Below are 144,179 nucleotides of genomic sequence, written 5' to 3'. Positions count from 1 at the left end.
AAATATTTTCAGCAATCAGGAGAAAAAATCAAAAAAATCGATACTTTCACGGTTTTAGATAAGATGCAGTAACAACCAAACCCGTGTTTTGATAGATTACTCTCATTAAATAAAAATGTGCAGTGAGTTACAAATGGTCAAATTGGAAATCATGCATGTAATCACTGTTCAATATCATGTGCATACATCTTTTCATTATTTTTCAAGGAATAAATCTCATAATCAAAAAGTCACAGACGAAAGAAATGAACAGAAAAAATCATAAGCATGGAAAAGTGGCATAACCTAATTTAAAACCAATAGATTTATTTTGATTTCTACATTAATTTTAAATTTACCTAATAAAGAAATATTGATTAGATGATATATTTACAAAACCTTTCTATTCCGGGAATAGATTATCTTAGCTGTATTTGGCAAAACCTTTCCGAGTTTTTGGTCTTCAATGCTCTTTAACTTTAACTTCGAACTATTTTTGGGCTTTTTAACTTGTTTGATTTGAGCGTCACTTGTGAGGTGAGTCTTTCGCAGACGAAAACATGCGGCTGGCGTACACAATTCTGGTATCTATGGTGAGTTTATATACTCTATTTTCTGGTCCATTAGTAAGTGTGTCATGTGCCAAGTTATCTGTTTTTCTATTGGTCATATTCATTCAGTTTACACCTTTTTAAAACCCTTGTCAGTGACCAGCTATATTACATATACATACACCAGTATTATTTTAAATACTTATATAGTAATACATTCTGGACACTTATTCTATATTAATCAGTTCATTTACTAAGATTTCTAAGTCTTCAATATTTGAACAGTTTTCCTTTAGTTCGAATCTGAGCAAATATGTCAGATTATTGTGCATAAATAATAGATATTTATTCTGAAAGTAGTATTTTCGTGAACTCGGAAGAAACAATAGTTTGTAGATATGTAAATTATACATGTATTGGTACATTTATAGATATGTAAATTATACATGTATTGGTACATTTATATCATCATTATAACAGGCTCATAATAATATCTTGTAACATTATTTATATTGTTTGTAAATTTTATGCAGATGTTATTAAGTTCGTTAGACTTATGTCGGTGAGATCTATATTTTGTACAGAACCAGAATATCTTGATTTATCTATAATGATCTGATGATGTTACCATTATATGAAATAGAACTTTGTGCAATATACATTGTAAGATCAGTGTTTTCAATGTATTTTTACATTAACTGTTTTATCTGTTCTTTTTTTTATTCATTTTCAGTTCAGCATAATATGTACTGTGTATGTCCTGTAAATAGTAGTTACCTGTATGTCGATAATTACATGTAAATTTTATAGTAACAGAAGTATTTGATTTATGAATATATGAGTAATTAGCGTGATATGATTGGACAAAATGTAGCATTTGATCATGATTTGGTATATTATTGAGTGTAATTAGTTACATACATTTGACATATACACATGAATTGTATTGGTTGTATTCAGATAGAACAGGGCCAGTTTATCGTAATTTAGACAGATACTTTCCGTTAAATGAATTAGAGTTATATCCCTTTGAACACCGTTTTGTCTATGTATTTATGTTTCGTTATTTGTGTACTTCAAGGGTTATTTATTTATCTCATGCTCACGAACACGGTTATACCAGTATAAAATAATTGACTTCTGGTTATCTCAGTTTTTTTATTAAAACGTAAAAACATGGTCACTTTATACCCCGAACACATCACTTTACACTTCAAAAAGGACTCTAGGATAAAAAAGAGAAAATTAATTTAGTTACAACATTTGTTTGGATTCCCAAATATTCAAGAAGTCACTCAACACCAGAATGAAAGAAAATTGCATCAGATGGTTTTTTTTATTGATTATTTTGTATTTTTTTAAACCAAGATGAAACATGAGAAGTGACATCATAAAGTATTAGACACAAATTAAAAAAAAAACAAACAAGTAACACTTGTTAGTATAATCAAGTTATAAGGATTGAAGGAGATGTATTATATGCTTCTAACAATTGTAACTTCTGATCTATTTTAACTTTCAGTGGAGGTTAGAATAAACATACAGAATATTGTTCTATACTTTAAAATTGAGAATGGAAATGGGGAATGTGTCAAAGAGACAACAACCCGACCATAGAGCAGATAACAGCGGAAGGCCACCAATGGGTCTTCAATGCAGCGAGAAACTCCCGCACCCGGAGGCGTCCTTCAGATGGCCCCTAAACAAATATGTTTACTAGTTCAGTGATAATGGACGTTATACTTAACTCCAAATTATACACAAGAAACTAAAATTAAAAATGATACAAGACTAACAAAGGCCAGAGGCTCCTGACTTGGGACAGGCGCAAAAATGCGGCGGGGTTAAACATGTTTTTTGAGATCTCAACCCTCCCCCTATACCTCTAGATGTCTAGATATCTAAGATATTCTATGCCACCATAGTGTGTGGGCAATATGTTCTGACATCTACATTTGTATATAGATAGCGTTCAAATAGCGACAAAATATTATTTACTGTTCTGCTGTATACAAAATAAAACTTAAGACACATCAAACATTACTTCTTTTGTTGGTAAATATATTGATATAGTACGATACAAAAGAGAATGAATACGGGGATTTTGTCACAGAAGCAACAACCGGACCAAAGAGCAGCAAGAAAATTCCGCACCCGGAGGCGGGCTTCAACTGGCGTTTAACAATAATGTATTTTAGTTCAGCAAAATGGACGGCAAACTAAACTCCGAAACATATAAATGATTCTAAATTAAAAAAAACCAACATAAGACTAATAAACGCTAGAGATATCTGACTTTAGACAGGCGCAAAAATGAAGTGGGATTAAACATATTTTGTGAGATCTCAACCCTCCACCTATACCACTAACCAGATGTCTAGTTCTAAACAAGATTGGATAAAAACTACCGCAGAAAATGATCCTAGATTATATAGTTCTAAGTTTTGATTGATCTAGACGCCAATTGATTCTTTTCACCTACAATTTTCCTTAATTGAAGTTGAAAAAAGACCTGAATAAAGATATACAAATAAATTATTTTTTCAGGAAAGATAGTATCTAACAGTTTTTTTGTCATTAAGGCATTTGAACTCAGAAGAGAGCTCATCTTACAATACCGTAAAACGTACAATAGGTATAAATATAGGTATTGATTGTTTCTATAAAACTTCCTTAACACTTTTTCTATGAGTACATGTATTATAAAGTGTCTATATATTTTAAGTTGTAGAAGGGAGATAATTTGCTACTTCTGGTTTAAAAAGTCTCTTTTGACTTCTGGTCTCATATGATAGCTTACATACAAAACATATATGGTTTTTATAAGTAATTTTGTTAAAAATTTGGAGGATAATGTTTCATTTTGACAGTATGTGATTGGTACATTTATGTATATGGTAACTTTGTACGTTTGCATGAAATGTGTGAAAAAAGGCACTTCAGGTTTTTTTTTCTGATTGACCTTAGCAAGGTCATGTGTCACCTAATGGAAAACATTGAATGGCATTAGCATGCACTATTAGGAAGCATTTACCAATACATCACAAATGTAAGTATCAAACGGACAATAACTCCGTTAAATGTCATCGGATTAGTTTAAACTAAATGTATTAACATGATTAAATCTTTGCAATAATGTCTGAAACATTTTCCATCATCACTTCCATTGTCTGTGTGTTACAATTTTAGCGGACTAGCATTTACAAGCAAAGACCAGAATCTAGAACGTGACATTGGTCTATAACTTTAACTCAATTTCAAGATTAAAGGTCTAGAATCTCAATTCGAAAAAGTCTCTTATATGTATTGTTGAGATGTTATACTACGCAACATTTGATTTTTGAATATTAAAGGGGAGAAAACTCATACAAAAGGTCACTCCAGAGCACTTCCAACCACCTGTATATGCATTGCATCAAGTCAGAATTTCAATTTGACAATATCCTTATTTCAAAAACAGTCAAAGTGAAAAAAAGTTTGACGATATTTTATCCGGACATTAATTTCCTGCCTATGGGACAAAGATTGATTGATAAATATATTTATTATTTTAGCACAACGTTCAGCATTCTTGTCTGTTTCGTGGGGTCCAGTTTTTATCGGAGGAAACTGGAGTGCCCGCTGAGAGCCACCGACCTTCGACAAAAAAATTGGTTATCCTGTTCAATTAAGATTGGAGTCTAATCCATCTGAAATATCAGTGTTGATAGGTTAGTGAGAAAGAGATATACTACTTAGACCACTTGGTCATCAAGACCCTTGGAACAAAGATCTCATATGATAATGAAAACCTGATTTCTAGCAAGAAAGGTCTATTTTTACCGCATTCACTGCTAAATTGAAACAGCAATAATATTTCAGAAACGATATATTAACATAATACTTGTGCTTAATATTTAAAATATCCGACGACTACTCTGGTATCTTAAGGATGTAGTCAGATCAGGTTTAGGAATTTTTGTCAGATGTTCGGACTCCTTAGGTTTTTTCCCTACAATACAGATTAAAATATTTTGCCCCATATCACCCACTTTTCTTTTCATTGAAGACTTCAATAGGTCATAAAAACATCATTACGAAATTTTAAGCAGATTATATATATTTTTTCTTACGATTGGAGACCCAAATAATACTAATGCTTAATATAAGGTAAAAATCAGCCTTTACCAGGCTTTTTTTTTAAAATCAAATAGTTGAAAGGAGTTCCATAACCTATTAATGTTATTAGCTGACTTATAATATAAATTTTAAATTCTACATTTTGATTTAATTTCATCTGAGTATATCATTAAGATCTTAGACATTGAAAACATTTCGCCAGTGAGCTTAAACACATCGTATCAGTCAAGTAAATCCAGGAGAAAAAATATTGCAGACATTGAATACTTGATAGAGCTATACAGACTTCCCTACGTCTATATGTTGAAGTCATTATAAATAAGAGATAACTGAAGAAATAATACACATATAATAGTTGACAATTATATCATGTAGATAATGAAGTGATTGCGACTTAGATGAAGAGGGTGTGGATGGTGAAGGCGGCGTCTATATTTCTGTATTTAGTAAAATGATACATGCCATGTTATCTCTTGTTTTCTCTTTTATTTATTTTCTGACTATTCTTCTCTATTTTTTTCTATTTTTTTAAATTAATTTTGTCCAATCAGGCGTTATCTAATTTGTAACCTAAGAATACATAATTGAATTCTTGCTGATGGGGAATAAAAATAAGAAACGAAATAGAGTAGAAACGTTGGCTATTTGAGGAAATTATAAATTTTTAATTACATGGAGTTGTTAAGCTTTGAATTGCATGACTAAGAGGACCAGAACTAATTTGTAATTATACATGTATGTGATGTGTATGCAGCAAAACACACTGTCTCACAAACGCAATCAAGACGGAGATTATTCAAATCTTCTTCTCGTTATCATCCAAAATTCCGTATTAACAGCTAATAACTGGAATAGAGTCGTTTCGAACTTCCAGGGATGAGTCCTGCAACATCACAGTTCTGCATGTGGTAATTTTGCTTTGAAAGTACTGTTCTTTTTTTCCAGATTTGTCTGCTGAAGAAAACATGACTTTTATCCTCAACATCATTCATCAACACAATTCAATACAAAAAAAAATGTTTGCAGACAATTGAAAAACCGAATAGGGTTAGAAGGGGCATTGAATGGATGACCACGGTGTTCTTCGTGCTCATAAAAAAAATCGTAGTTTAGATGAAAACAAGTTATAAGACAGTCATACAAAGTTAACAAGCTAATAAGTATTTATGTCAACAAGTGTTTAAACATCACATATCGTTTGTAAAAGTCTTGAGAACATTACAACTCAGTCCAAAAACAAAGAAAAATGGCGACCTCAAGCTCGTACGCAAATGCAACAGCTAATGGTGAACATTATAACAAGTCAGATAACGAGATAAATCACGAACAACATCTATCTACAGTTAAACCAGTTTTCTTGTTAGAATCAGACATTTTTGGTAATGTAAGAAATAGAGAGAATTTTCTCACCCACGAAGAAGTTTACAAAGGTATGGCCCTAGTTGTTCCTGGAAATACTTTGCAAGGTTTGCAGAGGATAAATGGAATGTGGAGAATTTATGTAGACTCTGAAGAGTATAGAATCACACTTCTAACCGGTAAAGTGGTAGTTCGAAAAAAGCTGATAAAGCTTTATCCAAAAAATCCAAGAGTCGTTGAGAGACAACATGATGACTACTGCAGAAAAAGAATAAAAAACATCCCACTCTCAGCTGATGACGGACAAATTTTTAGATTCCTTCAAAATCTGGATCTAAATATTCATAGCTATAACAGAGAAAGAGTAAGAGTGGATGGATTTTTATTAGATTGCAAAACAGGAGACAGAATTTTTAGTTGTGATCAACCAGAGGAGAATCTACCCCGGTATGTAAAAATAGGCAAATATAGAGCACTATTGATATATAGAGGACAAGAAGTAGTAAATCCAAATATTAAATGCAACAAATGCTTAGGGATGGGGCACAAACAAGTCCAATGTGAAAGTGACTGGCGCTGTAGGCAATGTGGCAAATTAGGGCACAAATCAATTGATTGTGAGGAAGAATTCAGTCAGAAGGATGATAACAGTCAAACAGACAAAAATGAACAAAATGACACACAGTTTGTATTTAGCAAAGTTCAGAAACCAACTAAAAACACAACTAAAGAAGTAGATGAGTCAGACGAGAACCAAACAGATGATGAAAACAACGCTCCAAAGTCTCAGTCTATCATGCAACAACCTCCGCGTAGAAGACATGTCAAAGCTGCTAATAAAACGTACATTCAAAAAAGTAGAAATTATCCAACTGGACAAAGTGACAAAAATAAAAGTAATTGAAATAGTGAAACCAAACCTACTAAAAAGGGTACATTAGATCAATTTCTAGATCTGCAAGCTGCCAAAACTCCAAAACAAAGTACGGATAAGCGGAAACCTTCTACGCCAACTGATACAGCACACCAAAGAGAAATACATGCAACAAGACCTAGAACTGGAACATAATTCAATACAAAATATAATAAACACTAAATAAACTTGTAAATAATGCTGATTTTTTATTGTATAATATATATCCTTAATTATATTAAGGTTATTTTAGTTAGAAAAAAAGAAACAAAAAATATGTCAGTTTGTGATGCTATATTTAAAGATGGTGTACATTCTGAAAGAATATGTAGAAATCTTTTAAAAACAATGTCTATAATAATGAAAAGATGTAAAATTCTATACTTAACTTACATACTGATAATTGTTTTTATATCAGGTATAACAATAATTAATATATGATAAGTGTATATGATAATTTTTATCAGAGTAAAGAAACATTATTAGTTGAGAAAAAAAACCATAAGGCTATGCGAACGTACGCGTTCTAAATATACCGTATACATCTTTAAATGTAAACAACAAGTAAAGCAATTTCAAGACCAAATAAAATTTCATAACAAAAGCTGTATGTGTTATCCGAAATGTCAACATGATTTCGTAAACAAAAAGCACGTGCAAATACTAGTGTCAAAATATAGGCGTATCGCAACGCAACCTACATATGCATTTGACCCACATTTATCAAAATCAAAATTTCCACTACAAATAAACGTGAAGTATATACATCTTCTATTATATCGTATAAAACAACATGAAAAAAGTGACAAAGCGATTCATTCAAATTCAGAATCACACAACAACAGAATAATACTCAGCAAAAGCAGAGTACGTACAATAAATAAAAGAAATAAATATGCGTGTAGTCGTTATAGCTGTCATAGAAAATGGGTATGTACACTTGTTCAATTAAACCACACTTACCTGTACGCGAAGCTAATTGTACGAGGAAAATATATTATAAATGTAAAATTATACTTACAACAGAAACATCATATCCACAACGACACAGTTTCCATATATTTTAATCCAAATATACATATTGATGATAGACTGCATTGGGCTATGTATCGGTATAAAATGTTTACTGTTTTTAAGGTCAAGGTCTTTATTACCAGTAGATGTCTATTTTTAGAACCAGGGAGAAACCTACAAAAAAGATGTATTCTAACCTGTGCAAAAAATGTTAACACAATAGATAAATCAGATAAACAGATAGAACTAAGCATAATTTATGAAATGTTCCATATAAATATAGAATGGAAATTAGTGAAATATGTCATTATTAATGTGTATATAATGAATAATATATTGTGTAAAATGACAACAATTTGTATATATGAAAATGGATAAAATGCTACATATATGTTCACTGAATTGTCAAGGTCTTGGGAAAAAAGAAAAAAGACAAAGGCTTTATGAGTGGTGTAAACAACAAAAGTGCAATATACTTTTCGCACAAGAAACTCACTTTGTACAAAGCAATGTCAACACCATAGAAAAAGAGTTTGAGGGGAAAACATACCACAGTCTAGGTAGTTCAAATTCTAAAGGGGTATCAATTTTTATTAATAAAAGACTAAATCATTCTATTATAAATACTTTTGAAGATAAAGAAGGCAGAATTATTTTACTTAATATTGAAATTGATAACAATATTTTTACTCTAGTAAATCTGTATGCTCCAAATATAGAAAGAGATAGAAATGCCTACTATAAAAAAAGTGCACAACATAATAGAAGCATACTGTCTTGGAATTTTAATAATTGGTGGTGATTTGAATGAAACATTATCAGATAAGGACAGAAAAGGTAAAACGATAGATAGTAAAAAAAGAAAACCCGTTAATAGCATAAAAAATATGATAAAAAGCCATAAACTAATAGATATTTGGAGAGTATTAAATCCTACAAAAAACCAATTTACGTGGAAAAGAAAAACATAATTGCAATATTGCAAGTAGAATAGATTTTTTTCTCATAAATTCTGACATAAGAAATAGAGTAACAAGTACAGATATCCGCCCAGCAGTGATTAACTGCACAGACCATCAAGCAATTTCACTAAAAATAAAACATACAATACAAGATCAAGGAAAAGGATACTTTAAATTAAACAACAGTATACTCAATGAAAGCAAATATAAAAACAGTATTTTAAAGCTTATAGATCAATATAAAGAAGAAGCACTAAATAAAAAACCTACTGTAATGTGGGACATGTTTAAAATTCAAGTAAGGGAGGCAACTATTAACTATTGTAAATCTAGACAAAAAGATAAGAGAAAAGAAGTTAAAAATTTAGAAAATAAAATAAAATATCTTAACGAAATATGTGATAATGAATTAAATTCACAAAAAGTAAAAGATATCAATAAACAAATTGAAGATACAGAAAAAAAGTCTTGAAAAAATATATGCAGAAAAAATTAAGGGAGCCCAAATAAGGTCAAGAATTAAATGGATTGAAGAAGGAGAAAAAAATTCAAAATACTTTCTCGGTCTGGAAAAATGTCGACAAACACGTAAAAATATTACATCTCTAAAAGACAACCAAGGCAAAATAACTGATGATCAGAGTAAAATATTAGAAATAGAAAGAGAATATTATCAAAATTTATATACATCCAAAAAACCAGACGTAAAAAATATAAAAAAGTAAGTTGAGGAAACAAAAAATGATTACACTCTATCTCATGAAGAAAGTAATGAATTAGAAGGAAAGCTATCAAAAGATGAATGTACAAAATCAGTTTTAAATATGAAATTAAATAAATCTCCAGGAATAGATGGATTAACAGTAGAGTTTTATAGAACCTTTTGGCCATATTTAAAAAACTTTGCAGTTTTTGTGTTTAATAAATGCTATGAAAAAAAAGAACTCTCTGACAACCAAAAGATTGAACTCATAAATATTATTTATAAACAAAATGATCCTCTCAATCTTGATAATTATAGACCAATAACTTTGTTAAATGTAGATACTAAAATAATAGCTTATTCATTAGCTCAAAGATTAAAACCAGTACTTCACAAAATTATTCAAAGTGACCAAAATGGCTATGTGAAGAATAGATATATAGGGTTTAATATTAGACAGATTCAAGATATAATTGACTATTCTGATAAATTCAATGTAGATGGAGCAATTTTATTTCTTGACTTTTCGAAAGCCTTCGATTCCTTAGAATGGGAGTTTATGTACAGTGCAATAAGAAAATTTGGTCTACAAAATTCTATTATAAATTGGATACAGACTTTATATACAAATATTAAAGGATGTGTAACAAACAATGGTTGGATCTCTGCACCCTTTGACATTCATATGGGAATTAGACAAGGCTGTCCGGTCAGCGCGATTATTTTCGTGATGGCAGTAGAAATCTTAGCATGTAGACTAAGACAAGATAACAATATAAAAGGTATACAAATCAAATTAGATAAAAAAACGCACAGTTTAAAATTAACTCAACTAGCAGATGACACAACAATTTTTGTTAAATCTAAAAAAGAAATTAAAGTAGCCCTAAACATAATAGAGATATTTGGTTCTTTATCTGGTCTTAAACTGAATAGAGATAAAACAGAAGGTATTTGGTTAGGAAATCTTAAAAGTAGTAGGGACAAATATGAAAATATAAACTGGTCAACAAAGCCAATAAAATGCTTAGGAGTATACTTTGGACATAATAAGATCGAATGCGAAAAACTAAACTTAGAAAAACAGTTAACTAAATCAGAGAAAATTATCAAAGATTGGTCTAAAAGACAACTTACTATCTTAGGCAGAATAACGGTTGTAAAGTCCTTAATAGTTCCAAACTTAACATCTTAGCATCAGTAATCAATATTAATAAGGAATGCATATCAAAATTTAAAAAAATAATATTTAACTTTATCTGGGACAATAAAAGAGAAAAAGTGAAAAGATCTGTTGTTTGTACAAATTATGCTAATGGAGGATTGAATATGATTGATATAGATAAATATATTGAATCTTTAAAATTAAATTGGATTAAAAGACTAGTTAACAATGATGATATGTTACCAAACTGGAAAGTTATTCCTCAATTCTACTTCGATAAACTAGGAAAAAATTACTTAATCTTCTACATGAACATAGATAAAACACAAGACATAGAGAATTTGAAAAATAACGTAACTCCTTTTTACTTAGAAATGATTAAAACTTGGGTGAAATCGAAAAACAGTAGAATAGAAAAATTTCCAAATAATTTTATTGAAATAAGAAAACAAATAATATGGGGAAACACATACATAAAATTAAACGGTAAATGTCTAGTCTATAATCAATGGATTAAAAATAATATAATATATATTAATGATATCCTAGATGATAACGGGGATATTTCTCAAAATTTGATATTAAAAAAACTATCATCTCATTGCAATTGGTTCTTAGAATATACAAAATTAAAAAAAGCAATACCAAAATAATGGTTAAATTTACTTAAGGATGAAAAATCAAAGCAAACAAAAGTTTAATTTAATAAAAAACTAGAAATAGTAAGTAAAAATCATAAAAAGTATGAGTTACAAAAAGTAACAACAAAAGATATATATAATATACTTATACAATCTAACATAGAAACACCAATAGGTTTTGCAAAGTGGAAAAATATGTTGCAAGTTGATGATATTTATTTGAAGATAAAACACAATTTACTGTTTGTATTTAAATACCTAAAAGATAATAAATTGAAAATATTGAGGTGGAAATTGTTACATTGGATATTACCCTGTAAACAAATATTAGAAACTTGGAAAATAGTTGATACTTCTTTATGTAATATATGCAATGTTAATGAGAATTACGAACATTTCTTTATCACCTGCAAATATTTAAAAAAATTTGGGAAGGTATTAGATTAATTCTTAATAAACTTAAAATTGGATATCATATCATAAGCTTAGAAAACCTAATACTTGGATATAAAATAACTGATGAAAAGTATTCTGAAATTAATTTTTTTATAACAATAGTATTATTTAGTATAAATAAAGCATACTATTTGTCAAATAGAAAAGAAAAAGAAGTAAATGTGTTCTCTATTTTTAAATATGAATTTCTGTCAAGAGTAAACCACTGCAAAGCAATGAAACAAGAAGTAAGCTTTATGCAACAGCAAATTGCAAGTATTTTAGATAAAACTTGTATAACTGATTAATACAACTACATGTTCGCGACACTAACGAGCAATAGTTATATACTCACAAATTGTATAATTAAATCCCAACAACATGGTTTTGTTATGTATTACTTATATAGGACGATTTATTAATAAATTAAAATATACGGAAAAGCACTGTTATATTTTCGGAAAATTGTAAATTGTAATTTATATTTATGTACTTAGTTCATAGTATTAGTATGAATAGGTAACCCTAGACCTAATATTTATAGTACTTAGGGCTTCTAAAGAGAAAGCTGTATCCTTGGAAGATTTATAAACAGCTTTAATGAAATAAAGTATAAAATGTTTTAAAAAAAAAAAAAAAAAGAAAAACCGAATACATACAAACTGCAATGAAGTTATTTTGGAACCAAATTCAGAAAACAATTGGCACAAAGTCCCTATAGAAAACCAGGACATGTGCGTTTACCCAACAATACTGAAATAAAAACATGCAGCATGAATGTTGATATGATTTGCATTCAGTAGCTTCAAACATGCAACTTATTCAAAGGCATGCAAAAAATTTCAGCTACAAATACGTACCTTTATCATTTTTTTTCATTGTTCTTTTTATCAATATCATCTTTATTACAAGGGTTCCCTAGATTGGTCATTCGGAACAGCAACCCAGTGACAACAAAACACGCCATTTTGATTGATGCATAAAGTGGCTTCACACTAAGGACCTCCAGTTTACAAAGCATTATTTATCAAATAAAGCAAAAACAAACGCAGGTGTCCAAAATGTATACATTGTTGGTACGACAAAAATAAAGAAAAAAAAAACCCCAAAAAAAAACCATAAACTTACGTAATACGTGTATGTCCTTCCTTTCCAGGTGCAAAACTGGGAAATTGCACTTTTTGCATATTCTTACTTGTTTTCAAGTTTGAAACCAAATCTGGTCGATCTTTGATATTCCGTTATCGTTTTGAAAATAATTTTTACTTTAATTGGTTGAACTTATGTTATAAGAAAGGGGCAGTAGTGTTTTGAAAGGTTAATTTACTTATTTAAGAACTAAGAAATCGAGGAAAACAATATTCTCCCGATTTTAAACTTAAACCTAGGCGTGGGGACCTGACTGGGACAAGGCAAGTTCAAGAAGTATAAAGTTAACTAAAAAAGAAGTGATGGTTACTGGATAGTATCAATAAATCAAATGTTTGATGTATATACACTATATTTTTTATTCGACATTGCTGAGTTATCTATATTTAAGCTTATGATACATACCTAAAATTTGACTTCCTAAAATGTTTTAATTTATCTGGTATCTGCGGAGAATCGTCCGATTAGAATGCGTTTAAAAATACCACAAAAAGTATCAATTCTTGAACAAAACATCGTGTGTTATGCGTATCAATAAACTCATCATAGATACCAGGATTAAATTTTGCATTTACGCCAGAAGCGCGTTTCATCTAAAAAAGAATCCAAAAAAGTTAAAAAGGCCAAATAAATTACGAAGTTGAAGAGCATTAAGGACCAAAATTCCTAAAAGTTTTGCCAAATACAGCTAAGGTAATCTATTTCTGAGGTAGAAAAGCCTTAGTATTTCAAAAATTCAAAAGTTTTGTAAACAGTTAATTTATAAATATGACCATATCAATGATAATTCATGTCAGCACAGAAGTGCTGACTACTGGGCTGGTGATACCCTCGGGGAATTAAAACTCCACCAGCAGTGGCATCGACCCAGTGGTTGTAAATAAACTCATCATAGATACCAGCATTAAATTTTGCATTTACGCCAGAAGCGCGTTTCATCTAAAAAAGAATCCAAAAAAGTTAAAAAGGCCAAATAAATTACGAAGTTGAAGAGCATTGAGGACCAAAATTCCTAAAAGTTTTGCCAAATACAGCTAAGGTTATCTATTCTTGAGGTAGAAAAGCCTTAGTATTTCAAAAATTAAAAAGTTTTGTAAACAGTTAATTTATAAATATGACCATATCAATGATAATTCATGTCAGCACAGAAGTGCTGACTACTGGGCTGGTGAAAACCTCGGGGAATTAAAACTCCACCAGCAGTGGCATCGACCCAGTGGTTGTAAATAAACTCATCATAGATACCAGGATTAAATTTTGCATTTACGCCAGACGCGCGTTTCGTCTACAAAAGACTCATCAGTGACGCTCGAATCCAAAAAAGTTAAAAAGGTCAAATGAATTACGAAGTTGAAGAGCATTGAAGACCAAAATTCCTAAAAGTTTTGCCAAATACAGGTAAGGTAATCTATTCCTGAGGTAGAAAAGTCTTAGTATTTCAAAAATTCAAAAGTTTTGTAAACAGTTAATTTATAAATATGACCTTATCAATGATAATTCATGTCAGCACAGAAGTGCTGACTACTGGGCTGGTGATACCCTCGGGGAATTAAAACTCCACCAGCAGTGGCATCGACCCAGTGGTTGTAAATAAACTAAACATAGATACCAGGATTAAATTTTGTATTTACGCCAGACGCGCTTTTCGTCTACAAAAGACTCATCAGTGACGCTCTAATCCAAAAAATTAAAAAGGCCAAATGAATAACGAAGTTGAAGAGCATTGAGGACCAAAATTCCTAAAAGTTTTGCCAAATACAGCTAAGGTAATCTATTTCTGAGGTAGAAAAGCCTTAGTATTTCAAAAATTCAAAAGTTTTGTAAACAGTTAATTTATAAATATGACCATATCAATGATAATTCATGTCAGCACAGAAGTGCTGACTACTGGGCTGGTGATACCCTCGGGGAATTAAAACTCCACCAGCAGTGGCATCGATCCAAATGGTACTTTATCCTGAAATTTATTCAATTAAAAAACTAACAGATTATGTATCCCTGCTCTGAATACCGATTAATCAGACCCCCTTCTTTATGTGCCTATCCAAACCCCGTAGCCAGTAATTCACTGGTTGTCGTTGTTTGCAGTCTGTCATATTTGTTTTTCGTTAATTGTTTGTCATACATGAGGCCATTGCTATTTTTTTCACATTTTTCTTACTTAGAAGCCAATACGGTATTGGTTTCACCAAACTCCGAAGGCCATACGGTGACTTAAAATTGCTTACATCTACTTCATTTGTCTCATAAGGAGTCATTACACATCTCCTTGTTTTGAATGCTGGTCTTTAGATTTGTTTCCCTAGGTTCACCCCCTTAGTCTATACAAATTATTGATGATAAGATGAAATCGATCAGCTAAATAACAAAATTAAGGAGAAGATATATAGCACTATGGTGGTCAAAATCTATGTGTTAAAAAACATACAACTGAAATGGTCAAATGAAAAACAACGACGAGACTTATAGTCCATAAAATCATACACAGAAAAAGGAAGTTTTAAGTAACAAGAACCCAAATTAAAAAAAAAGGTTGTCTAAGGTGCCATGACAGGGAAATCAGCTCCTACAAGCCATTTAAAAGTCAAGCTTCAAATTCATGAACGAGGCCAATAGGAAGCAATGATACAAATATAAGGACCAACAGTACAACAAACCCGTAATATAGCATACACACTGCTGCCTGATACTAATATCTTTGACAGTATAAACACCAAGGTAATCTATCACCAATTCATATCAGGAGTAATGCCAGCATTAATCCAAATGTTCGTGAAACAGTTTTCGTTCCCTATTGCTAATTTTCCTTTTTTGGACTGTGATGTTCTTTTGGCACCATCTTACGGTGATATATATCATAACTCGTTCGCTATGCCTGTGTCTGTTGTAACGTTTTGGATTTCAATGAACGTAATATTTGTATTACTGGTAAATTGGTAAATTATTAAGTCAGGGATCTCGTTACCATAAATTACTTAAAACTTTTACTAAATTCTTCCATAAATATAAAGATTTGGTTTGGACGTTTGGTTGGACCTGTAGAAAACTTATTTTTAATAACGGGAAAGCACATCCTAATTTTTACGGAGATGTTGTTTACCGAGCCTGGAAATTTAGATACGATCCGGGTAAACTTATCGATCCTTAAAATAAACTTATTCTAAAAGGTTACCAATTCAACACTATAATTAGATCTTTCAATATTGTTTTGATTGGTATTAATATTGATTTTGTTATCAGTAAATCAAAATCAAACTAAATATCAATTTAATATACATATGCACATTCTTGGCTCTGCAATCTGTCGATACCTGTATCATAGCATTGCACAAGGTCATGTTTTTCTCTGACTGTTAATGACGTCTTTATACTATATCCATTGGCAACCGCGGTGGTTTCGTGGTAGCGTGTTCGCCTCGAATGCTGGAGGTCGTGGGTTCGAACCCCGGCTGGCTCAAACTAAAGACTTTAAAATTGATATTTGCAGCTTCTCCGCTACGCACGCGGCATTAAGGAGTAAGAACAAAGACTGGTCGGTTCGGGGTCGGAATATTGTGTCCTGGTAAGGTGACATGTCTGCCTGCGGACTATTTACCTTGTGAACTAGCACGTTAAAAATCCGGCTTAGCGTGTCGGTGTAGTATAAAAAATTGTAAATATTCATATTACATTAACATGTTCTTAAAGCTTGTCCTGAATATGCATAATAATTTGCCGCTGGACGTTAAGCAGCCATCCATCATCATCATCATCATCATCCATTGGATGTTGGATGTTTACTGATTGATATTTTAGTCTAAGATGCAAGATGTTTTTTATTAGTTGTTATTGGCTTTGAACTAGCTGTCAGTAACTGCAAGTATCGGTACTCCCAAATCTGTACTTAGTGTCTTTTTGTTGTCGGGATGTATAAGTACCCTGCCACGTCCACTCTGTGTTTTTGTTAGATATTTTTCTGTTTTGGATCGATCTGATGAGTTGAGCCTTTTTCAACTGATTTTTATAGTTTGTTCTTATGTACTATTACACCATTGTCCTAGGTTAGAGGAGGGTTGGCGCGCCTTCAAACAAGTTTAACCCCGCAACATTCTGTATGTGCCTGTCCCAAGTCAAGAGCCTGGGATTCAGTGGTTGCCGTTTGTTGCTGTATATCATATTTGTTTTTCGTTCAATATTTTGTACATAAATCAGACCGTTAGTTTTCTCGTTTGAATTGTGTTATATTTGTCATTTCGAGGCCTTTTATAGCTGACTATGCGGTATGGGTTTTACTCATTGTTGAAGGCCATACGTTGACTTATAGTTGTTAATTTCTGTGTCTGTTGGTCTCTTGTGGAGAGTTGTCTCATCGGCAATCATACCACAACTTCTTATTTTTATAAAATACCAGTATATGTGTTTTCAATGCACACATACATACATATTTTCATTTTTCAACCATATATGCACTCAGGGAGCCAAAATGGTAAAGGGCGCTATTTGTGTGATATTAAACAACACGGCATCCTCTGAAACTCTTTCCCGTTTTCGTTTCTTTTCAGCATTTTGTGCTAAACATCATAATGGAGCATACTATTACCAGTAGTCTTGTAGGTCACAATAGGGGAAAAGAGGACGGAATCGTGGTTACGACAATTGGAACATATCCGTTCTGATCTGTGAAACAGATATTTCATAACGGTCAACCAAGCGTCCGTAGAATTTACGAAGGGATGATTTTAACTTCACCACTTGAAACCCTTAATTTAATAGCTTCCTAATGAGCAACAACCCTCTATCAAGAAAATCATGATAGGAAATGCAAGTCGTGTAATATCGTTTCAACTGGCAGATATATAGTCCACATATGTTGCTGGAAAGTTTACAATTGTTGAGCTGAACTCATCTCTTTTGTTGTAAAGTTTTGTTTTCAACCGACCTTCATTGTCAATGTTAGATGTAAGTCAAGATATGATGCAGACTTGACTGTATCTGTTGTATCCTTTATTTCAAGTTCGATTGGATAGATGCGTATAACATAATTATCAAACTTTGAATTATTAAGTGAGAGGACATCACCATTATAGTGGAAAGTGAAGTTAAAGGATTATATGCTTACTTCTTTTCTTTCTTTATAAGAAGCTCTTGTATGAAGTCAGCTTCATGTGAATAAAGGAACAAGTTGGCAAGAAGAGGAGCACAACTGGTTCCCATGTAAATGCCTATTGTTCGTTGAAAAAAACGCCCTCCAAACATAACAAATATGTTGTCAATCAAGAAATTTAGCATAGTGATAATGTCAGTTTCAGAGAATTATTTGATCGAATTAGAGTGATTTTTTACAAAGTACGATTTATCCCTCCCTTAGACAAGATACTTGTATCTACGTTGGCCATCCTTTTTTATGAAACAAAGCAGGACCAACTCAATTTGTCTTTTTAGCTTGGAATGGGGAATACCTGTGTAAAGTGTAGAAAAGTCAAATGTGTTGATACTATAGTAAGGTGAAAGAGTCTTAGATTGTATTTAATATAAAGATCTTTGGAATTTGTTAGTATCCACATCTGAATGACGCCGCCGCTAGAATAGAAAGTCCCACACTTGCTTTAAAGCCCGGCTTTGATTGCTGATAAAACTGATGTTAATGATTAACAAAGAGGTTTCGTGGAGGACTTGGAAGACCTAGCAATGAAACGTTGTTTCTAAGGAGACTTGTGTAATTTAGGTATCCAATACAGAGTGGAACGATCAAGTTCTTCATCTTTGGTTGAAATTCCAAAGGAATACAAAACAGACCTATGATTTTCTAGTATTTCCTTCTTGGTAAGTGTCGTGGGGGTATATATCAAGTGTCCAAGCGAATTGTCAGTACCTAATTCATTTATCAAACAGTTTATGCTAGTAGTCTGTTGTTATTTATGTATTATTGCCATTTTGTTTATTTTCTTTGGTTACATCTTCTTACATCAGACTCGGACTTCTCTTGAACTGAATTTTAATGTGCGTATTGTTATGCGTTTACTTTTCTACATTGGCTAGAGGTATAGGGGGAGGGTTGAGATCTCATTAACATGTTTAACCCCGCCGCATTTTTGCGCCTGTCCCAAGTCAGGAGCCTCTAGCCTTTGTTAGTCTTGTATTATTTTTAATTTTAGTTTCTTGTGTACAATTTGGAGTTTAGTATGGCGTTCATTATCACTGAACTAGTATATATATTTGTTTAGGGGCCAGCTGAAGGACGCCTCCGGGTGCGGGAATTTCTCGCTACATTGAAGACCTGTTGGTGACCTTCTGCTGTTGTCTGTTCTATGGTCGGGTTGTTGTCTCTTTGACACATTCCCCATTTCCATTCTCAATTTTATGTAATGTGATTTACGATAAAAAAAAACGATGTTTATTGGGGCTCTATCTGCGGGTATTACAACATATTTGTCATGAAGGTAGGACAGGTGTTTTGCAACATTTTGGTCTTTAAAGATTGATATAGCATGTGTATTCATAGACCTGTTCAGTTTTTAAAATTCTGACTTGACCTCGCAACCTTAGTCCATTTGGAATGAGTATCTACGTCTTCTTTCTCGCGTTTGACCTGTTGCCTGGCAAAATCCTCGACTGAATTGAAGTTGCACTTCCAATTGGTGTATTTAGGATCACCTCTACTGTAAAGATGAAAGACTAAAAAAAAAAAAAAAAAAACAGTTTTAGAAAATTTTTCCTACGTTTCTATTAAAGATAGACCAAAGAATTTTAACTCTGTGACATCACCAAATTCTGCAATGCTTGATATGCTGAGAATTACAGATTGAGTTCAAATTATGCTGAAAATTTTAGAAGAGATTATTTCTTACGTATCTATTAAAGATATACCATGGTTGATTTTTAACTATGTAACATCACCACATTCTGCAATGCTTGATTTGCTGAGAATATCAACTTGAGTTCGAATCATGCTGAATTTTTTCAGCATAGTAATACTAAGATAAGTTTAATAACTATTATTTTAGAAACGTGTTGGGATACAACAGTATATCTCTGACAAAAACTCTAAGAATGCAAAATCTCGAATTATAGTATTGGAGGGAGATTGGCCATTTTACCTGTACCTCAAATAAATATATATATTAAATATTTTACGACTAAAGCGTTGAAAACTTAGGAGTGTTCATTATTAGCTCACCTTTAGCGAAAGGCCAATCGAGTTTCTCTCATCAAATGGCGTCCGTCGTCCGTCCTCGTCCGTTAATTTTTACAAAAACCTTCTCCTCTGAAACTATGAACGACGTTTAACCCAACTTTGCCATAATCATAATTGGGGTATCGAGTTTAAAAAATGTGTCTGATGACCCCGCCTGTCAACCAAGATGGCCGACATATAAAATAGAACATAGGGGTAAAATGCAAGTGGTGTCTATTATCTTGAAAACCGTTATGAATAGAGAAAATCTAAAGGGAGAGAAATGTTGAGAATGTTGAGATCTACCTGCTATCTTTTTACGTCATAAGTGTCAGACGACTTCTTATAGGAGTTATAGCCCTTAATTGTCAAAGTTCATTATTATTTTAAAAAAAAAAGAAAGAAACTTTAAACAACAAAAAATATCATCAAGACAAGATTTACCAATAAGTCAAATGATCGAAATTGTTAGTCGACACCTTATTGAAGTCATTGCCCTTTAATGACGATTTTTCCCCAATTTTTGGCGTTTTTGCTTATTATCTTAAAAAACTATAATAGATAAATAAATTTGAATGCTAGTTGCAAAAATCATCAGAAAGACAAAATCTACAAATAAGCTACATGGTCGAAATCTTCGGTCGACTCTTTATTGGAGTAATTGCCGTTTAATGGTAATTTTTACTATTTTTTTCTTTCGTTTTTTTACTATTATTTTAAAAAACTATAATAGATAAATAGAAACTTTAAAAAAGAAAAATGATCAGCGGGATAAGATTTACAAAAACGTCAACATGACTGAAATTGTCAGTTAACTCTTAATACTACTGTTCTTCTCCTTTAATAATGATTTTTTGAAAAAAAAGTGGCAGTTGTTGAAGATGCAGGTGAGCGACACAGGCTCTTTAGAACCTCAAGTAGTTTTTTGCTAAACGTCCAGAGAAATGTTTCATAAATATTCAGAATGAGAACAAATTAACAATTCATCCAATAGGCTATTTCTCGAATCATGTCTTTCACCGGAAAAGATCGTCAATTTCGCACGCCCTTATTACGTCATTTACCAGATAGAAGGTACGCCTGTATCCCTGCACTATTAAAGTTTCAAGCATTTTCAGATTCGTCATTCTGCAGGGTAGTCTAGAAATATTTTATGATCCGTAAGTACGTAATCTTAATTCCCGTACGACTGAAGGGACGGTGACCAACTAATTAGATTTTAATTTCACTAATATTTTGTGCAGTATAGCATCAAACTTTTTCACCCGTATGCTCAACATGTGTTGTAAGTGACGATGCCTACATTTTGATCACGTGGTGATGGAAGTCACATGACTGATTCAACTAACTACCGTATCTCGGAACTGGTCAGCAGGATAAGATCTATAAATAAGCTACATGTTAGAAATCTTCAGTCGACTCTTTATTGGAGTTATTGCCTTTTAATGTTAATGTTATTTTTTACAATTTCTTTTTCGTCTTTTGACTATTATCTTGAAAACTGTAATAGATGAGTAGAACTTTAAAAAATGATCAGCAGAATAAGGTCAACAAATACATCAACAAGACTGAAAGTGTTAGTTAACTCTTAATACTACTGTTATTCCCCTTTAATGATGTTTTTTTACAAACCAGTGGCACTTATTGAAGATGCAGGTGAGCGACACAGGCTCTTTGGTTGTTGTTTTTTTTTCTCAACGTCCAGAGAAATGTTTCATGAATATTCAATAGAAATGTTTCATGAATATTCAATACAAATTTTTCATGAATATCCAATAGGTCGGTTCTGCCAAGCTGATCAGTTGTTATAGTAGCCTATATTGTTACTTAAATTTACACGCAAGCGTGAAAAATTACAAAATAAAATTAAGCGACTGTGAAATGAGTTTAGATAAAATTGCAGCATTAATAATCAAATATCACAAATTCTGAAAGTTTTATTTTACATTATGAACAAATATTTGAAAGACGAAATTATGAAAATTGAGGAAAAACTAGATGGTGTTACGGTACATATTCAGAGGTATTTATTTTTTATTTTCAAAAACAAATCTGTACTTAGCACTCTTCGATATGACAAAGTTAACGATTGAGGATTGAAACGTGTCTTAATGTGAACGTCAACCAGTTTAATTTCGAAGCGTGTGTTGATTTCAAGTTTTGTTTTATGCGCCGTGTTTTATAAAATGTGTAGTATTTTTTATCTTAAAGTTTAAGAACTATGTTACATTGTATATAAGAGATTGGGCATTGCATTTTGGGGTCCTAAATTAAAAGGTTATTAGAACTTGGGAAAGGGGTTTGGAGTATTTACTATAATCAAATATGTTTGAATATATATGTAAATTTTGCTATATTGTTTACTTATTTTGTACGTATAGGTTAAGGTCTATATAGTAACTTTCGGAAGTTTGCTACTCTTGTTCTTGACTTTTTGTCAGATATTCTGAATCCTCTAGTTTTATCCATGTAGTGCCAATAACAATTTTGCCCACTGACCCCTACTTTTCTTTTCAGAATTTAATTGCATATAGTTTTAAAAGTCATTTTTTTAAATTTTATAAAATCCTAGTTATTTTTTCATATTTATAACAGTCTTTTAAAAACCTTGTTATTTTGAAACAAAGGAGCGAACATCCTTAATTTATTGAAATATCGTATGGCTCTGTCGTTTCCAATCTTCCTTTTTCCGTTCTGTACTATTCTTTATTTAAATTCTTTCTCGTTTTTAGAATTTTTCCCAAATATGTTTTCAAACGTTTGAAAAAAGGTATCTTTAAAAATACATTTTTGAATCAAATGAAAGTGGAAAATTACATGTACATGTTCAAGATATTTAAAATTGAACAAAGTCTCTTAAAGAAGGGATATGCTTTGGTATTGTTGGTTTTGACATTTAATGTTAAAGTACACGATAATTTGTTGATAAGGTATTAAAAGTAGTATATACATAATTTTTTTTCATTTGTGAAAAGTATTATTTTAATTTTTACTTTTAGTAAATGTCTCTCACGAGTTTTATTGTGTTTTTATTAATCATATCAACTGTATTCTTTTTTTAACTGCAATCTTCATAAAATGAAATAAATAAACCAAAAAAGACTAAACTTACTATGATTATACATCTCCGCATTTTATAAAGAAATTGCGAATATTTGAAATCCATAGCAAATCTGCAATTTCTACTAATCATGCATATTTACGGAACAATGTTGCAAATGATCGTTATATTGGTTTTTTTTTAATATGATTGCTTTTTAAGTAAACCAGTAGTATTACTTGACCCTTATTTCTTTTAAGACAATGTTGAAGGCCGTACTTTGACCTATGATTGTTTACTTTTTACACATTGTGGCTTGGATGAAGAGTTGTCTCATTGGCACTTATACCACATCTTCTTATTTCTAATGACATTTTCATCAACGGGAAATCTCAGAAGCAAATCTCCATTTCTTCTTCGTCTTATTACTTCAATACTGAACATTGATTTCAATTATAAAACACAACGATCTATTTATCAACCATACAATTAAATAAACGGAAAAATCGAGTGTAAAAGTTTTGTTCATTGTGGGTTTATGATAAGAAATTCAAAAAATGGCTATAGCAATCGGTTAATGCACGATTTTTTTCAAATTGTCGATTCGTACGTTTATCTTGGTATGCTGGTATTTCTATGTAAAAACATCACAATCACAGAATCGTTCAGCCTGCAAGACCCTTCCTTGTCTAAAGTACAACAACATTTTCCATAACACAATACTGTAAATTCAGAAATTATTGCGTGCATTTATTATTGTGATTTTTGAAGAATGAACAAAACTGCGAGATTAGGAAAAGCAGCATACCGAAATATGTATCAGATATCAGAATGCGGGTTCTTATTATTGCGATGCTCAACCAGTCGCATAATTCGCATTAATAAAAACTTCGCAATAATTTGTGAATTTACAGTATATCCATCTTGATATCTTATGGCATATAATCAATAGAGAGGATAAGAAAACGTGCGTGTACCGTGAACGCGTACGTGAAGAATAGAAGTATGCGTATCCGTTCAAATTTGTCATAACGCTATGTGTAACATGTAAGCAACGTCATACATGAACGTGTTAAAGCAGGAATGTAACGTCATGTGCATTTGGATGACAAATAACTGTTGGCAATAGTTGTCTTTCTTTGATATTTCCAATTTTGTCGGAAAACTTAAATTTTCTCGCATCTTTAGAAAATCTGACCAGTTGCTCCTTATGTCAGTATGCATGTAGAAAAATGCATTTTACCTGGTGTTGGAATTGAAAAACCTACAAATGAACACAGCCGATTTTTTTTCTTATCGTTTTGACAGAGACTAAATTGAAAATCTGCATCATGCTCTCCATATTCCTTATATGGTTGTGTTTAGTGATCGCATAACGGCATGGTATGACGACGACTTGTTTACACTTTCTGAATTGAAGGTCTTGAACCCATCTTTGGCAGATTTAGATCAAAAGCAGAACTGTTTTATATCATATGGGAGGTTATTGATTACACAAATGATAATCATTGTCATCTGTTCTCCGATTTCAAGAGGAACTGTCTCTCACAAGACTTTTTAGAGCGCTTTATGTTTTTTTTCGAAATGAACATATATACAGTTGTGTGGATTGTATCAACACTATCATAAAACCCATATGCAGACCACAGGAAAATCAAATATTTGTCTTTTATGCAATAAAAGATCCCACTCCTTGAAATTTAAAACTATTGTTTCCCTAAATGCAATAATCTTGCGATTGTATTGGCGTATTAAATTATAAGCCTGGTACCTTTAATAACTATTAGCTTGTCGTAATGTTCTACCGTATTGCTTATTTGTGTCTTTCTCTGTCCTGTATGTTCTTCCATTTATTTGTATTGTAGTCCTGTCATGTAATGTTGCCATTTTAGTGTTATATTTAACATTGCCATTAAAGCGGGAGGTTTGGCTAGCCACAAAACCAGATTCAACCCGCCATTTTTTCTTAAAATGTCCTGTACCAAGTCAGGAAAAATGGCTATTGTTATCTTATAGTTCGTTTCTGTGTGTGTTGCATTTTAGTGTTTCTGTTGTGTCGTTGTTCTCCTCTTATAGTTGATGTGTTTTCCTCAGTTTTAGTTTGTAACCCGGATTTGTTTTTTCTCAATCGATTTATGAATTTCGAACAGCGGTATACTACTGTTGCATTTATCACAGAAGGTCGTCAGAAGATTTTTGCGAGAAAGTTACACGAGGGGCGAATAGTTTAAAATTGAGAATGGAAATGGGGAATTTGTCAAAGAGACAACAACCCGACCATAGAGCAGACAACAGCCGAAGGCCACCAATGGGTCTTCAATGCAGCGAGAAACTCCCGCACCCGGAGGCGTCCTTCAGCTGGCCCCTAAACAAATATGTATACTAGTTCAGTGATAATGGACGTCATACTAAACTCCAAATTATACACATGAAACTAAAATTAAAAATGATACAAGACTAACAAAGGCCAGAGGCTCCTGACTTGGGACAGGCGCAAAAATGCGGCGGGGTTAAACATGTTTTGTGAGATCTCAACCCTCCCCCTATAGCCAATGTAGAATAAACAAACACAGCAATACACACAGTAAAACTCAGTTTGCATATATAGTACTCCAGCATATATTCCGAAACTGTAGGTTACATACATGACATTATAGCACCATCCAGAGGGCTTTTTTCCCCGGACTATTGTGAAGAGTAGGCTTTTTTCGCTATTTGCATTTTTTGACTACAAAAAAAACCAAGATATTCCTTCAATCATAGGGCAAGTATTAAAAGGTTCCAGTTTCTTTTTTTTTTATATAAATAATCAGTTTGTTTCTTCGGCAGGAAACGGAGATTTTTCGATGTACTGTCACCAACAACGAAAAATACCTCATTGGTGCCAATTTTGAAGATATTTCTGATGGATCAGTCTGTTGACATTTGAATTGAACAATGCTTAGTTCATGTTTGTTAAAGTGCTTTTATTGTACTGGTTTTGTATGTTCTTTTACTTTTGTTTTGCTAGTCTACTGATAGAATTTTAAAAGGAGTAGGTGTTTAATCCTCTAACATTTTACATGGAGCCTCGTCAGTAGTTACAGTTTCATATGTTTCCTATTTTAAGGATCGCCAAGGGTGATTATCGCAGATATTTCAGTGTTACTAAAGACAATGTATGGCTTGATATAGCGTATGGGCCCTTTGAGCTATCATACAAGTGCGATGTTTAGCTAGCTCTAAAACCTGGTAGAATCGACCATTTTCTACGTTACGAAATTCCTGTACCAAGTCAGGAATATGGCAGTTGTTCTCCGTTCTTTTTATGTGTTTGAGCTTGTGATTTTTCCATTTGATAAGTGACTTTCCGTTTTGAATTTTCCTAGGAGTTCGATATTTTTGTTATTTTACTTTTTCTGTTGTTGATGATCAAATGTTGCCCTTTATAGATGTATTTCACATCCTTTTATTCATATTTTAATAAAGACAGGTTAGTTGGAGTTCAGTTTTTTTCTTCTTTTTTTTTTGCTTTAGCATTCATTTTTTTCTTATGACCAGTTACATCAACTAGGAAAACATGATTTTACAACCAATTGCCGCACCTTATGAAATGGAAAGAGATATGAAATAGATGTCCTGGGGAGAAACTCATAAAAGCCAATGTACACTGCACTTCAAATTTTTAACTTTAAGAATGTTCGCTCCTATTGTTTTTGACTTTTTGTCAGATATTGAGAATCCTCTGGTTTTATGCGTCAAGTGCCAGTAAAAATATTGCCCGCTAATCCCTATTTTTCTTTTCATAATTTTATAACAGATAGTTTAAAAAGCCATATTTGAAAAAAATTCTTGTTATTTATTCATACATTTTTTTTGGTAGTTTTTGAAAGAAAAAAGGTGCCAATGTTAAATGTATGAAAAGTCTAGAGAGAATCATTTCCCGCCACATTTTTAATGGCTATTATCTCGAAAACAAGGGCACGGACCCTTCGATACTTTCTGATCTTTTAGTTCCATTAATACAGTTAAGAATAAAGAAGGAAGACCACGCCATGTTGTTGTACAATACGAATGTACCTTCTTTATTACACATTTGCAATTTCATTTTCTCAAGATCATATATCCTTTATACATCTGTTTATATATTTTGTTTATTGATTTTGATTATTTGACCTATTTCAATCAATAATAATTTATCTTTATCCATATAATTAAAAACAACATGATACTTGGTATGTACTTACATGAGCAACACGACGGGTGTCAAATGTGGTCTATCTGCCTTTCCGAGTGACTTAAAATAAACCCGGCTTTTGAAGGGGTTCGTATTGCTTAATCTTTAGTTTTCTATGTCACAGTTGTGCTTCGTATACTACTGTTTGTCTTAAGTCGTTTTTCGGTTTACGTACCATATAGTATGCTATAAAAGGCTTCTAAATGACAAATTTATATGAGCATGCAATTTTAATTATACAATTATAGAATGAGTTAATTGCACTCAATACAGTCAAAAGTATTCGGAAATTATAATTTTATTGCTACATTGTATATTGTTTTATGTATTTAGCCACATGTTTATGTGAATTATATTTCCATAATTGAATCGAGAAACAAAATGCTTAGATCATATTATGTTTGGAATAATGCTATTAAACACTGTTTTTAAACGTTTTAAACTTTTTGTTGCCTTGATGGATTTTCATTATGTATCTCATTTAGTTTCCTTGGTTTAACAAACTACATGTATTTCACTTGAAATGATTATACCTCATCTGATATTATGGTCACATCAGGAGGTTAACTATACTTTTAAATGTTTTATTACATCGATGCTTTATGTTTTTTTTTTTTATATTTTCCCGTTTGAATAGTTTTACACTAGTAATTTTTGGGGCCCTTTATAGCTTGCTGTTCGGTGTGAGCCAAGGCTCCGTATTGAAGACCGTACTTTGACCTATAATGGTTTACTTTTATAAATTTTGACTTGGATGGAGAGTTATCTCATTGGCACTCATACCAAATCTTCTTAAATCTATTTAAGGAACTTAAGGCATCTTTGAAACAATTTGCATCATAATATATCCTATAATACTGTTAATTTAGTTGTACTGGATTTTATTTTATCATACATTCTATAGATTTATGGGGATATGATTGGTTAATCGACTACATGTGGTGACTATATATATTTCATATAGGGTGGTCTAAAAAATATATGGTTAGTTACCATATAGGGTTAGCAACCATATGGGGTTAGTAAGGAGTTACTTCCCTTTCAAAACAAAAATGACATCTGAAGGTTTAAACAGACGAAGAAACTGATAATAAACGATCGAAATACATTCATGAAGCGAATTTAAAGCTATAATAATTGTTATTGTTAGCATTTGTTTTTTGTATAGACAAATTAAAGTAGGTTCTTAAACATAATAAAACTAAGTATTGAAGTCTTTCAAATCATTTTGATAGGCCGCTAGTCTAAATACCACATGTGAAGATAGTCAGTAAGATAAATTCGTTACACTGTGTGCTAGTGACCAAATACGATATATATGGGGTCAGTAAATTCCAGCTTCGCTCTCACCCCATATGGAATTTACTGACCCCATATATATCGTTAGGTCACTAACACACCATGTAACTAATAGTATGTTCTTTAATGTACGTTTTACTAATTGACTGATCGAAATTTTATAGACGGAGATGTTTAACCTTGCAACATTTGCACGTGTTTGTTAAAAGTCGAGATTCTCGTCAGTTATTGTAGTATGTCATATATCATTATTTTGATAATTGCTGTAGATGTTAATGGCAGACCTTTGATTGTTCCAGGCTTCATATAATGGAACCGCCTTTACAAAGAGAAAACGAAAACGTTCGCTTCGAAAGAAAATTATAAATGCCATTTGCATTGCATTCCCATTTTGTATCCTTAAACTGGGTCAGTCAGGAATAAAAAAAAAAAGAGTACACCATGTTAGTGTATAGTGTAAATGTCTCTTCTTTGTCACGCATTTCGAGTTCTGCAAAGTAATTGTCTCAAGATCATATATATTTGTTACATCTATTTATATTTCTGTCTAGAGACTTAGTTTAAGTCACCTTTCACAAATGTGATATTTTGTTTATTCCAACACATCTTGCTATTGTATAGTGTAATTTTCTCTTCTTTGTTACACATTTCGAGTTCTGCAAGGTAATAGTCTCAAGATCATATATATTTGTTACATCTATTTATATTTCTGTCTAGAGACTTAGTTTAAGTCACCTTTCACAAATGTCATATTTTGTTTATTCCAACACATCTTGCTATTGTATAATGTAGTTTTCTCTTCTTTGTTACACATTTCGAGTTCTGCAAGGTAATAGTCTCAAGATCATTTATCTTTTTTGCATCTATTTATATTTCTGTCTAGAGACTTAGTATAAGTTTTATATGTTGTGTCATTTGTACTATTATTTGTCTGTTTGTCTTTTTATTTTTGGCCATGGCGTTGTCAGTTTGTTTTCGATCTATGAGTTTGACTGTCCCTCTTGTATCTTTCGTCCCTCTTTTAAGACAACCATTCACAAATGTGATATTTTGTATATTCCAATACATTTAGCTTCATGTTGAGGGTGTCATTTTTTTTATGAAATTGCAGTGCAGAATGATTTATATAGTATGCAAAATAAGATAAAATTTGAAAAAAAGTATATATATTGTATTTGTATATCAAATCAAAGTAATTGTTTTGTTTGAGCTGCAGTCGGAAAATGCAAAACGTTTATGGATACTGACATATTCTCTTTACTGTATGCCTTCCTATTTGTCTTGAAGATTAGACCAATAGCACACGATAACAATGAAAACCTCTTAAATTGACTATACAAATATCAACTACTAAATGTAATCTGATTGATTCGTTGAATTTACGCCATTATCATCACTCTTGCCTATATCAAGGTTAAACGTTTTTAATTTGCGGATGAAGCCGGAACGTCCAGAAGAAAACAACCAAGTGATTACTATTGATGAACTACTAATACCAATCGACCACCGTGGTTCATCTGATTGCTTAAAATAATAATAATAAAAATTAAAAAAAGTCCCCCCCCCCAAAAAAAAAAACAACATGTTTTTAAATCGAGCTCAAAATACTTAATCTGCTGATATATATATATATATATAAGTCTAAATTGAAAACAACGTTCAAACCTATGATTGCGTTGGATAAAAACCGCAATTTTTATACGTGTGCATGCAAAACAAATTTCTTGGTAGAGGGGTCTAAATACAGCACAAACAACATTTTCCAAAACTCCAAAAAAGTGAAAAAGTATATTTTAACAAAACGCATTTGACTAACAGGTCGAACAACAAATGTTCTTAAACCCTGCTGACTGCCATTGGCGATTGCCAAATAAACGGATCACCGATGTAATAAATGGATCTTAATTTTAAATTTAATACTAAACAGAAAACAATAAATTTGCGGAAAAGATGATATACCGCAAACAAAAGATGCAAAGGATTTTGTACACCATATATATATATATATATATATATGTATTACCAAGTCTAAATTGAAAACAACGTTCAAACCTATGATTGCGTTGGATAAAAACCGCAATTTTTATACGTGTGCATGCAAAACAAATTTCTTGTTAGAGGGGTCTGAATTGATGGTATACCACAAACAAAAGGTGCACTATATAAACAATACTTCATACAATCAAATTTTGGCTGTTTCAGCCTTTACATGAACAATACTGTATTTTCATTAAAAAGATATGAAATAAGGAATAGAATCACAATATGATATACCGATTGATTGCTTATTTGTCGCCTCGTACGTTTTCCTTTTTAATACATAGAAAGGTATGGTGGCCGGTTAAGCGTTTTCGCGATTTCGCATTTTAGATTTTCATATTATATGGGTGGAAAACGCGAAAACACGAAATCGAAAATGCGAAAGAAAACGCGAAAACGCGAAGTCCAAACACGAAAACGCAAAATGGTTTCACTTCTCGATTTCGCGTATCCGCTTTTAAGTTTTTGTGTTTTCGCGTTGTCGCGTTTGTCAATTATTGCTACGTCTGTCTATCATCTCGTATCTTTGATCTGATTGGATATTGATTAGCATTTTTATGATTACCTGGATAGTATTTGTCAAATATTATTATTGTTACACTGAGCATTTATATATGTAATAATAATAATAATAATTTCACCATACTGAACAGCAGTAATCCAAATGTGGAAGAATATAAACATTGTACTATATTCAATATGATACTTCCATGATCTGTTGAACTATTTAAGGAATCTGAAAATATAACTAAGTAAAAACTAAGTTTTTTTAAGTGGTCCAAAAGTGTGAAATTTACTATCAAAATTAAAAAATCAAAAACTGTATCTGCATTTAAATACTCTTACAAGTCATTATACTTTTAACAAAGTGTTGAATTGTAAGTTTAAGTACAATGTATACCATAGGTTTATTTTTCTTATATATGAATACATTTTTTGTTTATCTTTGCATATTGGTACATTAATTATGTTTTATTCATGTAACTAATATTGTATTTAGAGAGCTTTACTGAAAATTGGTTTATTATTATTACTATCTTTAAATAAAGATATTACTGTTTTATTATTATTACATACTCGTTTTAAAAATCAATAGTACTTGACAAGATTATAATCCAGTAACTCAGAGGTTATCTTCAAATTATTATTCATTATCCAATTAGATAAAAGATACGAAATGATTGTCAGAAGTGGGCAGTAATTGACAAACACGAAAACGCGAAATCGCGAAAAATGTGAATACGCGAAATTGCGAAAACGCGAAGTCGAAAACGCGTAATCGAGAAGTGAAACCATTTCGCGTTTTTCATGTTTTTGACTTCGCGTTTTCGCATTTTCGACTTCGCACTTTCGCGTTTTTACCCTATAGACGAATATGCGTAATCGTTAAAACGATAAATGACCTTTTTTTATATAGATTAGACCGTTGGTTTTTACTGTTTGAATGATAAACTCAGTTATAATTTTTGCAACTCGTCCTTGTGAACCCTTGTTTGAATATTTGATTGGTTTTACACTAGTCATTTTTGGGGCCCTTTATAGCTTGCTGTTCGGTGTGAGCCAAGGCTCCGTGTTGAAGGCCGTACTTTGACCTATAATGGTTTACTTTTACAAATTGTGGCTTGGATGGAGAATTGTTTCATTGGCACTCATACCACATCTTCTTATATCTATTAACCGGCCATCATTAGAAAGGTAATATTTCAAAAATAAAATCATTTGGAATGACAAACACTTTTCTTTTTAAATTGATATTTGATAGAATGTTAAAGTGCATTTTTTATATGTAAACACGGTAGACACGAAACACACAGCTTTGAAATATGAACGAAGTCAATGCACGCTTCTGTAATAAATATTATATAGCTTTTATATTGCTGAAATATTTTACTTATCAAAGTGAATGGGGAGATAAAAATAGTATTTTATAATTTTGATCCACTAATATTTAATTATTCGTATTTTTATAAAACCTGATAAATTCTTCCCTCTTATCATAAAACTAGTCAACCAATGAAAACATTTTAAAATAATAATGCTTCATTTATGAGATAAAACATGATTTAGATAGTTTTAATTGAAATATGAATAAGTTTAACACACCCGTTTTATTTGTCTTGCTGACATAAAGGACAATCTTTAAGAATAGAATCATTTCATTAGGTCAGCATGCACCAAGTGTTTCTTCGTTCTATATTTATCGAATTTAAAAACTTGTGTATTCCTTTTTTTCATCATTGCACAATGTAAAAATGTACACAATCTAGATAATTTATTAATTTCAACGAAGACGTTTGTTATTGTGTATTGATAATACAGTCCACTATTATCAAATAAGTTGATTTGTCGTAAAAGATTTTTAGACTTAAATTGAAATGAGGGCAATTGTCAACAAGCAAAAAGTTGTTATGTTCAATATTGTAGTATATAAATCTTTCTTCACGTAACTATATCCATATAGTCATGGTAACTGAGCTTAAGGTGTAGGTTTGATACTTATCTTTTGCGTCGATGAACTTTGTAATGATTTTTGTCAACTATCCTTCAGAATTGATATTTGATCAGTTTTCCAGATGAACGGCATTTGAAAAGATGAGATTTCAAATTAAATACATAATCTTTCAATTAGTTTAATTGAGGTCTAGAGCTGGCATGTCAGTAACTGCTAGTAGTCTGTTGTTATTTATGTATTATTGTCATTTTGTTTATTTTCTTTTGTTTCCTATTCTGACATCGGACTCGGACTTCTCTTAAACTGAGTTTTACTGTGCGTACTGTTGTACGTTTGTTTTTTCTACATTGGCTAGAGGTATAGGGGGAGGGTTGAGATCTCAAAAAACATGTTTAACCCCGCCGCATTTTTGCGCCTGTCCCAAGTCAGGAGCCTCTGGCCTTTGTTAGTCTTGTATCATTTTTAATTTTAGTTTCTTGTGTATAATTTGGAGTTTAGTATGACGTCCATTATCACTGAACTAGTATACATATTTGTTTAGGGGCCAGCTGAAGGACGCCTCCGGGTGCGGGAGTTTCTCGCTGCATTGAAGACACATTGGTGGCCTTCGGCTGTTGTCTGCTCTATGGTCGGGTTGTTGTCTCTTTGACACATTCCCCATTTCCATTCTCAATTTTATGAATCATGTTTATGTAACGTATCATTCTTATGAAATGCATGAGGAAATTATCGATCTATTCAATCTAATTATCTTTTTTAATTATATTACCAATGATTACTTAGCAAATAGTTTATTAAGCCTTTCGAACAATCGCCCTGCAGTGACTACGAAAAAGGGTAAAAAGATGTAAAGAGAACAATAAAGAAATTAAGTAAAAGAACGAAAAGATACTCATTAGTCCATAAAAAAACTACGTAAATAGATTTAACAAAAATTCATAATCAAAAACTGAAGATGACGGTATGTGATGCGGAAGGGTGAATAGTTGCCAAAAATTCACCCATTATGTTGATAATGGCAATAAACAGTCCGATGATAAGCAATTTTTAACAAAACAAGCTTAAAGGAGTTCACAAGGACGAGTTGCAAAAATTATAACAATTTCCATGTGTTCAGCAACTAGATTAAGAACTTTCAATGGTATACCTAAACTGTCTCTAACTTACCAAAGAAGAAAAAACATTCAAATTCTGACAAAAGTAAATCATTTCATTTGACATTAATCAAAAGTGTGAATTTTCATTTTTCAAAAATTATGCGACATGTTCTTACTTTTCAGACGAATTAAAAACAAGTGATATATGTTAATTTTAATGACGTAGATAAGTGAATGTTTTACATGTAAGGAATGACTGTCATATTTTTTTGTCTTTGAAAAAATAACATCAAAAATGTGGTGCACACTGAATAACCCGCGTAGCTGGTTATTTAAAAGTGTGCACCGCATTTTTTTGGGTTATTTCGAATAGACAGAACATATATTACAGTCGTTCCTTATAATGTAATTCTAAATTCCATTTAAAGGAGTAAATTTTGAAAAAAAACGTTGGTGACGTCACGGTCACATGACAAAACTATGTCTATGAGCTGATAGACATACATTTCAGCCAATCAGAAGACGTGTTACATCCAAAATTAAATTATTTCTTTATATTACAAGTGCATCACTGCTTGTGGTGCATTCAGCGGTTGGATGGTTTTATGACTTTATATTTTTAGTGATCAAATATCAAAATATCATAAATACAAAGTGTTTGTCGATCTTGAAAATTTCAATATGCAGTCCATAAATAACGATCGGAGGAAGGCTTTATTATCGTAACACACAAACTGTTTGAAGTCAATGTCTTTAGTACACTGACAAATTAAAAAAAGGCACGTGGTTTTAATCATTGCTCGTCCAAATTATACACGAGTATGCTCCAACACCTTGTTACCAAATACAATTGATATCGATTTCTACATACGGACAGTTCAGAGAGAAAACAATAGACGTTTAAAGAAAATGACTAATCAGCATTTTAGGAATCTAGATTTTGTATTATATTGTTTGTTTTACACCGTTTGTAAACAAAATGCACACTAGTATCCAGATAGTTAAAACAACCATTTGATTGAATGACTAGCATAAGATCGATACCGTTCCTGGTCCCTGAGAAATTGATCAGCTCAGTGGTCAGTGCTTCAACAACTGATTATTATAACATATCTTTTTTTTTTAATTTTCCGTCCATAAATTTACAAATTATGAAGAAACTAAGGTTGCAACTTCCTGAAGACCAAATATTCCCTTTTGGTCAGATAAAAATGTGCACATATAATGTAATGTATTCGAGTATTTATATATCTTCGGCTTTGTTTTTGTTTGTTTGTTTGAGCGGTCAAGGTGAAATAAATCTGGAAAAATGCTAAAGGCTTGGTAAATTTATAAAGTAGTATCTTCTCTTCTTCCAAATATTGTTGCAGGTCTAATTATGCAAATAACATAAGGTAATAAAATCCAAATTTTGAGTTTTCTTCCTTTCATCTTGGGGTTTTCGATTTCTTCACTCCATTTGGAACAGTTTACAAAAATGTGGTACAATTTCGAATGAGACCCCGATCAACCAGAGACAAAACGAAGAAAAAGTTAACATTGATAGGTCACCATACGACAACACCATCCAAAACTATAAAATTCTTCGTTGCATTTATTATCATTTTGTGAACTAAAGTTCTTATTTCCACTTATGTATTCAATTGTTTTCTGTATTTTGTGTTGAATATTTGTTTTCATTCTGTCTTATGCAAAATTATTTATTTTCAGCTCTTACAAGAATATTAATTATTGATATCCCCTTGCCATAAAATCAAATGGAACGCCAAAACTGTCTTGTTATGCCCATCTTCATTATATGATGTGCATTTACCTTTATATTATGTGCACTTGTCATTATATGATGTGCAAATATCCTTATATGATGTGCAAACATCCTTATATGACGTGCAAACATCATTATATGATGTGCAAACATCATTAATTGATGTGCAAACATACTTATATGATGTGCATATATACTTATATGATGTGCAAATATACTTATATGATGTGCAAACATTCTTATATTATATGCAAACATTCTTATATGATGTGCAAATATCCTTATCTGATGTGCAAATATACTTATATGATGTGCAAATGTACTTATATGATGTGCAAAGATCCTTATATGATGTGCAAATATACTTATATGATGTGCAAATATCCTTATATGATGTGCATTTTCCCTTATATTATGTGCAAACATCTTTATATGATGTGGTTGTGTCATTAAATTATGTGCTTGTAATCTTATAATCATGTGGTGTTCGGTTTACTTCATTTTATGATGTCGAAACGTCTTTATATGATGTGCTTTCATCGTCGTTATGGTCAATGAACATGATTACGATTAGAATGATTACTGTCTACGTCATAACTGATTCCATTCTGCTTCTGCGGAGTTACTATAATGCCGGCTCAAATCTGTAACTTTCGCTAGCGAAAGTGCATTTTAAAGAAAAAGTGAGTCAGTGCAATTTAACAAAAATCAACGTTTCAAACATTTCGGAGGAAGATTAAGATCAATTAATACAAGAGCTAGTTGAAGAATTTCCCGGCTGCGGCGAAAATATGATAAAACAAATTTTGGGGCCCTTTATAGCTTGCTGTTCGGTGTGAGCCAAGGCTCCGTGTTGAAGGCCGTTTTTTGACCTATAATTGTTTACTTTTTTCACACTGTGACTTGGATGTAGAGTTGTCTCATTGGCACTCATACCACATCTTCTTATTTCTATTCATTGCAAAAGACACCAATGACCTCAAATTCAGTTTTAAAAATATTTCATAACGATAGCTACAAAATCATCTACTTTTGCATAATTATACTGGTATGAATGATTGATTGATTGATTAATTTGTTGATTGATTGGTGTTTAACGCCACTTTCAACACTATCATGCTATTTCGTGGCGGTGATTTTTATTGGTGGAGGAAGCCGAAGTTCCCGGAGAAAACCACCGACCTACATGTACGGTAGGAAAACTGACAATTCTAGTCAATTAAGATTGGAGTGGAGCTTACCTGCCACGTGCGGGATTCGAACTCACAACCTAAGTGTTGACAGGCTAGTGATACAGTAATTCGACTACTTAGACCACTCGGCCACCGAACCCCCCCCCCCCCCCCCCCCCCCCGAAAGTGATTAAAGAAGATATGGGATGAAATTCAACTCGGTGCATTACATTTCCGTCCAGCTTTTCATTATGTTTTTCATGCATTTATTTCACAGCTTCAACTAGATGATTATGGATGGATGCTTGACGTCCAGCGTCAAATTGATATGCATATTCGTACGAGAACATGTTAATGTGATATGAATATTAAACCTGCTTTGTACTAGACCGACACCCTGAGCCGGATTTTAACATGCTAGTTCACAGGAAGACATGTCACTTTACCCAAACATATTATTCTGATTCCGAGCCGACCAGGCTTTGCTTTTACTCCTTAATTTCGCGTGCTTAGCAGGGAAGCAGCAAATATCTATTTTAAAGTCTTTGGTTTTGAACCGGAGTTCGAACCCACTACCTCCCGCACTCGAGGCGAACATGCTACCATGAAAGCACCGCCAATAGACAGTAACCCGTAATATAAAAGATTTCGTGGAAAGCCGCTCATATATACACCTCCAGACTCCAGTAAACAGGGCTAACGTACCGACCATTGACTTTTTTGGTGAGTGGGGGGCATGTTTTTTTGTAAATGTTTGATTCCAAATTTCTTGAAAGAGATTTTATCTATTTCAGAAGGGAAGCAAAATAATTTGTTTCCATTGAAAATGAGGGAAAACATAAAACAATGATGAAATTCAAAAAAAAAAAAAAAACAACATGTTATTGAAAAAAAAAGTTTATTTCTTATTTAAGTCGAAAAATATGTTTGTCCTGAGCACAAGGAAATACACGTGCTTCTGCACACACTTAATGAAGAGTCGGTGCCTAAGCAATCTGATTAAGATACAATGTACAGATCATCTGTCTAAGCCTTGGGTTACGAGGATCTGACAACACTTCATTTTACTTTCTGTTCTGGTAATATTACATCACCCAATGAAATTTCAGCCTTCACATTTTTTATCAATCCGACAAAACCAGAGAATCCAAATGGTCTTTAAACAGAAAATAGAATGGAGTGTTTTCAGATCCGCGTAAGCAAAGGTTGGACACACAATGTCTGTAATTTAATTAGATTTGTGTCTAAATGAACATAAAAAGCTGCATTTATTTATGGTTTACTGAGGCCTGTTTGTATCTAACAGATAGAGAGTTGTGTTTTAAATTTTTTTAATTGAAGATCTACGGCGGTGGCTTTTAATATTTTGCTTTTATCTTGAAAACAACAATAGATTTAAAAAAAAAACAAATAGTGCAATGTGTCTAACTATATTCTATAGTAAAGGTCCCATTTGGGCAATTTTGGCTTTTATGAACTTTGTTGTTTTATTGCCTATTATCTTGATAACTTATCTGTAGAGAAACCTGTTTTTTTCAAAATGGTATAGACAAGAACAGATTTGAAATTAAATAAATTATAATTACGGTCATTTTCTTTCATTGGTTGTGGGGATGGGGGAGGAAACATGGGAATTTCTCTTATTTTTTCAAGTCTACAACTTGAAATAGGACAAAACAATCAAGACCCCCTTTCCAAAGACAAAAACATTGTTGTGTCTATCTTGAGAAAAGTAATATATAAAGAGAAACTTGAACAGCTAAAATGATCAGCAAGGCAAAATTTACGAAAAATGAACATACTGGAAATTCATGTTTTAACAAGGTATAAAAATATTGATAAATATAATGCCTACCCTTGTTAAAATGAGCATAGAGCATGGCATAAAAGAATCATTTCTTTAATTTAATAACTTTAACCGTATTTTCATTATTGTAGACCCCGTATGTTCATTATTGTAAACCCATCGATTAAAACTTAACTTTGCATTTCATATTTTGACAATTTTCCAACAATATCTGATGTGATTTTTTTCATCTTAAACTGTGGTACTAACATGACAAGGTTTATCTCTTTTTAAATCTCAACCATTTTCCAAATGATAGCTACAGATTTGAACCGGGCTTATATTAATACCGCAGAAGAAGATCGGAATCAGTTATGACGTAGACAGTAATCGTTCTAATCGTAATCATGTTCATTGACCATAACGACGATGAAAGCACATCATATAATGACGTTTCGACATCATATAATGAAGTAAACCGAACCACATCACATAAGGTTACACGCACATAATATAATGACACAACCACATCATATTAGGATGTTTGTACCTAATATAAGGGAAAATGCACATAATATAAGTATATTTGCACATCATATAAGGATCTTTGCAAATCATATAAGTACATTTGCACATCATATAAGTACATTTGCACATCATATAAGGATATTTACACATCATATAAGAATGTTAGCACATCATATAAGAACGTTTGCACATCATATAAGTACATTTGCACATCATATAAGTATAGTTGCACATCATATACGTATATATGCACATCATATAAGTATATTTGCACATCATATAAGGATGTTTGGACATCATATAAGGATACTTGCTCATAATATAAGGATATTTGCACATCATATAAAGATGTTTGGACATCATATCAGGATACTTGCTCATAATCCAAGGATATTTGCACATCATATAATGGTGTTTGCACATCATATAATGACAAGTGCACATCATATAAAGGTAAATGCACATCATAGAATGAAAATAGTCTTAACAAGACAGTTTTGGCGTCCATAGTCGTCCCCTAAGTGTATGGTTATAAATATAAAAGAAAATAAATCAATTTCTTTTTCAGTGAAGATGACGAGTGGATTGAATGGATTAGAAAGGATTTTAACAAGTTTGCTGACAATGGAAAATTAAGCGCAGAAAACTTCGAAAAATCCCTGGCTATTAATAAGGTACGTCGAAAAAAGATCATATCACATTAGTTAGATGATCATATTTTTTTGCAAACAATTGTAAAAGATACCATGGGGACTAAACAAAAGAGTCCAAGAATGAAAGATATCACATTGACAAAATGAAAAGATGACAAACAGACAAAATCAGTGGACTAAAGATTGACATGTACCCAAAAAACCTATCGGCCAATTTGGGTGAACAAATGTTTGCAGGAAAGGAAATCAGTTCATTATCCTATCGTAGACAACCTCTTGTTGTGTGTGAAAGTAAATGTTGGTGACAAATCGCATTCTCTGATATCTTACACGATAGTAAAAATGACAGAAATATGGTTTAGACAAAGGACAATGTACAATAAGGCCCGTTTTTGGCCCTCCTATTTTCTCATTTTTCTCATTTTGTTTTGGAAAGCTACTTATCACGTTAAAATATTCCCTTAAGTTTGAAGTTTGTTTGAATGAACTTCAAAACCATTAATTTCAGAAAATGGGTGAGATGAGGGGGATAAAAGGGCATCAAAAACGCCAAAAGAAGGAAAAAGTACAATTTTTGGCCATTGTTTCTTAAGATTTAAGTGCACCTACGTGACCCGGAGAAAATTATGGCGATTTAGACAGCAAAAACAGTTCTCATGACATTGGAATGAAAAAATTCCTGGGTCACGTTGGCGCAGGCACTTAAAAACTAAAAATTAGTTGTAAGGAACACCTGCAAAGTGAATAATAAATACAATATTTGAATAGTAACAGAAAGTTTACCCCCCTCACCTCACCCAGTTGCTAAAAATAGTGGTTTTGAAGTTCATACAAACAAACTTCAAACCTCAGGGAATATTTCAACATAATAAGTAGCTTTCAAAAACAGAATTTGAAAAATGAGAAAATAGGGGGCCAAAAACAGGCCTTATCGTACCTTGTCCTTTAACATATTCATGGTAATCTGTGACACATATCGACCAACCAGTTCCTGATGGCGGCTGAAAAGCTTTCAATTTTTCCATTATAAATCATCAGTTTGGTAGCTTTCTTTTACGCTACAACTCCCCCAAAAAAAGTGAGGGAAACGACAGTCCTGGAATATACACCTGTTTGCTATTTAGTGCAATCAGGAAAAAAGCAGACCCTGTGTGGGTCAAGTGTCGCAAAAACATAGGTTACCAGTAATGAGCTGAGGGAAGAGAACGTGTAGAAAGTGAATATTTTGAAAGTTTTAAAACACATATTAAAGTATTCAAAATGCTTTGTTTGAACTGTTTACGATGGTTTAAACATGTTTCTTTGAGAATTTTTATATTTGCATTGTTTACCCAAGGCCCCAGATAGCTTCAACTGGATTGTGACGTCTTGAAAAAGTTGTGTAATTTCAGAACTTATCTGATTTGGCATAAATAGCGATAAGGTGTATAGGTTTGATGGTGATATATACACTTGATATGCATATGAAGGTGTTTTTTAAATTGGTTAAACAAATATATATTAGAGGTTTCATGAAAAGAGACCATCATTTGAGAGCTAAACATTGAACCATGTACAAAAAGGTTCCTAGGAGACTTTGATGTTATTAGGTCAGTGAAATAAGTACCCTCTGCACCCTAAAGGTTGCACTTTGTAAATACAGCTGTTTCACATACCACACCTCTTTAAGGGGGATAACATATTCATAGATAGTTTGTTTTGTTTACATACTGGTTCCCCGATATGATCTCTATGATAAATCTCTAAGAGACATAACTTTGGAATGTTACCAGTAAAAATACACATGGATAGCGGCTAAATTGAATTTTGAGGAAGACTCAAAATGAAGGGATGGGTAGTACAGAATTTAAGTATAAATTTAAACTCTTGGAAGTTCGGGGCATATTAATGTTGAAAATATGCCGCACAGCCCTATGTTTTGACCTGTGAAAAAATATAGTAGTGCATATGAACTTTCCATTCTAGAATATATTTTTTTACGAAACTTAACTTCATTGTTAAAGTGGCAAAGTTTTAGCCGTAAAAGAAGTTCCTATTAGTCCAGCGGCTAAGTCCAACTTTTTGGCACAATTGATCACTTTATGGTAAAAACATGAAACTTTGTACATCGTTAGTTATGATGCCTATTAACATTTTTGGATATGGAGCCATCTAAAGAAATTCCATAATGGCCGTCAAATTCAAAATGGCCGCCAATAGTCAACAGGCTAAGTCCTATATATTGGTATAATTGATCACTTTATGGTAAAAGCACGAAAATTTGCACAGTGCTAGTTATGACGGTAAAAAACATTTTTTGATATGGAGTCATGTTAAAAAGTTCCTGATGGCCGCCAATAGTCAAGAGGCTAAGTCTAATATATTGCTGTAATTGATCACTTTATAGTAAAAGAATTAAAATTTGCACAGTGTTAGTTATGATGTTTATAAACATTGTGTTATATGTATAGAGCCATCGAAACAAATTATAAAATGGCCGCCAATAGTCAAGAGGCTAAGTCCAATATATTGGTATAATTAATCACTTTATGGTCAAAGCATGAAACTTTCCACAGTGTTAGTTATGATGCGAATGAACATTTTTGAATATGAAGCCATCTAAAAAAAAATCCATAATGGCCGCCAAATTCAAAATGTCCGCCAATAGTCAAGATGCTATGTCCAATATATTGGTGTAATTGACCACTTTATGGTAAAAGCATGAAACTGCACAGTGTTAGCTATAATGCTAATGAACATTTTTTAATATTTCGAGGCCATCTATAAAAATCCATAAGAAGCTTCTGTACCCCAGTCATTGCTTTCCTTGGTCAGTATGATTTAGTCTGACCCAACATTCAGTCAAAATTAACAATAGCACAGCTTCTGAAGTATAGTTGTAAAAAATAAACAACCCAAACCGTCACATGAAAGACCATGAACCCCCAGTTTGTGCTTATTTGGGAATCATGATCCACTGTAAGAATAGAAAACGTTATCTAGTAGACACTTTCTTCCAACTTGGACAATATGTTTCCAACGACAGAGTGTTAGAAATTTCTACTTCGATGGCCAATGATGCTTGTCGTTATATCCAGGAATGTATTGTTTGTCCTACCCATCTACTAAAAAATGTTTTCACTTCGTCTGCTGAAGATAACATTGACCACAATCCAAGCAGTATACCACAAAAAAAATCATTTCATGGTACCGGTATATCTTTATTCCAACATATTTCATAGGATGTTCAAGGAGTTTTGCAAACATTTTACCTATCTGAAGCTATTTTAAAATACTTTTTTACCAGAAAGTTTTTCGAATCTTCCACCAGCTGTAAAGAGATTCAGCGAACCAGATATCCCATTAGTCGAAGGTGAACTATCAATAGATGTGTCTTCATTCCCAGTTAAATTAAAAGAGAAAGTCAAATGGCTCAAAGATATTGCGGAAAATTTAAGTGTTAAGGCTGAAGTTGGGACAAACTTTTCACGCTCCGCCTATCATGCTTCGTCGTTGCCAGATGAGAATAAACTACCGCCTATCATGCTTCGTCGTTACCAGATGAGAATAAACTACCGCCTATCATGCTTCGTCGTTGCCAGATGAGAATAAACTACCAGCAATGTCTGCCCTTCTACCTCTGTTTCACGAGCAAGCTTAATATGTTGCAATGATACGGCATTTATTGAACTTATTCGTAGCGCTGTAAGAAAGCTAAATCCAGGTCAAACTCCCCTTGTTGATTTGACCAACTTCTTTTTACAGTAGTAAAACTAATACAATGACGAGGTAAACTTTGCCATGATGTTCGGCGGCCTACAGCGTTCAAATCCCTTGGTAGTTAGCTAGGCGATAGTGGATAGACTAATGTTTTAGAAATGTCAAGCTTACATCACCCGGTACAGCAGATTCATTCCTGAAGGCGTCTAATGTTACAAAAACAGGTAAAGCTAACCAAATTACGGCATGTTCACTTGACTGTTTATTGGCAAATGCTTACCGACAGTTCACAGATACGTTGAATGATGATAAGGTAATCCTAGAATTCGAAAAGTGGTATTTGGAAAGATCAAAGAATCTCCTCATTTTAAATTTTGGTATGTAACCCTGCAATTTGAATTGACAGTATTGATATTGAAAAGGTCTATACGTGAGGCTAACGCCTTATCGATCGAACAACGTATGTCTTCGATAAAACCAAGAGGAACAATTTATCACTTTTCATACACCACCTCCTGCAAAGAAAACGTCTACGATAGATCACAAGCTACCGTATTTGAAAAGTAATTGCTCTTTATTTTCAAGACTGTATATTGCTTGTCAATCAACAGATGGACACATCGCTTTGTCAAAATGGTACGATCCGTCTAGGAACAAAAGCTGACCTTCTGTCAAAATGTCTAGATAATTTGTCGCCTCTAACAGATGTTCAAACTGTAGTGTTTTGTATTATTCTTGGGAGATCTGCATATTGTGAATATTGGAAAAGATGGACAAAAAATTGACATTGTGTTTGACACGTACGTTGACACTAGCTTAAAAGCGTCTACTCTTGAAAAACGTGATAAAGCTATTCGATGGAGAATTCAAGATGAATCGAATGTTCCAGGAAACTTGCAAGAATTCTTGCGTTTGTTTTTTTACTCGCTGACAAAATAATCAAAGCTGGAATAGAAAATTAGATTGAAGTAACTGACAAGGACAACGACAATGGAAATACTATAAACCACAGCTATAAATTATTGAGCTCATGTTCACATAATCGGGCAGATACCAGAATGTTCTTGCTTGCCTTGGATGCTGCCTAGAAAAAGGTCACAACAGAATATTTATCAGAACAGTTGATAAAATTTTGTTGTATTGTTTGTGTCTTGTTTCAACAGACTGCAGATTGAACAGTTGTGGGAGGTTTTGGCACTGGAAAGAACTTCCAATAAATTTCAGTTCATGTATTAAGCCTTTCTCTAGGACCATTGAAATCGAAAGTCTTACCACTGTTTCGTGCCTTCACCGTTTGTAAGGAATTATCAGAATTGACAGAAGCATTTGTGCACATTATTGAAAATCCAAATGAAGTGAATATATTAAAAGTAATAAAAGTTATATGTCGGTATGTGCCTCTGTATGATCGTTCTAGTTAATTTAATACATTGAATGAACTAAGAAAACATCTATTCACACAGAAGACAAGATGAATTTACAATATTCCTCATTTCGACAGGCACTACTACAACATACGAAACATGTAGCTGACCAATGAAGTGTTATTTGGGGAAATTGTTAAGTCGCAAATCTTGGTATGCCATCACCAGATTTATTTGGTTGGCAAATCTTGATGGTAAGTGGGTTTGGCCAGGGCTTGCAGAAGTACGAAAGGATGTCGGGGGCATGTAAATGATTGACAGTAGCATTGAAATACAAAGCATTTATTATGTAACTCCTCACCGGACTGTGAGAAACTGATTGAGATTGTGCTAAATTTTGATTATCTTGACTTTAGATCTTCTTTCAATTATCAATAACTTGAATATTTTCTATAAAGTTGTTATGCTGAATAGTAACTTTTGAGGCGCCATTTTTATTTTCGCTCACATTTTGTAAAACGAAATACTTGTCTTTGTAGGGTTTCATACATATTTTTAATTTTTAGTTAATTTAAAGATTTTCTGAAGTCATATAAACATTAACTATAACTGTGTAAATTAAGACCTTGTCAGAGACGCCATTTTGAATTGTATCGGCCATTTTTTTTCATAGTTTATGTCACCTCTTTCAAAACAAATAATATGTTGGTTTGCATTTGTATCCAAAAAAGTGTTTCATTATTTGTGTATCATTTTATACCACATCATTACAAAAAACGTCAAATTTTGACATTTTTTAGGGCGCCATTTTGAATTTAGCCGCCATTTCGAAAACATTATCTATGTGCCCTGGTATAATTAATACTCTGTAGGCCTGTGTCTACATCACATGATACGTTTTATCAATTTGTTAACTGTCTATACCACATTGATAGTTTATATATAATAATATGGTCAAACTCTGACATTCTTAACGGTGCCATTTTGAATTTGGTCGCTATTTTGATTAATTATGTATTCATAAAGTTGAAAAAATAATCATTGGCATATCTTAAATGTATTTCATCAAATTTGTGAAATCTTCTGAACTCTTGCATATTAGTAGACCTCGTCAAGTGTATGATGTTGTATTCCAAGTACTTTATGTCGGCCATTTTTAATTTGGCGGCCATATTGGATTTTTTTCATGGCTCTATATCTGAATTTTGTTTATACCCCTTAATCTTTCACTATGCCAAGTTTCATGCTTTTACCATAAAGTGGTCAATTATTCTTATATCCGCTGTACTATATGGGAAATTGCATTGTTTATATTTACAGAAGTGCGACCTAAAGTATAAGACAGAAAAGCAACATTATTTACATATATATATATATATTATATATATTCCAAATACACGTTACAAGATCATGATTATAAGATGAAACGAATGCCAATGTTTCCTGCTGAACTAGACATTGAAAACTAAACACTCCTACCGAAACAAAAGACATGATACAAGTGTCAGCATCATGTTTGTTAGTAAACATGCTAGAAATCTGTCTGTGATGCATGCATAGCGGGAGACCCTGTCTACCAATCCGGTCTCGGTCTTTTTATATTTACAGAAGTGAAACCTAAAGTATCAGACAGAAAAGCAACATTATTTACACACACATATATATATATATATACAACTCGTCTAAACATCAGCCCAACAATGTTAGATCTGTAAAATTTGCTTTCGCAAATATTTTGTTCTTCCCTCGCCGGGATTCGAACTCGTGCTACTGAGATATCGTGACACCAAATCGCCTATACTGTATCCGACGCGCTAGACCACACTACCACCTAGGGTTCACAAATATATATATATATATTCCAAATACACGTTACAAGATCATGATTATAAGATGAAACGAATGCCAATGTTTCCTGCTAAACTAGACATTGAAAACTAAACACTCCTACCGAAACAAAAGACATGATACAAGTGTCAGCATCATGTCTGTTAGTAAACATGCTAGAAATCTGTCTGTGATGCATGCATAGCGAGAGACACTTACCCTGTCTACCAATCAGGTCTCTGTCTTTTTATAAATTCATGCGATTCTTTCAGTTTCTTTGTTGTTGCTGAGACTCGGTAAACTACCCCTGCGTCTAATGAACAATTGCCGAAGATTAGACCAAATCTGAACACAATAACCAGGAATTGTAATTTTATTTTCAGTCATTTTTCGCTACAAGATTTTTTGCCCTGTTCGACGCTGACGAAAATGGGAATGTCGACATCGATGAACTGATAGAAGGGTTACATCTACTGAAGAATGGAACTCCAACACAGAAACTCATGTTTTTGTTTAATGTCTTTGACACAGACGGTAATCATTATAAAACTTACAAATAGATCTTTTTGTTATAAGAAATTAAAATAAGTATTTCCGTGCGAAAAATACAAACTTTTTGATGAAACGCTACTGCAATTGTTTTTCGCGAAAATGTTTCTTTTACCTCGAGGAAGCAACAAATAGGAACCTCCAAAAATGACGCCGAAAAACATTAACGTTATCTATCATTCAATGTAAAAAATTATCAAAGTTATAATTTGGTACGAAATCGTGGCATTTTCTGGTCAAACAAATAAGATTAAATGAATAAATTGATAGACTTAATATTTAATACATGGTGTCTTTTTTTCTTTTTATTACATAAATTATTTATTGAATTTAATTAATTTCATAAAATCTAAATTTCCAGCACCAGCTTAGTTATCAGTACCAAAGTACTGACATGAAACATAATGTGCTTTTCTATAATGGTTTACTTTTACACATTGTGACTTGGATGGAGAGTTGTCTCATTGGCACTCATACCACATCTCCTTATATCTATTTTCGAAAGTTCGTCGTTGGTAATTTAAATTATAAAGAAACTAAGTGTCCAACTCCATCAGAAAGAGTTAACATTAGGTGAATTTGGCTTTGGTGTTTACGTCTTTCTTAGTCATACAGCTCTTCACGTACTCCTGTACTTATACATCCTTGGCTTTAATTTTTCAGGTTTAGCGTGATGAAAGTGAATCACGAAAAAGGTCAATGACTTAGCGCATTTGCAAATTTTTTTTCTCATATTCATAAGAAGGAGGTTATTGTTTGTTCTTATTTTATCTCAAGGTTTAATAAAACTTGATATTGAAAATTAAAGTACATCAAGATTTTTATTGGTCTAGTCAAAAGATGACGAGACATAATTATTTTCTATCATGCACTTTATGAGTTTATGTTAAAAAATGTTATATATTTATTAGTTCATAGACACTTTTTAATACAATATTAATAATTAAGGAATGATTGTAATATGTTTCTGTCTGATAAAATAGTTAATTATATAAACTGTTTATGACTTTATAAATCGGTGAAGGTTTCAGAAATAAAAATATCTTGAACGAATATTTTTTTTTCATGGCGTGTCACCTGGTATTTAGTGGTAATTAATAATAGATTCATGTCTGCAATTTTAAACTTTTTTTAAGACAAATTAAATAACTGATTTAACTTTTTCACGGCATGTGTAATCTCTGAATAAGAGTGTAGTATTTTTAAAATTAAAAACATAGAAAATGAAAGGATATGGAGTAAATGTACATGGGACGAAATCGCACACAATACATAGAAAACATAGAAAATTATCAATGAACAGGGCTTTTATTCCTGTTCTTCATCTTGACAGTTGATGTAGGGTCTTCAACAATAAACGAATCGTTCATACCCTACAACAAGGTCAAGACGGCGCTTAGCGTCGACTTAAGCGGTACTATTGATAAAAATAAACCACGGTTCACCTTCTTGCTACCCACCCGCCTCGGAGTGCCAACTTGTAGGATGCTTGTGTACGATGGTTCTCCAATCGAAAGCACGAGGGATACAAGAAAAGTGCAGTAATTTTGAAAGACATTGATCGCCGCTAAAATATTCCTTGAAGTTACACATGTCGGGAGCGGTCAATAAATTACATAATTTATAATTACGGGCGAGGTTTAGCATTAATGTATCCACTTATATCCAGTCTACTTGATGAATGCCACTATCCCCACATATTCAAATCTTGTGTGATTGCCTTGATTGAGGCCCTTGTACTTTTATCCTTTAAGGATGTTTGCTCCTCTTGTTTTTGAATTTCTGCCAGATTTTCGGAATCCTCTGGTTTTATCCATGTATTGCCATTAACAAATTTTGCCCACTAACCCCTACTTTTCTTTTCATAATTTTATTACATATAGTTTAAAAAGCCATATTTGAAAATCTTATAAAATCTTGTTATTTTTTCATAGTTTTTGAAACAAATAAGCGGCCAATGTTAAAAGTATGAAAAATCTGGAGAGAATCATTTTCCGCAAAATTTTCAATGGCTTTTATCTCAAAAACAAGCACACGGACCCTTCATTATTTTCTGCTTTTTTAGTTCCTTTATTTTTTATATTATCATTTTAGAATAGTCTTTTAAAAATCTTGTTATTTTAAAACAGGGTAGCGAACATCCTTAAATGAATTAAATTCCACAAATGTTAAACTTTGCTGCATTTGATTCGATTTTTGTCATGCGCTTCCCTGGTCTAGATTTATTCTTATACATAGAGAATTGCAGACAGTAAAAATATAAATTGTGGTCGGACAGGATGATTGTAAGTGTAGGAAGGTCGAAATTGGCACTAAAAGTTAAGAAAATTAAGATTTAGTCATTATCATCATTATGTTAATGTTATTTCATCATAATTGCGTCATAATTGCACACATTGATGAGAAAAATCAAAGTTGTGATGAAAGCTACCTAAAAACATAAAATAACGACCTGCGTAAGATCATTATTTTTCATTAAATTCAAATTACTGTTTGTTAAAACCTTTCAATCATTTGATAGTAATAGTGTGTTGTTGCCTTTTGCGTGTCACTGTACAATTTTCCTTCTTTATTAGTCTTTAAAGTTTTTTAGGCAGAAACAATCCTTTTCATTAGACTGAAATACAAAAAATAAAACCAAGCCAATTTTTTTCACATTTATGAGTGGGATCAGTGAAAAAACAAAATCATACTATAACCATGGATGTCCATTTTCCGTGTAACATGTACATTTCAATTTAGGGGGAAAAAAAGGGTGGGGGTCTTTTTTATCCTGATTCTCAATGTTTTAAAAAATTAATACTATTGTCAGGCAAAAGGGAGAGAAACTATTATTCTCATTAATTCGTTAAAAACCGTTTAAAAGTAATCTGTTTTAAGTCGTAAAAATTTCATGAAAATATAAAAAGAACATAGCAAACTCTTTTGTCAAGTGAATAAAACGTTTAAACCCGCTGCATTTGTTTGCACCTGTCCTAAGTCAGGAATCTGATGTTCAGTAGTTGTCGTTTATTGATGTGGTTCATAAGTGTTTCTGGTTTCTCGTTTTTTATATAGATTAGACCGTTGGTTTTCCCGTTTGAATGGTTTTACACTAGTAATTTTTGGGGCCCTTTATAGCTTGCTGTTCGGTGTGAGCCAATGATCCGTGTTGATACCGTACTTTGACCTATAATGGTTTACTTTTATAAATTTTGACTTGGATGGAGAGTTGTCTCATTGGCACTCATACCACATCTTCTTATATCTATATACAATAAAATACCAAGTGACTTGTATTTATCATGCACGGTAACAATTCATTTATTTCTTACTTTTTGCATTTACCGTAACACTTTTGTTTAATGTAATAGGACAGTGATTACTAACGTTTATATCTAGATTAGTGAGTATTGTTTCACCTTATAATTGAAAGTGGGCGTGTTTATACCCAATCGCAATAGAAAAGAGTATCCCAATTTGATTTGATTGGTAAAATTGTTACACCTTCCAAGCAAATCTTGTAATAAAAATTAACATTATTTTATGGTATATAAGTCAGATAATCCATAGTTTAAGATTTTTCTTACCGTATAACACACCTTGAGCTGTATGCATTTGTACTCGCTACGACAAAAGGGAAAAGTGCGGCGAGCCTCACGTTTTGTCCCGTTTATGAAGCTCGTACAAATAAATATTACATTTTCCGACAATGTGCATATATTGTATATTTTTTATCGGTTTAAGAGTACAGATTATACGAACAAAGTAAAATGTGTTTGCCAGTTTATGAATACAATATTGGATAATTTATTTTTCTTCATACAGGAAGTGGTTCAATTTGTAAGGTCGACCTAAAAACAGTCCTGCAATCATGTACCGAGGAAAGTTCTTTACATTTGTGTGATGAGGATGTTGATGAATTAACCACAGTTTTGTTTGAGGAAGCAGACATTGAAAACAGTGGTCAAATATTATTTGATGATTTCCAAACGGCTCTAGAAAAACACCCTGGTCTCATAAATAATCTAACATTCAGGTACGGAATTATATGATGCATAAATTTATTAAGTTATCAATAATTAATCTTTCGAGCGTACTTAGTTTGTTCTTAACAAAATTATAAACGCAATGCTAGGCGCTTACCATGTTTACTTCATAATTTTCATAATTGTTATTTATTGTTATTTCATCCAGGAAATAATTGCCTGCTGAAAAATGCCAGTATACATATGTGACATGACTACGTATTCATAGATTTCAAAATGCTATACAATTCCAGGCAATAACTGTTGTCGCAATTTAAATATCTCACAGAAAAAATATCTCAGATTTTTATTCATGTCATATATCCAAAAATAAATAAATCTAAATAACAGAAAGTTTACATTTAATCATTTGTTTTTTTTCTAACAGGTATTGATTTACTGGTTTATAAAACAGGAAAAACGACAAAGTGTCCATATTGACGTACCATGACATACCTATAAATAACTAAGATGTTAAATAACTGAACATATGTGTACAAAAAGAGGCTTTACGCCTTCAAATTTAATACAGACTATTGATAAACTTAGTATTAAGGTATGACAAGTATCACAAAGATGTAGAAATAAAATATGTGGCATGATTGCCAATGAGACAACTTTCTACCCAAGACCAAATGACGTCAATGTTAAAAACTATAGGTCATGTGACAAAACAAAACGGCTTCATTTGTTTTACTTTCTATTCACAGTGTAACGCAGTGGTGTAACATTCCAAAGAAAAGACGGCTATTGCGATTTTCTCGCTACTGGTCTATGGTCTATGTTCGACGCAACACGTCCAAAATTGTTTTAGTAATAGTGTATATTGCAATAAGCATCGCACTTGGTGTATATGCTGCATTGAAAAACATAGATTCTAATGGATTCCTTATAACTGCCAAAATTTGCGGGAAAAATTTGAATTTCAATTGTACTCTTGTATTAGTGCTGATGCTACGACAAGCAATCAATCTCGTGAGGTCAACTACGATTGGCAGACGACTTCCGCTCGACAAACACGTGCTGTTCCATAAATATGTAGTAATTATGATTGTTATTTACACAACGGTTCACACGATTGGACAAGTTGGAAATGCTTGTAAGTGTATTACAACAGAATAAGCTTTTAACAAATTCTTGTCTACATTATTTTATACCAAGGTCATGTTGGTTTTTTTTTATTTCTCGTAAATGTTTGAGAATCATTCATTTTTATAAAGTCTTATATGGTCCATATTTGACATCATCTGGTATAATATTCGGCTTCTCCCATCTTTTCCTCTAATATACTACTTAATATTAAACAATATCTCTTACAGTACTGTAACATTTTATGTCTGTTAGAAACGAAAATTTACACATAAACACAATATTTTTTACCTTTAAACTTTGTTGCCTACCTACTGTTATATATAAAAAGTAAAATAACAAAAATACCGAGCTCCAAGGAAAATTCAAAACGGAAAGTCCAAAATGGCAACAGCAAAAGCTCAAACACATCAAACCAAATTCAAAACAAATGTCATATACCTGACTTGGTACAGGCATTTCCTTGTGTAGAAAATGGTAGATTAAACCTGGTTTTATAGCTAGCTAAACCTCGTACTTGTATGACAGTCGCATTAAATTCTATACATATATATTATAGGTAAGATACAATAATTTAAAAAGGGTACACTAATGACCTGTTGCAGATTACCACAATGAGAAAAAAAAATAGAAAAAAATCAAAAAATACAGTGGTAGGATAAAGATTTGAACAAATTCAAGTACCTTGATTAGTAAACACAAATGATTTGGAGAGGCCTATGTACTTCATATGTCTGTTATTTCTTTCCCTTCTGTTGAATTATTCAAAACACTTAAGTTTTTACTCCTTGGCATGTATTGTCTAAGCTGTCTTTGGCATAACTTTTTATGAATTTTTAGTGTTTTATGCTCTTCCTTACTAGTATTTGATGTGTTCTTCCAAATGTTTTGATTTCAGTACCATTTATCACTTATAAATACATTACATGTAGGTTTCATTATAATACGTTATGCTGATTGGCTTACAGCCATCTCGCGTCATTCTGAAATTTACCTTCATTTCAAAATGAATGTAACATTCATGATGACACGAGCTTCCACAATAAAGTGCACATGTAAATAAAAGAAATACTCGATATAATCGTGTTCTCATGATCCTATAAAAAAAAATGTAATTATAAGTATTGAATGCTTCTTTTAGTAATTTTTAAAATGAAGCGCTTTCGTGCTTCATACAAAATGTACTTCGGTCAACGCTTTTACACCCCAATAAATTTATTAAAAGAAGCATTCAATTCTTAAATGTAGACGAAACCAACGTCAGGCGTATCAAATTATAATCCTAGTATCTATGACGAGTTTTTACTATGAATAAATTAAAATCACGCATATAGCTTTTCTCGTCCTATATTCGTAAGGTAATAATAGTTACTAAATTTTACTGAGGCTAAAACTATATGGACACACGACCTGCAATTTGTGAACATTTTTGGTCAAGTTTTTCAGTGTATAGATCCCAATTTTATACATTTTGCTTTATTCATTTTATATCATACAAAATGTACATGTATCATATATGAAGAAATCTATTTTTGAGTGTATGTCTATGAGACAGTTTGAAATAAGATATCACAAATTTGTCAACAGTATTTGTTCTAGACAAGAATTTCGAGTGATTAACCTACTGTCAGAGTTGTGCAGAATTCATGGAACTGTAGAGTATTCAAAAGTTAAATTGTTTATCAAATACATTTAGAGCTGAGATGAAATGAATACTAATAGAAAAACAAAGGATATGGGGTATCTATCCTTGACACAAAATCAGTAAATGCACAACAAAAAACATACAAAAAGCAAAGGTACAGCGCTTTTATTGCTGTTCTTCATCTCAAGGTCACAGCGAGACCTCAACACGGAGCAAAACAAACTCTCATCTCACTGCAAGTTTAAGACGGCCCCTAGCACCGGCTTAAGCGGAATTCTTTGCAAAAATAATTTGGATAGACTTTGTAAGATGTAAAACCACCCAATCGGGCCCGGTCGAAAAAGAACATACTGGAAAGAAGTACATATTTAAAACAAAACTGTTCCTACGCACAGGTGTAAATCTTAAACTATGTAGCATATATTTTAGTAATTAACTAGTCAACATTTTCAACGACTTACAGTTGTCTTCATTTATAAATTTAATGTTATACTTAATTAGATTAATTGCATATTATGTCACAAATGGGGGAGAGGGTACGAAAAAGGCAATCAACACCATTATACGAAGATACATAAGTTCATGTATATGTCACAGCTGAAGATTGATCAATCAGATAATTAAATTATGTTTATTTATTTAAATAACAGAGTAAAACCGGGGACAAATTCTCGGGTTTTATCATATATAATAATACAATTTAGAAATCAGTTTTGTTGAATCACTAAAACTTTATTTGAGATCGATTTTGCAAATCTCCTGTTCATATTAGACATGGGTATAAAATATCTTTGTGATATTTTATTTTTAGTTTGAAGTTAAAAATTGTGATTTCCCATACAGTTTTCGGTAAAACCATGAGAATTTCACATCTTAAAAATTCAAAGTGCCAGGATGTTCGTTTATATGTATAAACAGATACAATGTAACAGATAAGCAAAAGACGACGAGAAGCCAAAAAACAACTCAAAAAAACAGAACTTGAATATTTAAATGAAATGTTTAGTGAACATTTAGATATCTGTGTCATATGCACTAAGATCTATATTTTATTTTTGTATCATGAACATGATTGTGCATTTATGCGTGTTTGTGCATTAACATATTTTGTAAACATCCCCGGGTTTAACGTTTTTAAGTTTTTATAATGCTTCAACGTTAACGTTGCAAATATACATGTAGCATTTCCCTTAATTATACATTTATCTAGATAATAACAATTAATTAAATATGCAAATCATAAAAGTTACGATGAGTTTATGACGTCACTTGCATATTTTCAGATGTGGTGTCAAATTTGTCGACAGAGCTCTCAGTTGGAAATATTTTGTTTACGGATGCATCAAATTATGGGTTGTTAGACGGCTCAGCATATATCACTGGTTGGATTGCAGCATTCATATTGATTGTGATTGTTATTTTTTCGTTGCCATGTATTCGCTCTAAAATTTATGAAGTGAGTATAAAGGATTATGCTGATAAAATGACAACCAAGCAAATATACATGACATTTCTTTTCACATAACACAAGTAAGACATGCCATCGTTAAATGTTTTCAACAGATTTAGAACTGAGGTATTCACTTCAACTCGAAGTGAATCTACATAGGGTTAAAACAGTGTCAAAATGTCCCGAAAAGGAAAAAGACTAAATATGTAAATTTGCAGTTGAAATAACTTTACTGTTTTTTTTTTTAGATATTAGACGTGTAAGATGTATAAAATAAAAATACACTTGAGGCTTTCTAATTTGAAAACATTGAATCAAAAATGAAACGTATACATACGGAAAATTAAACATCGATGTACCCGTCTGTATTGTTGAATACAAACTTTCAGGAATTTTAGCGATTTGGATGTATACTTCACATATTATTATATCAATTCTATCAAAAATGATGTTTTAAGTTTCTAAATACATAAAACTGTTTTGTTTTGTTTGTTAAAATGAGTGGGGTCGTGGTGAAAGGGGAACAAGCATTTCAGCATTTATTAATTCATTAAAAAATCTTTGAACTGCTATATAACAACTTATATCTTGTTTCTCACTACTCAGACCTATCCTGGAACAAGATAAAAGTAAATTTTGAAATAATTCCTCCATATATAATTTAATTTAAAAAAAGTAATATGAACGAATGAAATGAAAATAATGCTCCGCAGCCCATATTGGATTCTAAAACGGTAGAAAAAAAAAACAATATTTATTTCTCAGTTTCTCAAAAAGAAACAAAACCTTCACAATTTATTTTAACATATGCTATTGAATATAGTTATCAAAGGTACCAGGCTTATAATTTGATACGCCAGACGCGCGTTTCGTCTACATAAGACTTATCAGTGATGCTCAGATCAAAATAGTTAGAAAGCCAAAAACAAGTACAAAGTTGAAGAGCATTGAGGACCCAAAATTCCAAAAAGTTGTGCCAAATACGGCTTAAGCAATCTATTCCTGGGATAAAAAAAAAACTCTTTAGTATTTAGAATAATTCATACTTCTGCAAACAGTGAATTTATAAAAATGACCATATCATTGATATTCATGTCAACACCGAAGTGCTGACTACTGGGCTGGTGATACCCTCGAAATTTGTCATTGAAGAAGTTCTGGATATTGTTTATAGAATGGAAAATGATTGGAAAAAATATAGAATAGAAAGAAGAAAAAAAAAAGATAAACATAGAAAAGATAATAACGGGATGATAGAATTTAAAGAAAAGAGAATAACGGGATGATAGAATTTAAAGAAAAGAGAATGATGGGATGATAAAATTTAAAGAAAAGAGAATAACGGGATGATAGAATTTAAAGAAAAGAGAATGATGGGATGATAGAATTTAAAGAAAAGAGAATGATGGGATGAAAGAATTTAAAGAAAAGAGAATGATGGGATGAAAGAATTTAAAGAAAAGAGAATGATGGGATGAAAGAATTTAAAGAAAAGAGAACGATGGGATGATAAAATTTAAAGAAAAGAGAATGATGGGATGATCAAATTTAAAGAAAAGAGAATGATGGGATGATCAAATTTAAAGAAAAGAGAACGATGGGATGATAGAATTTAAAGAAAAGAGAACGATGGGATGATAGAATTTAAAGAAAAGAGAACAATGGGATGATAGAATTTAAAGAAAAGAGAATGATGGGATGATAGAATTTAAAGAAAAGAGCACAATGGGATGATAGAATTTAAAGAAAAGAGAACGATGGGATGATAGAATTTAAAGAAAAGAGAACAATGGGATGATAGAATTTAAAGAAAAGAGAACAATGGGATGATAGAATTTAAAGAAAAGAGAATGATGGGATGAAAGAATTTAAAGAAAAGAGAATGATGGGATGAAAGAATTTAAAGAAAAGAGAATGATGGGATGAAAGAATTTAAAGAAAAGAGAATGATGGGATGATAAAATGTAAAGAAAAGAGAATGATGGGATGATAGAATTTAAAGAAAAGAGAACAATGGGATGATAAAATTTAAAGAAAAGAGAATGATGGGATGATAGAATTTAAAGAAAAGAGAATGATGGGATGATAGAATTTAAAGAAAAGAGAATGATGGGATGATAGAATTTAAAGAAAAGAGAACGATGGGATGATAGAATTTAAAGAAAAGAGAACGATGGGATGATAGAATTTAAAGAAAAGAGAATGATGGGATGATAGAATTTAAAAGAAAAGAGAATGATGGGATGATAGAATTTAAAGAAAAGAGAATGATGGAAAAGAGAACGATGGGATGATAGAATTTAAAGAAAAGAGAACGATGGGATGATAGAATTTAAAGAAAAGAGAACAATTGGATGATAAAATTTAAAGAAAAGAGAATGATGGGATGATAGAATTTAAAGAAAAGAGAATGATGGGATGATAGAATTTAAAGAAAAGAGAATGATGGAAAAGAGAACGATGGGATGATAGAATTTAAAGAAAAGAGAACGATGGGATGATAGAATTTAAAGAAAAGAGAACAATGGGATGATAAAATTTAAAGAAAAGAGAATGATGGGATGATAGAATTTAAAGAAAAGAGAATGATGGGATGATAGAATTTAAAGAAAAGAGAACAATGGGATGATAGAATTTAAAGAAAAGAGAACAATGGGATGATAAAATTTAAAGAAAAGAGAACAATGGGATGATAAAATTTAAAGAAAAGAGAATGATGGGATGATAGAATTTAAAGAAAAGAGAACGATGGGATGATAGAATTTAAAGAAAAGAGAATGATGGAAAAGAGAACGATGGGATGATAGAATTTAAAGAAAAGAGAATGATGGAAAAGAGAACGATGGGATGATAGAATTTAAAAGAAAAGAGAATGATGGGATGATAGAATTTAAAGAAAAGAGAATGATGGGATGATAGAATTTAAAGAAAAGAGAATGATGGGATGATAGAATTTAAAGAAAAGAGAATGATGGAAAAGAGAACGATGGGATGATAGAATTTAAAGAAAAGAGAACGATGGGATGATAGAATTTAAAGAAAAGAGAACAATGGGATGATAAAATTTAAAGAAAAGAGAATGATGGGATGATAGAATTTAAAGAAAAGAGAACGATGGGATGATAAAATTTAAAGAAAAGAGAACAATGGGATGATAGAATTTAAAGAAAAGAGAACAATGGGATGATAGAATTTAAAGAAAAGAGAACAATGGGATGATAAAATTTAAAGAAAAGAGAATGATGGGATGATAGAATTTAAAGAAAAGAGAACGATGGGATGATAGAATTTAAAGAAAAGAGAATGATGGAAAAGAGAACGATGGGATGATAGAATTTAAAGAAAAGAGAACAATGGGATGATAAAATTTAAAGAAAAGAGAATGATGGGATGATAAAATTTAAAGAAAAGAGAATGATGGGATGATAGAATTTAAAGAAAAGAGAACGATGGGATGATAGAATTTAAAGAAAAGAGAACAATGGGATGATAGAATTTAAAGAAAAGAGAACAATGGGATGATAGAATTTAAAGAAAAGAGAATGATGGGATGATAGAATTTAAAGAAAAGAGAACGATGGGATGATAGAATTTAAAGAAAAGAGAACAATGGGATGATAGAATTTAAAGAAAAGAGAACAATGGGATGATAAAATTTAAAGAAAAGAGAATGATGGGATGATAGAATTTAAAGAAAAGAGAATGATGGGATGATAGAATTTAAAGAAAAGAGAATGATGGGATGATAAAATTTAAAGAAAAGAGAACAATGGGATGATAGAATTTAAAGAAAAGAGAACAATGGGATGATAGAATTTAAAGAAAAGAGAACAATGGGATGATAAAATTTAAAGAAAAGAGAATAATGGGATGATAGAATTTAAAGAAAAGAGAATGATGGAAAAGAGAACGATGGGATGATAGAATTTAAAGAAAAGAGAACAATGGGATGATAAAATTTAAAGAAAAGAGAATGATGGGATGATAGAATTTAAAGAAAAGAGAATGATGGGATGATAGAATTTAAAAGAAAAGAGAATGATGGGATGATAGAATTTAAAGAAAAGAGAATGATGGGATGATAGAATTTAAAGAAAAGAGAACATTGGGATGATAAAATTTAAAGAAAAGAGAACAGTGGGATGATAAAATTTAAAGAAAAGAGAACAATGGGATGATAGAATTTAAAGAAAAGAGAACGATGGGATGATAGAATTTAAAGAAAAGAGAACAATGGGATGATAAAATTTAAAGAAAAGAGAATGATGGGATGATAGAATTTAAAGAAAAGAGAACGATGGGATGATAAAATTTAAAGAAAAGAGAACAATGGGATGATAACATTTAAAGAAAAGAGAATGATGGGATGATAGAATTTAAAGAAAAGAGAACGATGGGATGATAAAATTTAAAGAAAAGAGAACAATGGGATGATAGAATTTAAAGAAAAGAGAACAATGGGATGATAGAATTTAAAGAAAAGAGAACAATGGGATGATAGAATTTAAAGAAAAGAGAACGATGGGATGATAGAATTTAAAGAAAAGAGAACAATGGGATGATAAAATTTAAAGAAAAGAGAATGATGGGATGATAGAATTTAAAGAAAAGAGAACAATGGGATGATAGAATTTAAAGAAAAGAGAATAACGGGATGATAAAATTTAAAGAAAAGAGAATGATGGGATGATAGAATTTAAAGAAAAGAGAACGATGGGATGATAGAATTTAAAGAAAAGAGAATGATGGAAAAGAGAACGATGGGATGATAGAATTTAAAGAAAAGAGAACAATGGGATGATAAAATTTAAAGAAAAGAGAATGATGGGATGATAAAATTTAAAGAAAAGAGAATGATGGGATGATAGAATTTAAAGAAAAGAGAACGATGGGATGATAGAATTTAAAGAAAAGAGAACAATGGGATGATAGAATTTAAAGAAAAGAGAACAATGGGATGATAGAATTTAAAGAAAAGAGAATGATGGGATGAAAGAATTTAAAGAAAAGAGAACAATGGGATGATAAAATTTAAAGAAAAGAGAATGATGGGATGATAGAATTTAAAGAAAAGAGAATGATGGAAAAGAGAACGATGGGATGATAGAATTTAAAGAAAAGAGAGTGATGGGATGATAAAATTTAAAGAAACGAGAACGATGGGATGATAGAATTTAAAGAAAAGAGAACAATGGGATGATAGAATTTAAAGAAAAGAGAACAATGGGATGATAAAATTTAAAGAAAAGAGAACAATGGGATGATAGAATTTAAAGAAAAGAGAGTGATGGGATGATAAAATTTAAAGAAACGAGAATGATGGGATGATAGAATTTAAAGAAAAGAGAATGATGGGATGATAGAATTTAAAGAAAAGAGAATGATGGGATGATAAAATTTAAAGAAAAGAGAATGATGGGATGATAAAATTTAAAGAAAAGAGAATGATGGGATGATAGAATTTAAAGAAAAGAGAATGATGGGATGATAAAATTTAAAGAAAAGAGAATGATGGGATGATAGAATTTAAAGAAAAGAGAACAATGGGATGATAGAATTCAAAGAAAAGAGAACGATGGCATGATAGAATTTAAAGAAAAGAGAAGAATTAGCAGGAAAACATAATAATGAAAAATCCCATAACAAATAAAAAAATAAAAAAAAACAGATGTGAAGGACATACCCTCATAGATCCTATTTATTGAAATATATTTTATATACTCCCTTGTTTTGGAAAATTCTTGTGTGGATGTATGAATGAAAACAGCTGTCAGTTTTCTGCCTGCGTCAATATGCTTATGATATAACGTAGCAAATTACAAATTGTTAAAATTGTTCGCTGACACCTTATCCTGATTGCTTATTTGATCATAAAGTAAATCGAGAATTTGAATTTAACATAACTGCGTCTCTGATATAAGTCAAGGTCTAATGTTTATTAATATTGTGGACGAGATTTTTGTTTAATGAGGCACAAGGTGTTTGTTAAAGTACCTTGCGATAAAATAGAACACCAGAAAACTTGCTTCGTGTGACTAAAAACATATCACCTTATACAAATTAATGTAAAATTAGTACTTTAAATTTCATTCATCGTCATTTTGACTTACATGAAATTAAAAAAACATAAAATATGAAAGATGAGAAATCACTTACACTGTTCACAACATGCAAATGGCTATATGTTTGAAACATAAGTCTGAAATTAGGCATTAAATTTCGCACACATTCACCTGTTTTGTATCTTTATAAATTAAAGGAATTTATACTTAATTCTTTCAAGTGATAAGGCACAATGATTTTGCAAATAACGAAAATTAAATGTAATTGAGGGATCAGTTCGCCATATTCAATTTTGTATTGTTTCTACTATGTATAGTAAAAAAATCCAATGTTGAAGAAACCACAAAAAAAAAAAAACAAAGAATCCATTGAAATTAAGGGTTTATATATACATCTCAGTAGTAGTAGACAAATTACATACCTGTGCAAGAATGTTTGTTAAGGATGTTCGCTCCTCTTGTTTTTGAATTTTTGCCAGATATTTGGAATCATATCTGGTTTATCCATGTAGTTCCATTAAAAAAATTCGCCCGCTAAACCCTACTTTTGTTTCCATAATTTTATTACATATAGTTAAAAATGTCATCTTTGAAAATATTATAAAGTCCTTGTTATTTTTTCATAGTTTTTGAAAGAAAAAAGGTGCCAATGTTAAAAGTATGAAAAATCTAGAGAGAATCATTTCCCGCCAAATTTTTAATTGCTAATATCTCGAAAACAAGCACACGGACCCTTCATTTTTTCTGCTTTTTTTAATTCCTTTATTTATATACCATCAATTTATAACAATCTTTGTAAAAGCTTGTTATTTTGAAACAGAGTAGCGAACATCCTTAAATAGAGTCTGTATACGAATTATTCTTCAGATCGTTTTTTTTTATTATTGCAACTTATATTTGTAATTCTATCAATGTATAAGTTTAAAGTTTGTGACTGTAATAAAACTTGTATTGTAACTACGTAACCGAAAGCTAATACAATCATTTTGCGATTTAAAAGACAACCGTAAATTGTATACAGGTTTAAGTGTTATATGAAATGAAAGATTTAAAACGAGTATTGAGATAAAGAGGCAGTTTAAACCATAATGTACTGACAGAAAAAAATAATAGTCTTAAACGACACTTAATGGAAAATGTGATATTTGGAATAAACACTGCTTTGGATGAGAAAAAAATATATGACACTTTTCTTTTTTTTTCCCCAACAAGTAAAGCATATATATGACATGCATACAATATAATACATGTACAATGTAAGAGATATACAATGTCATTATTATAAATACATTATAATTGGAAATTTTTGACATATTTGTAGAACAAATCAAAAGAAAAAGTTCAAAAAATATTAAAATAGATAAATAAATAATAATAATTAAGAGATAGTATAGGAGTGGAAAATAAAGAAGTAAAAATAAAACAAAGAAGAAAAAAAAGAAAAACCGAATTATCCGGTTACATCGGATGATTCCCTATTTATATATATAAAACAACGCTTTATAAATCGTATGTGTATTTACCATCATTTGGATCACACAAATCCAAATACTTGATCACTAAGGATATATTAGTACAAGTAAAGGGTAATATGACTAGAAAGGACATAATATAGTAGCCGAATCCCTCTAAGTTAAACTTTGTCGAAGCGTGTTTGAATTTTAGTGTTTTAATAATATCGTAACTCTTTAAATTGACAATTTATGTAATAAACCAACTCTGAACTGAAGCACTGACAACTCCGCTGGTTATACCCTCGGCAAATCAACCAGCAGCGATGTCTACCTCCATACCAAACCAAAATAACACTTTATAAATTGGCGCTTTTTTTTAATTAACCTTTATCAGAAACGTTAAATTGTGTTAGCTTAATTTCTCAATTTTTAGAATATGTGATTTCTTCTTTTTCAGCTGTTTTTCACAGTACATTTTTTATGTGTTCCTTTTTGGATATTATTGATTTTCCATTGCCAAGATTTCTGGAAATGGATTTTGGTGCCCGGATGTTTATTTCTAATTGAACAGATTTACAGGATCAAATGGATTAAACAAATACGTTATGGTGTAACTCACATCCAGCGAGCTACCCTGTTACATGGAAGCGTACGTATATAATTATATGATATTTAATTCTGTTCACTTGATAATCATGCCTAACCTATTACTACCGCAGAAACATTATATCTTAAATTTTGCTTTCAGTAGTCTACTGATGTTCAAATTTGATAAATCTATGAATAAGACAAATAAAGGAAAAAAACTCAAACAGAAAGAATTTAATGAACTTCACAAATTAGCGAGATCGGGTGCGTCAACTGGGTGAACCTCTCCGGTTAAGTTTCAAGCACCCGTCATTCAAATCCACACTCAATAAAAATGTCACAATTAAAAATTACAAATAAAACGACTATTCTTGTATCGTAAGATCCAATATTGCGATAAATATTCCGCTAGTGAGTTCATAGACACAGGCCTTTCGTATCGGACCGGTTCGGTAGTCTCGTGGTAGCGTGTTCGCCTCGAGTGCGAACCCCGGCCGGTTCAAACCAAAGACTTTGAAATTGGTATTTGCTGATTCTCCGCTAAGCACGCGGCATTAGGGAGTAAGAGCAAGGACTAGTCGGCTCGGAGTCAGAATAATGTGTCCGGGTAAGGTGATATGTCTTCCTGCGGACAATTACATTGTGAACTAGCACGTTAAAAATCCGACTCAGCGTGTCGGTCTAGTACACAACAAGGTTAATATTCATATAATATTAACATGTTTTCGTGTTGAATATGCATATTATCATCATCATCATCATCATCTCTCTCATCGATCTACTATTTGGTGATGGAGAATTTGTAATTAAACCAAAACATACAAAAACAAATTTATCTGGTAAAAAAAAAAAAAGTAACAGAATTCTAACTACATGTCACTCATGGCTTATTTAAAAATAAGAAGATGTCGTATGATTGCCAATTTGACAACTCTCCACAAAAGACCAAATGACACAGAAATTAACAACTATAGGTCTCCGTACGGCCTTTAACACTGAGTAAAACCCATACCAGATAGTAAAAGGCCCCGAAATGGCAAATGTAAAACAATTCAAATAAGAAAACTAACGGCCTGATTTATGTACAAAACAATGAACGAAAAAAAATAAGATATACAGCAACAAACAACAACCACTGAATTACAGGCTCCTGACTTGGGACAGGCACATCTAGAATGTGGCGGCGTTAAACTAGTTTAAATCAGTCTAGTTTAATAGAATTTATTTATCACAAGATACGAGTCAGATATAGGTGATAAGTTCAACAAACATAGAAAGAATCCATACTATAGCTTACTATGCGGTATGAGTTGTGCTCATTGTTGAAGGCCGAACGATGATCTATAGTTGTTAACTTATATGTCATTTGTTCTCTGGTGGAGTGCTGTCTCATTGGCAATTATACCACATCTTATTTTCATAGTTCACTTTTATCATCAAAAACTAGACTTCTTTCTTTATATCGTTCATTCAAATTACAGTATACTAAACTGTTACCTTGTTACAGTGAAGAACAAACCTGTCTCCGTCAGTCTCTAATGATTTTTTTTTTGAATCAGGTAACCCACCTTGAAATATCGAGACCAAGGACATTCGATTTCAAACCTGGTGATTATCTGTATTTACAGATCCCGGACATTTCTCCGTATGAGTTTCATCCATTCACAATCAGCAGTGCACCGGAAATGAAAGGTATTTGAAAATAGTTTTCTCATTTAGGAGTGTAAGCTGGTTCTCGGCTGACTACTACACTTTGTTCATTGAGTGTAGCGTATTACAAGCGGATTCCAGTTTATTGGGAGTTGTAATTATAAATTATTAATGGTTTTTCAAACGAGAGGTGTTTCTCAGCTACAATCTCATCGAATGGCGACAGAGAAACTTCCTCGAGTTTGAAAGACCATTGATAATCTGTTTATCGCTATTTTGCCTATGACGTCGTTGATGTTTATATTGACAACGTCGCGTGCGCCCTTAGTTTACGATCAGTAGTGCGCCAGAAATAAAACGTATATAAAAAACCATGAACAATATAGAACAGACATCGGTATTTTTAGCAATAACTACTATTTTTGTTATTTGTAAATGTTGATTTATGACTCGTTTACACGTACATTTAATTCGAATTGAATTCGAATCGAATACGCTAATCGCGTTCACACATTCTTCTTTTTTTTAATTCGAATCGAATTCGAATTGGCTAATTCGCGTTATCATATTCGCATTAGAAATGCGTTTTCGTTAATGCGAATTAGTTACTTCGCTTCAATTCGAATTAAACGGTGGTGTGAACACTGTCTAAATTGTAATTCGAATTAAATTATAATTATTTAATTGATAATGCAAATTAAAAGTTAACGTCGTTCGGACAGTAAAGCGAATTTGACGCGCATTGCAATTCGTATTAAAATTTACGTTCGGACGTAAAACGTTTCGAATGCGAATTAAACTAATTCGAATGAGTTAATGCGAATCGAATTTGAATTACGTGTGAACGCAGCATAAATTATACAAATCTCCTAAATGGGAACTCAAAAAAGAGAGGACAAAGATACCAAAGGGATATTCAAACTCAAAATCGAAAACAAACTGACAATGTCATGGCAACCAAACGAAAAATGACGAAAGGACAACCATCAGATAACAAAACACAACATAGAAAACTAAAGACTGAGCAACACAAACCTCACCAAAATCCATTAGTGATCTCAGGTGATCCGGAAGGTTAAACAGATATTGCTGCCCATGTGGAATAACTTCTGAAATAACCTGAGGATTGAAAGTCTCATTCACATTTGTAAATTTATACTTCTATGTAACAATTTTAGTTTCTTATACCAGTCTTGACTTAATATTTTTGTTGATTCATTGCATTTTAATGCACGTAATTCAAATCATTATGGGGGCCTCGGTGGCCGAGTGGTCTAAGTAGTTACTACTGTAATCACTAGCCAGTCAACACAGAGAATGTGAGTTCGAACCCCGCTCGTGCAGGTGCACTCGACTCCAATCTTAATTGAGTAGGATTGTCAGTTTTCCTATCGAAGGTCGGTGGTTTCCTCCGGGCACTCCGGCTTCCTCCACCAATAAAAACTGGCCGCCACGAAATAGCCCAAAAGCGGTGCTTAAAAGTGTCGTTAAAACACCAACAATCAAATCAATCAATCAAATCATTATGAGAAATGAAATAGAAAATTCAAGAATTATACGCATTAAAAAAAAAAAGAATTGAGCACTTTAGATAAAATTAACGTATTCTAAATATAACGTGAAGTTCACACTAAATGATAACTGTTATAAATAAGCTTATCATAGATACCAGGATTGAAATTGTGTACGCCTTTCGTCTAAAAAAGACTCATCAGTGACGCTCGAATCAACAAAATTATAAGAATGCATTCTTGACGTTTCATCATGAGGAAGGCACATATACATTGATAAATTAAATCATTTTTATTTCTTTGACAGATATGTTATGGTTACATATTCGGAAAAGAGGAAACTGGACAAATGCCTTGTATAAATTCATTTCCAAATACGACCCGGATGTTGGTTCGAGAAGATCATTTTCATGGTTACAAATGATAAAATCTTTAACGGGGAGAACGAGATCGAATTTGCCAGATAGTGTTAAGGGCTCAGTTGGTAAGAAAATTACACTAAGTCAATAAAAAGTACACAGGATACAAAATACTGATATAATTCAAAAGAACAACTAAAAAACTCACTAGTAAACCAGTTTTCATCGAAATCGTTCTTAAAAGACTGAACAATAAATTATTAGTCTTTTAGTCAACTTACAATCTTTTTCACTGTGGTAAATTAAGTACTGTTCAGACAATTCATTCGCAAACAATTAAAAGATCTACGCGGTGTATGTTCAGACATTTCAGCAGTAGTCTATTTTGACTGTGTACATTCACAACATACTGAAAAGCTACTGAACAGTATTGAACTGACTTGAAGCGAACTGTCTGAACAGTACTGAATTAATTGATGTACATTTAAGCGAACTTACCAAATATCTGCTGTGATAGTCAAGGCGCTGGTTCGATGTTTAAGTGGAAACACTAACTAATCTGATTATAACTCTCTACGTCTCTCTTGTAACTTGTCTGCAACTTGTCTCTCACACAACGTAGATTCTTCTGCACACAAATACTTCTTCTGGTTATCTCTTAGTCCGTCCTCATCTCTGGTTCTCTCTGTGTCCGTCCTCGTCATGTCATACAGTACGAGTTACCTAATCATAGTCTGTCAGACTGAAAATGAATTAATTATCTATTGATCTGATGTTGTTTTAAGATCAAAATTACAATTGAAGACTAAAACTCGTTTACTAGTGACTTGATATATCGACTTTTTGATAAGGTAATTCGTATTGTTTAGAGTGTCATATAAGTTCAATAATGAAAGTATTTGCACCTTTATTGACATGTACTTTAATTATAAATTTTACCAATGATAATATGAAGTATTATAGGATATAACGTCTTATGCTTGTTTCGTCAATCTTAGCTATTTTATGGCGACGGTTTTTTGGGAGTATACCGGTGTATCTGGAAAAGTATCAATCATAGCCAATTAATTTCGGAGTCGAACGCGCCTTGCCACAAGCGGGGTTCGGACTAGCAACTTCAGGGAAAGTATGCTAGTCATCATCACCAAGGTTTGTTACAAGGTACGCTATACCTAGACGCTCGTTTTTTCTGATTCACCAGTGGCGGTCGAATCAAAACATTTAGAATACTTAATTAAGTACGAAGTTGAACCTAAGTATTTCGAGTAATTCGAAATTTTATAAACATTTGATAGACAGTAACTGACCACATCGATGCAATTTCACTTAAGTTCCGACTGATTTGCGACTGGTGATACGGGATGAAATGTAGCCGCATCCACTAGGTGGTTTTTAACACGTATGATGTATAAGCTTGATTTACCGTTAGATTTATCACTGGGTTCGGACTTATACCCGATCAACACGACTTCTGTCACTTGTTATTCAGTATCTGCTTACCCTTCCGGAGCACCTGAGATCACCTCCAGTTTTTGGTGGGGTTCGTGTTGCTTAGTCTTTGGTTTTCTATGTTGTGTCATCTGTACTATTATTTGTCTGTTTGTCTTTTTATTTTTGGCCATGGCGTTGTCAGTTTGTTTTCGATCTATGAGTTTGACTGTCCCTCTGGTATCTTTCGTCCCTCTTTTAAGATCACCACTCTCCTTCCCCGGTTTTTGGTTGGGTTCGTGTTGCTCAGTCTTTAGTATGCTACGTTGTGTTTTGAAGAATGTTGATTGTCTCTCTGTCGTTTATCGTTTTTTCCATTGCATTGTCAGTTCTTTTTCGACTAGTGAGTTTGATCCGCATCTCCTATTATGTTATATGGTTATTTCTGAATAATTCAATTTTGGATGTAACGCGTCTTCTGATTGGCTGACATTGTTTTGTTTATCAGCTCATAGACATAATTTTGTCATGTGACCGTGACGTCATCAACGTTTTTTCATGGTTTACTCCGGTTTAACCCTTTCACTGCCAAACAAATTGTAAACAAACCCCTTCAGTGCCAAGGCTTTTTTTGATTGTCTTTACGTTTACGGAATTAACGTCGACGTCACAGTACAGCTTTGATAGCGCCAAAAGATTTTAATTGAAAATTGGCGGGAATTCCGGAGATTTTAATATTTTGACAGGTTACCTACTCTGTTGTAGGACATTCTGGTCCACGTTTGAGTAAGAGAAAACTAGATAAAGTAAAATCAAGCTTACAATTTGTAAAAAAAATGAAATAAATTGTTTTATGTTTTATGTTCTCTATACATGATCAAATAATTGCACCAATTTATAAGCTTGACGTTTACTTCTTCTCTCACTTGAACAGGGACCCGAATGTCCTTCCACAGAGAAAGTAACATGTTGGAAAATCATTTACTCACAAGTCAAATGTCGGTTATATGAAAAAGAACTATTGCAAATGGATTTGCTACTACTTATAAAAGAAAGCTTGTGAATATTCTTTATGAATAATTTCATTATATGAGCTTGGGATCAAACAATATTCAAGACACATTTATCAAGAAAGATATTTTATTCATCAGCGTTACATCGTCTGCTGTGTTTCTTATAACATATTTTATGAACACCTTTATGACAGAGAACACATATATGTTTCGACCTTTTCCTACCACCAGGAACATTTCGCACCGAACATACACAACAATCTTTTTCTTTTCTTCCCGGCAATTTTCTCAAATGTTGGTTGTTTCTTTCATCATTCAAGACCCCAAGATTGGCAGGGTTTCTTGTCATATGATCTTCGGAAAGGTCATCAATTAACAGTTGAATAAAATGGAGACGAGATTTAGCATTGTCGGAGTTCTGTTGATATAAAATATATGCGTTTATTACCATCCTGTGTATAATGTTAAACACGATCTTCTTCCACATTTTTGTCGATTTTCGCCCGTCTTCGTAAAAACTAGTGAGCATGTCGTTCAAGTCAACGCCTCCCATATATTTATTATACTCAGTTATCATTTTAGGTTTTCGGTTTGCAACAAATTCTGCATTGTACCGGCTAGACAACAATTTGACATTTTTGCGCTTTTCTTTTTCCTTAAACGCACATACCAAAATTCCCTGCTGTCGCATGAACATACTCTGGGAAACCCTTAAATTAGCCGATTTGATAAGGTTTGGTAACGGGCGATTACTACGCACAGCTCCAATTGTATATGTGTGTAAGTTTAACAATCGTTTCGCTAAAGATAAAGAAGTGAAAAACGAGTCGCAAAACACATGGTACCATTTATTCAGTAAACCAGCAGCGCGAAGTAATGATGTAACAACATATGAACCTTGGGTCTCTCCTGCTGGAGTGGGATCATATCTTTTTCCTTTGTAAACATTAAAGTGAAAACAATACCCAGTAATGGCTTCTGTCAACATCCATAGTTTGACACCAAATTTAGCGTGCTTTGTCGGAATGTACTGTCGCAAAACTGTACGCGATTTGGTCCCGATTAAGGATTCATCAATAGACAGGTTTTGAGACGGAGAATAATGTGTTTTCGCTTTTAGGTTGAAATGGTCAACGATGGGTTTAAATTTTGCAATAGGATCATAACTTGGTGAATTTCTAGGCGCTATCTTTCTATTGTCAACAAGATGCAGGAATTTCAACAACAATTGGAAGCGATTTCTGGTGAAAACTTTCCGGAACCAAGGAGTTGACTGACTAGAATGTTTTTTGTTCCAGTATTCAGATATTGTCGCCTTTCTGATTAAGCCCATATTCAAAATCACAGCAACGAAGGCTTTAAACTCTATTAATGTTAATTTTCCTTTCTTACGCCAACCATGAACCCTGGATTTATTGCTGATATTGTGCTGATTTCTTGTAATAAAATTTCTAGCGTACCTGGATATGAAAAATAATGAGTTTTTTAATTCTTGACAACCGTATAATATTTATTCACTGTAATTGTAGTTTAAAATTTCACACTTGTTCAAAAAAATCTAAGGATTGTGTGTGGGTTTTTTTTCCTTCTGTTTTCTGTGGTGAGATAAGAAGGGACAAAAACCATATTTTATATCATATATTATAGTTAAGCTCAATAATCTTTTTGACGATGCAATACTGGACAATGCGTTTTCCCACGATAAATGCAATATTAATTTCATGATGAAATCGAGTGCATAGCACTGTTACTATAGCTCCGTCCCCCGTGTTTTGCTTTTCTTTGATATTTTTTTTTCTCTTGTATCCAAGTTGGCAACCCTTGATTTCTCATTTCTATTTAAATGTTCGGCCTTTTCTAACGTATGCCGCATTGATCTTAAACATTGGACACAGTAAAGTTTTTTGCTTTGAAATTTATTCCGTGCATTGTGTCGTTTTTAAAGGAACAAGGGCTTACACATACCTGTTTGTTTCTAAGACAAACTTCTTCATTAAATCCATTGTAAAAATCAGCATAAAATATGCAATGGGTCTGGAATTTCTTGGAGGCATTCTTTTAGGTCCAACATTTTGATCAAATTCTGTGTGATCCCGAATTTCAGGAGGATACTCTCGAAACCAGGGATTAGGATCAGCCATTATTCGATAGATGCGTTTATGGATGACGTCATAAGATCAATAACGTCATTTATTGAATATCGTACTTTTTGGCGTATTTTTCATTTTTCGCGTCTCTAAAAAAAATTATTTGCATTTTATCTAAACCTTTCTTTGTAAAGGTATTTTGTTCTTATTTGATTAATTTCTATATTCTATATCTAATGTATTTACATTTTTACTTGCATTTATATATATTGTTTTTAAGTAACTCCCTTGATGATAACTTTAGGAACGTAAGCCTAAAATGCATACCGCAAAAGTGCTGGAAAAAAGAGAGTGAATTTAAGACTCAATACATATAAAACTTACTTCCATAATATTTATAAAGGAATCCTCACATGATTTTATTTTCATAATTTTCAAGAAAAAAGCTCGACTTCCGTATTTTTTAATATTAGAAAAAAACGCGCGAAAATTTAGAGACGGTAGAATTAATTGAAACGCAAAAACGGCGACGTCATAGTACATTACGTATTTCATAACATCATTTGAATTGGCCGATGAATCGGCCCTTTGGCACTGAAAGGAGTCGTACTTTAGGCCGATGATCGGCCCTGTGGCACAGAACTCGTTAAAATGGAATTTAGAATTAAATTATAAGAAATGACTGTAATATTTTTTCTGTCTATTCGAAATAACATAAAAAATGTGGTGCACACTTTGAAATAACCCGCTACGCGGGTTATTCAGTGTGCACCACATTTTTGATGTTATTTCGCATAGACAGAAAAAATATTACAGTCATTCCTTAATTATTTTTAGAACCTGTAAATAATCAAAGACAAAGAAGAGGAGGACTCCCATACATTGATGAGGTAAACTTGAAATATAAGTTTTAAGTATCGTTTGTGCAATGTTAAAAATGGATGTATTAAACAAAATCACAAGATGCCTACGCTTATTTCATAGGAAAAAATATTTCCACATAGCTTCCAAAAAAGATACTTAGAATGGCATACAACACCTTTACATCGGCAAAAGAAACTCACAGTTCAGCGGAGTCGACTTTTATTTTTAAGTGAAACAAATGAATTCTAGTACCAAACAAAATGTCAACATTCAATGTTTAGCTCAGCTAAGAATGATACATTTTGGTAAAAATAAAAACCTTTCATTCAGTGGTTGTCGTTTGTTGTTGTATATCATATTTGTTTTTCGTACATTGTCTTTTACATAAATCAGGCCGTTAGTTTTCTCGTTTGAACTGTTTTACATTTTTCAATTCGAGACCTTTTATAGCTGATTATTCGGTATGAATTTTGCTCATTGTTGAAGACCGTACGGTGACCTATAGTTGTTAGCTTCTTTGTCATTTTGTCTCTGGTGGAGATTTATCTCACTGGAAATTATACCACATCTTTTTATTTTTATATATAGCAATACTTATTGCCTAAACTTGAAAATGCAGTTTGATTTTTACGTTGAAGGTTGGTTTAGTGAAGCAGAGACGAATACAAATGAAAACGAAAAACATTGAAATCAGAGTAAGTGTATCATTGATGTTATACATATTTGTTTTTATCTTAGCACAGTTGACACTAGCTGAATTTGGCTATTCTTTGACAGTCTCTTTAGATAATTTAGTCCTCACGAAATTTGATATTTATACATCCTTGCCTTTAAAATCTTGGTGTTTTAGATGTCATTTTGTAGGTAACTCAAGAATTACTCTCCAGACGTAAGACGTTTATTAAGTTATTTTCATTGCATATTAAACTTTACAATACGAATAGTGCAGCATATTTCCTAAAATACCATAGCATCTGTCAGTCCTTGCTGATATTTGAATCTATATTATTAAATATTTAAGTATTGTCTATCATTCCCATGCATCCTTTTGATCAATTGGATGATAAACTTAGCTTTTCTGTAGGGTCTCGGTCTTGTAAAGGTTTTTATCAGCAAAATGAAATCGGTAATTTTTAAAAAGAATTACTTGTAGGTGAAACTTGGACAAAAAAAACTCATCTAGCATTCACAAAGTCACAATTCAATATTGAGAAAAATCGAAGAAGGTATATTTTGTAAATAAACTTCTTTTCGTCTTGATTTTTCTACATACATGAAATAATTAAATGTACAATAAACATGTATTAATACAATAAGCAACTAGCTGTTAAACACTTAATGCATTCTTACTTATGTCGTAGGTAAACAAAATAAATGCTAGTAGTCCTATGCTTATTTATGTATCATTGTCATTTTGCTTAGTTTCTTTTGTTACCTAGTATTCTGACATCGGACTCTGACTTCTTTTAAACTGAGTTTTACTGTGCGTATTGCTGTGTGTTTGTTTATTCTACATTGGCTAGAGGTATAGGGGAGGATTGAGATCTCACAAAACATGTTTAACCCCGCCGCATTTTTGCGCCTGTCCCAAGTCTGAGACTCTTTTCACAAAAAATCTTACGATTAAAATTGATCGTAAGTTATACTGAAATGTGTATGACTTACGAGTATTTTTACTCTTAAGATTTTTTGTGAAAAGAGCCACAGGAGCCTCTGGCCTTTGTTAGTCTTGTATGTTTTTTAATTTTAGTTCATTTAAATGTTTTGGAGTTTAGTGTGACGTCCATTTTCATTGAACTAGTACACATTTTTGTTTAAGGGCCAGCTGAAGCCCGCCTCCGGGTGCGGGATTTTCTTGCTGTGTTGAAGACCCATTGGTGGCCTTGTGCTGTTTTCTGCTCTTTGGTCGGATTGTTGTCTCTTTGACACATTTCCCATTTCCATTCTCAATTTTATTATAGTTAACATCAATGATAAGAGCATTCATCTTCTTTTTAGTGCTTTCTAGATGGACCTTTCGGGAGCCCTTCACGCGAGGCGTTGAATACAGATCATTCAATATTGATAGCTGCAGGTATTGGAGTAACACCAATGGCCTCGATTCTTCAAAGCATAGTCCATACTTTAAGGGAAAGGAAGCTGAAGTGTCCAAATTGTAGTCATTGTTATTACAATAACACGACAGAGACATTTCAGAAATTGAAAAAGGTAAGTGACTTTCGATATTTATGTTTTATGAATTTAAAACTAAGATTTCAATTCGCCGTTTTAGAATCTAAAGAATATAAATGGTAATTAAATTGTTCGTATCCCAAAAGAAAAAACGTCACGTCATTGGTTGAATTTCAATAATTTATTTGGGACGTTTCAAGCCAATCACAGCGTTTTGGTGTACGTTTTTGAAAGTATTTCCCAGAAAGCATTAGATTCTGAAAAGGCGAATTACCCCAGCATATATGTCTTTGAACGGTCTTAGCGGTCTTAGTCTGTCTTGAAACTTTTGGTTTCGTGCTCTCTCTCAGTTAAGTGTTGGTATGTAAGGCTTCCAGAACTTGTGAACCTTAGTTTGCGTGGTGACATTTTTTTCAGATACCGGTGTAAATCTCTGTCATGTGCATGCAATTAAGTATCACACTCTTGTTTTGTATCATAAGATTATTAGTAACCAGTATTTATTACTTCTTTATTTGTATAGCGAAAACTACAAACATATTTATTTATCGAATTCTGAAACCATTTAATTTGCCTCTAATGTAAATTTTCTAGGTCGATTTTATATGGGTAAATAGGGATCAGAGATGTTTCGAATGGTTTACTCATGTGCTAAAGGAACTTGAGACAGAACAGGCCTTGCTAAGTTCAAAGGGAGACAACCTTGTAGATTTACACTTGTTCATGACATCTGCGGTTAAGAAGTCGAACATGGAAGGAGTGGGATTGCAACTGGCTTTAGATTTGGTTCATCGCAGAGAAAGTAAAGACTTTTTTACAGGTCTAGAAGCTCGGACCCAACCAGGTCGCCCTGACTGGGATAAGGTAATGTTGTTGTAGCTTTAACACACTGTATTCCAACTAAGTTTCGCGAGCAATTTGTATTCGCTACTTTCGCGAGTAGCAAAATAACGCGAATATCAATCGTCGTGCATATTTAAAACTCGGATCTTTCCTCATCTAAAAAAAATCAAGTAAATTTAAATCGTCGCAATTGGCCAAAAAGGGCTAAATGCGAAATAAAGTATCCGCGAAAATAAGTTTGATTACAGTATGTGCAAGAACGGTTTGTTTCATAAACGTTTATTTCTATTGTTATATGACACATCCTAACACGACAAAACCTGCTAATATGACTAGCAGTGCTAATGAGAATTTATTTAACTTTATGTATCTTCTCGGAAAGAACTAGATTAAGGTGGTATCATACACCTTGACTAAAATTAATTTGGCTCATTTAATTTTCATAAAATTTTAACAAAATATTTACTTTGACCATTTGACAAAAACATAAAATTTTAAAAACCTTGAATCACACACTTTATCGGAAAAATTTCATTGGATATATAGCAGTTTGACAAACACTAATTTTGACCATTGAGAAGCTTAATATTTCGTTAATAATAGAACTTGATTAAAACGTTTAGCTGATTTTTAAAGAGTTATCTCCATGTAGTGTTATGTACCACCTTAATAAGATTATAACATGTCTAAAGAAAACCAAATGCAAATATTGCAATAAAAGTTGTAAAAACTTAGAATTTAATAACATCTTTTTCGTCGTAGTTGTCAACAATATAATAAACAAGTTGTTAACTTCTATGTCATTTGGTCTCTGGTGGAAAGTTGTGTCATTGTGATCATACCACATCTTCTTATTTTTATAAACATGCATTTTCACATAAGGATTTTGACGGCTTCTTTTTACCAAAACCTGTATTTTGTTCAGATTGTACACAAACAATAAACTATAAAGCATACATGAATGGTAAATATGACTCTTCATTACAAAGATTTTTTTTCTTTATTTTAGCTTTTATCCGAAATCGTATCGAAAAGAAAGGGAAAGAAGAAAGTTTTCTTTTGTGGACCAAAACCAATGTCAGAAAATGTGAAGCAAGTCTGTGAGAAATATCTGATTCCCTTTGCAAAGGAAAATTTTTAATCATTTGCTACAGAGAGTTTTTAATGCGTGTTTATACGTGTATTCCATAGATGCTTTTTTGTCATAATAAACGATAGAATGGTCATTTATAATAATTAGGGAACGACCATTTAACTTCAAAAGGGGGGGGGTGTTATGGTTTTATCCTAAAAATATATTCTGATCCCCAATTTGATGAGAAAAAATATTGTGGTCAAGCTGATGACAAAAAAAAATATTCTGAATCCAGATATTCCCTATACCCAAAAGTATTAAATTTTGAAAAAAATAATTTGATTGATAGTGTCTAAAAATAAAAAAAACAAAAATTCTGATTCAAACAAAAAACCATATCCCCCCCCCCCTTTTGAAGTTAAATGGTTGATCCCTCTGTTTATTATAATTGTGATTGAATGCTGCGTGTAAATATTGCTATATTTATTTCATATTCTATTGTGGACCATAACCAATGTAAGAAAATGTGAAGTAAGCCTGTGAAAAATATCTGATTCCTTTTGCAAAGGAAAACTTTCAATCATTTGTTAGTTGGAATTTTTTATGACGACAGCAAAGGGACTTTTTTATACATATATTCAACATTTCGAAGAAATGTCCGTTGTTATAAACGACATATTTGGCATATAATAAGAATTGATATATTATAATTCTTATTAAAGGCTGCTGTAGATATTGCTCTTACTTTTCTTTTTTGTACGTTATGTACCCCAAAAATATAAACATTATTATTATACCTTACATATATTTCAAACAATTCTATTGGGTAAAACGTTATCACGTGACATGGAATAATTCAGTTAATAACCCTATTATTCACCGGCGAATAACCTTTTTAGTTTGTTGATTTGTACTCATGAAAATGACGTCACAAACGTGAATAAACAAAATGGCAACGTTCAAGTTACAGGAAGCCCATTGATCGAGAGAAGCGGAAATAAGGCCTTTGACGTGCATCTTGTGCCGATGATATCTTTAATAACGGTCCTTTTCAGGGCCATCAATATTTTACAAAAAGAATATACCTTTGTTGTACATACGAGAATTCTAAGACACAAATTACATGTATTTTTGAACGTCAACTTGTGTTAATAACTGACTCAAGTAAGGGTAAGTGCTTTTACAATGATTCAAAATGCCCTTCCACTGTTAGTTCGGTATAATAAAACAATTGTGGTCCCTTAGAAGCGATGAATATCCAAAATTGTCAACCCTTAAAAGTTATTTCACTTCGGGCTGCGCCCTCAGTGAAATAACCTTCTCGTGTTGACAATTTTGGATATTCACCTTTTCAACGGGCCATAATTGTATATTATTGTCATTATTATGCTGTTGTTATTTGTTTTCATTATTGGTTTTTGTTTTTTGTTGAAGTTCTTGTTGAATTTTTGTTTTGAATGTAGCATTAATATTATCTGTTGTACTAATTTTAACGTTTTACAGTTAAATAATATATGTCAGTATGTGTGTGTCTTTTGTCATTATAATATTGGCCATGTCCTCAATTACATTCAATAAAATGCTTTTTGATAAACTGAAAATATAGTATTATATTTTATTACCATAATTGATTTCGTAAAATAAAAAAAATATTTCACTGTAGTATCACTTTTATTAAGGTGCAATAGGAGACAAATATTTTCTACTCTAGACGTAATGATTTTCTATCGTAGACGGAATTATTTTCTACCGTAGACATGATGATTGTCTAACGTAAACGTAATGATTTTCTATTATAGCACATTCCAAATTGGCAAATGTTCAACATAGTTCAATTATCAATTCAAGTAAAAAAAGAATACATTGAATTATCTACCCTTGTTCTCAGTTGTGTCTTCCGTTTAATTAATACTGTGGATTCATTTATTTTCGTGGGTATCAATTTTCGTGGATAGAGAAAAAAAGACGTTTCGTGGTATACGTAAATTCGTGGATCGCTGATTACAAAAAAAAAATCAGATACGTAATTCGTGGATTTCTTTTTGATTTTGGAGATCATATAACCTCCTTGGTTTAATCAATAATAAAACAAACAAAAAAGAAGGAATTCATTGAAAAAGTTTTGAATTGTCAAAATCCTCGCTTGGTCATTCTAGGTTAAAGTGTTCATTGAAAACTTCTATTACAATAATGGACAGAGACAACTAATTATTTGTTTGTTTTACAATTTATAAATTCTTGTCGGAATTTTATAAGGCATTCAAAACTCTATGATTGAAAACTCATTTCCCTAATCACGATATAATTAACAGTCATTTAAGTAAAAGGTGTGAAAATAAATGTTCCTGTCATAAACAATATTACCTACGGGCAATATCCCCGTACTTAATCCTATTGATTTTTTATCACCAGTAAACCAAACTATGACACGGTAATTAACAACTTGCAGTTATTTTCCATGAACATTTTTAATCAATTTCAAAAAGTAAATTATTACCTATATTCGATATATTTATTATTGATTTAATCAAAATACTTGTATCTTCTTTCAATAAAAACACGTGTTATGTTACAATGTTTATCGCTAGTCAACACTATACTAGAACAGCATAACATAACCGGAAATAAATATCCGACTCCATACACATTTCTCGGGACTATTCTTCGTTGAATTCTTAAATTCGTGGTTCGCTGTGACCCACGAAACCCACGAAAATTGGTATACCACGAATAAAAATGAATCCACAGTACTTTGTTTATGAAGTTATTTTAGAATTACAATAAATTTCATGCGTTTGATATTTTGTCTATGACAGAAGCCATATCGGTATTTTCACGAATCGAAGGGTTTTCCCGTAAATATAGTTTATCGTGTATATAAATTGAATCATAGTTTTACTTATTTCTTAATTGATTTATGAGATTCAAACATCAGTTAAAGAGAAGCGGAAGATACCAAATGGACTAATTTTCGCGAGCGATTTATTTTTGCGACCTTCGCAAGTAGAAAAATAACGCGAATATAAATTGTCGCTAATATGTAAAACTTGGATCTTTCCTAATTCAAATACACCAAGAAAATTTGAAAATCGATAACTTTAATCGCCGCGGAGTGGGCTAGAAAGAGCGAAACGCGAAATAAAGTATCCGCGAAAATAAGTTGGTTTACAGTAACTGATAACGCCATGGATAAAAACGAAAAACGGCTAAAAGACAAACAACAGTCTAAAAAATTCAGCGTAGAAAACTAAAAATCGACCAAAACAAACTCTAATAAAAACCGGGTGATCGCAGGTGCTCCGGAAGGGTAAGCAGATCTTGCTCAACACGTGGCACTCGTCGTGTTGCTCAAATAGTACAAAAAAGTTCTCTAAACTAGTACTGCCTTAATTTACATAACTAAATCATTAAATTTAGAAATTATCCTATTTACAAAGTTGACCATTATTACACCCACCACTATAAAATTATCAACTACAAATGTACTACAGAGGGTGTCTACATATCCTGCTTTAGTTTTGTACTCTTGGTATTACAGCTTTTTACTGTACACAATGTTTGTTAAATAATGAAATGAAAAGAAACCATCTTGATATTCATGCATTCATTCAAACTACATGAATTTTTCATAAATGATATAGAACCTTTTGTGAACAAGCTTGTATAATTGTGGATATTTTACATACCCCCACCTAAAAGAATGTTCACTCATTTAATATTTTTGAGGTATTGATAAGTGCATATAAATTATTATACAGATGTGAAGAGCATGCAGGGGCGGATTCAGGCGGGGGCTTGGCGGGCGTGCGCACCCCCCTAATATTTGCAAAGCAGTGGTTGTCCTAAGCTTAATAAAGTTTCTGAAGAGACGACGAAGATTAATGCACACACTCTAGAAGAATATTTCGATAAATTTACCTAAAAAAAAATTAAGTGTTCGCCCCCGCCCCCCCTAAACCTAAAATCCTGGATTTGCCCCTGGCATGTGATAAAACATAAATGGATAATGTGCCCATGGGACAAAGATGATGTCCCCCTTTTGGATATAACGTTATAAAGGGCATAACTCGAGAACGGTAAAATGTTTGATCTTGATCTGTATTTTGTGGTGTATAAGTTTCATAACATTTGGTTAAGGCAAACTAAAGTTTAGAGAAAGGAAACGAATTTCGGGACGTACGTACGGACGGAGGTACAGACCGACAAGGACATCACTTAATGCACCCTCCGGGTGCAAATGTTAAAATTAAAATAGCAATACTTTAACATGTAAGTTATGCAAATATTCAATGTCGATGAACCATGACTGAAGGTACATGGCTAAACAATCTCCATGGAGTGAGATGTGCCAATGCTAATACAACTGCATACCAAATACCATTGACTTATTATAAGTCGTTCCTTTTAAACAAACCTAAACACAAACATTAACTTGTAAACTATGTAAAAGTTTAAAAGTCAATGAATCATGATCAGGGCTGGGGCTATATAATCTCCATGGAAACGATACTTGCAATTGCCAATAAATTTGCATACCAAATATCATTGACTTAACATTAGCAGTTCATCTTAAACTGATCTAATCACAAACTAATACATGTAAACTAAGCAAAAGTTTCAAAGTAAATAGACCATGACTGAGGGGGAGGGGCAAAATATTCCCCATGGAAATGAGATGTGCTAATGCTTATACAACTGAACACCAATTAACATTGGCCTACCACTAATGGTTCCACTTGAACTGACCTAATCACAAACTAATACATGTTAACTTAGCAAAATTTTCAAAGTCTATAGACCATGACTAAGGGGGTGGAGCCAAATAATCTCCATGGAAATGAGATATGCCAATGCTTATACAACTGCATACCAAATATTATTGACCTTCCACTAGTGGTTCCCCATAAATTGACCTTCTCACAAACTAATACATGTAAACTATGAAAAGTTTCAAAGTCAATAGACCTTGACTGAGGGGGCGGGGCCAAATAATCTCCATGGTAATGAGATGTGCCAATGCTTATACAACTGCATACCAAATATCATTGACCTACCACTAGTGGTTCCCCATAAATTGACCTAATCACAAACTAATACATGTAAACTATGAAAAGTTTCAAAGTCAATAAACCTTGACTGAGGGGACAGGGCCAAATAATCTCCAAAGTAATGAGACGTGCCAATGCTAATACAACTGCATACCAAATATCATTGACCTACCACTAGTGGTTCACCATGAACTAGACCTAATCACAAACTAATACATTGTTGACGCCGTCGCCGACGCCGGAAACAGCATACCTATGTCTCGCTTTTTGACTCCGTCAAGGCGAGACAAAAACGAGAAACGAGAAACACGTATGAACCACATCAACAAACGACAACTACTGAACATCAGATTCCTGACTTATATACATATAAATAAGAAGATGTGGTATTAGTGCCAATGAGACAACTCTCCATCCAAGTCACAATGTGTAAAAAGTAAACAATTATAGGTCAAAGTACGGCCTTCAACACGGAGTCTTGGCTCACACCGAACAGCAAGCTATAAAGGGCCATAAATGACTATTGTAAAAATAATTCAAACTGGAAAACCAACGGTCTCATCTATATAAAAAAAAGAGAAACGAGAAACACTTATGAACCACACCAACAAACGACAACCAGTGAACAACATGCTCCTGATTTAGGACAGGTGCATAAAAATGCAGCCGGTTTAAACGTTTTAACAGGCGCCAACCTTCACCCTAACCTGAAACAGTGGTGTAACATTACAGCTGTTGAAATAATCTGATTAAAATGAAGGCTTTTTCCCGTCACAAGAACTTATAAAGTATATAATTCTACTCCAGAAAAACTGGCCCCTCATTTCAGATAAGTCTGACTATCGAACTCACTAGTGATATTGATTAATGGAAATCTGCTTTCAAATTGGAAGAGGATCCAACAAAATATGAAGGCGCATAATTGGCGACAGCAAAATTATGATGGACGATTGATTGATGGATCGGTGATTGCTTTACGCCGCACCAGCACACAAAGGCTGTATCGCGGCGATATGGCAGACGAGAATTGACGGACGGACGAACGGTTCAAAAACATTTAACCTTTGCAACTTCGTTTCATGCGGTATAATAGATTCACATTATAAGTCCTACATTTGTTCAAAAAATTATTTTTAAGATCTTACATGGTCATATCGACACAAACAAACTTAGAAATCGGTACGGAGGACCAATCAATGCCAGGCAATTAAACTTTTTTTTTTCTAGAAAACGAATTATAGTATAAAAAATAACGTTATGTATTGAAGACTCATAAATCGATGTTTCCGTTTTGGTGGGGAAAAAAAAAGAACTGACAAATATTGAATAGTTTACAGGGTTTCAAATTAACATTTGGTACTGGAAAGTCCAGGACCTTTGACACTCCAAACTGAAAGGTCCACAACCTAAATCCTAGGTCCTAATTTTACATGAAATATTTCATATCTCAATAAGATACAAAATTAATGTGATTTTGGAGTAAGGTTAGTTTGTTTCATCATATTTGAACTGCATGTGATGTTTCGTTTCTCATATAATGGGCTATCCAGCGAATAAAAAGTTTACAACCTTCAATATTGAAGTACTACTTACACATCAACACCATTTTTGCACTGGATTTCAAGAATAAATTCATAGTCACTGAAGGGTTTCCCTTTTTTTGCAATACTGTATGCAGTGTTGAAAAGAACCTTAATTATATCTATTTAACTGATCAGGCTTACATTGCTGCTTGAGATTTAGTGTCTGACAATTAATCTTTAGATTTAAAATTTGGGTCACTTTCATGGATCCACTGCTTTAAACAAGATAAATGCTGTGGTGTCACTTCGTATATTTTTATTGGGTCTATTTTAAGATTTTGTGTTCCCCTTACAAGTGCACTTTCTTTTTCTAAATGGGTGGGGCACTTCTGGCAGTATGTGCATGACATTAGACCAGTTGATTCATCAAAATATAGCCACGGTTCGATCGATTTTCCAGTGGGGCTTAAACATGTTAAATGTCCGTTCCCGTTTATCACGATCGCATTTTTTGGTCTTTAGTGAGATCTTCATTTGATTTCTTTTGAAGACGTTGAAGACACAGGCACTTGTTTCTATCCATAGGAAGGTTGAATATCCTTCTATATTTATGGATAGTCGACCTTCCCATGAATAGAAACAAGTGCCTGTGGTTGAAGACCGTTCATAATCTTCAGGCTTTCTCTGTGAAGACGTGACACCAAAGTGAAACGGACTCATTTTGTTCGAAAATGTCTAAATGATTAAATATTTGTCACGTGACTTCTCGCAACTATTTGTAACCTTGTGTTTCCAAGAAATACAAAGTTAAAAATAACTTTTATAACTTGTCGGCAAGGTCAGGAATGAAACATTTTTTATCTCAATTTCAAAGCAAAGATCATTTTTATTTCCTTTAAAATCGAAGGTCCGTCGGGCGTACATGTAGCTAAAACAAAACCAAAACGAAAGTCCGATTGCAACAGTGAAAGGTCACGGACCTCGGACCACCGCTAATTTGAACCCCTGGTTTATAAAAATGTATAAAACGTAAATGGTATTCATAATTTTGAAATCAAAGTATCAAATGATTTACTGAATAACTTCAAATCATCCCAAGTAGAACAAATTCTGCTTTATTTTTTTCACTGTTAATCTGTTTCCTTCTCTCATAGTATTGATTGGCTGTATCGGATGACTGTACATGACTGTTTGTATCACATGATTGTACATGACTGTTTGTATCTCTTTGTATCGATAATTGCACGTTATGTTCAATCGATGCTATAAATATTTCATGATCTTTTTTTCTCCTTTCTGCTTTTTCTCTGAAAAAAATATTTTTTAATTATATTTATATATTATTACACAGCTTTTTCCCCGGAATTCCATGTAGTACGGTGACTTCTAAACTTGGTTCACCTTGTGGTTTAAAGACTTTTTTTTGCTCCCTGTTGAAGGCCTCACTGTGACTTTAAGATGAAAAAACAGCAATAAAAGCGCTGTTCCTTTGCTTTTTGTTTGTTTTTTTACTGTGCATGTACTGATTTTGTATCATGGATCATTGATAACCCATATCCTTTGTTTTTTTATTATAAAACATCATTATTTATAAATGGATAAAAAGCAGAGTCACTTTAAGGATGTACTTAGGTGAAATAAAAAAAATCTTGAATTTAAAATTGATACTATAAGTACATGTAAATTTATATCTGGACTTTTCCCGTTTGGATGTGAATTCTTTGTTAACGTAGGGAGTTCTTTTGGCCATGAATGATGATTAAATGTGCAGTCACGTCCGATTTGGTGAGGAAATTAAACTCAATTCCGCGCATAGTGAGAGTGATATGCTATCTTGCACGTTAATGTACCCTTGTAACAAAAGTTTAGTGATCCTTTAAGTTATTTGACCTGTTACAAGGCAAAATATATGTTCCTACCTTTCAATCCTTCATTTTTCAATAGCATTTCAAAAGTTCTCGCCCTTCCATCCAGCAGAAAAGCCTTGCAGAGCTCATTAATTTTACGTCCTAAACATGCATGAAATATTTGACACTGGACGTTAAGCAACCAACAAAAACAAACTTACTAATTCTTTTTCTTGTCAATTTGTTCTCGTCCTGTTCTTCCTTAAAATATCTGCCACTGGATGTTAAGCAAACATCAATTATTCAATGAATCTTAGGTTCTAAAGACAATCGTGCAAAATGTAATGCTACAAGGTTTTAATTATTATCCCTAAACATGCTGTCATGGAGAAAAATAACACTCAGATACATCTTTATGGCCAACGTAGATTTTTCTATAATAGTGTATTTTTATGAATCCTCTTTTTTTATGCCCCCGCCGTAGGCAACGGGGGCATTAAGTGTTAACCTCCACCGTTCGTCCGGCCGTGACGTCCGTCCGTCTATCCGTCCGTCCCAGGTTCTTTTTCGCACTCCAACTTTAGTTTGCCTCATGTAAATTTTATGAAACACAATGCTGAGAACAAAAACACGCAGACAGAGTTTGAATTTTGTTTGTGAGTCATCCACCGTTCTAGAGTTATGTTCCTTTTTAACTTGGAAAATTGCAAAGCTTGAGCGGGGGTATTCGTGTCTCCAGACTCATTCTTCTTTATTTTTATTTAAAGTCTTGGTATGTACTTCAGTTTGTAATTTGTATTGATCTAATATATTGCTTACCTTTTCCTTTTCACGACACAGTAAATGATGATAACAAGAAGTTGGAACAAGACAGCAACCCCAAGAGAGATTCCGACAACAAATAGGTCATTCTTTCTAATATCACCTAAAATATGTTAATTCATCCAAGTACTAGTACCAATTTTCTTCTTTGGCACTTATGCGAAGGCATCACTTAGTGGGGACTGCTTTCTATGGATTATTCAGGGCTAATTTTGTGCAATTTTAACACTGAAGTGTGTTTAGTCTGTGTTCACTCAAATGTGACATAAAATTGTGTCAATATTATGTCACCGGTAGGCCATGACTAATCCCTACCATGGTCGTATTTACTGGTTCGTGTACAATTATATCATTGGCCTCCATGCTGCATCAAATGTAATAAAATGAATTGGTTGGAACATTGATGAAAGGAAATAAGATCGCCATTTCAAGATGTAAGAAAACTTGAAACAAATAACTTACACGTGGCTTGTTATCAATTTGCACGAAACGTGACGAATTAAAAACTGCTGCATTTTATGCGCACGATTACATGTGGCATGTTAACCCGAGTACAATGTTGGTTTTGTTTGTTTGTTTTGTTTTTAAACATGAAATAATAAGGTATATGGCTTTCCGGTCGGTTTGTTCGTCTGTCCGTCTGTTCGTTCTTCCGTCCTGTATAAGGCTTAAGTTTTTGTATAAGGTAGTTTACCTCTGGTCACACCAACTACCATGATGTGGAAGATATATATATGCTACAGCAAATGCTGTTTTTGGTCCAGATGTTGCTGTTCAGTGAACATTATATTGCGATAGTGAAAAATTAGAAAATTTTATCAAAAATTCGGTTAACGTATTTTATCCGTGTAATCATGGTCACATAAGTTGAATAACTGCGAGTACTTTGTTTCCTATCATGATTTCCTTGATAGAGGATTGCTGCTCACAAGGAAGCTATTAAACCAAGAGTTTCAAATGGTGAAGTTGAAGTCATCCCTTCTTAAATTTTACGGAAGCCATCACGAGTTGGTTGACCGTTGTGGAATAACCGTTTCACAGATGATATCGGATATGTTCCTTATGTCGTAACTACAATACCCTCCCTTTTCACGAATGTGACTTACCGAATTAGACTATTTACCGGATTTGTAATAACATAAGCAACACGACGGGTGCCACATGTGGAGCAGGATCTGCTTACCCTTCCGGAGCACCTGAGATCACCCCCAGTTTTTGGTGGACTTCGTGTTGCTTAGTCTTTGGTTTTCTATGTTGTGTCATCTGTACTATTATTTGTCTGTTTGTCTTTTTATTTTTGGCCATGGCGTTGTCAGTTTGTTTTCGATCTATGAGTTTGACTGTCCCTCTGGTATCTTTCCTCCCTCTTTTAAGATCGTTTATTTGTTTGTTTGTGTCGTACATCTTTTTGTTTGTTGTTATTTGTGTGTGTTTGTGTCAATGTGATGACTCAAACCTATTTAAATTGTGTGTAATGCTTTGTTTTCTTTTATCGGTCTATTACGTACACCACTATCCGATCACGATGATTTTGTCCATTTTTATATTTTCAATAACCCACACAGCCCATTTGTTTGTGCTTGTACATTGTAAAGATAATCAAGTCTACAATTGATTTGTAGAAAAAAAAAACTTACATTTTGTTCCATAATTATCTGGGTAGAACAAACTGTATCCCTGTCCACGCAAATCAATTGAAAAGAGCACGGTGTGTTGTTCGGGGTCTGACCTTTGTTTTTCCTTTGTAAATGTATGTTAACACACTTATGGATCACTGTTTGACCTTTAACGACCTTATAGTATAAGCTACCAAAGGCCCCGGAATGACAAAAATGTGAACTATTTCAAACAAGAATTCAATCCCAAAACCTTATTATGATAAAACAACAAACTTATAACAAATAAGGCAGAATTCAACCAACGATAAGTATTGAACATCCGGCTTCTGACGAGGAGCACGCACATAAAAGAGGGTCTAGATAAGGGTTCCTTTATTTCTGTATTCTTTACTGTATTTCTTGTCAGTTCGTTTTTCTTTATTCTGTATAGTTGTAGTTTTAGGACCCAATTACCCGGTATTATCTATGTGTTTTTTGTCCTATTTTTCTGTATTCTTTTTGTCTTTGTCCATTTTTCTGTAGATATGGCCTACTATTCGTTATTCTATAAACCCAATCCAGACCTTCACAAAAACTCTGGGGAGGATAAACATGCTTATGAGTGCTAAACCATTCATCTAACCATAGACAGTGGTGTTACAGCACCACACATGAACAAAGTATAAATTTATTTTGAAAAGTATTGACGCATCAAATCGGTAATTTTAAAATTGACAATTATGAAAGTAAAATAACAAAAATACCGAACTCCAAGGAAAATTCAAAACGGAAAATCCCTCATCAAATGGCAAAGTCAAAAGCTCAAACCCATCAAACGAATGGAAAACAACTGTCATATTCCTGACTTGGTACATGCATTTCCAGAAAATGGTGGATTAAACCTGGTTTTATAGATAGCTAAACCTCTCACTTGTATGACAGTCGCATAAAATTCCATTTTATTGACAACAAAGTGTGAACAAAACAAACAGACATAATACATGTAGGTAAAAATGTCAAAAATAGAGGTACAGCAGCCAACATTGTGTTATAATCTTAATCACTATAAAATCAAACAAATATGTCAACATATATATTCATTCCTCCTGCATTATGAAGAAATAAAGTTTACTTAGTATTTTACGATTAATAAATAATAAAAATACCACCTTTGAAGAAGCTTTTTGCCATTTTAAAGTGTAAGTAAAAAAGAAAAATAACGTGAAGGAATTTTAAATATAAAGATCAGCAAGATGATGATGATGATGATGATGATGATGATGGATGGCTGCTTAAGGTCCAGCGGCAAATTAATATCCATCTTCAGGACGATAACATGTTAATGCAATATGAATATTAACCCTGCTTTGTACTAGACCGACAAGCTGAACCGAATTTTTAACGTGCTAGTTCACAAGGGTATTAGTCACAAGGTAACAGTCCACAGGAAGACATGTCACCATGCCCGGACACATTATTTTGACTCCGAGCCGACCAGTCTTTGCTCTTACTCCTAAATGCCGCGTGCCTATAGCGGAGAAGCAGCAATTGCCAATTTTAAAGCCAGGCCGGGGTTCAACCCACGACCTCCTGCACTCGAGGCGAACACGCTACCACGACACCACCGAGGCGGTATATCAGCAAGAAAGACATTACTTATTTCATGCAACTTGGTATAAATAACATCTATCAAGTATCCTTTCCTTTGCTGTAATTGCAAAGTATCAATCAAAAACATAAATATCAATACGTACCCATAGTGTGTAACGTTAAACGTTCTATCCGTTACCTGTCATATACTGTCGAGATGCACATCTAATTAAACGCCGTTTGAAACAATGGTGTGTACTTAAACATCAAAACAAAGAAACAATTTAACTTGTTATCAATAGATCGCGATATTAAAAATATGTCGTTATATTGTATGTTACATTCAAATTTTAACACAATGTATCTTTTTTAAACTACGTTCTCGCTAAGTAATCGATAGAAAATCAATAATTTCATTTCTCAACACATTAAATAGGATCGATTTGAACTGGAAACTGCTTGTATTACGCTACACTCAAACAAAGTGTAGTAGTCAGCCGAGAACCAGCTAAGGATCGATTCTGAATTGTAGTGAGATGTTTGAATACGTAGCACTCATTAACAACTTATAATTAAGAAAACTGTATTACATTTTATTGATTATTTGCTTAACATCTAACGTGAAATAGTTCATGCATATGCAGACGAGAGCAAATACAATAAATTTAATCGGTGCGTTCTGTAAAGTTACCTGTCAAAAAACCTTGTTTCAAGGATTTTTAAAAATGCAGAGAGCGTGGCATACCCCTACACAAAGCGCATAGAATGTATTGTCATCATTTCGATCGGACGTGGATGAGTTTTTATACATCCAACACAACCGAATTAACTGTTGGAATAGAGAATATGTCTATTATGCTTCAGTAAACCCTAAGGGTCCATATTATAAGTAATCAGGGTATCAATAAAGACATAAACAATATTAAAATTCGTACATTATAGGAAAATATGAAATCTATTTGTACAAACTTATATTAAGAAATGGGAAGAAAACCGAGGATCGTCAATTTTTTTTTTCTTTTGGGTATGAATTTTATTTGTTTCTACAATGTACGAAATTCAATATTGTTTTTATATTGAAATTTACTTTTACGCTTGTAGATTTAGATTGTTAACTACCTAACCGTTTAGTTTGAAGTACAGATGACCATATTTCTATACCATCGTGAATAGTTTTTGTCCCTAACATTAGGCTTTGCGCATTCCCAATAAGGGAAATCTACAGGCGCATCGCACTTTGCAAACACAGTAGGTTTAGTTTGATATAAAAACCTTAATGAACAAATAAAACATATATGTATATGTTTTAATACAGATATTGCGTGTTTCGGGCTGCTATGCAGCTCACACTTATTTGTCTAGAGTTTGACCGTTTTAATAGTTTTATCCCTTAAAAGAGACGCCCGGGGATGCGACATACGTGTAACCTATTAATTATTTTTCCATTCCAACGTACATATTATTACTATGCGGTATGGGTTTTGCTCATTGTGGAAGGCCGTACGATGACCTATTGTTGTTAACTTCTACGTCATTTGGTCTCTGATGGAGAGATGTCTCATTGTCAACCATACCACATCTTCTTATTTTCATATATAAATTCTTTTGTAATGAGATTGACTATATTTTTCCAGTTGAAACTTTTGTTCTGGTAAACGAAAGATAACTCAATTTTTACCATGGAACGATACACCATTTAATGTTTTTAAGAGACTAATCTATTATGATATGTCGCTTGTCCAAGCCTCTTTTGTTGTATTACATGAAATATTAATGTTTTAAGAGACTAATCTATTATGATATGTCGCTTCTCCAAGCCTCTTTTGTTGTATTACATGGAATATTAATGTTTTTAAGAGACTAATCTATTATGATATGTCGCTTCTCCAAGCCTCTTTTGTTGTATTACTTGAAATATTAATGTTTTTAAGAGACTAATCTATTATGATATGTCGCTTCTCTAAGCATTTTATGTTGTATAACATGACATTTTAAGATGACATTTTTAAACAGATTAAATTGAAAATGAAGAATAACGGATTTACTTATAAGCATATTGTTCATAGTCTTTTTAGCTGACGTTTTTCATTTGCGTTGATCAGCTTGAGTTATCAAGGTCGGTGATTTCATAAACTGTTTCACGATTCTGATCCCGAGACCGATTGTGATCAGCTTCGCCAGGTATTTCTACTTGTTTACCAGATACACGATTTGGAATATTCCCTGTGTACAGTAATTGATTCTGATTATCCCCTTTTGTTGGAAGAGTCGATGACCGGCTCTGAATATTGTCATTGTTAATATCGCTAGTGGTCGATGACCGAACTTCTAAATATTGATTGTTGTCACTTTGATTGTCTTGATCTTGATTGTAAATGTGACTGTCTCTTCTTGCTTCTGGAGTCTCGTAAGTTTCTTGGTTTTCCTCATTTCCTACCATTCGTTGTATTGAAACTATAATATCTGTGCTGTAAAATTGTAATGTATATAAAAGAGAATTTGCGATTTCAAAATATTTAAACGTCCAATCAAACGACACCATCTTCTTACTACATGTTCATACCCAAAAAAATAGAGCAAACATACAAAGCATGCTTAAACAGCTTGACTTTGTATGTTAGCAAAATATTCTGTAGCAATTAAGACTACAATTTTGAAGGAAAACAACAAGGAATGAGTTTAAAAGATAATACAAAAGTGGTTTGCTTATTAAAGATAAGAAAAAATACTGCCAAATAGAATAGGAAATTAGTAGCAAGCAAATACATCTATATTCAATTCTACAATAATATGATTTTGGGCTAGGAAGGTAATCTATATATTTAGGGGCCAGCTGAAGGACGCCTCGGGGTGCGGGAATTTCTCGCTGCATTGAAGACCTGTTGGTGACCTTCTGCTGTTGTCTGTTCTATGGTCGGGTTGTTGTCTCTTTGACACATTCCCCATTTCCATTCTCAATTTTATTCATACATTAAGAGCCTCTACTGCAACACAATGTTAATCCTAGATATTATATTGTGAGGGGATTCAATATATTTCAGGTACTAGGTTATATCTCTGTTTTAGCTTGTTTGTTTTTGTTTTTGTGTTTGGTTTGATTTGGTTTGGGTTTTTTTTATCTGTTAGAGGGAGGTAGAGGAGTTTTTTTTTTATATAATTATAAAATAAGAAAAAATGGTAAGAATGTCACTGAGACTGCTTTGAAACAGAGTCAATATAACGTGGATATAAGAAATGATATGTCACGTACGGACTTCAACAATGAGCAGAACCCAATTTTGAATATTTTTCTTGCGTTTAGAGAGAAGCAAAATGTCTTTTTGATCGATATACATGTAGCCATTTCAATTGATATTAATAGTGTGTCGTTTTATGTTGTAATGTTACACTTCTGTCTCGTGTTACACTACTGTCTCGGGTTTTTATGCAGCTGTTCCAAGTCAGGAACCTGTTTCAGTGGTTGTCGTTTGTTGATGTGGTTCTTAACTGTTTCTCGTTTTTCGTTTTTTATATAGACTAGACCGTTGGTGTTCATGTTTCAGTTGTTTTACGCTAGTCATTTTGGGGCCCTTTATAGCTTGCTGTTCGGTGTGAGCCAAGGCTCCGTGTTGAAGGCCATACTTTGACCTATAATTGTTAACATTTTATACATTGTGACTTGGATAGAGAGATGTCTCTTTGGCACTCATACATCATCTTCTTATTTATATAACACTGAATCTTAAGATAAGATCAAAAGCTACAGTTTTAATAACTTAATAACAATCGAAAAGTCTAAGGCGTACAATGGAATCGTTGTCCGTATTATATCGAGTGAAACGACAACCACTAAAACATCTTTCAATTCATATATATATATAAAACAAAACTTCTCCTGTAAACAAGTTGTGAAAAATACATCGTTTTTTTTCTGTAATGCTTAATCAGGTGATAAACTTTCAATGGTGTTTTTATACTGTTTGTAAAGTGTCCGTGCATCAGACCGTACTGCACTGGTTACCGGAATTTTGGATACACCAAACCAGGCACTTCATATCTGAGAAACAGGCAATATATGCCATCAATTTTAGAATTCACTCATACATTTTTGTATTGTTCAAAATTATCAGTAAATTATGTGTTCTACAAGGATCACCAGTCCTTCACCTTTCATCTGATACCTTAATTACTCAAATATATGCTACATAGTTTTAGATTTACACCTACATGTATATGCGTAGGAACTATTTTGTTTAAAATATGTACTACTTTCCAGTATGTTCTTTTTTGACCGGGCCCGATTAGGTTGTGTTACATCTGACAAAGTCTATCCAAATTTATTTTTGCAAAGAATTCCGCTCAAGCCGGTGCTAGGGCCCGTCTTAAACTTGCAGTGAGGTGAGAGTTTGTTTTTTTTTGCTCCGTGTTGAAGGCCTAACTGTGACTTAGAGATGAAGAACAGCAACAAAAGCGCTGTTCCTTTACTTATTGTATGTTTTTTGTTTTTGCTGTGCATGTACTGATTTTGTGTCATGGAGGGATACCCTATATCCTTTGTTTTTCTATTACTTACTTTGATTTAACATGGATGTATATTATGATGACAAATATAGTCAGAGTAGCAATTCCAGCCACTGATCCCCAGACGACAATAAGAATGTCAAATCCATCGTACACTGACACGCCTACAATGAAAATTAATTTGTATACTATATGGACTATATTGCATCGAAGGATAATCTAGATCAAGATTAATATTTCAAGGTAGCAGATATCAATAAATTGAGATTTTCTGTTTCTGTATATGCTTATGCAGAAGCCTCAACACATCATTGTGGATAATAAAACCTACACCGGAAGATCATTTCAGGGACCAAGACCGTCCAATCTTATTTTCTCTCTCTCTCATTAAATCGTAAAATTAAAAAAGAATTAAAAGATATTTATTTTACTGTAATGCAAAACTATATTTTAACCGGTCAACACCGTCTCCAGAGTCCTATATAAAAAAAGTATTTAAAGCTAAGGACATGGTGCTCCTGATATATCGTCCTGAACATGCATGAACTATTCGCCACTGAACTTAAAGTGAACAACATAAAAAATGATCTATGTATTTTCGTAATCTGTTATTTTATGAACTACTGTATGTCCTAATTGTATTGTGTTATATTTGTCACAAAAGTGGGACGAAAGATACCACAGGGACAGTCAAACTCATAGATCGAAAACAAACTGACAACGCCATGGCCAAAAATAAAAAGACAAACAGACAAATAATAGTACAGATAAACTTGACTATGTGTAGTTTAACGACACTACAGTTTTAAATAGTATTTGAGGAAACAAAAGGTTTAAATCATTCCGCATTCTTTTTTGAATATTTAATTTTTATCAGGAAATAATAAACCGCCTTCTCGTCTTAATTATAATGCACTTTGTGGAAATGTGACGTGAATCATTATAGCCATTTGTTACATAACACACGAAATGAAAATTATGTACTTTACGGAACGTTGACGGTTAATGGTTTTGTAGATTTTTGGGGTCGTCTTTTGCTCTATGTACTAACTATAATATATAGATATCTAAGTTTTCGGTCCATATTTTGCCTTCAGCATACCCAATAAAAATAAATATAGAAACGAATATGTAAAAAGCAACAGAATGGTTATTTTTCTTTAAATTTACTACCACGGGGCCATTACATTTTCAAATGTAATGTGTTATTTATAACTAATTGTTTTAGGGCCGTTGTTAATGAAACATAAATGTTCGTTTTACTTTGTTAATATTCTATTTTTTTTTTACTTTTTGTTTGCCTTTTCCGTCCGAAATTGAATGTAACTCTTTAAGAAATAGTCGTAACTAAATAAAAATAAGGAGATGTGGTATGATTGCCAATGAGACAACTGTCCACCAAATCGAAATGATGTGTATGTAAGCAACTTCTCAATCTTATCCCAATCTAATTGCGCATCATGTACATTTGCAATCACTAAAGATGTTTTTCTCTTTAAGTTTGATTTTGAATTATTATATAAGTTAGTGTAAATGTATCATTCTGCAATTACACCATAGCTGTCACGAAGCAACAAAAGGGAGGGTGTAAATTTTTATAAAACAATGGTTGCATCCCCTAAGAAGAAAGTGGACTCCTAGTAGATTTATCTATTCAGTGTAAGCCTCTTTTGTTATAAGCTTCCCTTTTTTCTTTATGACTGTAACTGTGATATACAAAAAAGACTCCCCCGCCAAACAGTTAAACCAGTGATATGGTGGGGCGACATTTTGCATGTGCACAATGTATAAGAACCGTAACGCATCTACGTCCGGTCGAAATTGGAACGTTAAATCCGATGTCTCATGTAAGGAGATTGTCACTTGTTCCGCATGTTAAAGTTCACTTGAAACAACTCTATGATGTACTGCTAGTAGTCCTTTTTTAATTTATGTTATCATTGTCATTTTGCTTAGTTTCTTCTGTTACCTATTCTAACATCGGACTCGGACTTTTTAAACTGCGTTTTACTGTGCGTGTTTGTTTATTCTACATTGGCTAGAGGTATAGGTGAGGCTTGAGATCACACAAAACGTGTTTAACCCCGCCGCATTTTTGCGCCTGTCCGAAGTCAGGAACCTCTGGCCATTGGTCTTGTATGTTTTTTTTTTAAATTTCGGTTCATTTATATGTGTCGGAGTTTAGTGTGACGTCCATTTTCTATGAATTAGTAACAGCTTCCAATTGCTTTTGAGCATTTCCATATGCTCAAGTCGATGGGTGTTTCGGATAAGCGAGAATTCTGATATAAGAATTTTGGTAGGCGACATTTTTTTTTTATTTTAACTCAACACGATAAGGTATTTAAAATATATGCAAGTCAGATTTCTTCCTTTCATGCACATCATGTGTTAAAAAAGGAAGACAAGATCGACAATGTACATATGAACAGAAACTAATGTTATCCGAATTTGGATAGAAGACATAAAACACATTACCAAGCAGAAATAAGTGCTCTTATCCAAATTCGGATAAGAAGAATAGATGACCTACCTCACAGAGTTTAGTATGCAATGAGTATCCGTATCCACATTCGGATAGGTATATCTTTATTCAATATTAATTCGTATTGGTTGTTATCCGAATTCGGATAAGAAGATAAAATGAATAATACATATGAGTACCACTCAAAATTTTTTTTCCCGAATTCAGAGCAAAATAATATATTTATATATTAAGCAGCTTTTAGTTATTATTAAAGAGTATACATTAATTTTCTTATCTTAATTAGTTGATGATTGATTGATTGTTGCTTGTTTAACGTTCAGTGGCAAATATTTCATGTACATACAAATGAAAGCAAATTATTGAAGGCAGAGCAACGATTGGTTCTACAAACTGATTTCCTGAAAAAAGTGCAATTCTTTCGTTTGTCATTGGCAAATGCGAGTATCATAGAGAAGAGGAGAAGAAAACACCACCCAACATACCATCAAAAAGGACAATGAGGACCTCGCCACGGCGGTTGAGTATCATAAAACTTTCAGGTCAGGCCGATTACATTGAAATAACGGACAATTTGACGACAGATAATCCAGAGATATTAAATGAAAATATACTAGTAAATCGACTAATCTATTGTTTATTATAATTCCATTCCAGGCGAATATTTACATAATGTACAGTTTACAAAATATATGATTCGAAGATTCACATAGAAAAATGTTAGGCACTCACGGCACATTACCTTCACAAGTTACCACAAACGGATTTCGTTACATTCTGTATGACAAATATATAACAAATATAAGGGTCCTCCAAAGATCTGCCAAAATCTGCATAGAATAACATAATTTATATTGTATTGTTCCTTCTCGCCTTGAATTCTTTCAACTCTAAAACAGAAAGTCCTTATATACACATTGTCACCAAGAATGCACCAACTCGGCACCAAGAATTTAATCAAAATTCTACTTGTTAACCTTACCTAAATTGCCACAAAATATGCACCAAAAAAGCGCCAACCTATTAATACATAGTAAAACTCTACTTATAATAACTTAACACATGCTAAAAGGCTTTGACCTCTATGAAATCGGATACATTACACACCACTGATAACTATGATAAAATGAATTGTCAGGAACAAATGTTATTGTCTCTGCTAAATCACGGTAATGTCTACAAGGTGTTATTACTAGTATAACGAGCGTTCTGTTTCTTCAATTGTTTTTGAATTTCATCTATTACAGTTATTGCCAAATGTTCAAAGTCTATTGTTTCTGCATCTATTCCTGTTGAATAGGACACAGTGCTGTTTCTGGTTGTCTCCATACTCCCATCCCTGTAGATGTATGCGATATCCTTCTTATTTGAGTCAAAATCTCTGTAGTTGTAGTTGTGTCCACCACCGTAGCTTCTGGAGAAGAATTGTCATCTTCACTGTCACTAACAGCAATACAGTTTGTATATTCAATAGGAGTTTCAGACTCTAACTCTTCAGCAATAAGTCTTAATTCATGTGATAAATCTGTTTACTCATCGTCAGAAAGTCCCTCTGGTGAATTACATATTGTAAAACTGAAATCCTCTGCTGACGCAATTAAGACCAGATCAACATTTAGTTCTTGTTCTTCTAATGCCACATACCACAAGACACATTTTTAGAAGTAGATTGGTTAGGAATTTCATCAAAATCAAAGTCATCCTCTGATATATCGGAATAAGCATCAACTTTATCACTTAAATTTTATTTCTGTTTAAATCTTCTTTTAAAACACGTCATCTATCTGGTTATCCATATTTTGAAATATATAAAGTCACTATTTGTTCTTGTTGGATCCCACTTCTGGCAACAAAAATGCCACGGCGGTCGAGTATCATAAAACTTTCAGGTCAGGCCGGGTACATTGAAATAACGGACAATTTTATGACAGATAATCAAGAGATGTTAAATAAAAATATATTAGTAAATCGACTAATCTATTGTTTAATAAGTCCATTCCAGACAAATATTTATACAAAATATATAATTCGAAGATTCACATGGAAAAATGTTAGGCACACACGGTACATCACTTTCAAAAGTTACCACAAACGGATCTCGTTACATTCCGTATAAAAGAGAAGTAAGCAACAGTGTCCAATACGGTGCACACAAAATATAAAAACACGCATGCGGACAAAAATCACGCAAGTGTCCTTTACTGTGCAGACAAAAAAAAACAAAAAAAAAACAAATGATTAGTTATGTAGCACAACCTTTCTATGAATCTATAATTGTCCTCACAAGATCTTCCAAAATCTGCATAGATTAACATATTCCTTCAGAACGTTTCATATTGTATTGTTCCTTCTCGCCTTCAATTCTTTCAACTCTAAAACAGAGTCCTTGTATAACATGTATAAACATTGCCACCAAGAATGTACCAACTATGTATCAATAATTTGATCTAATGAATTCTACTTGTTTACCTGACCTAAATTGCCAACAAATATGCACCAAAAAATGCACCAACTTATTAATACATAATAAAACTCTACTTAAACTAATTCATGCTGAAAGGCTGTGACCTCTAAGAAGTCGGATTCTGAGAACTACGATACAAATATAAATTGTAAAAAAACTTTAAGAGATAAGAGTAATAATGTCTTATTTACACTCTATATGCTCTTCAACTTTGTTTGGCTTTCTAACTATTTTAAATAGTATAAGTCTGTATATTTGACTTGGATACCTCTACGAGGGGCTTCAAGAATGCAGTCCATAAACTGAGCGTCACTGATGAGTCTTATGTAGACGAAACGCGCGTCTTGCGTTTAAAATTATAAGCCTGGTACCTAATTAAAGTATGCATTTATTTCAAAAAATTATGATCTACACATTTTTTTATAAAACCAGTTGCTAGTGTGATACGGGTTATGTTCTTCTCATACATTTTATGATGGAATGATACAAAACCACTAACGGGAGGGATTGTGCATGTATTTTCTTGTTTATTTATTTAACTCTAATCTCGTCTTTACAAAAACAAAATAAAATCTCTTGTAAGGGTTCTTTGTAAAATGTGAATCGATATTCGCCGGTTTTGCATCCTCGACAATTACGTGGAAGGGTGGCATAAAATGCCCGAAACGTAAGCGGTAATTGACAGCAATTTTCGTGCCGTTTTCAGACAAGACAAGGAGCCTCGTGTTTAAGTTTACTCCAGATACAGGCATTGCATACCTACGCAGGTTTTTGTGGACAATATGTATCATATAAGGTTCATACACAGTAGTTTCCTAGAACAATATGATGATGCTCTACAGTTTAGTGTACTGCCTTAAATTGATCAGGCATGACATTAGAATTCCTCTGGATTTTGTCATTGTTGGAAAAATAAAAATAACTCTTGCGTTCTCCGTTCGTTTTCCTCTATTGGCGCCATTAACTTAAACTACGTGTAGAACAAGAGCAGAAAGAATATTATGTAAAAATAAACTTGCAATTATCGTTTGGGTATCAGATATATGTGGAACATGCTATAGGGCGCTTAAACACTTTCAAAGTCGGTGGGAGCCTTTGGAGACATCCCAAAAACAAGAATGTGTTCATAGTACATGGATGCCCCCCACACACTTTCATTTTCTATGTTCAGTGGACCAAGAAATGGTGGTCAAAACTCTAATTTGGCATTCAAATTAGAAAAATCATAGCATAAGGAACATGTGTACTACATTTGTAAGTTTTAAGTTGATTGGACTTTAACTTCATCAAAATCTTCCTTGACCAAAAGTTTTAACCTGAATCAGGACAGACAGACGAACGGACGGACGGACGGACGAACGGACGCCCAGACCTAAAACCATAATGGCCCTCTGCTATCGTAGAGGGCATAAAAAAACAACCAGACTGTAGAGCTTTGTGCGGGTTTTGCAGAGATTGGTTGAATGTTGTTTGTTTATTGTCCAGTCACAAATATTTCATACATTTTCAGGACGAGGTTCAGTAGTGGAGTGACAGTATGATAGCGTAATTAATAAAGTAAAAAATCAAACTAAAGTAACCAAACTGGATTATTTTTGTATAAAGCAAAGATATCGGAAAGTTCTCAAAATCATTTTTCTCTTGTGGTTCTTGAGGGAATCTTCTGGTCCTAACTATTATTACTATTGCAAAATTTCGATGGTTAAAATCTTCGGATCAACCACTTTTCAAACATTTTCATTGTATATGGATCTATATGCAAGTATACAACGTATACCAGACGTTTCTCAGACTATTTTGTTCTTTATTCTAATAAACTCGTTGGTTGTTTACTGATTGATACTTAAGTCTGGGAGAACAAGATTTATTTCAGAACTAATTGTAATTAGCTTTGAACAAACTTCCAGTCATTGTAAATACTATTATTTCGGTGCTTTGTGTCTATTGTCTTAATGTTAGTTTTTTTTTTTTTTTTCTTATATTGTACTGTTACACCACTGTCCCATCTTCGGGGAGGGTTTAGCGCTCACAAGCACGTTGTTGTAATGTTACACCACTGTCCCAGGTTAGGGGAGGGTTGGAATCCTGATAACATGTTTAACCCCGCCACATTATGTATGTATGTATGTGCCTGTCCCAAGTCAAGATTGTCGTGGTTGTCGTTTGTTGCTGTTACATATTTGTTGTTGGTTCATTTTTTTTTGTACATCAATTAGGCCGTTAGTTTAATCATTCGAATAGGTTTACATTTGTGATTTCGGGGTCTTTTATAGCTGACTATGCGGTATGGGTTTTGCCTATTTATTGAAGGCCATACGGTGACATATATAGCTGTTAGTTTCCGTGTAATTTGGTCTCTTGTGGAGAGTTGTCTCATTGGCAATCATGCCACATCTCCGTTTTTATATCAACTGTGCCATATTTATTTATGTGCCTGTCCTGTAGTTTAGTGGTTGTAGTTGGTTCATGTCTCGACTCATATTTGATATTTTGTAAATTGTTTTGTTATGTATAATTAGGCTGTTAGTTTTTTCGTTTGAATTGTTTCACACTTTTCATGTCGAGCCTTTTATAGACGACTCTACATCTACATTGTTATTTGTTGAAGGCCTTACGGGTGCCTATAATTGCTTACATCTACTTCATATTTGTATTCCGGTGGATAGTTGCCTCATAAGCAATCATATCACATCTCTAAGTTTGTATATTATATACCTGACTTTTAAACTCGTGCTTTCTTGAAAATGTATGAAGTATTTGTCACTGCATGGGCGTTAAAAATTAGCAGCAAACAATCAATCAATTAAAATTTGTGTTAAATAAAATGAAAACCATTTGATATTTATTCATTTTTTGGGGTGGGGACAGGAGGATTTCATATATGAATATGGCTGCCTGGTAAGAGCTAAAAATAGTCATTTACATGCACACCACTGTCCCAGGTTAGGAGAGGGTTGGAATCCCGCTAACATGTTTAACCCCGCCACATTCTGTATGTATGTGCCTGTCCCAAGTCAGGAGCCTGTAATTCAGTGGTTGTCGTTTGTTGATGTGTTAGATATTTGTTTTTCTTTCATTTTTTGTACATAAATTAGGCCGTTAGTTTTCTCGTTTTAATTGTTTTACATTTGTCATTTCGGGGCCTTTTATAGCTGACTATGCGGTATGGACTTTGCTCATTGTTGAAGACCGTACGGTGACATTTAGCTGTTAATTTATGTGTCATTTGGTCTCTTGTGGAGAGTTGTCTCATTGGCAATCATACCACATCTTTTTTTTTATATGATAAGCGACAGATTAAAATGAATAATAATGTCCTCTTTCTTTCCCCATTCTTCATCTATAAATTTAAACTGACCACCACGGAATAGCCCAATAATGTTGAAAGTAGCGTTAAACACCAATTAATCAAAATTCCTTCAAAACTACCTATATAAAAGAAAGAGGTGAAAGAGAGCCATAAGATCTTCAAAAAAAAAAACAGAATGAACCTCTTCTGGCTCACTACCGAAGAACAAAAAAAACACGCCCTAAGTTAACATCAGTCAAAAAGCAAGTCTAGGTCGTTTTTTTTTATCCAGTCGAAATGTATTGGAGACAGTGTATATATCAAGGAAGAAATTAGAGGCACCAGTAGTAAGATCATCTAACCTCGTATATTTAACTAAAATAAACCAGTCAAACGTTTATTGTCGTTATAATATACATGTCGCTTAACCTTAAGCACCTTTTAAAACTGTTTTAGTAAGCATATTATGTAGAGAATCATCAATTTAAGGGCATTTCATATATTTAATAAAACTATTCTAATTAGATATATTTTCATCTGATATTGGACGGAAGATGTTGCCCTTTTATGTAATATAAGTTACGATTATTTGAAAACGCTTATTAAACAGCCAAATGGATGCACAAAAGTAAAAATAGGAGTCACAAATCCGATTGAATACAATTATCTGCCCAATTCTATTAATTCTGTAACGTTTGTTTCAAATATAACCAACTGTTTACCCAAAATCACCAGCACCGTATCAGGACCCACCAGCACAATGACAGGACCCACCAGCACAGAATCAGGACATGTCTAAACTGAGAAAATGCACAATTTTAATAAATTGCACAGGTTTTTCAAAAAATAATTTTGTCGTGTGGATTAGGGTATAGAAAGTGGACTCCAGGAGCATTTTATGTTTTATTTTTTCAGTTCTAGATTTTCTAAAAATGAACACTTTTGTTTTACGCTTACTGAAACAGTTTAGAGGGTCACATTTGTAATTGTTTGCCTAAGAACCCATAAGAAACAAAATTTAAACATCTCAACTGTTTCCTTCCATTTTTCATGCGAGAAAACGTCAAAATTCGTCATTTTCGTCTTTGTTTACATATTTTTTATGATCACCAGCACCAGTCAGGACCGAATCACCAGCACAGAACGTTCTCTCGCAGGACAACCTTACCCACCGTGTTTTCGTAACACGTCTAATATATTAAAATAAGAGATACAAATGATTTGGTACGACACAGGCCTATTCCAAAACTATGTACATCGATACTAAAATGTAAACAGAAAAGTTATAATAAACGGAACGCAATTAATAAAGTCTCGAGAATGAAGTTTTCGTACATATATTTTGCATATTTTGTTGAATTCTATACTTTTACACGTCAGACAAGGGAGGATCAATTAGGGAGCAAGCATTTAACTTTAAAAAAGGGGGGGGGGTATGGGTCAGATTTTTTTTTTTTTTTTTTTACTTTTTCAACGCTATCAATAATTTTTTTTTTTTTTTTTCAATATTTAAAACTTTAAGGTATGAAGAAAATCAGGATTCAATATATATTTTTTTTTGGTCATCTGCTTGACCAGATTATTTTTTGTGTCTTCAGCAAATTGGGGATAAGAATATTTTTTGAGAAAAAAACATACCCCCCTTTTTGAAGATAAATGGTTGATCTCTTATTCAAATGCAATAACGCAAAATCAATAGTTTACTTAATATATTCTTTTATTGTTTTAACCTTATAACTCATATCTGCTCAAATCAAAATGAAAGAAAAAGTGTTTGTCAAAATGATGAAATATGATTTTAACTTCATAAACCTGTTACCCTCTGCCTAATTATTTATTACAAAAATGTCTTGACGATCAACTAATTCATAGGTTTGTCTTTGTTCCTCAACAAACAAGTGATGTGCATCGTAAAAATCATATTTCATGAGATAATCATGTGAACTGGTTCATCTAACCTCATTAACATGTCGCTTTGATAGCTCGTGAGAAAAGATTCGTAAATGACCTCAATTTTTTACCCTTACATATTATGTATTAGGTTATCAAGATTTAGAGAGATTTGGAAGAACAAATTGTTAAATTACTAGTTATACAAGGAAAGTTAGTTTGAAAAATTATTTTCAAAGTAACTAAAAAACAACATAATATTATAGTTTGTATATATAAGCACATAGACGAACACATATTCTACATTAATGAATTAATCTAAATTGTATAATATAATACATAATAAATATAACATAATCATTTACATGAATTTGTTTTTTACTGCATTAAAAATTACTTTATTATAATTAATAAAATTCATGAATTCCGTACAATCAACCAGTCATCGAGAATACAAGGCCGAAGAAATTTATAATTTATGAGTTCAGAACATTCTGACAACCACCTCAGATACAGAAAGAAATTCGGTTAATACTTATTGCAGATGGATAACATTTAAACTTCTTAATCTAAAATGTGTAATAAATCACAAACAAAGGGTCAAAGCACTAATAAAATGAAAGCGCGAAGTTTCTCTCGCGTTTTAACGCAGTAATTACAAATTGGACAACATTCTATACCTTATCTATGTTTATATACATGATATACATCAACTGGAAAATGAAAATGACTTTCTCTACTAATGGAACGACCATTTATCTTTAATGTTATGTTTTTTTTTCATAAATTAATATTCTGATTCCCGAACTGATGAAAAAAATATTCTATTTAAACAGATGACAAAAAATAAATATTCTGAATCTAGATTTCTCCCATACCTTAAAGTGTTGAAAAATTTTGAACAAAATAATTTGATTGATAGCGTTGAAGAAATAAATAAAATTGTTAAATGGTTGCTCCATAAAAGACTTTTCACGGACATTGTTCTAGAATTAATATGAATGTATCTATCTATTTAGCAGATAAGGTTTATTAAACAAAATATGATACTTTGAAAATTATATGTAATATGTAAAGGGGATCCAATCACCTTTGATAGTCCGACGCTCCATTAGTCCGACACCCCATTAGTCCGACACGGAATAATTGAACAACATTTTAAATTATAAATAATCTTTATTTCAATAGGTTAAAACTAATCCTCCTGAGAGTACCCAAAATAATAATAACATATTCATAAAGTACCTACAATATTATAATTTTGCTTAATGTCCAGTGGAAAATATTACAAGTATGTTCAGGACGAGAACAATTTAACAATGAATACTATAGGTATGCCCTGTAAAAAAGTCAATGAAACTTGGACTGTTACTGGACAATGAAAGTATATTGAACAGGGACAGAAATTTGCCTTGCAACAGGCTCAGACAAAGGGCCCCCGACGGCCCCCCAAAGAGTTGTTGCAATGGTTCTTAACCTGTAGAGAGCGTGGCACTCTCTCTACAGGAGACATCGGATATAACGACACCACTCTGCCATATGTTGAAAATTATACACCCCGCACAATCAAACGGACGTCCAACTTTGGCAACGATTTACTGTCAGTCTGAAGAAGACCAAAGTGACAATATTTCTATTCCCTCTTTCATTTTAAATTTATATTAAAACTCACTTGACCTTGTCCATCGAATGACTAAGAACAGTTAATGCAATTTATGTAAGGTAGGTTGGTAGATATGTATTAGTGAAAATAGTGGGATGTATTTATACCCAAACAAAATATAGAATGATTGAGATGCAGAGTAGCGAAAATTTTGTCCAACTAAATATACTTACCGTTGGTTTTCCCGTTTGAATGGTTTTATACTAGTCATCTTTGGGGCCCTTTATAGCTTGCTGTTCGGTTTCAGCCAAGGCTCCGTGTTGAAGACCGTACTTTGACATATAATGGTTTACTTTTACAAATTGTGACTTGGATGTATAGTTGTCTCATTGGCACACATACCACATCTTCTTATATCTATTTGTGAAGTTTTGTCGAATAGCCAACATGCCGATACGCAGCTTTGTATGTCTCCCAAAGCAGAGAAATAAGTTAAGGCCCCAATCAGGCTGTACTGCTTAAACGATTGTATGTGAGATGCTTGGTTCAGTGTACAGAATTATTTTGAGAAGAGCATGAGTTAAGTTTGTCTTTATTCAACAATGTTTGTACTTAGTTGAAGAGTGAATCATTTAAAGTTGATATATTGAACTCTTAAGACAGGGGTAAACTAAATAGAACTTTGTAAAGTTTGGAGCATTCTCCGTAAGGAATCTGTTGGAGTATACGAGTTTACAACAGCAAAAATGTGTAAATAGAAATAATGAAAACACGACACTGGTACATTCCTGTGCTAGTGTCAATGTCAAGGAAGTGGTGTGGGTTGCTGGAGTTATTTTCATGTCGCATGTGTGCTTGTTTTGTTCGAAAGATAACCGATAGTTTGTGTTTTTAAAGATGCAACAAAGAACACAAATAAAAATAACTATATACATAAAAAAAGTTTGTTGTTTTATGAATATGCAATTACAAATTGTATCGCTTAAGTAAACAGTACATGGACATGGCTATTTGTACATGATTGGTATGTATTTGTTTGTCTAATGTACAGTGGCAAATGTTTCATGACTATTCAGTTCAAGTTTATTCTAACAGCACATTTCTTCCTTTTAAATCGAAGTTTCAACTTAATAAAGTCTTTTTTGTATAGAAAAATTATCACTGATTGGACAATTTTACTATCGATGTAATAAACTATATCTCGCCAATTTTCGAGTGTATTATTAATAAACAATTCGATAGCTCGCATTTTTTTTTAAGTTTTCGATGTTTAAGTTTGTGTACAGTATAAATGAATGGAAATAATGTTTGGAAAAAATAGTCCCTCTTCATGGTAAAATGACACTTTTTACAGTTTTGACTGTATCCGAGACCTAATCACGTGAACATTATTTTTTATGATGAGTGACTGCACTGCTGATGACATTTCTTTTATAGTAGAATGTGTTCCCATATAGCACACATTTTGTATTAGTTTACCAAAACTTGCAAGGTTCTCGATTTCTTTCATATACATATGGCCATGGTACTTCTTAATAATAGTAATACCAGATAGGTGGTATGGTATTATCTGTTTCTGTGATATACTCATAAGAAAGAGTAGTTCAAATAACACATCAACAACGATTCTACGAAAGAGTGTCTGGATTGGGGAGGGGGTCGTTCATTTCTGTATTCTTTAATGTTAGTCCATTTTCTCTATTCCATATACTTTTTGTCCATTATTCTCTAATCTTCATATTTTAGCACCTCATTATTCTCTATCCTTTTTTTTTTTTGTCCATTTTTCTCTATTCTTTATATTTTTGCCTATTTTTCTGTTCTGTAAACCCCCATCCACACCCTCATGAAGAAGATTTTCTAAGACGACAGTTATTAATCTTTGTCGGACCAATGGGGTGAGGTGTCGGAATATCGGGGCGACCCCTATTTTAGTGCAGAATCATTATGACCTTTGAAATATTTGAATTAGTTTAATACCCTTAATTTTCTGCATTTAGTATACGGACGTGAAACATTAACATGAAACTTGAATGTTTTACGCTTCTCTTCGTATTTTCTAGTGATCTCTTGTTCCTTTTATGACATGGTTTCATCTACTGTTCGTGTTTTGTACGTCTGCAGTTTTGTCAGAAGAGGCCATTCAGCTTCATGTCTATCTGGAGGGGGGAACTGATTGTTCAAAAAATCCTCCCATTTCTCTTTTTAGAACGGTGAGCTTTTGCCATCACTTGGCGTACGTCGTCGTCCGGCGTCGTTGTCCGACGTCGTCCGTCGTCGTCGTCGTCCGTCCGGTGTAAACTATTTCAAACATCTTCTCCTCTGAAACTACTAAACCAATTCCAACCAAACTTAAGCTGAATGATCCTTAGGGTATCTAGAATAAAGTTTGTGTTTTATTTTCTGTTTCGTGAAAAAAACATGGCCGCCATGGCTAAAAATAGAACATAGAGTAGAATGCAGTTTTTGACTAATAACTCAAGAACTAAAGCATTTAGAGCTAATCAGACAAGAAGTTAAAGTATTCATTAGGCCAAGGTCTACCTTCCCTGATAATATCAGCCAAATCGGGTATCTGATTTTTAGGTTATTGCCCCTGAATTGATGATTTTAAGGAAATTTTGCAGTTTTCGGTTATTATCTTGAATATTATTATAGATAAAGATAAACTGTAAACAGCAAAAATTTTCAGCAAAGTAAGATCTACAAACAAGTTTTTAAATTGCCAAAATTGTCAATTGACCCCTTAAGGAGTTATTGTCCTTTAAAGACAAATTTTCTAGTCTAGTTTGCTTACTTAAAAAAATCTTCTCCTTTGAAACTGCTGAATCAATTTCAGCCAAACTTGGGCTGAATGAGTTTCAGAGTATCTTGTATAAATTTTGTATTAAATTTTATTTCCTTGTACGTCAAGAAACATAGCCACTATGGCTAAAATAGAAAATAGGGGTAAAAAATCTCAAATCTCGTAATAATCATTTATGTTATTCTGTACAAACGGAGATGCTGAGAAATGGCCTGCACTAGTACGCTTTTAAATTTTAAAAATAAAAATAAGAAGATGTGAGACAACTCTCCACAAGAGACCAAATGACACAGAAATTAACAAGTATAGCCGGGTAACCGTACATGGCCATACCAAGGGGCGGGTCCAGATGAGGGTGTAATGGCATTTGTCATATTCATTTATTAAACACATACTCTGATTTCTTTTTATACTGATTCCCCCATCCGATGGGTGATCCGTAAAATTTCGTTTCTCCGCCATATTCGACTCTGCGATTAGTATCCATTGTTGTTGACGTGATATAGTGAAATCACTTTGCCATGAAGTTCAAGCACCATATTCATATACCACCTATCGGAACTAGACAGTGACATGATTGCTTTAACTTAGTACTGTAGTACAATGACGTCAATTTTTCACATTCATTACACATTAAAGCCTACAATATTTAGAACGAAAGAACAAATTTACTTTATACTAATAGTGTTGTCTTGTATCATGTGTGTCGTTCAACGAAACCAGAACTTAATCTAAAATAGAGATATATATATATCAGTCTGGCTACTTCATAATTTGATGCTAAATTGTTGAAATCCAGGAGATTCAGAGCTTCCCAATGGACACTCTACCAGGGCAACCGTAATAACGCTTCCCGTTCATAAAATCCTGGCCAATAGGCTATACTAGGACTATTGAAATGTTAAGTAACGCCTTATGCCCTAGAATTTGGAATTTCGCGATATTGGTCTACTGCTTTTAAGATCCATCCAATCATTTTAATATACCATAGACAATTAATGGAGAGAATTCGGCATATCAAATGTCAAACCCTGACACTTTAACTATAAAATATACATGCTCCAAGTCTGGAACCGCTACATTAGTGCATTTCACAATTATTTTGTTTTTTTAGCAAAAAAAGGTCAAAAAAATTAAAAGCTTTATATTTTAGAAGCTAGAAGACCTGGATGCTTCATACTTTGTATATACATGTAGATGCCTTATGTTACGAAGTTTCCGTCTGTCATATATCCATTGTCCTTGACCTAATTTTCATGGTTCAGTGACTACTTGAAAAAAAGTCAACATTTTTTGTAATGTTAATTTCTTTCTTATTATGAGTAACAAGATAGCTATATTTAGTATGTGCGTACCTTGCAAGGTTCTCATGCCCGTCAGACAATTTTCATTTGACCTCGACCTCATTTCATGGATCAGTGAACAAGGTTAAGTTTTCGTGGTCAAGTCCATATATCAGATACTATAAGCAGTAGGTCTACTATATTTGGTATATGAAATGATTGTAAGGTGTACATGTCCAACTGGTAGGTGTCATCTGACCTTGACCTCATTTTCATGGTTCAGTGGTCAAAGTTAAGTTTTTGAGTTTTGGTCTTTTTTTCTAATACTATATGCAATAGGTCAACTATAAATGGTGTATGGAAATATTTTATGATGTACATGTCAGTCTCACAGGTTTTATTTGACCTTGACGTCATTTTCACGGTTCATTTCTCAGTGTTAAGTTTTTGTGTTTTGGTCTGTTTTTCTTCAACTATAAGCAATATATCAACTATATTTGATGTATGGAAGGATTGTAAGGTGTATATGTCTGTCTGGCAGGTATCATCTGACCTTAACCTCATTTTCATGGTTCATTGGTCAATGTTAAGTTTTCATGGTTAAGTTTGTTTCTTAGATACTATAAGCAATAGGTCAACTATATTTAATGCCTAAATTGATTGTAAGGTGTACATGTCTGTCTGGCATGGTTCATCTGACCTTGACCTCATTTTCATGGTTCATTGGTCAATGTTAAGCTTTCTTGTTTAAGACTGTTTCTTAGAAACAATAAACAATAGGTCAACTATGTTTGGTATATTGAATGATTGTAAAGTGTACATGTATTTCTCGTTTGGTTTATCTGACCTTGACCTCATTTTCTTGGATCATGTTAAGTTTATGTGTTACTTGTAGTAAAGCTTTGTATTTAGGACTATCGACATAAAATCAATGGTTAGTAAAGAAGGCGAGACATTTCAGCGTGTGCACTCTTGTGTATTTACACATGTATATTTGGAAAATTTTGGATCTATGAATATGCAGACACGTTTCGCGGCTCTCCTTATATTGGTCGGTATATCGACACAAATGATCGAAAAAGAATAAGTAACAGCGGTCAAGTATTACGGCGATCAAATTCAATTTAACGGCAAATTTTGAGAAAATATCCGTTGTATTATCAATAATAGGAAACAATAAGAAAAAAAGAAATATGTCTGTCAAAATGGTTTAACTTCTTTAAAATAATGTGCACTAAATTAATAAAAAAAACTCTCGGAGGGGCCACTTCAAACTTTTTTTGGTAGGGTTGAGCAGCTGAGACATCAATTAAGTACCCTCCCTTTTCCCAGATTTTGTTTATCAAAAATATATACCTTGTCATATATCAATTAACATAAAACAGACCTATAGATATGCTTGGATATTTTTCATCTTCTGATACATTAGTATATAGATTTTTTTTGGGGGGTCCCGCTCATCATCTTGTCTTGTTTAGAAGCAACGCAGTCGCAAAAATCGCACTTTGCTTTTCCAATAAAATCGTCACATCTTAAATACTTTCCGTTATTTGCCCCTTTTATATCTCTCATTAGGAAGAAATTTCAATTTCAAAAGACAATAAAAGATGTTTGGTCAGATAAATGTAGTAACAACCCAGAGAGTAAGACTTTCACTGGGTTTAATATTAATAAAAAACTGATAAAAAGTTACATTGCCATTTCCTCTTAAAAGACGGTGACACTATGGAATTTCTCTTTTTAATAATTGTTATCATGTTTCCTGTATACAAACCTTTGAATGTAAATTAGGTGCAAATGTCAAAATGATCAGATTTATAGCCTCTATAACTAGCATCAGTGTAAATACCACATTGGAATACATAGAGTTTAATTGGTTTGACCAATAGCTTATGCATTTACGACTGTGGTTTAACCGCGTCACAAATAAATACGGACATCTGATTAGTTTCAGATATTAGTACTAAAGATATAATCAAGCAAATGATAATATCAACCTTTTGATATATTTAATCTGAATTTCTCGCCTTTTTCATATATCATGGAGTATGAAATAGTCACCTATTCCACATCCCTACCACTCATTACATAACATTATATGCAAGCGGGGTCATTATCTGTGTCCTATGGACACATTCTCCATTTATTTGGTTAGATTCAGTATTTCACAGAAGTCTGAGTAAAATCATACATTTAAGATATCTATGGATTTAAAGCAGTTGCATTTGTGGGCAAGGCGGTTAGAGCTCAAGAGAGGCAGGTTAATAGCTGTGAAGGAGCTTGAAGAGAGCGTAGAATACGAACAAGAAGGCGCCGAGAAATCTAGGTGAGGCAATGGCTGACACGGCGACAACTGTACGGGCAGAATAAGAAACTTGCAGGAGCCCAACATAGAGGACCTCAAAAAATTCCTTAGAGTGGACGCTGATATATTATGGGAGTTTTCACTGATCTTTTTCTTGAAAATGACACCACCAAATGAGATTTGTCACTGCGTTGGTACTTATGTTAGATAGCAATATACATAAATTTTACCATCCCCCTTTCCATGCTTTCTTACAAATTAAGCTTACTGTTTGTGTCATATATGTGCATATGTATGTAATCAGTATTTTCCAGATTTGATTTCATTAGTTGAAGGGTTAAAGATAATTTCTTTTTGGTGTATCCATGGCAACAACCTGCATGTATTTGCTAAAACATATTGCAAAAAGGGGAATACAGATGTCACATATTTCCCTACAGTTTGGCCAAAATAAGAATTTCAATCCCTTGGAGTGATACCTTTTCTGAAACTGTTTACATATATCTATCAAGAGATCAAATAAAAAAAAATTTTTTCTCATTTTGTTTGTAAAATTGCGTCAAAAATTTTGTTTGAAAAAAAAGTGTTTGTAAACATTTGGCCGTACGGTGACATATAGTTGTTAATTTCTGTATCATTTGGCTCTTGTGGAGAGTGGTCTCCTTGGCATTTATACCGCATCTTCTTATTTTGATACAACAAAAGTTTCTGGACCTACGGAAAATACGGACAGCCAAACAGAAAATAGCCCATACACGGGTAAAAATAATTTTGATGTTCTTATAAACCCACTTTGAAGGCATAATTAGCCATCAGCTTTCTAAAAATTAATAATTTTATTGCACAATTACTTTAATATTTGACAAATCCTCAGGAGCCAAAATACAGAATCTACTTCCCTTCCGGAGCACCTGAGATTATCCCAGTGATTTGTTGGATTTCGTGTTGCTAAGTTTTTAGTTTTCTATGTTGTGTTAGTGGAGTGCTGTTTATCTTCTCGTCGGTTTTTGGTTTTTCACCATGGCTGAGTCGGTTTGTTTTCGACCTTTGCGTTTGATTGTTCCTTTGGTATCTTTTGCTTCTCTTTTAGAATTTTAACCCTCCTTGCAAAGATAAACAGTGACAATATTTTTTTGCGGAAGCAAAATTATGAGAGTTAATCAGATCTGCACACCGTTTTAGAAATCGTGTAGCAGTCATGTGAACTCGTATATGACCTGGTAGAGATTGAAGAGAGGTCGAATGTGGTCACGTAGAGATCGGGTATATTGTCGAGTTGGTCTGGAATAAAAGAAATAATAGTAGTCGCTGCGATCTGTACGCGATTGGACGTTGGTCCAGTTAATCTGCATGGACCACTAATAAAACAGGTTGGCGTTGATCGGGAAATGATCGGATATTAGTCAAGCAAAGGTCGGGATGATCGGTAAAATATTTGTATTCCGACCAAACTCTATCTCTTCACGATCCTTCTCCGATCAATTCGACCGCTACTCGACGAATTCCCGATCTCTTCTCGAGTAACTGACTTCTCGATCCTTACTCGAACATTTTTGACATGTCAAAATTTCTCTGGTAGAAAGTCAGATCGATGGCGAGCAAGGTAGACAACGCCGAATATTCTTGTCGATTGATTCAGACCAGTCTCCCGATCACTTAATCTGTTTTGATCGGGCTTGATCGAGTTGATCTGAACGACAGTGTGAACCTATTTTAAAGGGAGCATGTATAACACATTGCTACGATAATGGTGAGAGTTTATGTTTTATCCGATAAAACAACATTCTTTTCTGAATCAAACGTATCTTTGAAAATTTCAGCATAATGCAAATTAAACACGCTTTTGATATCTGAAAATAAAGAAAAAATGTTTCAAAAAGACTTAGGGAGCAACCCTTTAACTTCAAGGGGAGGGGAGGGGGTATGGTTTTTTTTCTTAGTCAGAAATTTATTGAGGGTTTCGACTCGATCAATCAGATTATTTTTTTTCAAAATTTAACACTATAAGGCATTTGGGGGGGGGGGGGGGGGGGGGTAGCATTCAGACACCCCACCCCACCCCTCCTTGAAGTTAAATGGTCATTCCCTTATGTCCGATACGTTACTATTGTTAACCACAATTTCACACATTTGCGCAGGAATTGTTCAAGCATGGGTTTCATCAAAATGTCAACGCGGATCATCGTGATTTGCAATACAAGGATGCTGCAATGTTTTGAAAAAGAAATATGAACTAAATCTGGGGAAAATCACCGGGGTAGCATTCAGACACCCCACCCCACCCCTCCTTGAAGTTAAATGGTCATTCCCTTATGTCCGATACGTTACTATTGTTAACCACAATTTCACACATTTGCGCAGGAATTGTTCAAGCATGGGTTTCATCAAAATGTCAACGCGGATCATCGTGATTTGCAATACAAGGATGCTGCAATGTTTTGAAAAAGAAATATGAACTAAATCTGGGGAAAAAGATTTTGCGATGAAGTTTTTTTTTCTATCAATATTACTATTATATATGAAAAAAAGTAATGAGACTCTTGCGATCGCAGAAAACAAAGGTGAAACGGAACAAATACATTAGCCCCCCCCTTTTAAAGTTAATGGTCGTTGCTTTAGTATTCCACAGATTTTAATAATAATATTTATTATCTTCAGTTGATCAGAACATTCGTCGTTAACTTGTTTTAACCATCTAACAATTGCGGACATATCTTTTGTTTATGGGGAATTTTTTTTTCTCCTGACGAGCCTATACAGTCCTTTATAGGCAAGCATTAAGATGAAACACCATCGAAGTTTCATGACGCTTCGATTAAGATTACATAAATATGTCAAAATAAAGGATCCCTAAAACGAGTCTAACGTATGATTCGTCAAGCGTATACGTACCTTTCGTCAAATTGTAAGAAAGCTCTATTAATATTGGCAATCATACCACATCTCATCGTTTTTTTTTTTTTTTTTTTTTTTTTTAAACGTATATTTGTGTATAATTATGTGCTTGTACGGAAGCATATTAGCGCCACACTTTTCTTTTTTATATTTCTTCCTATGTTTGCGTTATTACGCAAAGCTTTGCGATATAACGCAAACCTTCGGTCGTTTGAATTGTTTTACATTTGTCATTTCGGGGCCTTTTTAAGTCTATGTGGTATGGGCTTTGTTCATTTTTGAATTCCGTACGGTAACCTATAGCTTTTACTTTCTGCGTCATTTGGTCTCTTGTGAAAAGTTGTCTAATTGGCATTCATACCACATATTCTTTTTTTTTATATTATAACGCATAACGCAAACGTTTGCGTTATATAGCTTGCATTATATAACGTGAAAAATCGAAGTGCTGAAGTACTGAACCTAATCTCCATACCTGAAAGTGAGATTAAGGTACATAGATATATTTTTTTCTGAGACAAGTTCGTGCGTGGATGATGAATAAATTACAGGGAATTCAACCTCACCGTAATAACTATTATATTGTAGTAATACAATCAGTATATTCTGGTTTGTTGTTATATATTATTTGAATATTTGTATATAACAGTTACATGTATATATAATTTTAACCCATTTGTATATCATTCTATTCTAATAGTCTTATAATAGTGCAGTGCATGTGCATGGTGGACACTCTTCTGTAATAATTCGATTTTTCTCGGCCTCGACAAAGCCATGGCAAAAAAAAAGAAAAAGACAAACAACAGTTAATATATACAGAACACGACATAGACAACTAAACACCGAGCAACACAAACCCTACCAAAAAAACCAGGGGTGATCTCAGGTGCTCCGGAAGGGTAAGTAGATCATGCTACAATGTGGCACCAGTCGTTTTGCTCATGTAAGTACAAAACCGGTGATAAGTCTAGATCGGTAGGTCACACTCGGGGGAACAGGAGAAGGGGCCTGTGGTTACGACGACTGGAACATATCCGCTGCTGGAATATGCTACCTATAAATGGAAAGTCCACAATTGGGAGCCTGAAACCATCTCTGTTGTCGTAAAGTTTTGTTTTCAACCCACCCGCAATTTTAATCTCTAGATGTAAGTCAAGATATAAAGCAGACTTAACTGTATCTGTTGTATCCTTTATTTCAAGTTCGATGGGATAGATGTTTTAAAAAAAGCCACCAAACTTTGCATTATTTAGTAAGAGGACATCATCTGTTAAGCGAAAAGTGAAGTTAACGGATAATGTTAGCTTTTTTTATCGTCATAAGAAGGTCGTGTACGACGTCAGACTCATATGAATGAAGAAACAAGTCGACAAGAAAAGCACACAGTTGGTTTCCATGGTAATGCCGATTTATGACAAAAATGTCCTTCAAACTTAACAAATATGTTATTAATCTAGAAATCAAACATCCTGATAATGTCAGTTTCAGAGAATAATAACATTATATTAAATTATATATTATCATATATTATAATCTTACTCTAAGTCAACATCCGGATGTAGTGATTTTGCGATCTGCTAGCACTTTTGTCAGCTCGAACTTAACAAAATTAGCTCGTCATGTCTAACACAATAAAGACACCGCCGCGTGTTTAGACATTGAAGCCATTAAAACGATGCAACACAACAAATTTAATCCAGAAATCGTTGTTGGATTTGTACTGTTTATGCATAACTCTAGAACGGTAAAAGTTACGCCACCCAAGTTCACACTTGATTATTGATTTGTGGTAAAGTATAAGTTTCATAACATTTGGTTGAGGCAAATTTAAGTTAGAGAACGGTAACCAATTCTGGGACGTACGAACGTACAGACGGACACAAGGGTGAAACTTAATACTCCTCCGCTACGGAAACACTCAGATTTCTTTTGTTGAAATCTTTTGTAAAAATGATTCTCGATTTGTGTTCTAATACTAAATTAAATTAAGGGATTTGTCCATATGCATAATTTTTATGTACAGATGTATACCCTTTCCCGCTTTTCACTCTAGTAAAGGTGCAGCGTCAGTAACAATTGGCATGAATACTAAACAGATGTGCCTGTTACGATAACAAAAATACAAGAAGTCATTCAACCTCAGTTCACCGAAATACAAGGAAAGCTACGTCAGATTACTTAATCTGTACATGCGTATATGAATCCGGAAAAAGTTTGTGGTCGAGTCTTGTTCTTGTCTAACTACTTCTTGACTTTTGGAAATAAATATATATTTTTTTTTCGTTTACAAAAGGTAAATAATTTGTTTATGTATATTATTTTTATATACAAGTATATAAAGTGTAAATTATATATATAAACAAGATTTAAGTAACAAAATACAATGAAATACGGAATAAAAGGAAGCAGATGTTAAATAGTATACAACAACGAGCTGCTTCAATTAGTTGACGATACTATTTATCATATTATAGCTAAAACAGTCAAGTTACAGAATTATTTATTTAACTAATTTTTATACGACCGCAAAAATTAAAAATTTTTTGGTCGTATATTGGTATGACGTTGGCGTCGTCGTCGTCGTCGTCGTCTGGCGTCGTCCGGCGTCGTCCGAAGACACATTGGTTTTCGCACTCTAACTTTAGTTTAAGTGAATGGATCTCCATGAAATTTTACCATAAGGTTCAATACCACAAAAGGAAGGTTGGGATTGATTTTGGGGGTTATGGTACCAACAGTTAAGGAATTAGGGGCCAAAAAGGGGCCAAAAATAAGCATTTTGTAACTTTCAGACAATAACTTGTGTGTAAGTGTATGGATCTCTCTGACATTGTACCACAAGGTTCCATATCACAAAGGGAAGGCTGTAATTGATTTTGGGGGTAATTGCCTCAAAATTTTAGGAATAAGGGGCCAAAAAAGGGGCAAAAAACAAGCATTTTTCTAGTTTCATGACAATAACTTGTGTGTAAGTGTTTGGATATTTCTGAAATTGTACTACAAGGTTTCATATCACAAAGGAAAAGCTGGAATTGAGTTCGGGAGTAATTGCCTTAAACGTTTAGGAATTGGGGGCCAAAAAGGGGCCAAAAATAAGCATTTTTCTAGTTTCAAGACAATAACTTGTGTTCAAGTGTATGGATCTCTCTGAAATTGTACTGCAAGGTACCATACCACAAAGGGAAGGCTGGGATTGAGTTTGGGGGTGATGAATCATAAGGGGGTTCAAAAAATTGGGGGGGGGGGATTTTTTTTTTTTCTTTTTTTTCCTTTTTTTCCTTTTTTTTTTTCTTTTAAAATTTTCCATTTTAAGTTGGTTATTTCTGATTTATATTTAAAAGCAAATAATAATGATATTGTAGGAGATACACACCAAACAGGATGTGTAAATTTTTAAATAATAAGTATTGTGCAATAGCAAGAAATTTTCAATTGCACAGTATTGCGCAATATCAAGAAATTGTCAATTGTACAGTATTGCGCAATAGCAAGAAATATTCAATTGCACAGTATTGTGCAAAAGAAGATACTTCTTATAAATTATTTATTTCTTGATCAATTTCAATGGGGTTTTATTCTTGAATTCTTGGGGTTCTTTAATATGCTGAATATAACCGTGTATTAAGTTTTTGGATTTTGGGCCCCGTTTTTAAATTGGTCCACATTGAGGTCCAAAGGGTCCAAAATTTAACTTGGTTTGATTTCATCAAAAATTGAATTATTGGGGTTCTTTGATATGCCGAATCTAACCGTGTTTTTAGATTCTTAATTTTTGGTTCCGTTTTCAAATTGGAGTACATTAAGGTCCAAAGGGTCCAAAATTAAACTTAGTTTGATTTTAACAAAAATTGAATGTTTAGTGTTCTTTGATATGCTGAATCTAAACATGTATTTAGATTTTTGATTATGGGCCCAGTTTTCAAGTTGGTCCAAATCGGGGTCCAAAATTAAACTTTGTTTGATTTCAACAAAAATTGAATATATGGGGTTCTTTGATATGCTGAATCTAACCATGTATTTAGATGTTTGGGCCCCGTTATCAACTTTGTCCACATTGAGGTCAAAAGGGTCCAAAATTAAACTTTGTTTGATTTCATCAAAAATTGAATTCTTGGGGTTCTTTGATGTGCTGAATCTAACCATGTATTTAGATTTTGGATATTGGACCATAATATGTGAATGTCCAATTTAAAATTTTTAAGTTCTTAGACCACATTCATTCTGTGTCAGAAACCTATGCTGTGTCAAATATTTAATCACAATCCAAATTCAGAGCTATATCAAGCTTGAATGTTGTGTCCATACTTGCCCCAACTGTTCAGGGTTCGACCTCTGCGGTCGTATCAAGCTGCGCCCTGTGGAGCATTTTATTCATGTTTTGATTTACTATTAAAAATTTTCATTTTTGACAGAAATTTTGACACTTTTTACAAAATGAAGTGTCGACACTTTACCGTGTGTGTACTGGGTATCTTAACTACAATAGTAGATTCGGTCGAATCGTCATGTTTGAAAAAAACGCAGAAAGACAAGCAAATTCAAAATTCAATGAATAAATCGTGCTCATGTCTATTTCAAGAACTCTTTTCACTCAGAGGCGGATTTAAGGGAGGTAGCATCACCACCACCCTCTTGAGATGCTTCATATACTGTTGAATCCACACTTTTTACCTATTCAACTCCAAACTTTTCTAGGAAGGGGGCACCCCCCCCCCTTTTTTTCAAATCCTGGGTCTGCATCTCTTACTATATTATCTATTTGGTAACATATTCAGGCTTTAACAAAAAATTGTTTACTGGTAAAACATTAACTGGCAAACGATGCAGATTCATGGTTAAAAGGTCTCCAAAATGATAAAGTGAAGGGAGACAAACAATCTTATCTAAATATTCAAGATACATTCTTCCAACTGATTAGTTATAAGAGAATCAGTAAAAACAACAAAAACTTGCATATTCATACATTATTTTCTTTTGAAATTTTTATGTGTGTAAATGCAGTATTTCGGAATATCTTGTTTCTCTTTTTGTTATATTTTTGTATGAATTTAAAGCATAAACTATGATGACATGTAAAACCTCGAAAAAATAGAACGACAAACGATCTGTAAAAAAAAAACATTCTTTCACTTCTTTAATCTGTGGCTAACCATATCTTAACTAGTCGCATCGGTTTGGCGTAACGATAAATCTGATATTTAGTGAGAAAATAGCACTGTCCAAGCATTAAAAAAACCGCAACAATCTTTGTAGAGGTCCTCATTGTTCCTTTTGATGGCATGTTGGAGGTTTTTTTTCTACTGCAGTCTAACATACTCGCATTTTCTAATGACAAACGAAATACTCACAATTTCTTCCAGGAAAGCAGTTTATAGAACCGAATGTGCCGTAAATAATTTGCTTTCAAATTTGCATGTACATGAAATATTTCCCACTGGACGTAAAACAAACAACAATAAATCATCAATCATATTATTAACTAATTAAGATATAAGAAAAGTAATGTATATAAAGTTTTTCATAATAAGGCTGCTTGATATATACATTTTTTTGGTACCTTTAATTTGCTTTTATCCGAATTCGGAAAAGAAAATCATAAAAAAGTACTCCTATGCACAATTCTTTGTCCTTCTTATCCGTATTCGGATAATGACCAAAACGACTTAATATTGAATATAGATATACTTATCCGAATTTGGATAAGGATCGTCATTGCATACTAAACTCTGTGAGTAGGTCATGTATTCTTCTTATCCGAATTTGGATAAGAACAGTTATTAGTCCTTGGTAAGGCCAAGTAAATTTAATTAATAGATTTTCATCCAAATTTTTGAAAAAAATGGGGTGGGTGGGAGGATTTTATTTTTTATTATTTATTAGATATGAAACGCTCTTGTGACGTGTTCTTCATATATGCAAGTGTAATAATAAGGTTCTATCATGTATATACATGTATAACGAATCAAACATACAAAGAAATGCAAAATCCAAAATTTGAAACAGGATGTTATTAATGAAACGAAATTATCGATAGTTACCGGTAACGAAAATGAACAAAATCCGGAAATCGTATTTTTTTCAAAATAAAAAAAATTGGGGCGGAACGATTTCAGAGGGGCGGGCGGGGATGAAAATCTATCAATTAATTTTAATTGGCCTAATGTGTATTATGTATTCCATCCAAATTCGGATAACATTAGTTTCTCTCCATTCAATTATTTATTCTTCTTGTCCAAACTAAGATAATTAAATAACTATTGCAATTTTAACACATACTGTTTTATAAAAGAAAGAAATATGTCTAAACACCTTATTGTATTAAGTTTATCTTAAAAAACAAAGTGTTGCCTACCAAAATTCTTATTTCAGAAATCTCGCTTATCCGAAACACATATGAACTTGAGCATATGGAAATGCTCAAAAGCAATTTATATACACATTTTTGTATAGTGGCCAGCTGAAGCCTGCCTCCGGGTGCGGGATTTTCTCGCTGTGTTGAAGACACATTGGTGTCCTTGGGCTGTTTTCTGCTCTTTGGTCGGGTTGTTGTCTCTTTGACACATATCCCGTTTCCATTCTTATTTTCACTATATGGCATATTGCAAAGCTAAGTTTCGTTCACTTTCTTACATACTCTCAGTTTCAAGTGGAAGTCGAAATATCAGATCGCCAACTTTGGAGAATTTCAAACACTACGGTAGCATATAGTCAAGGCACTGTCCATCATTCCTTCCGTCCGTCTATCAGTCTTTCAATTAGTCCGTCGTCTGTATGTCCAAACCAAATGGCTTTCGTAGGATTCTTCAACTCCCCTTGCTTGATTGGAATACAAATTATACAAATAGAAGACAAAGGACAAAGAGAGAAAGTTATTGATTCTGAAATCTATAAGTCAAAGTTTGAAATTCAAAAGAAACACATCCAAAAGAGTTAAATGTACTTTATTGCATAATTTTAAAACATTACAAAGTATTTTTTACTCTCCATACAATAAATTAAAAAAAAAATACTGTGCTATATATAGGTAATACATACCATAGACTGGTTGAGTTAATAATAAAACTACAAAAGTTATAATCCTCCTTAATAGCATTTTTACACATTGATCTACCAGACTAATATTTATAAAACTTTTCTTTTGAGGAAATTATAAGCGACTCGATTACACTGTTTACATTTTAAAAAGAACGCGTTGAATACATCGTTTTATTGTTATTTAAAGTAAAAATCTTTTGTGTTATTTTAAATTCTATCTTGACAATTGACAAAAGATGTTTTTCATCTTAATTACATTTGTACAACTTTATAAATCAACAGTTCCGTGTTTAAATGTAACACTAAGTGTGTACTATTTTGTTTCCCTATTTACATCATCTAAAAACAATAAGCACAAACAGGTAACACATATCAATTTAAAAGAAAATTTGATTATTTACACAAGGTAACTGCACACAAACACTTTTATCCCCCAACCACAAAAAAAAAAAAAAAAAAAGATTAAATACAAAACAATCATACAAACAAGCAAGTAAACAAACAAGGTCATGTTTTTCTCTGACTGTTAATGACGTCTTAACACTAAATCCATTGAATGTTGGATGTGTACTAATTGATATTTTAGTCTTTGATACATGTTTTTTTATTAGTTGTTATTGGCTTTGAACTGGCTGTCAGTAACTGCAAAAACTCTCAGATCTCTACTTAGTGTCCTTTTTGCTGTTAGGGATGAGGAATGGATAAACACCTTGCCACGTCCGGTCTGTGTTTATGTTTGATGTTTTTCTCCTTTGTATCGATCTGATGAATTTAGCCTTTTTCAACTGATTTTTGTAGTTTGTTCTTATGTTGTGCAGTTACACCACTGTCGCAGGTTAGTGGAGGGTTGAGCGCTCACAAACATGTTTAACCCCGCCACATTCTTTATGTGCCTGTCCCAAGTCAGGAGCGTATAGTTCAGTGGTTGTCGTTGGTTCTTGTCTGTCATATTTGTTTTTTCGTAAAGTGTTTTGTTATAAATTAAGCCGTTAGTTTTTTCATTGAATTGTTTCATACTTTTCATGTTGGGGCCTTTTATAGCCGACTTTACTGTATGGGTTTTTCTTATTGTTGAAGGCCGTACGATTGCCTATAATTGTTTACATCCACTTTATTTGAACTTTGGTGGGTAGTTGTCTCATTGGCAATCATCTCTATATTTTTATAAAAAAAAAAACCACAAACCACAATACACAAAAACATAAACAAAACATAAATATATAAAGCAAGTTATTCACGAATTGACATATTTCGATTTTATTAAGCAATTACATACATAAACAAGTAAGCCATGGATATATATAAATTATATTATAAATGGTCGATGAAACCAGTGAAAGGTTTACCTGTAACTTATTCAACTATACATCTCTGTGCTTTTCGCAAATTATATATCGGGACTATGTGTTCTTCGGTTTTGTTGATCTTTATTCGTGTCTCTGTATAAAAGTAAGAAGATGTGGACTGCTTGGCAATGAGACAACTTACCACCAGAGACGAAATGACGTGGAAATAAGCAAGTATAGGTCACCGTACAGCGTTCGGCTTATTTCGGAGAAGACAGTCGTTGGTACATGTATTGGTGAGGTCTGTTGTACTGTGCGTTTGTTTTTCTTCTTCTTGTTATCCCTTTATTAGTATTATTCGTTACTCAATTATAATTGTTTTTTCATACAGTAGATGTGTGCAGTAGGCAAATGTATGTCAGATATAGGAAAACGAATGTTATTGTTGATTTTCAGTGAAGGGAGATGGGATAAGTTATGATAAGGCCACGTTTGACCCATGAATTCGAAAAAGCAAAATGTTTTATAAATCTTTCAATAACATCTTTCAGTTTTTCCTTAGACATTAGTCGATCAAACATCAGTTTTTCATTTCTTTTCTTATAATAATTTTATGGGGACTCTAAACTTCTTACATTTAGTACAAATCTGTACAAAAAATTGCCAAACAGTCTCATTTTGAGATCTTGTCATTAATATCAATACTTAGACATGAACAAAGGCTTTACCCAAAAAGACATTTTGTTATAAGGTGTTTCTGAAAATGTTAACGGGTGTATAATGTCTTTTTTTGTTTGTTAAAGGGGCATTAGCTACGATAAAAACACAAATTAAAATGGGATTTTTTTTTTGTTTCAAAAAGTTACATGAATAAAAGCGGAATTTTGAAAATACATTTCGAAGTCAGTTTGGTCCGTTTTTGTCAAAAAAAGATACAAAAAAAAAAAAACGAAAAAAAAACATCGCTGGTGTATTATTGGCTTGAAAGTCAATAATTCAATCTTTTTTGAATCCGTATGCACGCGATCTTCAATTTGACCGTTTGCTTCAGATGGGTTAATAGATATAAGAAGATGTGGTACAATGTATGAGTGCCAATGAGACAATTCTCCATCCAAGTCACAATTTGTAAAAGTAAACCATTGTAGGTCAAAGTACAGCCTTCAACACGGAGCCTTGGCTCACACCTAACAGCAAGATATAAAGGGCCCTCAAAGTGACTAGTGTAAAACCTTTCAAACAGGAAAACCAACGGTCTAATTTATATAAAAAAAAAACGAAAAACACTTATGAACCACATCAACTAACGACAACCACTGGACATCAGGTTCCTGCTCAGTTATTGAAAACAAAAGAATGTCGACATTGAGAGGTGAAACGAAGAAACCACTTGGATATCTTTACTATTGAACAGTGACCCCTCAAAAAAAATAATCTTAAGGCAGCATATTGTTCCATGGACATGTTTAGGAGTAGTAATACAAAATGTAACAAGGGCGTTCGTACATTGTGACAGAGAAAACATATGATACGTTAATATAAAATCAAATTGTGAATTCCCCCTCCCCGAATGGACTTGTGTGGTTTGTTTTCAGTTGTAGAAAATTGGTCCTTGATTTTACATCTTGTTTTAAAATTTTTTTCTCACATAAAAGGAGGCGGGATTTTTTGCGCTCGAACTTAATGCACATGGCTGAGCTTCTTTCAATTATTGCTTTTCCTAAAATGACCTAAATAGCTATGACAAACTATAAAAGCAGGGACATTACATGTGTATAGTGATATAACTTAAAAAATGTTCTGTTAATGCACAACACTTTGTATGACAGTAGTTCAAATGAAAAATTCATTTATATTACTTAAGGAATGACTGTAATATTTTTTCTGTCTATGAAGAAATAACATCAAAAATGTGGTGCACACTGAATATTACAGTCATTCCTTATAATTTAATTCTAAAGAGGCGTAAATCATGATAAAAACATTGATGACGTCACGGTCACATGACAAAATTATGTCTATGAGCTGATAGACAAAACACTTTCAGCCAATCAGAAGACGTGTTACATCCAAAATTAAATTACAAATGTATATCGCTTATTCAGTATATACAACAAGCATATCTTGCAAAATTCTCATCCAGTAAGTTTAGGAAGTCATATAGACAAATAGTGTGAGGCATTAACAGAGCAATAACATAGCATTCACAGCTATCTATAAGCTCCATTGTCTCAGGAAATTGTAATTTAGGTTTAAGTACAATTCAGTAATGCATATATTGAAAAATTTCGCTTAAAAAAGTAAATTTAAATCATGATACAGTAATACCGAAGAACTGGTACCTTGGTCGATGGTAATCGCAGGAACTGTCAGTTAAAGAGCAGTACTTGTACCAACTCAAGCTTCAATAACGTATATTAAAGATTTCAGTCCGAAATTATCATGATCAATAAATTAATTAAATGAATGCGGAAGTATGCATTTATTTGTGATGGAAAGCTGCCGGCAACACTTTTGTTAATAATTATTCAGACTGAAAAATCTAGCATTGTTTTTTTCAAGTGATCTGACTTGACAAAAGAATGACGATCGATAATAATGTAGGTCTTCTTGCACGTTCCTGAACTAAAAGAATAAAAAAAAGATGTTCGCTCCCCTTGTTTTTGAATTTTTACCAGATATTCGGAATCCTCTGGTTTAATCCATGTGGTGCCTTTAAAAATTTTGCACGCTAACACCCACTTTTCTTTCCATAATTTGATAACATATAGTTTAAAATCTTATAAAATCCTTGTTATTTTTTCATAGTTTTTGACAGAAAAAAGGTGCCAATGTAAAATGTATGAAAACTCTAGAGAGAATTATTTCCCGCCAAATTTTCAATGGCTTATATCTTCAAAACAAGCTCACGGACCCTTCATTTTTTCTGCTTTTTTAGTTCCTTCATTTATATACAATCAAATTAACAATCCAAACTATTCTGATTGGGGTCCATTACAATGTATATATATCCTTCACAACTAGAAATTAAACAAACAACAGACACGGCTTTCCCCGCCTTATTTTATAAAATTGAGAATGGAAATGGGGAATGTGTCAAATAGACAACAACCCGACCATAGAGCAGAAAACAGCCGGAGGCCACCAATGGGTCTTCAATGCAGCGAGAAACTCCCGCACCCGGAGGCGTCCTTCAGCTGGCCCCTAAACAAATATGTATACTAGTTCAGTGATAATGGACGTCATACTAAACTCCAAATATTTTTCCAGTTGAAACTTTTGTTCTGGTAAACGAAAGATAACCCAATGTTTACCATGGAACAATGCATCAGTTAATACTTTATACATCTAATCGATTACTAATTGAAGTATAAGTTATAAATATTTTATATCTTTTAGTTAGTTTTGCTGCTGTACTTCGTAAATTATTCAATAGCTTTTTTTTTAGAAACCCCGGCAATAGCCCCACGAGACGAGGTCGAGAGAATAAAATGTTCAGCTATGTCGCTTCTCCAAGCATCTTTTGTTGTATTACATGAAATGTGAACAGGTTAAACAGTACTGGCATTTTTAAAAAGAATCAATTGAAAATGAAGAATAATAGGTTAACTTATAAGCATACTGTTTATAGTATTTTTAGCTGACGTTTTTAATTTGGGTTGATCAGCTTGAGTTATCAAGGTCGGTAATTTCATATACTGTTTCACGATTCTGATCCCCAGATCGATTTTGATCGACTTCGCCATGTGTTTCTACTTTTTTACCAGTTAATCGATTTGGAATATTTCCAGTGTACAGTAATTGATTCCGAATATCGCCTGAAGTTGGCTTGGTCGATAACCGGCTCTGAGTATCGTCATTGGTCGAACACGTATTCGTAATATCGCTAGTGGTCGATGATCGAACTTCTAGATATTGATGATTGTCACTTTCATTGTCATCACCATGTTGATCTGGATTGTAAATATGACTGTCTCTTCTTGCATCTGGAGTCTCGTAAGTTTCTTGTTTATCCTCAGTAGACACCATTCGTTGTATTGAAGCTATTATATCTGTGCTATAAAATTGTAATACGTATATGTTTTATCTTTGTTCTATGCAGTAAGAATTTCTACTGCATATAAAGAAGTGAATCATCTTATGTAATATTATGAGGGGATCCAAGATATTTCATGTACTAGGCTACCTTTTCAGTTCAGTTTTGTTTATGTTCTTTTGTTTTTGTTTTGTTTTACTATAAGATGAGAAGGAATGGTAAGATTGTCAGCAAGACATCTATTGAGTTCAGATAACGCGGATTAAGGCAATTACAATTCACCTTACGAACTTCAACCATGAGAAAAACTAAAACCTTATTTGTCAGCTATATAAACAAAATCGGATATGTTTTCTTGTCTCTGTTTATACAATGTTTAGAGACTAGCAAATATTTCACTGAATTTTAGGATGCCATCATAAGTTATATTTCTATTATTTGTAACAATCGACAAGTGTGAAAGGTAACTACGATGTACTTTTCACCACTGGAATAGATTTCGTCGTGTAACAATGACGACTAAAACACCCTTCAATTCATATAACATTATAAAGTCTGTCCATTTTCAGATAAACAAGTTGTGAAATTTCTGTATTTTTTAATCAGGCGGTAAACGAGAGTCTGAATGGGGTTGAAATACAGAACAGAGATTTTTTGGCAAAAAGTGATAATGAATGGTTAAAAGAATAAAGAATAGAGTAAAATCTACAAAAGATATAGAAAGATGTGGTATGAGTGCCAATGAGACAACTCTCCATCCAAGTTACAATTTATAAAAGTAAACCATTATAGGTCAAGGCACGGCCTTCAACACGGAGCATTAGCTCATACCGAACAGCAAGCTATGAAGAACCCCAAAAAATTACTAGTGTAAAACCATTCAAAAACAATAAAGAATCAGGGTGCTAAAATATAAAGAAAAGAGAATAATGGGCAAAATAAATAGAGTAGAGAAAAATGGTATCAAAAACTAAAGAAAAAGAAATTAAGGACCCCCATCCAGACCCTCATAACCTTTCAACGGTGATTTTAAACTACTTGTAAAGTTTTCGTACTGACTTACTTTATTTTAATATAGATGTATATTATGATAACAAATATAGTCAGAGTAGCAATTCCAGCCACTGATCCCCAGACGATGATAAACATGTCATATCCATCGTATACTGACACGCCTACAATGAAAATGAACGATTATACTATTGCATAATTGAAGAGTATTTTGGAAGTGTTTTGTCTCAAGATTGCTTATATTATAAACAAGATATTCTGTATATGTCAATAAAGTAGCCGCAACGCAATAAATATTGAAATAAAAAATCCATCAATCAGACATAAATAATATCTTTATCTTTAAATCGCAGTTAGTATGGACCTATTGTCAGAGATTGTGAATACTTAAATACAGACCAGCAATACTTACCATCAACTCTTAAAAAAATCAACAAAAACAAAACAAAAAAGATCTCGTTATTCAATATTGCATGACATTTAGTAAAGCTAAAAGGAATAGCGAAAATTGTTATTTAAATTAAGATGTGGTATGATTGCGAATGGGATAACTTTCCACCAGAGACCAAATGACGTAAAAGTGAGAACCACCGTACGGTCTTCTGCATGATTTTTTTTATTAGTTATTTGCTTTGAACCAGCTTTCAGAACTGAGAGTACGCTCAGATCTGTACTTGGTGTCTTTTTGTTGTGATTTCTTTTGTTTAGGGATGTATAAGTACCCGTCCACGTCCACTCTGTGTTTTTGTAAAATGTATTTCTATTTGTATCCATATGATGAGTTAAGCCTTTTTCAACTGAATTTTATAGTTTGTTCTTATGTTGTACTGTTACATCTTTGTCCAAGGTTAGGGGAGGGTTGGCGCCTTCAGACGAGTTTAACCCCGTTACATTCTGTATGTGCCTGTCCCAAGTCAGGAACCTGTAATTCAGTGGTTGTCGTTTATTGCTGTGTAACATATTTGTTTCAAGTTCATTATTTTGTACATAAATTAGGCCCTTAGTTTTCTCGTTCGAATAGTTTTACGTTTGTCATTTCGGGGCTTTTTATAGCTGACTGTGCGGTATGGGCATTGCTCGGTGTTGAAGGCCGTACGGTGACCTATAGTTGTTAATTTCTATGTCATTTGGTCTCTTGTGGAGAGTTGTCTTATTGGCAATCATACCACATTTTCTTATTTCTAAACATAGCAAGCTATAAAAGGACCCGACATGACCAGTTCAAACTAAGAAAACTAACGGCCTGATTAATGTACAATACAACAAACAGATACACACATGTTTTGATACATGTATACAGCAACACACGATAACCACTGAATAACATGGTCCTGATTGGGGATAGGATATCAACTGTCATACAAGTGAGAGGTTTAGCTGTCTATAAAACCAGGTTTAATCTACCATTTTCTACATAAGGAAATGCCTGTACCAAGTCAGGAATGTGACTGTTGTTTTCCATTCGTTTCATGTGTTTGAGCTTTTGATTTTGTCATTTTATAAAGAACCTTCCGTTTGGAATTTCCCTTGGTGTTTGTTATTTTTGTTATTTTACTTTTTTTCTCATACAGATTGTGGAGGTGTTAAAAATGATAGCGTATACCCAACTCTCATCATTACCTTGGAAATTGGTGTAATCGCACAACAATAGATCAAACTATAAAACATTGTGGAAAAAGATTGACTCAGCAGATCGACACAAAATATTAAAAAAAAAAAAACAACAACTAACAAAAAACAATTAAGACTCAAATTACCAACCTGAGAGTTCCCACATTTACGGAAACTACAATGTAGTTCAAAGCTGATTGCATCTAATTAAAAATCTGGTACCCAGGGCTAAAATTATCAAAAAGTACAAATCCAATCTATTTAGTGTAAGAAGAGAAAATCTTGATATTCATTCATTATTTTATATTTAAATCAGGCCGTTAGTTTTCTCGTTTTAATTGTTTTACATTTGTCATTTCGGGGCCTTTTATTGCTGGCTTTGCGGTATGGATTTTACTCATTGTTGAAGGCCACACGGTGACCTATAGTTGTTAATTTCTGTGTCATTTGGTCTCTTGTGGAGAATTGTCTCAAGGCAATCATACCACCTCATCTTATTTTTTTATTTATACGATGCAAAAATATAAGTATCGACAGAATGTACGTAGTACCATAAATGTGCATTGCTGTATAGTAATACTATTTAGTTTAAATGTAATGTTTTAATTTATTAAATGTTTGCATACATTGTACATGCATCCAATGAGACCCGATTATACAAATTTTATGATTTTGGTTCCTATATAAACAAAAATCTTTCGAACGAAGGACAGGGCCGGGACCTGTTGATGTATCTACTAATCTGGTTTGTTTGTATTATTTATTTCCTGTATTTTTGTGTGCCTCAATTGTACGTCTTGTGTTGTATTTATCACAAGCGACAAAAAAGATTTCAATTGAAATAAAGTAAACTTAATAGTTTAAATCTTTCCGCATTCTTTTTTAAATGTTCGATTTGTATCTGATTATTCAGCAAATTACAACCCGCCTTCTTCCTGATATTAATTAACATGCAGATTGCGGAAATGGAGCGTGACACGACATATTTTGTCATTATATCCGTTTGTTAGATTACACAGGTTATAAAAATTATGTAAATAGAAATACAACAATTTAAAGCTCTTATCTTCTTTAGAAAATGTTGACTTTAAATGATTATATAGCTATTTTTTGCTCGATATATTTATGTTTGTATCCTAGGATTGCGATCGATCTTATTTACTCTGAGCATATCCAGGGAAATTAATTATTGATTAAATATGTAAATCGTAAATTAACACAACGGGTTTTTTTTATTTGAATAAACTATTTTCATATTGCCGACTTTGACTTCAGGGAACATAATATTTCGATAGGTTACCTACTCTGTGGTAAGACATTCTGGTACCAGGTCAAGTAAATGCAAGCTTAAAATCGCTTCAATTCGGGGTGAAATAACTGTGTTATATTTTCTAAACATTAAAATAATTGGAAAACAGAGGATTTTTCCCAAAAAAATTGCACCGGTTGTAAGCTTGGTTTACTTCTTAAAGTTGCTTTTACCTGACTGAGTACCAGAATGTCAGTAATATCGATATCAAAATTGTCTTTTTACTACCATAGGGTCGCTGTAATTTTATGGATATTGTGCTGTTAATATCTGATTTACGATAACGGATAATTTATTGATATTTTCTTTCCAATTTATAATTTAGAAGACCTCCATTTGATTGTCAGGGTGGAGTGGGGAGGACAAGAAGTTTTTTTTTCTGGATGGAACTTTTATTCATTCCTGTAACTAGACTGGCTTGAGATGAAGAACAGCAATAAGCTGTTCCTTTGTTGTTTGTGTTTTTTTGCTTTGCATGTACTGATCTTTTGCATTGATGGCTATCCCATATCCTTCTTTTCTTTTATTCACTTTCATATTTTACACAATTGTTTCCTGCATTTTGCATGACAAAGTATTCATTTTCATCATGTCAACGATTTTTCCAGTTTATATTAGGCCAGAGTATTCATTTGGAAAATTGTCCACCCCTCCCCCAGACTACATTATGATTTGTCTGTTGTTTTCTTCAGGTTGTCTTTGAACGTACAATTTGTACAATTAAATGTTGCCAATTATTCTAAACTTAATTGTCAACCTTTTTCCCATTTTGTTAAATTAGAGTCTCATGTACATACGAGGTACATGTATAGTTTCCCTCTTTTATTTCAAATCTTGAAATAGTGGAAATGTGATGTGAAGCCCTACTGTAATGATGCTAAAGCTGTTCTTACACGAACCAACTTAAAATTAGTTTTGAAAATAAGGCTAAAGATGCAACTCCCTGAAGGAAAGGGTCCTCTCAGTAATTTTACAATGTACAAAAAATGTAATTGTCAATTTAAGGCTTCTTTGGTTATAAAACGCCACTGTATTCTCCATGTTAGGCTAAATAAACTTATAGTCACCCTGTCTATCACGGCTTTTATTGCAAGACGGAAAGTATTTAATATTTGTAAACAACAGTCACAGGGGTAAACACCAGTAACAGGGGGCCACCTATAGACCCATATAATGTTGTTGCAAAGTAATTTAAACGTGCAAAGAGTGTGGCGCTTTTCCTACACCAGCCAGCGAATTTAACGGTCCAAATACGACCGAACATGAATCAAATACACACAATTTTCAGTTCTGTAGAACTACCGATGACCTAGTTTACATAACCTACATATTGTTTTTTATTTAATTCAAATTTGTTTTTGTCCTTAGTTTTGACAATGCGCGATTTGCAGACCAGAATCAATCCAACGAACGGGTGGAATAGTTAAATATAAAGAAAATGGTATTTTACACTCAGTTAATTACATTTGGATAAAGCCCCTCCACACCGCACCCCACCCCCTCCTAAAAAAGATAGGAGACAATTATTCCTTCTTTGAATGTATTATCAACCGTTTAGTCAATGTTTCTGCAGCCATATTACATATTTGCTAAATTTTCATAAACTCCCTATTGTTAAATATGGTAGATTTGGTATACTTTTCAAAAATTAAAATTGCAACTCCATTAGTTATAATATTAATATCACTGTAAAGATCCTAGAATTAGTTTTTTAGCATCAATTGCATTTATCCGTCTTTATTTTAAATGCAATAAAAATTTGGCGCTGGTGAAAGCTGATCTAAAAATGATTATATGACGCAGTAAAAGATGGAATGTTATCTGATTTTTAATTAGATGTTTCTAGAGAATACCAAACGTCGAATACAAAACAAACCATGTTTCCGGTATAATTTTCATTATCATGATCATAAATCAAAAGTCAGTGAACCAATATTCCATCCTATTGCTGGCTATTGGAGTGCTTATGAAGCAGGTGACATATTTTCACTATACCCGATTGCAAAATTAGTTATATGTCAATGACAATTGGAAACGCAGACACAAATCTGCTTTATACGATAACGACCAGAAACACAATTCCTATTGCATCTGTCGTAATAATAGGGTGTTAACCTATGAGGCTCAGTTTTTGTAAAAAATGCATTATTATGAAAGACCATTTTCTATTCGTATAAGGCAATATTTAAAAATCATGTTGTATTGGGCGGATGATATTAATGGCGTTTCATCGGTAATGGCTCCGATTCTATGCGCATGATACCGCAAACGTCACGTGTTCGTTGTAATTCTATCGGGTACACCGGAGTTTAACTGTTGAGCAAGGATTTCGGCATAGAAATGTTATTGATAACCGAGGATTTGAAGTATTGCACAATTACCGAGTGCAAATGTCAGTAAACCAATATCCGATCGTAATGTCGGCTATTAGTACTGCTGATGAAGCAGGATGCATGTATGTAGATCAAAATATATACAAGATTGCAAAATGGAAATCCTAACTCCGGTGTACCTTAAAGTACAACGAACACGTGGTATGTGCAGTATCATACATCATACATCGTCCAGCAAAATAAATATTCAAGTGATTATGAAAGCGGAAGCTTCAAATTGAAATGAATCAAATCATGGGAACCACTAATATTTACTCAGTAAATCAAAATGAACATATGTAGAAGAGTTGAATAAAGTGTATCTTACAATTTTGAACAATCAAACTACACACACCGAAAATAAAATTATAATATTGTTCTATTTAGTTAATGCATACCTAGTACTGGTGGTGTAAATGCTAAAATCCCAAACGATATAAAACTCCGCAGTAGCATTTTTATTACTTTTTTAAAAAAATGTAGAACATAATGTTATTTGTAAAAAAAATATCGAGGAAGTTGCAAGCGACACAATTCCTTTGTCCACAAACACTGCACATTCTAATGTTTACATTTCTTTAAAGAACGATTTGAATTGATTATTTTGTTGCTGATTGCATCGAGATTACAATGTTCTTTAAAATTAAAAATCCATGTGTTATTTTATATGTCATCTTGACAACTGATAACAAGATGTGTACATTTGAAATGAATTGTACATCTATCTTACACATTAACGGTACCGTGTGTGAATGCAAATCCCTTTGCTCGTTTGCTTCCTTGTTTACATTATTCGGAAATAATAAGGGCGATTAGGCTACTTACATGTATATGATTAGAAGAGATGTTTGGTATAAACAATGAGATAATAGCACAAAACACCCGAAAACAATTAAAAATTAAAAAGATAAAAAAGCCATAAAAACAAAATCTGCAGGGGGTAATTTGAATTTCGTTTTCTAACCTTTACATTTTTACACTGTTTCTTTAGAGTAAATGGGGACCTCAGTGGGCGAACGGCCTAAATAGTTCATCCATTGCATCACCAACCTGTCAACACGGAAGTTGTGAGTTCGAACCCCTCACTTAAGTGGCTGATGCTTCCGACTTCAATCTTAGTTGACTAGGACTGCCAATTTTTCTGCCAAAGTCGTTGGTTCTCTTAGAACACTCAGTCTGCCTCCACCAATACAAACTAGCAGCTACGAAATAGCCAATAGTGCTGAAAGTGGCGTTAAACACCAAATATTTAGTTAATCAAACAATCAATCAAGAGTAAATGATAACAAAATCATGTGTAAACGACAAATGTATCTTGAAAACAATCATCAAGTAAATTTGTGATGTCATAGAGTAACATTTTGGTGCATTTAGACAATAAAACGAGCAATCTTTGCCTTTTGGGACTTTCAACATTAGGTCAGATTAAAGTAAATTAACGCCGAGTAAGTAATTTCAAGAAGTGTAACGACGTTTTGTATGTCACATTGACCCTGACTTGCAATGTGGCAACCAATGACAATTTCAGGACAATGAACGAAAAAAATATGTGGAAACTGTCTGATAATTATATAAAAAATATACGTAGATTTTGTTCAAATGAAAACAATGATTGATCTAGGTATTATAAAAGATCAACACAAGAAGTCCTTTTGCACGTATTTCATTGTGTAAAGACCATACATTTTAGAGTCAGTTGAAAGTAAACTAGCATATAACACCGGATGTGGCATTGTGTAAACCGGAAGAGGCAAACTATTCTTGTATTTCCTGTCAACCGAAATTACATAGAAACCTTATAATTTTGGAAACAGTGTTATTTTCGAACTGTTGTGGATTAGAGGACTTCAGAAAGCGTATCCCCTAGGTCTAAATGACAATAACATTGGGACAAGGGAACATATTTGAAACTTCCTATATTGATATCATGACTATTGTTGATAAAAGACAACTCAAGCATAGGTCTCATGGCAATCGCATTAACCGCAATAAAAAAAATAAACATCTTTCTAATTTTTCACTTGATGATCTTTTATCTATATTTAGAAACAATTATGGTAGTTATCAATTATTATGCAAATTTGGCCAAATGCCAATAAGTAAATATTATAATATTTATAACGACTGTGGTACAATATCGTTTTTCAATCCAAAATTTTAGTGTACATGTATCATTATAGCTTTATGTCACCATAGACTGTTCCCTCGAATTGACAAACTTGAAGATCGTAAAGATATTTTCTAAAAAAAAATACATTATTAGAGGTATTTATTTTATGAATTTGTCAAGTATATTTTTAATGACTCTACCGTTCAAAACTTTATATCTCCACATTTTTGCAACATAGAGCCATCTACAATTTCCTGTTCTTATAACAAACCATTAGAAGTTTAATTTTTAATTGTACGTCAGTTTTATCAGATGTCAGTATAGAAAATAAAGCTTCTTCAACTTTTTGATTCAAGCGTCACTGATGAGTCTGTTGTGGACGAAACGCGCGTCTGGCATACAAAATTTCAATCTTGGTATCTATGAGGAGTTTATTATCAACACGAGACTGTGAAACATTGAAGTTTTGATATGATCCCTATGGCCATATAATTACAGGGGAACTCAACATCGTTCAAGACGGAGAGGTTATAAACTTTCTAAAAAAGGACCATAATATTGTCCACCTTCGAAAATAAATTGGAAAGAGTGTCGCCAGGTCTTTAAAGATGCTCTTTCATCCTTTTGGTGTAAACGGGATTCCTATTTAAACATATGTCTGAATATTGTTGATATTCGCATATCACATTTTGAAAATTATTTAGAAATAGATAAAAGAGTAAGTAACACGACCATTTCTAGGATTAAAAACAAAATTAAAGTACTCGCAAAGCGTTTTGTTTTCGTATCGACTGACAAAACAGCCAACAATATAGAGTAGGTATGACGTAAATGCTACACGGAAGTCCCTTAGAATGAAATTATACATTCAACTACATCAAGGCCTTGCGCTCCACAGAGAGTCAAGTAGTAAATAATTATGTCACTACCACAGTTAACCTTAAGGCCTCTTTTGAACATTTGAAGGTCCCAACTATATATTGGTTACCTAAGTTAAGGCAACAGTAGTATACCACTATTCGAAATTCATAAATCGATTGAGAAAAAAACAAATCCGGGTTACAAACTAAAACTGAGGGAAACACATCAAATACAAGAGGAGAACAACGACACAACAGAAACACAACACTAAAATGTAACACACACAGAAACGAACTATGATATAACAATGGCCATTTTCCTGACTTGTTACATAGTAGGATATAATGCTGTTGGGATCAACAAGCGCCTGATGAAATTGAGGTAACTTGTGAAGAAAGAATAAAGGACTAAAACTTTAGCAAGCATAAGGTGCAACAATTGGTACACCATATCCGGATTTCGAAAATTAATGTCTCTTCATTGATGTTAGGAATCGAAACGGTATTTGGAAGGCCAGACAATTTACCTCAATTTAGGATTGACTCCTTAATTTTGAAGAGTCGAAATATATATATAAATGTTTTGGTAATTGTGAAGATATGGCATATTTGGTTCATAGCGATCCTGAGACATGCATAGCACTTATTACCCCTGACATATTTAATAGAACATTTATTGATTGTAACATCTTGAGACTAAGGCATGATTAAACCAACTGGTGCATAAAATAAGAGGAATATATCATTACAAATTGTCAACCGAAAGTAACATGATGTAAAACGGAAGTTGTTGATATTTGCACTTATTTCAAAGAGGAATGAGAAGGTAATGCATATTTTTGGAATCAGTATGTAGAAAGTGGTCTTATATGTTTTCTCACCTATATATAACTAGCAACCATATAACATTACAATGAATAAACATGTAAATCACCTGACTAAAGAAGTAACGTTGTTGAAAGTAGAATCAATTAAATCAGTTATGTCATATCTTCAAAACTGTCAGAGCAGGCGCGTAGCAACCCGTAAGCAAAAACGCAGTTGCGTACACATAGAAAATTTGACAAAAATAAAATATGGCAAATCTAGTAAAAATAAAAACTAAAGTTACTGTAATAATTTAAAACTAAATAAAAAAGTATTATACAAAAATTTTGATAATCCCTTTGAAGCTATATTCCATTCCTAGAACTACTAATTTATTTACGGAACCAGCATAGTGATTATGTTGCTGATGCAAACAACTAAAATGGCTGAGTCCTCAGGGTGTCATAAAACAATTGTCACGTCTTCTATGCCTCCTTATATCCAGTCCTGACATCTTTTCTGAAGACATCAAAATAACTAACGAAATAAAATATGACGTTCTAAACAGGCCATTGAAAACGATCCATTCTTTTCATTTTCCTGTGAGGTATGTATAGTCTTAATTACATATGTCGTCATAACAGTCCAGTCAAACTAAGTTTAGCGGGGTGGTAAAGGGTAATTTTCGTGCAACGTGTTCGCCGGTTGTTGTTTTTTTTAACGATCAACGTGTTCTTCGCTTTTTTATTTTGAATTCGGCCGTGCAAGACTGGTGCCTCGTTAAACGTGTTCCCCAAATTTAATTATACGTCCTTCGAGAAAGTGCTTATTTTACATGCTTCGAGATTTAAAGTGCTTGTTTCCGTGCTTGGTAAAATTAAAAGACTCTCGTTTTGGAAGTTAATAAAAAAGAAATCGGAAATAATTTGATGCTTTTCCTTGTAGATTTCGGGACTTCAAACGTAGATATATATATATATATATACTGGCCAGATAAAGGTTTCCACCTTTTGATATGCATTCGTTATCGTACATTGTTTATCATGCAAGTTGTTATTCCTTCTTTGTATTTAACATTTTTTCCATGCAAGTCCCCCCTCCCCTTTACCACCCTTTTTAACCTTTACTTACTAGCAACGAATATTATTTTAAATTTAATTTAATCAAGCTCTACCCTATGCACATTAGAAAAAAACAAATATTTAAGCCAACAGTACTTCTTTGTTTTTCTCTTATTATAGATTTCAAATCTACTTTCAAAAGTTGACTTATTACTCAATGACATGGAGATTTCCATGAGGTAATTTTAAGTTCCAGGAAATTGCGAGAATGCAGGATTTTGCACCACTGTTTGTACATGTTGTATGAGAAGCACACTCCTGATACTGAAATCAGTAAAGTGTGAATATGTCCGAGCGTAACTTTTAGCTGAGATATATAAACTCCATACGAAGGGTACAGATGGTATGTGTATCAGTTTACCGTGGAATTGTTAGATGGTAGAACTGTCTCTGAATCTGTTTTAACGCAGAACTGCAAAAACAACTTGTTCTATTGTAAACTGAGAAAAGTTAGTTCTAAGGTTGAAATGTAAGATTGTGTTCAAGCGTCGAACAGTTCTAAATGACACAAATTAAATGAGCTCTCTGCTTATGATTTATAGCAGTTCTTTTTGTTTCTTGATGTATATATTGTTTTTCGTTTGTTGTCTTGTACATGAATAAAGTCGTTGTTTTTCCCGTTTGAAATGTTTTATATTTTGTTATGTCGGGGTTTGTGTCCTTTGGTTGTTTTTCGCTTTTTTCCATGGCATTGTCAGTTTGTTTTCGATTTATGATTTTAAATACTCCTTTGGTATATAACACTTCTCTTTTACAGCTTTCTATGCTATTTAGGTTTTGCTCATTGTTGAAGGCCATACGATGACCTATAGTTGCTAAAATCCACGTCATTTGGTTTCTGTTGGATATTTGTGACCTTCATAACTACACCACATCTCATTATTTTATACCAGTCTTAAACCAAGACAGGGAGCGATAACTGGATTTTCCTGTTAGAAATGTTTTAGATAAAAAAATAGAATTCTTTAAAAGATATTTTTTATGCGTTCAAAATTATTTTAATGTTAACTTGGTTAATAACAGGTAAACCTTTTGGATTACACATCATTTTCTCAGTGAGTTGTTTTACAACGGTGGACCATTATGGCATTGCACTATCTTAAGAAATGGTACATAATTTGGTTTGTATTTCGTAGTCAATTATGGAATACGCTTAATGACTTTTCAGCTACAGTTTGTAAAACTAATGAAGAAACAACAACCAAAAACTTGAAAATATTTTCTTAAGGTCAACACAACTAAATTAATTCTCTATTCCTCACATATGTGGTTTGGGATAATCAAATAAAAATTTCACGAATAAATATCAAAATCAGTTCTAGGATAGAACTATCATACTCTGTTTCATGGCAGACCTGTATGGATCTGTTCTATGGAAGAACTGTCTCAATTTCCTAAGTTAAACACTGTTCTAGAAAAAAACTGTGGAAACTGTTCCAAAGTAGAACAACTTTTATCAGAATTGGTTCTAAATGAACATGTATCAAAGGAACTGTTCTAGTGACTGGTATTTTACGAAACTCATCAGCATCTGTACGCTGATTCTTATCTGATCTTACCATAATGTGATTTTGCTGACTTTCCATTCTGAAACTATCTCTTCGTTTTCCCAAAACATATTTAAAAGCAACAATGTTTAGAGAAATGAAGCAATTTATTTTGTTTAAGAAATAGTCCTTAATCATTGTCTTGTCATAGAATCACTATGTATGAGTCCTGAATCGCTACTAGTAGAGTATGAAACTCCGGTATCCGTAAAGTCATAAGTATTTTTTTCTGAATCACTCTGTCATGCCATTCTGCTTCTATCCCATTGTTTTCCTTAAACATGATGAATAGTTCTATTTACTTGTTCTTGTTATAGTTGACTTTTCAGTTCAGATATTCCCTCATCCAATGTTTGTGTGACCATTTTAATATATGTAGCTCCCTTCATCTGCCTTTGAAAATTTATTTTGGTTTTTTAAATGTACCATTGTTTCATCTTCAAAATTTTGTAGTTGCCTCTCGTCATTGAGACAAGTAGAAGCTGCGTACAATTAAATACTATTGTTTTGCTTTCTGCTTCTGTCATTTAATCTATATTCAACTTTCTGTTGTTCTTCTTTTATGGTATTGAATAGGTCATTTTGATGACAAGCTTTTGTTCAGTCCAGTAGCATACCTAATATTACTTGTCGTGATTTTTGACACTCCGTTTTCATACTCGTGCTCTGTTCCTTTTGTTTCGATAATTCAACTTGAAGACGACATTTTGTTCATTCTGCATTATTTATAAAATTCTTAAATTTAGTTTCAGCATTTTCTACTATTCGGAGCTTCTCATGTTCGTTTGTTCTCTCTACGATTCGTATTTTTGCTTGTCGTATTGAATCTGCTTTCTTAAATATCAATTGTATATTATTGTTCTCCGTTTTCCTGTTGCATTTTATTTATAAGCGTTTTCAATGACGAAATATAAGATAACTTTGTATTGTGGTTCCTCTGTTGTTGAAAGCAATGTATCGAAAATTAACTCGCGTTATCAAACGATTTAGAGCTTCAGTGGAACCTTTGACAAATGTATCAATTGATATTCCGTCTTCTTCTATGTCATCAAGTCAAGTAAAAACAACAACAGTACTGTAAATGCAAATATATGGTCACCGAATAACTACAGAAGACTATTAGTGGCATTGCTTTCCGCTTCTGTGAATCAATCGGCTTTAATAACTAAAAGAAAAGCATGTGGACCTGGGGATGACATATTGATACAGCGAACTATTTCATTCATGGACTTATCGGTTGTGTTGTTCGTGTGGAATACACCTGGGGTGTCTACTATAACAAGTTGACGTCCCCCAACTTCCCTTTGCGGACTGTGCAACGATTTGTTATCGATGAACTTGATAGTCTTGATTCAAATTTTGTATTGCCCAAAACCGTATTCCCTGTTGCACTTTTTCCCGATCCAGTTTTTCCTAATAAAACCATTCGAATACAGTCTTCATTTTCAACTGTAAATGATAAAGTAGTCTACTCAAAAGTTAAACATATTGCTCTTATCTAACTGGAAAACAAATGTCTGCTGCACTTTCATTAGAAAATAATTTCTAGTCTAAAATGTTATTTTGTATCTTAACAACATCCGTAGAGTCTGCAACTAAATAATTATGTTTTATGAGTTTGAATGTCCCTTTGGTATCTTTCGCCTCCCTTTTATTAAGTCATGTGCAGACTTGTTCACTGCTGTAAATTCAGATATGTTCACACAGCATGATTTCAGTACATTCAGTTTGAGAGCAGTTGCTATTTAAATATTTCCATATTTTTTTATGTGTTTACTCAGGTTAATACCATTTACTCTACAGTCTGGGTATATACTTATCGAATCTTAATTAACTGTAGGCAAAATCTCTGAACAGCACTGAAAGTTGACCAATATACTGAAAATTACTTAATGATTTATTGTTTAGTAGTTCAATTAAACACCACTAGTTTACTTCTACACTGAGTATTATTATATCAACAAACACACCTTGCTGACGATATCAAATAAGTTTGTGTTTTAACATCTCAGATGACAAATCATCAAAGATAGAAAAAGTGGAAGTGGCCAGCGAGATAATCAAAACTTATGTGTAAAAAAAGAGCGAAAAGACTAACAACAATCTACAAATAAAGGTAACAGTAGCATACCGCTATTCGAAGGTCATACATCGATCGAGAGAAAACAAATCCGGGTCACAAACAAAAAGCGAGGGAAACACATCAACTATAAGAGGAAAACAACAAAACAACAGAAACACTGAAGTGCAACAAAAAACAAACGACAATGCAACACACACAGAAACGAACTATAAGATAACAACTGCCATTTTCCTGACTTGGTACAGGACATTTTAAGAAAAAAACGCTACATAGATAACAAAAGACTAAACAATACGATCGTATCAAAATTCATGGGGTAATCTCAGATGTTCATAAGAAAAAAGAAAATCTTGTTCCACATGGTGCACCAGTCGTATGTCTTATGGTTAGAATAAATAATGGTTTAATTTGTTAAGGTTGGGAAAATGGGACGTGATTTGTCTTCCACGAATGTAACATGTTCAGTGTCGCAGATATTTCATACCGATTACAAATGTTACCAACTCATTATAGCAACCGTTAAGCTGCCAATTTTATTATATAAAACCCATTACATGTACTTAATAGCTTCATTTTCAGCAGTCACCTTCTACAACAATACACAAATGAGATAAAAAAACAAACGCAACACCTGAAGTCTCTTATCAACTTGTAGATGTACACCATATGTGCATGCACTGCTGGAATATTGATATAACTAAAAAGTTTACAATTTGCTAGCTTAAACTATCTGTCATAATCCCAATCATGTGCTCTTTTTCTTGTTTATGACATTATTAAATGGGAACTTAATTAGAGTTTAATTACTTTAAAAAAATGACACGGTTGGTGCTACAATTTCAGAAGGAACTTCTTATCCTTCCCTAATCTTTATTTTTTCATGTTGTTTTCTGTTCAGTGTTTGGTTAAAAATGTGAGTCTTTTTGTTGGTTCCATCTGGCCATGTTGATCTGTATCTCTGCGTTCATGCGTATTTAATTTTGTACAAAAATGAAGAAAAAAGACGGAAGTGAAATTGCCTTTTTTTACATCTTAAGAACAAAAAACTGGAAACGAAAGCGTTTTCCCTTGTAGTTTTCGATATACGATAAACAAAAATGAAAACTACATATGGATCCAATTTCAAGTCCAACATGTCCAAAGGAAGTTTATGTAAACTAGACACATTACTTACGAAATTGATATAAAATATTATTACATTAAAAGTGACATGTCAACAGAACAAATGTATGGTATGGATCTGTCGATGTCTTCCTCGTCTGTTTTTTTTTTTTTTTTTTTTTTTTTTTTTTTTTTTTTTTTTTGTTACAAGCAATCAAATGCATAGACATCTGAATTCAAGAGTACCGTGTTTGATTATTTAATAACATTAAAATAAAGAGCACAAATAAAAAATCACCTTTTCATACATCGTATGCATATTTATGTGTATTTTTTATTGTTAGGTCAGGTTGTTTGATTTCTTTGAAAATTGTTTTGTATAAATAAACACTTATTTACTGATTATAAAACGAGTTTGCTGTCTTTTCGAAACCGATTAGTACCTTTGGTTTTGCCTCGAGCATTTTTTTTCATTTCATAATCAGGGATAACAATAGAATTTATAATGTAAATGAAGAATGTGTTAAAGAGACAACAACCTGAACAGAAAACACCCACAGCCACCAACGGGTCTTTATCGTAGGAAAATAATTCCGCACCCGGAGGAGGATTTCAGCTGGCCTCTAAACAATAATGTATACTAGTTCTGCGAATCAGACATCTCACCAAACTCCGAAACATATAAATGAACCAAAATTAAAAAACACACAACTTGCTCATCTCCTTTCAATTAGACAATACGTTAATGATATTTAAGCAAGCAAGTTTTCATTTAAGGAGGTTTGTCTCGAGTCCTTGAGAGACATGTGACAACCGCAATTGAAATCGATGCATAATGTTTATATCTTAAAAAACTGACGTGCTCGCATCAAGTGAGGAATGTAGTGTGTTCCATCGACGGAAAAGTCAAGTCAAAACGTTGAAAACTTATATTGTTTCATTTAGGGTAAACACGTCTTTTTCCTCTTCCAAGTCACCCAATCTTGTGAATAAAATAATTGCATACGAACTC

General features: G+C 32.9%; 1 protein-coding gene and 3 long non-coding RNA genes across 4 annotated transcripts; 1 reads left to right on the top strand and 3 right to left on the bottom strand.

Moving 5' to 3' along the window:
* Window positions 1-4,675: 4,675 nt before the first annotated feature.
* On the bottom strand, window positions 4,676-8,070 carry LOC127721520 (uncharacterized). The gene is made up of 2 exons (XR_007991290.1): window positions 7,943-8,070; window positions 4,676-5,603 (listed from the first exon to the last, which is right to left on the bottom strand). It is a non-coding gene; the product is annotated as an uncharacterized LOC127721520 (long non-coding RNA).
* Window positions 8,071-39,526: 31,456 nt separating this feature from the next.
* Window positions 39,527-78,589, top strand: LOC127722328 (NADPH oxidase 5-like). The gene is made up of 14 exons (XM_052229216.1): window positions 39,527-39,552; window positions 40,107-40,212; window positions 47,465-47,615; window positions 51,438-51,648; window positions 52,348-52,736; window positions 55,655-55,827; window positions 63,795-63,986; window positions 65,485-65,617; window positions 67,394-67,570; window positions 72,811-72,863; window positions 73,476-73,532; window positions 74,836-75,045; window positions 75,604-75,873; window positions 76,862-78,589. Exons 1-14 carry the CDS (start codon window positions 39,527-39,529, stop codon window positions 76,991-76,993), a joined length of 2,280 nt encoding a protein of 759 aa, XP_052085176.1. The 3' UTR covers window positions 76,994-78,589.
* A 5,917-nt stretch (window positions 78,590-84,506) lies between these two features.
* On the bottom strand, window positions 84,507-122,340 carry LOC127721512 (uncharacterized). Its single transcript, XR_007991274.1, has 5 exons — window positions 121,914-122,340; window positions 93,908-94,019; window positions 89,520-91,823; window positions 86,165-86,270; window positions 84,507-84,805 (listed from the first exon to the last, which is right to left on the bottom strand). It is a non-coding gene; the product is annotated as an uncharacterized LOC127721512 (long non-coding RNA).
* Window positions 122,341-126,526: 4,186 nt separating this feature from the next.
* LOC127721517 (uncharacterized) lies at window positions 126,527-134,261 on the bottom strand. Its single transcript, XR_007991287.1, has 3 exons — window positions 133,937-134,261; window positions 128,299-128,410; window positions 126,527-127,256 (listed from the first exon to the last, which is right to left on the bottom strand). It is a non-coding gene; the product is annotated as an uncharacterized LOC127721517 (long non-coding RNA).
* Window positions 134,262-144,179: the final 9,918 nt, after the last annotated feature.

The sequence above is a fragment of the Mytilus californianus genome, unplaced genomic scaffold, assembly GCF_021869535.1.
Source record: "Mytilus californianus isolate M0D057914Y unplaced genomic scaffold, xbMytCali1.0.p SCAF_12, whole genome shotgun sequence".
NCBI classification, from domain to species: domain Eukaryota; kingdom Metazoa; phylum Mollusca; class Bivalvia; order Mytilida; family Mytilidae; genus Mytilus; species Mytilus californianus.
The sequence above is the reverse complement of the archived record's forward strand: the minus strand, read 5'-3'. Positions and strand labels throughout refer to the sequence as shown.

Excerpts from the sequence above, each read along its gene's own strand:
- LOC127722328 (XM_052229216.1), top strand. The coding sequence starts at position 39,527 with ATGACACAACCACATCATATTAGGAT. Across the intron at positions 51,649-52,347 it reads ATAAATAATCTAACATTCAG|TGTAACGCAGTGGTGTAACA; the intron begins GTACGGAATTAT and ends TTCTATTCACAG. Across the intron at positions 65,618-67,393 it reads CAGTGCACCGGAAATGAAAG|ATATGTTATGGTTACATATT; the intron begins GTATTTGAAAAT and ends TTTCTTTGACAG.